This window comes from Alligator mississippiensis, chromosome 4 (assembly GCF_030867095.1).
Source record: "Alligator mississippiensis isolate rAllMis1 chromosome 4, rAllMis1, whole genome shotgun sequence".
In the NCBI taxonomy this organism is placed as follows: Eukaryota; Metazoa; Chordata; order Crocodylia; family Alligatoridae; genus Alligator; species Alligator mississippiensis.
In genome coordinates this window covers 160045386-160167281 of record NC_081827.1, presented here as the reverse complement: position 1 = coordinate 160167281, position 121896 = coordinate 160045386, and the positions used below count along the sequence as shown (strand labels likewise).

The following is a 121896-nucleotide window of genomic DNA, read 5'->3' as shown; positions in this document are numbered from 1 at the left end:
TGTGCTGAGGTGGGGCCTCCTCTTTGCTGTGCTGGAACAGCATCAGTGCAAAGTAGGTAGTGGAGCAAGGCAAACTGATTTAGAGATTTTAGGTTTGCCCCTACAAGAAGCACAGAAAACTAACTGGCTATTTGCAGGTGATCGAGCTTCAGAGCCCTGGAGACTGAAGTGACTCTTCCCTTGGAATTTTCCTCCCTGTTCCCAAGAAGCTTTTTTTCCCATTTTTTTAAAGAATCCTGGAAAATTAAAATGTTTACAGTTCCCTATTACTACAATACAAGTATGTAAGGGAAGGAGCTCGGTAGGGGAACGGCTGCGGTTTGCAACCTAGCAAGTGACTTGTTCAGGAACTGCAGACAACCACATAGGTTGTCTGAACCCCTGCAAGAGGGCTGTGTGAGCGCTTGAACTTGCCACAGAAGTTGACACATTTTTGTAACTTAATAATAGATCATTTACAGTTATTTATTTTAAGAAATGTACAAAGAAAAATAATTGCTCTAGCTCAGTGAATTAAGTTCTTTGGCATTTTTTTCCATCAGCAAACAAGTATGTACAAGCAAAACTGGTTGTCAAATGTAACTGGTTTCCAGGCTCAGAAACTAATGATGTGTGTTTCATGGGTGTTCACATGTAAACACAATTCAGACTACTGTGTCAAGTAGCAAATATCTCCAGCTTCTGCTCCAGGGAGCAGCCCCCAAAACACATTGAAATGAAAGCTCACTGCTGAGTTATGGATGAGCAGTAACTGGCTCAGTCGTTTGTATGAAGAGATGCTGAAACAGAGAAGCATTGCAAATATTGCAGCCTCCATGACAATACTAACCCTAACTGCCTGTAATTGGTTTGAACCACTCCGATTTTTGCTCAGAGAAAGTACTTATGGGAACTTGGACTACAAGAAATTGCTCATTTTTGTGTTGGATTTTGGTTAATGGGGAGAATATCCCAGTAGAAGGGATAAATCTGAAACAATGAGAATTGTTCGTTCATCAACAGCCTCTCTAGCCATTAGACAATAAGAGATTGCTCCTAGGCTCCTTTCTGTGCTCTGCACATGAAATCCCAGCCCTGGCTCAGTCCTGAGCCAAATTCCCATTGACTTTCATGAGGTTGGGATTTCTCTTTGCAGGTTGCTGCAGTTCTTCACCTAATTTCATGAATTACAGTCACAATGCCCAGAAAAAAAAAAAAAAACAAGCAAAAAGACACAACTGGAATGAAGAACAATTCTCAACAGCATAGAAATCATTGAGGGACAATTTTCTCCTTCAATGCCAAGAGAGACCAGGTCTAAAAATCTTGCACAAGAGTGACAGTAATAAAATCGTATGCCAGGACTCACTGGCAGAATTGCTTGGTGGGTGTTATGGCTATTGGAATTGACTCTGCAGCAGCTGCATCCCCTTAAGAATGATGGGAATAACTGATCTTTCCATTTACTGGTGGGTCTGAAGAATAAATATCTTTACAATTATATATATATTTCAAAATATTCAAAGGTCAAAAAAGTAAAAAAACAACGCCCCCCCCAAGTAATTGAAATCATGTGAGCTCCAATGAAATGCTTCACTTAGATTTCTAAGCACTATTTAACTGTCTCTAAAATTAAGTTGAAGGAAATTGAAAACAAAAAGTTGTTTTGAATTAAAGACAACTCTAGCCTTTTAGCTTTCCTTGACACAAAAAAGCTGATGACACCAAAAAAAAATTGCAAAACATTTTGGTGTCTCCAAATTGGCCCTTTCCCCCACTCTCTAAAAATGTTTTGGCTGAAATATGTCACCCACTTCTACCCGCACTGTGCTGGGGGACTCTGTGCAAGGCTTTTTCCTTAATAAATCCCCTGGCTATGTCCCTACCTTCCTCTGACCAAACCCATTAGTCCAGCCTCTCTGCTACTATACAAGGAACTTCTGTGAAGCACAGCTCCTACGTACTTTGTGGATCTGGACGAGTCCCTGTCCCATCTCCCGCTCCCTCCCCACCTAATTTTGCTGGGTTTCCTCAGCCTGTTAACTGCAGAAATACCTGATCTAGCTTAAAAATAGCTAGCTGGGGTAGTGAGAACTGACTAGCAATAGCAGCACAGAGTAGAGTGCTGGCTAATCTATCTTGCTGAGAAGCTTTTCAGTGGCTTCAATAAGGACAAGATTGAGCATAATGTCCTACCCCAGCAAAACACTTAGAGGCCCTTAACTTCAAGACACGTCTACAGTGCCACATACCGCACATTCAGCTGTTCTCTGTGCTGCAAGGGAACAGTGCGGGGGGTGGGGGTGGGGGGACCCCTGGCTATCCAGGGGTCAAAAAAACCTGCACAAAAAAAAAAAAAAAAAGAAAGAAGAAAGAAGCAGAGCGGCACATATGGGGGCAGCATGTGCCACTCAAAACCAGAGCCTGGCCAGCCAGTGCTGCACTGCAGCTGCAAGCCAGGCTCCAAGCAACAGGATTGCCACTGCTGCAGCCCTGGGAGGCCCCCAGGACCCCAGATAAGTCTGCTGGGGCCAGCCCAGTGCTGCCCCAGCCTCCCCTATCCCACCTGGGATAACCTGCCATGTGCCAGAGTGCATGTGGTACGGATGTTCCCCAGGGACAACTAGCAGTGGTGCAAGGTATGCCACCGCTAGCTGCCCCTGGGGAATCAAATGTCCATGCTTATCTGGATGCAGCCAATGGGGTTACTCCTGGTGCTGTGTTAAGTGCATACCGAGTGCATCTACATGTGTGCTTTATTGAGGAGTAGACTAATTTGCTCCACAGTAAATCATCACTGTCTACACATGCAGCAGTATTAGGCTGCAGTAAACTAATTTACTTCACCGTATTAGGCTGCAGTAAACTAATTTACTTCTCTGTTGGGGACAAGTACTATCCTACGGCGGAGTAAACATGTGATTAAACGCATGTGTAGATGGTGACTGCCGGGTGCAAATTGTACCTGGTCAGCCCATTCAGCCCAGCTAGCCAGGGGGAGGGAGCCTGCAGGGCAGGAGGCTGACCTTCAGGCCCCAGCCAGCCCCTCTGTTGCCCTCTGCCACCACCCGGAGCCTGCGGCTGAACCCCTGAGCCTGCAGCTAGCCCAAGAATGCTGCACCCCAGCTCTAACTGCTGCGGTCCCAGGTGCATGTGTAAATGCTGGGCCCAGGAACTGTTTTCTCTGGTGTGAAGTGCACCACAGTTTATTGCTTCAAGCTAATTGCTCATGTAGATGCACCCACTGAGAAGTGTTTTATCTGGATGAATAAATCAGGTGATTGCACAAAGGTGCCCACTCTACACACAGAAAATGAAGGCACATATGAAAAACAATTTCCATGCTATGATATGTTTGGAAATGTCCATGCACATTGACTTCAATGGAGTTAACAAGAATTTTACCTGAACTGGATCTCCTCTAGCTGGAGCTGCAAAAGCGGATACTACCAGTGCTGTCTTTCAAGATCCATTTTTACAGGAGCTGGAAAAATTAATCTCTGTGATAGATTTAAACAAAGTCCCAACTGCCATAGACCTGGCTAAGCCCCAGGGCCTTTGGGAAAACCATTGTTTCTGCTCAAAATGTCCCCCTGTCATGCTGGATGGTTCACATCTCAAAAACAAACTGAAAAACAAGCAGAGCAAACAAAATAGGTGCACAGACTAGAACCAGACTAGACAGTGCACCCAATAACACAAGACACAACCTGATGCCAGACAGCACTGCTGAAGCAAGTCAATGTATAGGATAAGACAAAGGACTAAATTAAAAAAATATCTTTTAGGAAGTCCTGTTTTAAAACTGTACCACAGCTGTTTCCACAGCAGAAAGTAATCCTTGAAGGGAAGTGCTGTAAAAGTCTCCCAACCTCAGGAAGAAGCTGTTTATGTGGGAGGTGGACTTCGCCACATGCATTTGAAATGGAAGCAGCATTTCCAAACACAGCCTTTGCTTTATTAGCTAAGGTTTTGCACATATCTTTTGTGCTGCCATGGACTCTCCCGGTGGGTTCTGTTCATTCAAGGTGGGTGTCATGAACTGCTTGGATAAGAAAATATGAGGGCTTTCTGTGGTAGATAGTGGGTATCCCTCCTCTCCACCACCAAAGGTACCTGTTCGATCAGTTCATTATATGTATCCCAGGGCAGCAACATGTTTTGATCACTGGATCTGATAATATACAGGTACACCCTTATAGCTGCAGGGAACAACGATCCCCTGCACCAAAGATTTCCAGGTGTCAAGGTCTTTTAAAAATACATTTCAGGTGTTTCTATAGAGACAAATCAAATCAGACTTCTTGGGAAATATTCACCATATACCATACCATTTCCCCCCATTATTTTCCTTCCATATAATCTATTTCCTCATTTAAATGGGAAAACAGAAAGAAGCCTGAATATAAATGTAGTTTACATTCCAGCTGTAGGGAGCTGAATGTTTTACAATTTTGATAAATATTCAGAAAACTTTAAAAACTAGTATTTAACCCTGAGAATATATCTGCAGATTTCTCTTATACTATGCAAACAAATCTTTAAGACATAATTGCACTTTTACCATATATAACAAAAAGTCATTATCGCCTATTCAAATGTTCAGAAGAAAGGTGCTACCTTTAAGACATTGGAGATTTTTGTTCACAAAACCTTGCCACTTCCGCAATTATTTTTAATACTATTTCACTTGGCTCATCTTTCACTAGCTAACTGAGTGCATTCCATAGAAAATAATAGACAAAAATGTCTTGACTGTGAAACAATATTAAGAAATAATGTGTTTTTTTAAAAGGAGAGCCATAAACAATAGTTAAATATCTGCAACCTATAGGCCCAAATTCAGCTCCCCCTTTAGGTGGTTAAGTAGCATGTAACAGCCTAAAGTTAGATACTCACAGATTTTAGATCCAATTCCCACATGCAAAACTAGCTTACTAAGCATGCTCTGAATGGACTCACTGGCTACATCCAGACGAATGCGGCTGTGCAGTATGTGGTGCTGCAGATCTATCTACGGCACCACATACCGCACAGTCAGGCATTCCCTGTGCTGCTACCTTGCAGTATTTGTGGGGGGTGTTGACCCAGGAGATCCTGGGGTCAAAAAAACCCACACCAAAAGAAAACAGGGCAGCGTACGTGGTGACCCCAAAATGGAGCGTATCCAGATGAGCGTGCACCTGTGGTTTGTGGTCCTCACACCTGTCTGAGGTGCCACACACCACGTGTGGTGCATGTGCAACCATGCACTGCACTACAAATTTGTAGTGTAGTGCCAAAATTTGATCCTGGGAATTCCCGGTATCAAAAAACCTGCAGCAAAAAAAATTGGCATGATGCATTCTCCAGGAGTGTGCAGTGGAGCAACTGGAGGCTGGGTCTTCTAGGTCTGCCCTGGCTCTTCCAACAAGCCCAGAAAAGCATGGAGCAGGCAGTTTGCCTGAAGTGGGAGCATGTTGGCCTGCACTGCAGCACATGTGCAGGAGCGTGAGCAGTGGCAAAAAGTAGCGGCACAAATTTGTGCCGCTACTTTTTGTGCTGCTGCAAGTGCACACCCCTGCATGTGGGAATGTGGTCATGGAGGGCATAGAACCCAAGTTTCCTATTTCCTGAGCAAGTATTGTAACCATTAGGCTATTGGGCTAAAAGAGACAAGATGGTCATCTTCTGGAAATGACGGCTAGTAATGGTTTTTTGGTAATTAATGTTTTGGGGGCTTACAGAAGGACAAATCTAGTGCATGTAGAAGCAAGAGCTAAAATCAAGGTAAGCAGCACTTAAGGCAACATGTATGTCTATCTTTAGGCACTTACGTGCCACTTAACAGCCTGAAGGGGAATTGCATTTGGGCCACCATTATGAAGGTTAGATCATTTAAAAAATTTTAATGTTTCACTTTCACCAGCAACAGATTTCACATTTAACTCATAAGAAAAATACTAAACTTGTTGCACAGTTGTGGTGAATTATAAAAACTATCCCCAATAAGAGATTCAATTAAAAAAGTTAAGATGTATCCTTTAAATATCTGAAATGTGGTAACATACATCATTAGCTCAAATGTCTATAATCTACAGACATGGATATGAAAGTGTTCTTTGCGTGAAGAGATACAAATGGAGTCTTTTCAGGCTGGGCAATGAAAGTAAGATGAAAAATAACTTCTATTATACAAATGATTCTTTCACATTACGTTTCTCATCCAATTTTTTTGCTTCACTGGGAGCACCCGGAGTCTCTGAACTTAGAACTGGTTTAAGAGACAGGGTTGGGGCTGTTTCTACTTCTCCTGTCCCATAATTCCAGTTCATTTTGCTTGCGATCAGTCCTTCTTTCTCTGGTGCTTCTTCCATTAGGGTGTCCTCCTCTTTACTATGCCTGTAGAGGTAAGAGGCTTGTTTCACGGACCGCTTTAAAAGGTACCTGCGGAAAGCTCTTTGGATTTTTATGGCACATACTTCTTCATGTTTTCTTTTCAAAGTTGTAGTGATGGGTTCATAGGAAACCTTGGATGGATTTGCAGCCATAAATTTCTCCTCCATTGTTTCTTTCAAAGCATCCATTTCTCCTGAGTCACCCAAGACTTCTTTTGTCAGAGCAAACAGAATGTCCAAACAGTGGATTTTGTCCCCGGGGACCATTGGTAAATCCATGGTGACCAATTTAATCTTGTTTGGCTTGGCAATTTTAAGTGGCTCTTGTAAGGTGTCAACAAAGTCAGATAAGGTGCTGTACGTGATAAACTGGGTGGCATCCGGATCAAATTTCTCCCATGTTTCATAAAACATCTCAAAGTCATCTTCACAAAGGGGTTCGCTGCTCTCCTCTGTAGCAACGTTGAAGTTCTCAAGAATGATGGCAATATACATGTTCACAACAATCAGGAAGGAAATGATGATATAGCTACAGAAAAAGCAGATGCCCATAGATGGATTCCCACAGTTTCCTTTCACTGAACTGCCAGGGTTCTCCAAATGGGGGTCGCAGTCTGGAGGGCCGCTGTTCAGGATAGGGTTGAGGAGGCCATCCCATCCTGCTGATGTAGTGATTTGGAACAAACAAATGATGCTATTACCAAAAGTTTCAAAGTTGAAGATGTCATCAATCCCAGACTCCTTCTTCACATAGGCAAAGTTGGACATCCCGAAGATAGAGTAGATAAACATCACCAGGAAGAGCAGGAGTCCAATGTTGAACAAAGCTGGTAGGGACATCATGAGGGCAAAGAGCAGAGTCCGGATGCCTTTTGCTCCTCTGATTAGACGAAGAACACGCCCAATCCTGGCCAGCCGAATCACCCTAAAGAGGGTGGGTGACACAAAATATTTCGAAATGACGTCTGAAAGGACGAGACCTAGGGCGGGATGAACAGAAAGTAAATTTGGCAGGCTGATGTAGCTGAGGCAGTGAAGCAATGCATAACCTACCCTATATATGCTATCTGTACAGAGCGTTAGAGAGAAGAGGCAAGGGGATGCAGGGGAGAAAAACAGGTGTTACTGGAGTACATTACATTTCATGGCCTGAAGAAGACCTCTGAAAAATTACTTAACCAATGCCTCTGCACTCTGCAGGATAATAAACTCCCCTTCTCCCCTAGAGAAGAGCACTCTCCCCTTGTAGGAAGGTTCCTGGATAGCTGTTGAGAGTCAGCATGTGTGGAAGGATATGGGAATAGCACTTGGGGGGTTCATGTTTAAGGAAGTTTTTTTTAGTACAAAAGGAGGAGATATCAAGAATGAACATCTGGGAGTAGGGCCAGAATAGCTAGGGACAGAAGTTACACATAAACTGGTTTAAGTGATCAGAAACTGGTTTAAACCTTTAACAGAACAGAAGCTTGGTGCACATAGACCAGTTTCAAAATGGCAGAAACTGATTTAAGATAAACCTGGTTGAATGTAGTATCAGACTTAACTGATTTGGGTCAAACCAGTTTATGAAACTTCTGTCCCAGACCCCTTCCTGGTTCAAGTTAAATCACAGTCCCCCAGCATCCCAGCATGCTTTGTAGCCCTGGGCTGGGCTGTGCTGTCTGCTCCAGAGAGCAGGGCTGGCCCCGTTCCTCTGCTCCCTAGCTGGAGATGTGAGGGTTAGCTGACAAGGAGGTGGGGGTGGAGGGGCAAGCCCAGCTGGGGATGCAGCCTGGTCTGTGGGGGGGGAGGGAGGGGGAGGACTGCCCCCCCCCCACACAAACCACAGTTGGGGTCTGGGGCAAAGGAAGGGGGTTAAATACTCCTTCCCCCGCTCAAACTTACTGCTGGCTGCAACTATGGACTACAAATCACAGAGGCACCTGGAAGCAGGAAGAGGAAATAATGAACAACCTGCAGAGTCCTACTGCTGTAATTCTGGACTGCAAATCCCAGAGACCTCAGGGGCAGCAGGAAGAGGAAGTGAACACACAGCCAGAGAGCAAGGGCCCCCTGGCTTCTGGCCTGAACCACTGCAGGCATGTGGCTGCATTCCCTGAATCAAAGATAAATGTCTGTTCACTTCTGTTTCAATTTAATCTGCACAGTTTAAACTAACCTAAAAAGACTGAATTGATTCAGCCTCGGACTTTTTGGCCATCTGTACTTAGCCATGAAGAACCACATATCTAGAGCTCCTGCTTCCAGTGTACTGTTACTGTGAATCTTAATTATAATATACAATATGTAATATATAAATATGTAATTCTATAAAATCATGTTCCCAGGTTTCATAGAGGTGAAGAAATGACAAATGTGGGCTGACTGTAGCTGATACAACAATATTTCTTTGAGAAGATCATAAAGGAGCACATCTGTGATGAGCCGGCATCGGGGATGATGCTCAAGGGCAATCAGCATGGTTTCATTAGGGGCAGGTCATGTCAGACCAACCTGATTGCCTTTTACGATCAGGTCACAAAAGCATTGGATGCAGGTGTCGCTGTGGATGTAGTCTTTCTGGACTTCAGCAAGACCTTTGACACTGTTGACCACCCCATCCTCATTAAAAAACTAGGCGACTGTGGCATTGATGCCTACACAGTCAGATGGATTGCTAATTGGCTGAAGGGTCATACTCAGAGGGTGGTGGTGGACGGGTCATATTTGACCTGGGGGGAAGTGGGCAGCGGAGTCCCCCAGGGCTCGGTCCTTGGGCCTGCACTGTTCAATTTCTTTATCAGCAATTTGGACGATGGGGTGAAAAGCAACCTGTTCAAATTTGCTGATGATACCAAAATTTGGGGTGAGGTGGGCACGCTAGTAGGGAGGGAAAGACTGCAGAAAGACCTGGATAGGTTGCAAGGGCGGGCTAACAAAAACAGGATGCGTTTCAATACTGACAAGTGCAGGGTGCTGCACTTGGGCAGTAGTAACCAGCAGCACACTTATAAGATGGAAAAGTCCCTTCTTGAGAGCACGGAGGCAGAAAGGGATCTTGGAGTCATCACTGACTCCAAGATGAACGTGGGCCGACAATGCAAGGTCACGGTCGGCAGAGCTAACCGGACCCTATCGTGCATCCACAGGTGCATCTCAAGTAGGGCCAAGGAGGTGATCCTCCCCCTCTACACGACACTGGTCAGGCTACAGCTGGAGTACTGTGTCCAGTTCTGGGCACCCCACTTCAAGAGGGATGTGGACAACATTGAGAAGGTCCAGAGGAGGGCCACCCGCATGATCTGGGGACAACAGGGCAGACCCTACAATGAGAGGCTACGGGACCTGAACCTGTTCAGCCTTCACAAGAGAAGGCTGAGGGGGGACCTTGTGACCATCTATAAACTCACTAGGGGGGACCAGAAGGGTTGGGGGAGACCTTGTTTTCCCTAACGCCCCCCGGGATAACAAGGAATAATGGCCACAAGTTGTTGGAGAGTAGGTTTAGATTAGACATCCGTAAGAACTACTTCACAGTTAGGGCGGCTAGGATCTGGAACCAACTTCCAAGGGAAGTGGTGCTGGCTCCTACCCTGGGGGTCTTTAAGAAGCAGCTTGATGTCTACCTGGCTGGGGTCATTTGAGTCCAGTTTTCCTCCTGCCCAGGCAGGGGGTCGGACTTGAAGATCTACAAGGTCCCTTCCGACCCTACTTCTATGATTCTATGATCTGCCTGAGACTGAAGACAGCCTAAAAAATTGCTCTGAAAGGAATGAATGATTCCATGCATCCCCTTCAGATGCTAATTCTGAAACCCACCACACTGGAGACCAGAGTGGCATCAGCATTGCCCAGGGCAATATTGACAAGATAACCTCACACAGAGTCCACTCTTTGGGGAGGGGGATGAATTCTCCTTTCTACAGCCTGGATATTTATCCACTTATAGCTAGGGAGGGAAGTTAAGAGAAGCAGAGAGAAGAGCCAAAGAAGCCTGACTTGCTAAAGAAGAGCAGGGTAGATCGCTCAGCAGTCCAGAAGTAGCCCTTATTATCATAATAGTCATAGGATCTGTGGCAGGGCTGAGGCACAGGGAATGGGCCACACCAGGCCTTTCTACTTGACCCTGTTAAGAGGCATGTTCCAACCCATTATAAAGATGATGGAGAGATAGTGCTTCTTGCACTGAGGTATCAATACCATCTTCAAACCATTTCTTCTTAACTCATGTACTATAAATCCACCTAGATTTGCTTGCCTGAAGGCATGAAAATGCATTTGGAGTTAGGAACTTACCTACAATGGAGAGAATGACCACCACAAAGTCAAAGATATTCCAACCAATGGTGAAGTAATAGTAGCGCAGGGCAAACATTTTGAGCACACACTCGCCAGTGAAGATGATGATGAAAATCAGGTTGACAGTCTGGAGAATTTCAATTTTGGCTTCACTTTGGTCATCTGTTTCAACCATCATGGTCACCATGTTAAGACAAATCAGGACCATGATAGTTATGTCAAACACTTGCTTTGTTACAAAGTCATACACCACGCCTTGAATTTGGTTCTTTAATCAATGGCACACATAGAGGAAGTTGAAGACAGAAAAGTGAGACAAGGCATGGGACAGACGTACATGGAACAGAATGGGACCAAGACAAAAACAGAGAGAGAGAGAGAGAGAGAGAGAAACAGGGTAAGAGAGTTCAGAAAACTGTTTGGTTTGTCATGCTCAGTGGTCATGTAACAAGAATTACAATGCCAGAAGGTGCTGTTAGCCCTCAACCCCTGATGCAGCCCAGCTGATACATCCACATGACACATATGTTACAGTGTCATAAATGATATGCCTAACAGGTGTTTGGCTCAAGGCCAAAGGCCTGTGACTTACTTATTAAGGTGGTTCATAGCTAAACCAATTAAAGCTCCTTAGTCATGTCAAATTAATTTACAAAAAATTCTCAATTGTCTTGTTTGGTTTGAAAGGAAATCAAAGCCACAACTGAATTGACCCCATGTTTCCTTCTGCAAGTGCTCAGCAACTACCACAGATACTTTAAAGGTTGAGATTTTTAGAAGAATCTCTCTCAACCTTTTTAGAAAATCCCAATGAAAGTACAGCAAATGACTAGAGGTGAGGTCCTGTTCCCACTGCTGTCCTTGGAAGGTTTCCTCTCTCGACTATAAAGTAACTGGGCTTTCACTCCAAGGCTTGGCATGAAAAACCACTGAAAAGCCTGGCTTGTGTCAAGAGAACTCATTGGCCATGACAGACACAAAGCTTTAATTCTGTGGATTTTCAAATAAGGCTCACATATGCATGCCTAAAGGAAAATATATGAACTAAACAGAGTATTCCTTAGATGGAGAAACAACACAAGCACTCTTGCCAGAAAGGCTATATTGAGGGAGAATAGACAAAACAGTTTGAAGGCATGAATGGAATCCCTAGCAAGAAAGACCCAAGCTTTCCCCACCCCAAACAAACAAGCATTTCCTTTATCAAGTTGAATGCAAAACTGGCAATAGGAGGAGAAAGAGGTGTTTGGACACTGTTTCTCAGGAATCATGCTTTTCCTCAGTAGATCTTGGAGCACATTGCAAAGGAGACCAGGACCATGGTCCTTATTTTAGAAATGGGGAAACTGAGGTACATAGAGATGCTGATCACCCAGTAGGCCAGTGGCAGCATAGGTTAGAGATCCCAGGTCTCCTGAGTCCCTCTAACTTGCTCTGGCCAGTAGGCAAGGCTCCCTTTTCCCCTCACAGAGCCAATGGGCATCTTCCAGATTGACTTTAAAAAAATGCTGAGCACAGAAATGCCTTACACCCACAATCGCTCTCCACCAGTTACTGCCAGCTGTTTGCACACTGTGGCTCAGACTCCATAAGACCCCCTGTAGGCTTTTTATCTGCTCTGAGATCTATCTGCACCCCCACCCCCACCCCCCTTAGCGTGCTTTATTCCCCTGGTAGTTCTCAGGAGGTGACACTTACCTTCTGGCCGCATCTACATGAGTTGTGGACTGTGCAGTCATTATTTACTGCATAGTACGTGTATAACCAACTACTAAATGACTGCTCAGTAACCAGTGTTATTGCACAGTACTGTCCTTGCATGGTTTTTTTCCAATGGGCAATGAGCTACTGCACAGTAGTTCATTACTACTACACAGTAGCGTCACCGTCACAGTGCCCCCCCAACACTACTGCGCAGTAGCATCTCATGTAGATGTGCTCTCTGTCCCTTACAGTGGGGAAACTGCCAATCCTTCACTGTCCATTCCCCTCCTTTTCATTGCCCTGTCTCCTAGTCCATGCCCAATATCCCTCCCACTCAGCTTTCTTCCCTTTATAGTTCTCCTGCCTCTCTCCTATGATATATAGGCAGACAGAATGTAATAATCTGGAGCTGGTCTCTAATAGTGGTTCTCAACCTTTTTAAATTCAAGGCATCCCTTGGTAGACTGTAGGCATACCAGGGAAAATAGCAGCTCTTAGTTTTCACTCTTTTGGCTGATGGAAAAATAATCGTTTTTCTATCGCAACAAACTCAGGAAGAGCTCTATTAGAAATCTCTGGGTTTCTCTTGTGAATCATGTTTGTAAACCTAACTGTGCTAACATTGTGTGGTACCCGGTGGCACCTTTAACAGGATCTCAAAGCATCTCAAGGTGTCCTGGCCCCCTGGTTGAAAATCACTGGGTTATTATAAGGAGGACCTCATGGCTCTTGAAAAGGGCAATGAGACCCTGAGTGACACCTAGTGGTCAGAGACAGCAGCTTCTCCAACATGTGGCACTGGGAGAGGCAGCTGTAGGGGCCCATGGGTCACATGTTAGCCACTCACGCACCTTGAGCTGGCCCCTCATGGACTGCACATGGACCGCCAGTTGGACAACCCTGCCTTAGATGTTCCATTATGACTGCAGGGCTTAAAGAGGTGGTTCTCAGCCTTGTTAGACTCAAGACACCCCTTGGGAAATGCCATCTATTAGCTTTCACTTATTTTTTGACTACAGGAAAAAAATCGAGCAATTTTTCTGTTGCAAAGAACTCAGAAAGTTCAGCATGAACTCTTTTAAGTTCTTTGCAACAGGTCAGAATATTTTTTGACGCTATGCTTTCCTATTTGAAGTCTCTGAGTTTATCTTGTGAATCATGTGTAGGTGTTTGCATACCTAACGGGGTTAATATTGCATATCACCCTGCATCACCCTTACAAGGATCTTGTGGCACCCCAGTTGAGAAGCACTGCCTTAAGGACTGGGTCTGCAAAAGATTTTAGCCAACAAGCTGGCCTCTTCTGAAAATCCAGATATAAAAATCAAGAAGATCTTTGTGGAGGGGTAACAGCAAGCTGAGAAGAGCCAAGAAATGTGACTCCTCCTCAGCTGGACTGTACTTTAAAACCTTGTGCTTGTGAAAAATCATTTTTTCAAAATACTCCCTCACAACTCCTGTCAAAGGCTTTTGAGGTTACATACCTGGGGCCTGGGGATTGGCTTCTGGGGTTTCTTTGATCCCAGCTTTTTCATGGCATTATAGTATTTCTTCTGCTCTTCTGTCATGAAGATGTCCTTTCCTCCAAAGTACAAAGAGAATCACCATTATTAAACTTGGATACCAGATACTGTCTATATCAGCTTTAGATCATGCTGGGTGCATTTACATGTTCATGCACAATAGTTACTCTACATTTAATTGCGTACTTGTACAATCAAGTACTAAATAAATGCGCAGTAACTGGAGTTACTGTGCAGTAGCACCAGTGAATGCCTTTTTAGTGATGCTACTGTGCAGCAGCCTAATAATACCGTGCAGTAGCGTATTAGCACTGTTTGTGCTGTGACATGCTGCTGCACAGTATTATCAGGCTACTGTGCTGTTAGCGTCTCATGTAGATATGCCCATTGGGAGCCATTTGCACCTCTTTGTGGTTCCTGCTCTGTAATGGGTCATTTTTTTCTCTACTTCATTCTCTGTTCTCTTGTTTCCCTACTATTTTCTTCCCCAAGGTATTTTTAAAATACATCCAGAAGTGTAACTTGCTTTAGCTACAGCCATGTTTTCACCAAACATTCTTACTAAGTTCCCTGCAGTGGCAGGATCTTGTCAGCTTGCCAGATCCTGACATACTACAACATGCTGCCTGCCTATCCAACTGCTTTGGAGATGCCCGTTCCATTTGGAGTTACCCATAATCCTCTATAGCTTTTACAAATGGAAAAAACTTGGTGTAGTTGGGCACCATCCATTTTCTTCCTCCTCCAGTAACAAACTAGATGGCACTGGTTACATGCTGATCTCTCAAAAGGGTATTCTCCATCCCAACCCCACTCTGCAGAAAACTAAATAGGGAGAGATCTGGGAAGGAAGAAAAATGAATCTTCTTCTCAAAATCTCTTTACAAATCATTCGTCTGAGGGATGGGGACTGTCAGGAGGTCCCACTCCTTAAATACGTGCATCAACCTGAATGTTGCATATCAGCTGGAACAGAAGGGATCCATTGGTGCTACAGGACAACCTTATGGAAACCCTGTACTTTCATAATGCCACAAAGCCCTTTGCACCTTGGGTTGTATCACAGTTCTCCAGCAGACTACTGAAGACCCAACTTAGGAGGGTTGATATCTCTATGATAAAAGACAAGTCAGAACCAAATCCTTTCTTCTATCTGTCCCTGTTTTTCTTTTGAGAAAGATCCTCCTTTAGGCACCATAAAATGAGAGGTTTCAAGCATGGCACCCTGCATGCACCAGTTCTGGTTCCTTCCAACAGTTTGCTCACTTAACAGCATAGGGTGTTGGGAAAGAGTGGGCATCAGCATGGTGATGAAATCCACAGGGGTCAGAAGGCTCAAGAACAGCAGGCTCCATTTTACCCCAAGTCATTTCTGTATGGTGACCTGCAGAGCCCTCCACTCTGCCCAGGTACAGGAAAGCTCCTTCCTAACCCAGTGCTCTGTAGGCTGCAGAAGTACCAAGAACAAAGCCCCAGGGCCCAGGAGATACTTATCTTTTTCTTTTGCTGATTAAAGTTATCAATGATGACCCCAATGAAGAGGTTGAGAGTGAAAAAGGCACCAAAGATGATGAAGATGACGAAGTAGATGTACATGTAGAGGTTGGTCTCATACAGTGGCTGCTCTTCAATCTGAGTGGGGAGAACGGGAAATGTGAAAGACAGGGCACAGTGTGCTCCCTGCCCCCCTCCCTCCCCCCCATGTGAGCAAAGTTTTTGCTATACTGCAGGAGGTGAAAACACTGATGTTCCCAAACATTTGACACAACTATTCAGAGTGGTGCTGGACCACCCCCCCCAGACAGGAAGGCAAGCAGGGCTACTGAAGGGCATTGCAATTCCATCCCTAGCAGGCTACTGCCCAAGGGAAGGTATGGTGTGACGCTGCCGCCCCTCTTCATGACTAGAACTGGGTAGGAGGGGTGGTGTCAAGGTGTCCTGAGCCCCAAGGAAGTCAGCTTGGCCTTGATGCCCAGAGTCTGTCAGGGAATGGAGGATAGTCAAGAACTGGGTAGATTACCGAATGATAACCTCCTTGTACCCTCCCAGGAAGTTTAATAGAGACAAAGACAAAGCAGGACACCATAGGGGGCAAGTGGCAGTAAATACCTAAATTAAGGCAAAGGACCATTGAGGAGAACACAGTGTGTTCTCTGCAGAGGGCTGGGGTGGTAGTGCCTCTGTGGAGGAGAACAGGATGAGTGGTATACAGGTAATCCCCTTGCAAGCTATTGCAAGAGAGCCCTTTGTGAATAAGTCCAGGTGACACAGCCTGCACAGTTACGCTGCACAGACTCATAGTACCCAGGGACTCCTGGTGACCCTCATCTCTGCAGGCCACATACTGGGCCCTCTGAGACAGAAACATTCACTCTGTTTCCTAAAAAAGGATGTTAAGGGAGCAGATGCCAGGTTGGGAATGATGCGAATTCCTGGGAGAGTTGCCTGTCTGGTCCTTAAGCTTCCTGCATCAGTCAACTTGCTAGAAAGCAAGATGGCTTTTGTTTATTTAAGGAGCCAGACGTTCAGGGTGGATGTGTTTGATCCTACCTTTTTTAGCCTTACAAATATAAAGGAATATCATTCTGGGCTTTCCTGAGTTTGAAGGAAGATTTTCCAGAGAATTAATGGCCCTGGTGACAAGTCTCAGGCAAAGGGGAGGAGATACAACTGACACTTTCACAAGGAGAAAGTGTTTATTGGGAGCTTAGCAAAAAACAACCGAAGGTCCTAAACATTTCCTCAGGTGTTCTGGGAAGCTGTAACTGAGGGTCATTCTCTCAGGATGTCATGATTTCCAGCTTCCACCAGAAAGCAGACTTGGCATTACACATTTTTTTAAAAAGGGAAGAGAAAGCTATGTCTTGGGCCCTTGTGACATATCATGAAGATGTGCTGAAAGGAACTGATGCAAGCTTGGTTGGTTTTGCAGTTCAGCTATAGGAAACCCCTGTGTCTGTACCTCAGATCACTCTGGGGATGGGAGCACAGGATGGGTCTTGTGCAAGCTGAGGCTGGTTTTGTGAGCACATCAGAAGAATTAACAAGCGTGCAAAGCCAACCTCTGCAGGCCATCTCTTTCCCTACCCCAGCATATGAGCCCAAATCATATTATTTAAACAATTTTTTCTCTAGAGAGGTTCACTTTGAGAGGTATTTTCTGCTTTTGCATAGCCCATGCTCTTTCTTCAGAATATAAAAAGCCCCAGGTTCTCAGTGGCATAAAAATGCCAGCCTGGCACTTGAAAAGGAGGCCTGAACAACTGGAAGTTATTAAATGAACTTAATGTGCCCATGGCATGGAAAGATCAAGAGCAGCTCCTGGAAGGGTGGGAACTGAAAGGTTTGGCCCCCCTAAAAAGGAGTGGGAGCATAGGGTCAGAGGGATCAAGATGAACAGGTACGTCAGCCAGAGGAAACCTGTAAGTCTGGGTTGAGATTTTTGGTGGCTGGTCTCTGAAGACAGAGAAGGGCAGCAGGAGTGAGAGTCCAGGGATCTTATGAAGCAGCGGGAGAAGGTGGCACCTACAGAGCATAGGGTTATTGAAGCAGGGCACCCAAAAAGTCCAGTTTCCAGCTTTGCTTAGCTGAGGGAAGGGAAGGAAAGGCCCTCTCCCATTCTTCCTGGCCCCTCTGCTGTCAATCTGCCTGAGCCCCACTGTCCAAGTGCAAGTGGGACATGGATCAGCCTGGCTATACCGGAGCATACAACACAGAGCACAGGGGCCCTGGGCCAGGGCAGATCCACGACCAGGATTATTACCGATCCTTTGGGGCAGGTTCCTTGGCTGGGAGATTCAGCATTCCCAGTACGCCTTGCAGAACCAGGAGTGTTGGTACAAGGCCTACACCAGTTGACAGTTATTTCCTTTCCCTGCAGGCCCTGGCACCCAAGGAAGAAGCAGCCTGGGGAGTGCCCTCCGCAGCAGAGTGGCAGACGGTCACAGCCAGGACCGGGGCAGCTCACAGCGAACCAGTACCAGCTTCTCCAGTCCGACTGGTGAACAGGTACGAGGCCCTGGCGACCCTGCAGGAGATGGAAGGGGAGGAGGAAACCCTTGGGCAAGAAGAAACACCACATTCTTCACACTCCGAACAGATCAAGAGATCCATGAGGACCCAGAGGAGGAGGCGACGAGTGCTCGTCATAGGCGACTCCATCCTGAGAGGTACGGAAGGACCCATCTGTCGCCAGGACCCCTCGGCACGGGAGGTATGCTGCCTTCCTGGAGCAAAGATTCGGGATGTGACGGAGGTAATCCAGGCCAGGATCAAGCCCACCGATTATTACCCCATGGTCCTAGTCCACGTGGGTACTAATGATGCAGCCAGGAGAACCCCCGATCACCTGATGGCGGACTACAGTGCTCTGGGTGGTGTGCTGAGGGAGTTCAGTGCACAGGTGGTTTCCTCTTCCATCCTACCGGTGACCAGACGAGGAAGACGGCAGGAGAACTGCATCCGAGAAACCAACTGGCGGCTTCGGCAGTGGTGTCTTGAGGCAGGCTTCGGCTTCCTGGACAATGACCCGCACATCACGACGAGGGACATGCTCAGCTGGGATGGGCTTCACCTGACCCCCAAAGGTAAGCGTGTGTTTTCTACTAGGTTGGTGGATCTCCTCCGGCAGGCGTTAAACTAGGCTCGTCGGGGGGAGGGGAGTACGAGGGCAGGGGAAGCTGTGGACCACCAAACCATGTGGCACCCACAAGGACAGCCCAGCCTGAAGAAGGAGAACACTGGAAACCTGAAAGCCATGGGGAGACCAGCACTACAGAACAGGTAAGGAACAAGAAGATAAGAAACAAAAGGCCCCTTGGGACTCGGAGCGGGGGGGCAGCAAAGGCACCAGTCGCAGGGCTCAAGTGCCTATATACTAATGCTAGGAGCATGGGGAACAAGCAGGATGAATTAGCGCTCCTGCTTGCACTAAACACCTATGACTTAGTGGGGCTAACAGAGACCTGGTGGGATTCATCCCATGACTGGGCAGTACATATGGAGGGCTATAGATTGTATAGAAAGGACAGGTCGGGGAAGAAAGGGGGAGGGGTTGCACTTTATGTCAGTGAGCAATATACATCAACCCTCATCAAGACAGAATCCGAGGCTGAGGAAGTAGAAGGATTGTGGGTTAGGCTACATGGGGGGAAAGGAGAAAGGGATTTGGTGGTAGGGGTCTGCTACAGACCCCCACACCAAGGGGAAGAAATAGATGCGGGGCTCCTGAGGCAACTCTTGGAGACCATAAAAGCTAAAGAGGCGGTAGTCATGGGGGACCTAAACTACCCGGATATCTGCTGGGAGACACAGACAGCAAGGTCCCATCGCTCACGCAGGTTTCTAACCTGTGTACAGGACCTCCACCTGACACAGGAGGTGCATGGTCCCACTAGGGGGAATGCCATACTGGATCTGGTATTGGCAACAGGGGATGACATGATAGGGGACCTCCAGATCGGTAGCCATTTGGGAGACAGTGATCACCTAATAATAGAATTCAACATAAGACGTCGAGTGGGTAAGGTAACTAGTAGGGTGAAAGTGCTAGACTTTAGGAAAGCTGATCTCAATGCACTCAGGCGATTAGTCAAGGACGCACTGCAGAGTAGGAGTTTTGAAGGGATGGGAGCCCAAGAAGGGTGGCTGTGCCTAAAGGAAACGATCCTTTGGGCACAAAGCAAGACGATCCCCGAGCGAGGCAAAAGAGGGAAAGGGGCCAGGAGGCTTCCATGGCTGACCAGAGAAATCCAGGGCAGCCTAAGGGCCAAAAGGGGAGCACATAAAAAGTGGAAGCAGGGTGAGATCACTAAAGATGAATATACCTCCTCTGCTCGTGCTTGTAGGGAGGCAGTTAGGCGGGCCAAAGCTACCATGGAGCTGAGGATGGCATCCCAAGTAAAAGATAACAAGAAATTGTTTTTTAGATATATAGGGAGTAAAAGGAAGGCCCAGGGAGGAATAGGACCCCTGCTAAATGGGCAGAAACAATTGGTGACGGACAGGGGGGACAAGGCTGAACTCCTCAACGAGTTCTTTGCCTCAGTGTTCCTAAGCGAGGGGCGCGACAAGTCTCTCACTGGGGTTGTAGAGAGGCAGCAGCAAGGCGCCAGACTATCATGCGTAGACCCTGAGATGGTGCAGAGTCACTTGGAAGAACTGGATGCCTTTAAGTCGGCAGGCCCGGATGGGCTCCATCCGAGGGTGCTGAAGGCACTGGCCGACATCATTGCAGAGCCACTGGCGGGTATATTCAAACGCTCGTGGCACACGGGCCAAGTCCCAGAGGACTGGAAAAGGGCTAACGTGGTCCCCATTTTCAAAAAGGGAAGGAAGGAGGACCCGGGCAACTATAGGCCAGTCAGTCTCACCTCCATCCTTGGTAAAGTCTTTGAAAAAATTATCAAGGCTCACATTTGTGAGAGCCCGGCAGGGCAAATTATGCTGAGGAGAAACCAGCACGGGTTTGTGGTGGGCAGATCGTGCCTGACCAATCTAGTCTCTTTCTATGACCAGGTTATGAAACGCCTGGACACAGGAGGAGGGGTGGATGTCGTATACTTAGACTTCAGGAAGGCCTTTGATACGGTATCCCACCCCATACTGGTGAACAAGTTAAGAGGCTGTGATGTGGATGACTGCACAGTCCGGTGGGTGGCGAATTGGCTAGAGGGTCGCACCCAAAGAGTCATGGTGGATGGGTCGGTCTCGACCTGGAAGGGTGTGGGCAGTGGGGTCCCGCAGGGTTCGGTCCTTGGACCGATACTCTTTAATGTCTTCATCAGTGACTTGGACGAGGGAGTGAAATGTACTCTGTCCAAGTTTGCAGATGACACAAAGCTATGGGGAGAAGTGGACACGCCGGAGGGCAGGGAACAGCTGCAAGCAGACCTGGACAGGTTGGACAAGTGGGCAGAAAACAACAGTATGCAGTTCAACAAGGAGAAATGCAAAGTGCTGCACCTAGGGAGGAAAAATGTCCAGCACACCTACAGCCTAGGGAATGACCTGCTGGGTGGCACGGAAGTGGAAAGGGATCTTGGAGTCCTAGTGGACTCCAAGATGAACATGAGCCGGCAGTGTGATGAAGCCATCAGAAAAGCCAATGGCACTTTATCATGCATCAGCAGATGCATGACGAATAGGTCCAGGGAGGTGATACTTCCCCTCTATAGGGCGCTGGTCAGACCGCAGTTGGAGTACTGCGTGCAATTCTGGGCGCCACACTTCAAGAAGGATGCGGATAACCTGGAGAGGGTCCAGAGAAGGGCAACTCGTATGGTCAAGGGCCTGCAGACCAAGCCCTACGAGGAGAGACTAGAGAAACTGGACCTTTTCAGCCTCCGCAAGAGAAGGTTGAGAGGCAACCTTGTGGCTGCCTTTAAGTTCATCACGAGGGCACAGAAGGGAATTGGTGAGTATTTATTCACCAAGGCGCCCCCGGGGGTTACAAGAAACAATGGCCACAAGCTAGCAGAGAGCAGATTTAGATTAGACATTAGGAAGAACTTCTTCACAGTTCGAGTGGCCAAGGTCTGGAACGGGCTCCCAAGGGAGGTGGTGCTCTCCCCTACTCTGGGGGTCTTCAAGAGGAGGTTGGATGAGTATCTAGCTGGGGTCATCTAGACCCAGCACTCTTTCCTGCTTATGCAGGGGGTCGGACTCGATGATCTATTGAGGTCCCTTCCGACCCTAACATCTATGAATCTATGAATCTATGAACCAGGCATGGGGCATGCTGTCAGGGTAGGACCAGTTGGTCTCTGCCTCCTTACCTCACGGGAGTCCACCGCTGCATACATGATGTCCATCCAGCCTTTAAAGGTGGCCTGCAGGGACAGCAGAGAGGAGTGGAGTCAGTCTGGTGCTTTTCTGGGCTCCCAATGGGGCTCGGCATATTGTGTTGGGTGGGGAACTCTGTTGGCAGTCTGGCATGTAACAGGACTGCTGAGCATCTAGCCTTCATAGCTGAGCCTCAGGCAGTCTCTCCCGACAGAAGGACTGTTTCATGCATGGACACATCTCATAAGAACAATGTTGTGACCTGGAACTTCACACTCTGTCCTGGAGGTGGGGTTATCCCCGAATCTCCGAGATGTCACTTAACATGAGGCTGTGGGTCTGAGACACCTGAAGTGTCATACCATGGGGACGTCTTCCTGGACAAGTCAGGCAGGTGCTAACCACTGACCTGGCTGTCTAGACTCAGCTTCCTTAAACAGAAACTAGTCTGGTTTACCAGGCTCCTGGTTTGCTCCCAAGGTGGTCAGCCCAGGAGTCATTTATTGCAGCCTCTTTGCTACCTCATAGCACTTGATCCTGTCCCTCTTGTAGTTGGGGTAGGAGGGGTTGTGCCACTTACTTCAACAGGGACAGGAGTAGGCTCTTGATATTAATTTGTTAATCAAAAAATGTGAACATCTTGTTTCCTGCATTAGCTGGAACAAAAACACTAAAGAGGAAGCTGAGTTCTGGATCACTGATCTGTTAGGGTCACAGTCCAACTCTGTGGCACCCACCCAATTCCCCAGGATTCAATGGGAGGTACCCAGGCCCAGCCAATGGCAGCATGTGGACTTTTATTTTTCTTGAGACTGCAGGTTGCCTATTGAGGTGTGTTGGTTCCACTTCTGCTTGTCTCTCAGCCTCACTGGCTTCAGTGAAACAACCTGCCTGGGCATCCTTTGCCTGTTATGTCAGAACATAGGGCATAAGCTCACTTACTCCCTGCCTTGAAAATCCCTGCCTTGAAAATTTTTTTCACTGGCCAATAATCAGGATTTTTAAAAATAAAGGTAGAAAAACTACAGGGAGGAGGTAGGGAAGAGGTAAAAATCTCCTCAGGACCTAAATCTACTCTCTATCATCTTCATAAGGCTTTGTCCTATATCTCAACTTCCTCCTTGGGGAGATTCCTAAAGAGGGAGGTGACAGACAGGATGGAGACTTATGAAGTATCCTGAAGGGAGAGGGAGGCCAGGTGACAAGCAGGCTGATTTAATGGGTCTTTTCTGTCCCTCACTCCTACAGTTCTTTGATAACTACCCAGTGAATTTCCCCTTTTAATATTTGTCTCATTACTGCTGTGGCCTGGTGCTTTGCTCACTAAATAAAGATTACCACAATCAAGCCACACTCTTTTCTGCAGAACAGTGTTTTGCATTTCTCTCCCCATTACCACCTCATGTGTATGTTAGATTCTGAATCTGAAATGAGAAGAGAGCCTGGTCTGGTGAAAAGCCTACTGAGCTGACAGGCAGGGGACCTTGAGGGCAGTCTGGTCTCTGGGCACCAACTTGTTGTGCGACTTGCCCAACATGGGTAAGTCACTTACTTTCTCTGTGCCTCTATTTCACCTTACACCTAAAATGTGAGTTACATGGAAATACTTGATTAGACTGTAAATTCTTTGGGGGCAGGGACTGTCTTATAATCTACACTACAGCAGGCCCTGACACCATGGAGCCCTAATTTTGGCTGAGCCCTATCAGTATTACCATTATAGACATATCAGTACAAAAGGATACAGAAATCTTGTGCCTCGTGGTTGCAAATGGGTTCCTTTCTCTGTATCTGCTGGCTCACCCTGACAGAGGAGCTGCGATAGTCTATGATAATGCGTTACTTGCAGGAGGTGATTCTCCCCCTCTATGCAACATTGGTCAGGCCGTAGTTGGAGTACTGCATCCAGTTCTGGGCGCTGCACTTCAGGAGGGATGTGGACAGCATGGAGAGGTTCTAGAGGAGGGCCACTCGCATGATCAGGGGACAGCAAGGCAGGTCCTACGAGCGGAGGCTACAGGACCTGAACCTGTTCAGCCTCCACAAAAGAAGGCTGAGAGGGGATCTAGTGGCCGCCTATAAACTCGCTAGGGGGGACCAGCAGGCAATGGGAGAGTCCCTGTTCCCCCAAGCACTACCAGGGGTAACAAGGAACAACGGCCATAAGTTGACTGAGAGTAGATTCAGACTAGGCATCAGGAGGCATTACTTCACAGTCAGGGCGGCTAGGAGCTGGAACCAACTTCCAAGGGAAGTGGTGCTTGAAGACCCCCCCTACCCTGGGGGTCTTCAAAAGGAGGCTAGACAGCCACCTAGCTGGGGTCATTTCACCCCAGCATCCTTTCCTGTCCATGGCAGAGGGTCGGACTAGATGATCTGCTTAGGTCTCTTCTGACCCGACCAACTATGAAACTATGAAACTATGAAGGGAAAGAACTGTCACGTCTTGGCATACTCACCACCTGCAGCAGAGAGAGGTAGCCTAACCCAACATTGTCAAAGTTGACCTTGACATTCACCCATCGGACCTGGCTGGTATCAAGGAGGGCCAAGCAGTCGCTTTTATTATTCACCACTTCGATTTCAAAGAGCTCGTCTGTGGTGGTGTTGATGCACCGGTAGTATTTCCCCGCAAACAGGTTCACACCCATGATGCTGAATATCAGCCAGAAGATCAGACAGACCAGCAAGACATTCATAATGGAGGGGATGGCTCCCAGCAGGGCATTTACTACTACCTGTGATGAGAGGAGAGACAGGAGAAGGGCTGTCATGGAGAAAGCAGTTAAGGGGGGTGGGGTACAGCCAAGTGTCTCTCTTGGCAGGGCTGTGGCTGGATGCAAGACCTGCAGTGTGGATGAATGGCATGAAAGAACTAGAGACAGTTCCAATCCAAAGGCAGACATACCTGGTTATGGTCACCTGGCTCGGTTACTGCCTTATAAATTCTATTTTCGGTTGTTCCTTCACATGAGATTCTTCATGACTAGGCACTGGAGCTAAGCCTGGCATGTGAGGACATGACTCAAGCAATGGGACACTATCTACTTGAATTGGATCTCTAAGTCTTAGCTGCACTGGGGACAGCACTGCTGAAGAAGGAGCTGTGCGAATAGAAATACTGCTCAAGTGGGGCATGAGGTTTCCCCATATTCCCAGGGGTGATCTAGCATACCTACTAGCTTATCTGACAGCTGGCTCTCGTGTAGGTTCAGTGCTCCATCTTGGCTGTCTATAGATCTTTCATCTGGGCTGAGGGACAGGAACCAAATCAGTTCTGCCTCTGTCTCTCAGCTCTTCCTGTAGTGGCCCAGCCTTCCTTCCCAGTACCCTCCTCTGCCCAGTTCCTGGTATGGAAGTGAAAGGACTCCCAGAGTGTGTGAGGTTCCCCTGTGTTGGTCTCAGGTGGTTGCTGGGCTCTGTGCTCCTCAAGAAGGAGGATGAATAGCAGTAGCAGGAGGCTGTGGACTACTGGCCCTTGCCTCTCTTTGCAAAGCCTGTGAACCTCTCAATACCTTCAGGAACTGACTAGATTAAGAGCCTCCATGATTAGCCCATGGTCTAGGAATGACTCATGCGCAATAAGCTCCGTCAACACATGCTGAACAGATGCGCTTCTGCCAACAGATGCACTTCATTTCCTCTCCCCAGTGCACCATGTTGGGAACTTCCCAGAAAGAGGGAGAGCAAGCCTATTCTCCTACTACCCTGCCACTTCAGCCACCATGTCCTCAGGGTTAGGCGTCCATAGCACTACCAGCAATTAGTCTGGTGCTGCAGAGCAGAGAGCACCGGGAGAGGAAACTTGGCATGTGCCAGATGGGGGGTGGTCCTTTGAGGGCACTGGTGTCGCTCTCATCACTCACTAGACCAGGTGGGATTCAGAGAATGAAGTATTGAGGAGAACGTCTCACTGGTGCTGTGTTTTTTCACACAAAACAAACACTAGCTGAAGATGGCTCCAAGTCTATGTGGTATAGTTTCCAGCAGTTGAGCTTTTTGTGATCTCCCCACATCCCTCCCTCTCTCTCTGTTTAGGCACATACTTCTGGGCTTCCCCAAGCCAGGCAGGAAGTCTGTGTGTGTCAGACATCAATAAAACACGTTTCCTTTGGGCTGGTAGGGGAACTTTTGTAGCCAGCTCTTGCAAATTAATTGCAGGTCTCAGGATACTTGGCAGTGTTATAAAAGCACTGGGCTCCTGGAGTCAGATGATATGTGAGCACCTCAGCTTTCATTAATATAGCAAAACTTCTAGCCCTTGGGGAAGCAGAGAAAAGCATAAATATGCGGTCACTAATGGCTCAAAAACCTGTTAAGGAAATCTCTCCTGTGTTATTACCTATTCAAATGTTAAAGCCAACCTGATGATTTTTGAAGACTTAGGGTTGGCAAAGCTGGGGATCAGTTCCTTACTGGAAAGCTCTCTCTGGGCAGAAGCCCCATGGCAGACTGTACTTTTGGCTAGAGATTGATTCCTTTCCCATTTACAAGAATAATTCCAGAACTGCTAGTTTTCTAACAGGTAACAATGACTCAAAGCTCATGCTCCCCTTCTCAGAGCAACCAAGAGACATAGAGAAAGACCTACCCTCATGCCTTCAAATCTGGACAGAGCTCGCAAAGGTCTCAAAGCTCTCAGAGTCCTCAGTGACTTGATGGCTCCCAGTTCTGAGTATCCCAACCAGTTTGCTGTCAAGCTGATAATGGAAACCTTGGAGAAACACAAAGCAATTATCATTGTGTAGAACAGAAACAAAACCAAGATGAGAGGGAAAGCGTGCTCTCTTCCCTCTTTAAGTATGTAATTAATTCCCCAACCTCTGAGGTGCCTCACATGGGATCATTCTTTCAGAGGGAAATGGGAGTATTGCCTCTGCACAAAGAGTCTCAGTGGTTATGGTGCTAGCATAGGACATGGGAAATCTGAGTCGAGTTTCTTGTTCCCTCACAGACTCCCTGCATGACCTTGGGCAGGTCATCTGGTCTCTTTGCACCTTAGTTTCCTATGGAAATAACAGCATTGCCCTATCTTAGGGGTGTTCAAATACCATAGTGATGGGTATTGAGCACATAGAATAAAGTGACTGAGCTTACTAGTATTAATCCCTTTTGCTGGGGACTTGGGGTTAAAAGTGGGTATCAATGCTTGGATCTTAGAGTAGAAGGGGTGTCAGTGCTTTTGTCCAGTGATGGGGTGTTTCAGCGATGTCTGCATCATTCTCATGGTAAAAGGCTTTTCATAGAGGTTGTGAAATGTGCCCTAAAAAGGCCAGATTCTAGATCTTCCTGATCTCATCAGAAGACCCAGAGATGAAACACATTTGACCCACATTAGAGCGTGGTGTGCTTGCAATGCACTAAGAACCTGTATCTCGGCATGCTGTGGGAGGCAGCTGCAGTTCCCATTTTCAGTTTTTGTGCCTCCTGGGCTGGTGAGTCCATGGGAAGCTGCAGGGAAAGGGGGATCCTGCCATTACAGACCCCTTTGGCCTTCTATGCAGGGGATGTCTTTATTCTGGTGTGTTAGAGAATCCTTGCTCCAAAGCTGTCCTTTTGCCCATATAAATGGGGCTGGATTAACCCTTTAGTGGGCTCTAGGCAAAAAAACTCATGGGCCCTGGGCCGGTTGAGGCCCACCTCCCCACCCCAACACTGCTGCTCGCAGGAAGCAGAGCTTGGAGTTGCCGCTAGGAAGCAGCTGCCGTGGTGGTGAGACTGGTGGTGAGGAAGAGAAGGGAGGTGGATGGAGCCATTCATGCCACACCATGGAGGGAAGGACCAGGCTCCCACCACAGCTCAGGGCCCTAGGTATGAGCCTAGTTTGCCTATGTATTAATCTGGCCCTGTATACAAATCATCAAGACTCATAGCCATTCTCATTCTTTGGTGAACTAAAAGCAATCTGGTTCTAGAGCTACCAGCCAAGCAAACTTACATCGACAATGAGAAAATCCAGCCAGCACCAGGCATTGGTGAAATATACTTTGAAGCCATAGGCCACCCACTTGAGCAGCATCTCAATGACGAAGACATAGGAGAAGATCTTGTCGGCATATTCCAGGATGGTACGTATGACCTTACGCTGCTCGATATAGATGTCTTCAAAAGCCTGGAAGAGGTGCAGAGCTACATGACAATCATTCTTCCATGAGATGTGCTGCACATCCCAGGGTATCCAGATACTATGCAATGGAACAGCAGGAGCCAGGGGTGTGACTTCACCTCTGGGTACATTAGGAAGCACAGGTGGACTTAAAGACCAAATGTAAAATGTGCAAAAGCACTCAAGTGACTTAGGAGCCTAAGTCCCATTTTTAAAAATGACCTGGGGTGGGTAGATTTTCAAAGGTATTTAGGCACTTCAGGACACACAGTTTGGCCTAACAGGGGCTCCCAAAACACCTGGGCATACAACTCCCAATGAATTCAAGGGGAATTAAGCACTTTGGAAAATCCTACCAGATGTTTATCTGCAACTTTGAGCACCTAACTGCCTTTTAAAACCTGCCCCTAGGAGAAAAAAATTTCAATGACAGTGGATGTGTCTACATGAGATGCTTTACTGCACAGTAGACTAATCTACTGTGCAGTAAAGTGTCACTGTCTATATGTGTGCACATTTACTGTGCAGCAAATTAGTTTACTGAGGAGTTAGTTACTACCTGTAAATACAGGTAATAAATGTGTAGGTGCATGTGGAGATGCGTATAGAGTTCTGTTCCAAATATAAACCCATGTTATATTGATATGAAGAATTTACGCTCTGCTAATCTTAAGGTAAAGATTTTTGACAGTGACTAAGACTTAGTCGCTTTAGTCCAGTTTCCAAAAAGAGATTCAGACACTTAGGACCCTGATAGTATGCCTGTGCTGCATCCCTGCTTCTGCCACGTCAGTGTCTACACGTGCATTGCTGTACACTAAATAATACTGCTGTAGGATAGTACTTGTGTTTACAAGTACTAACCTACAGTGGAGTTTATTGCAGCCTAATGGGGCTGCACATGTAGACGCTGAAAGCACTTGTACACGTGACGACTGCCACCATGTACAAGTCACAAAAAGGTCCTTTGTGTGGCTTAATAGTGTCACACATTGCACCTGTGCGAGGTTTGGAGTTTCAAATGAGTTTCAACCACATCACCATGTAGTTTAGTTTGCAAGGTTGCTACTTGTAACTTTGTAGCCTTTAATCTGACAGCTCCCCCTTCCCCCCACCCACTGTGGGAGAGGTGAGCAGGCTCTGCCAAAAAAATAATTGGGCCGCTTGCTGCTTCTCCCTTCATCAGGCAGGTGCCTGTTGAAGGCAGAAGTGGCGAGCGGCCTGATCCTTTTTTGGTGGAGCCTGCTCACCTCTTCCTGCAGCTGGTGGGGAGCTGCCAACAGGCTGAGTGGCTCCTGAGCTGTGGGGCCCCTTGGAGCTGCCTGGGTGGGCTGCTAGCGGACCGGATGCTGCCCCAGCTTGGAGGGGGGTGGACCCGATGATCTCATGAGGTCTCTTCCAGCCCTTAATGTCTGTGAAATCTATGAAAAAAACTCCTCCCTGACTCTGCCAGGGGTTCCCATGCACTGTCCCTGCTGCCTTCCCACTGCCTGGGACAACCCAGAAACAGTCTGGCTTGCCTCTGGGGCAGCACGGGGAGGTGGTGGGAGGGGAACTAGGTGTGCCGGAGGCCAGAGAAGGTGGAGAGGGTGATGTACAGGGTGCTGGAAGACCCAGCAGGTTTAGGGAAGAGTTGGATCTGGCTGGGTGCTGCCTCTGAGCTGGGGTAGCACCCTTCCTGGCCAGTCCTGGGGGTGCCACCACCATGGGGTGAAGGACTGGGACCCCCTGCAGCTCAGGGGCTGCTCAGCACCACTGGCAGCTCACCCCTCTTCACCAGAAGGAGGATTGGGCCCCTCACCGCTTGTGCTTCTAGCAGGTTGCTGCGGCTGGCAGGATGCTGGGGGCCATCCAGGAATGGGCTGGCTTGCCCCAGGGGCACTGTGGGGGGCTGACAGGAGGGTTGCTGGGGGTGCTGAGGGTGGCAGAAGGTGTTGCAGGTGGCTTGTGAGGTGCTGGGAGCCCAGGCAGGCTCGTGGGGAAGTTGAATCATGCCCCTGTGAGCTGGGGCAGCACCTAGTATGCTGGCAATCTGCCTGGCTGGTCCCGGGGGGCACCACCGCCATGAAAAGGACTGGAGCCCCCTCAACTCAGGGGCTAGTCAGCCCATTGGCAGCTTATGCCCCAGCTGTCGGCAGGCTCTGGCTCTGACAAAAAAACAACAAAGGATTGGGTACCTCACTGTAATGTGATGGAAAAAGTGAAACAGTTTAGTCCTCAGGGTTTTATTCTATGCCCCACCGTTTCAATTTAGGAAGCACAGAATAAAACCTTGAGGATTAAGCCCCTGTCACGTGTACAAGTGCCCTGGGACATTTACTGCAGAGCTAATTAGACAGCTCTGCAGTAAATGTCTCATATAGATGTGCCCACTATTGACCATTTTGCTGTCAATGAAACCAGAACATCCCTGGTTACAAGTGCAGTGCTCGTCTCCCAATCCCAAACTGACTCCCACAATCTGGTCCTTTATCCCCATGTCCATTTAAATGAGGTCAGAAATACTGTACTTTAGACATACAGCAATACAAGCCTCCCCTCTTTCAGAGACACCCGGAGCCACTGCAGTACAGTAGCATGCCGCAGAATGGAGGGGCCTGGTGGAGTGCAAGCAGGGCACAGTCTTCAGAAATGGAACGAACCCTGGAACCTACCAGGGCTCCGCTGCTGAGGAGGATCATAAAGATGATGAAGGTCTCAAACCAGTTGTGTTCAACGATCTTGAAGCAGGTTTTCCGAAGGTTCCACCATATTTTCCCTTTGTCAGTTGTAATGTCAACATAAAGGAAGGGAAACCTCTGCACACAAGCTGGAGAAGGGAAGCACGGAGGCACACGTTAACTCCCAACTTGGGCTAGACATGTCCTTACAATACGTAGGCAGCAGAAAGCTGGCCCAGCATAGGAGTCCTGTGGAGCAAGCTAGCCAGCCAGAAGCCCTGTTCTGCTGGCAGGCCTGGGGGTGCTCAGTGCAGCCACCAACTGGGCAGGGCTGGGCCAAGTGGGGGCCAACACAATCCAGCCTGGAGAAGTCCTCATTCCCATGCCCTTTCTAGGACCCTTCCAAGCAGGAGACAAGGCCAAGCCAGGTCTTATGCTTCCCCCTCACTGTCAGTAGCAGACATGTAGTAGGGCAGCTGTGATACTGGGGGCAGCGCTGGCTGTTGATGTACCAATTGGGGTGACAAAGTGAACCACTGCTGTAATGGAGGCCATTTTTGCACCGTCTGCCATTCTCCTGCAAAAGTGACTCCTGGGGCTGTTGCCTTGGTTGCTCCCCTCCCTCCCCCCCACAGTTATGCTGGTGGTCAGGAGTACTCGAGAGCAGGACCTTCCTTTCCACAAGGGAAGGATTCCTCTCCTTCAGCCCTAAAATAGATCTCTTGTCCTCCTCCCCAACACCAGCCCCTTCTTTCTCCTTCACCCCCACCCACCTTCACACCAGCCCTCTCTTCCTCTCTGCAAAGCCATCTAGTCCCTTCTGTTTACTTCACACCAGGCCCTCTATCCCCGCTCTCACACCAGACACTTCCTCCTGTCCCTGGTACACCATAGCTCTGTCTCGCTGCTCTCGCCTCTCCCTCACCCCAGCCCCTCCATCTCTGCCTCTTCCTTTGCTCTTCCTCCACAACCCCAAGGTGCCTTTTTCGTTCTCCTCCCCACGCACACGGTGGTGCTTCCCAGTGAGCCCGCATGGGTCCCTGCATTCCCCCATCAGCGCCTGACTAGCCCTAGCCATGGTGCACGCCTCTTGCAGAGAAGGCTGTAAATGGAGCAGGTGATGCCACCTGGGGAAGAGGACTGTCAGCTTGATAGGAGCACATCTGGGAAGTACTGGCCTTTAGAGGCCCTTGTGGGAAGGATCCTGCGGTGAGTAGCTGTGTACATTTTGAGGGGGTGGGGGGGAAGTGGGAGAACATATATGAGGGAGCTCTAGGAGTTGGGTGCTAAGGTGCTGTCATGGGTTGGGGTTGGCTCCTGAGTGAGTTGTGTAGGTTTTGAGAGGGGATCCCAGGGATGACGCATAAGTTTGGGGATGGGAATCTATGGAGACCCCATGGGGATGTGAAGTTTGTTGCTGGGATCCTGTAAGGGTTGGGGTGTGACCCCTGGAGACTGTGGGAGTTTGGGGCAATCTGTCTATGCGGGGCCTCTGCCAGTTTAGGGGCCCACTGGGTTGTGGTTGGCAGTCACAGCTGGTGCTCTGCAGACCCTCAGGTTGCTCCTGCCCGTACAACGGTATCACTGGGTGGCCACTTGGCCTCTTACCCTCAGTGAAGCAGTTTTCAGGCTCGGTGCCCTCCGTAGCCTCCTCCACAACCTCCTCCACCTCAGCTACTGGTGGCTTGTAATCTACGGTGCTACCCATGGATGATGTGCTCCCGTGGGACAGCGGCTTCTGTGGAAAGCAAGGAAAGCAGACTCAGCCCCACATCCCAGGGCATGAATGGATTCCAGGACCTAGGTTTACAAATGACGGATATTGGGGCAGCAGGAATGCTGGGGGTGATTAATGCACGCTGCACAAGTGCACGTGTTGCAGACCACAGGTTCCCAGAGGGCCATGAAGGCCTCATCTAGAGCAGGGAGGCTGAGGGTTAGAATATGAGGCAGGTGGAACAAGGGGGCAGCTCTGGCTTCACCAGAGGCAATCCCCAGGGGCTAATTCTGCCTCTGTAGGGACTTTCCAGGCCCTTAGCAACTGTTCAAAGTGCTGTGGGAACCCCGGATGGGAGGAGGCAGAGATGGGCAAAGGGGGATCATTATTCTTTGCAAATAAATGGCAAGAAGCCCTGGTGCAGCTGTGATGAGTGAGACTGGCTTGGTTCTCCTGGGGGCTGGGGTGGATTAATACACGAATCCACAGGACCCAGACCCAGGGCCCCCTGGAAAAGTGGTCCCCACCAGTTTGGAAGGTCCCACCACTGCTGTTTTTTCTGTTGCTCTGGTCTGCACAAGTCGTATCTTTTAATCCTGGAATGACTTCTCTGGGTGTGAGGGACAGACCTTGGCCCAGGTCCCAGTCCCAGGTCAGCTTGGCTGAAACTTTTGGAACAAAACTTGTCAATCAAAACATGGTTTTATTTTAAGAAACCCTTTAAAAAAAAAAAAAGATTGACTTTAAAGTCATTATGGATAAAATATTCAGGCTGTTTTTATTATCTTGTTGTTTTTAATTAAAAACAAAGGGAGATCAAAATGGATATTGAAGTTTGTAAATAAAACAAATATTCAGTCAAATATTTTAAGTAAGCATGTCGATTAAAAAAATATTAGAAAAATCCCAGAAACCTGCTGGCAACCTGGAAAATGGTTGCAGAGTGGTCACTGTGGTTGCCACACGTTATTTCTGTGTGTATGACCTGTTGTGACCTGCAGTGCTCAAATACCCTTCCATTGCCCAGCGGTCTCAGACAACCAGAGGTCCTGGCTTTCTCAGTTTGCATCAAACTGGCTACATTAGCTTCTGGGGAGATTTTACCAGCAGCGGCCAGAAAAATGGCAGAACAGAAACTCATCTCCCTTCCTGCGGAAGCAACACCTCCACCAGTGTGGCAACTTCATAGAGCGTGTCCCCAGCAGCTGTGGGACAGGATGAAAGCAGTGTCACACCTCATGGGCAGGCTTGTCATGTGGAGAGCACCCTTCCTTTCAAAGAAGATGAGTGTTTCCTTCTGAGAGTGTGTTCTAACCACTCAGATAGAGGCGGGCTCTGACTGGCATCACCACTGCCTCTGCCTCCCCCTGCCCCCCACCCCCTTTTTAAAATGATTTTTTAATGGAAGTGGCCATGGTATGTGTTTTGTGCTGAATTCCACGCTGTCAGTGTGGGTTAGACGCACTCTGAGCATGCCTGCCTGCTTGGGCCTCTCAGGGATGCCTAGTTTGCAAATCTCAACTGGGTTTGCACGCAAGATGGGCACCAAGATCTCCATTCTACCAAGACAGCAGCATGCCTGGTTACATGCAGTAGCAGAAATGTGGGCGCCTGTGGTGTTGTACTGGTGGAAACTTAGCTATTTATGGCCTCTCAGATTGCTTTGTAGATAGTTCGCTTGGACTCAGGCACCTAAAGTTCTCCTTAAGCTGCACTTTAGGCATCTAAGTACTTTTCTGGACCCCATCCAAACTGAAACATTGTGCTTGATTAGTTCTAAAAATGCGTTTTTTTAGGGGGAGTGGAGGGGACAGTCACTGACTCGTGACCATTTTTTGAGACTTTGAACATTTTGCCCCTTCCCCCTACCAATCCTGAACGACACAATCTTAAAAACTCTTGCCGAACAGAGAAGTCTTCTCTGCCCAGTTTCATCCAGGATCTCAAATCCTTTCTACATTTCACCTTCCTATTCCCTGTCCCTCTGCTGCCAGCCCAATTGAAATCTATGCCCTATGTTATAATTAGAACAGCAGAAACCTGTGCTCCCACAATTTCAGTTATATCAAATATTCCTGGCTCAATTTACTCTGAAGAGCGTTTAGGCCAAAGTTCACCCCAGTTCAAAACCCATATCCCAAATAGTTTTCCCCTCAGAAGAACTCATCTGAATCGCAATTTGGCTGGCTTCCCAGAAACCACTCTGCAAACTCCCACCGGTCTGAGAAGAAAAGACAACCTTAACAAGTCTCCAGTGATCCTCTGTGGTTTTATCTGTTTTTGTAGCCTTAAAAGAAGACTTTATGCAACGTACTGAGTCTGTACAAGGAAGAGACAGGTACATGGACCCAGATAATTTATGTGCAAAACAAACAGAAACCAGAGACTCTAGGACAAGACCTTCTGCAGATGGGAATCTTGCAAGCTTCTGGCCTATGTATCAGTCAGATAAATTCTCACCCAGGGTCATAAAAGAAAGAGGCTCAGTGTATTTAATATATCATAGAGGAAACAGATTCTGGATTCATTGCGACTTCCTGGCCCTGACTGGCCCCAAAATGATGCTGACATTTGGATATAATTGGTTGGTGTTTCTGGGCAGTACGACTGTTTTGAGCCTTAGAATCACAGAATCATTGGAAAGTACAGGGCTGGATTGGGACATGAGGGGATCTTCTAGTCCAACCCTGTGCTCAGTCTGGATAGGGATGATCCTGCCTTATCCCATACAAGTGCTTGTCTCCCTATTTCTAAAACTATGCAATCAACCCAGTCACACAATTACACAGTATATGCCCTCAAAAAACCCACCAAGAGCACCTGAACCCCCCACAGGTAAAGGAGGGAGACAAGGGCTTTCAGTGTCCCACCACTGCAAAGGTTGTTGAAGTACATTTGAGAGCTCCAAGGAAGAGAAGTATGTCCCCAGCCCTGCAGAGGAAGGCAAAACTCCCCACTGTGTTGGGCCACGGTAACAGTAATGCAAAGAGGAGGTGTGGGGAGAGAGTTTGGAAAGTGCAAGCTCGTATTTAAGTTGGAACTTGCACTGAGTATTGTACCCACCAGGGATTGAGCTATGTCAGCTGCTCTATATGGATACAACTACCATGCTGGCAGCATTTAGTCAGCCAACTGTGGCTGTTGGGCACTGCATGAGTAACATTTATTGTCTTACCTGGGCATTACACTTGAGCTCAGAAATTGTGGGGAAAGGAAGTAGGGGGATCAGAATACTTGGGCACAGAGCCAAGAGAAGCTGTGACCTCAAATGAGGACACGGAGCCATTTGCCACAGCTGCAAGTCTGGCAAAGGTCCTAGGGTCAGCAAGAACTACAGCCTATTCTGAACCTCTCTGAGGGATCTGAAAAGGCAGAGAAGCGTGAATTAGACTATCTAGCGCCAGTGGCAAAGGACAACAGGTGCTTCACTGGCTTTCACAGAAACCAGGAGCCACCATCTCTGCCAAAGCCCAGAGCAGTGTAGATCACCAGGATAACTCAGCTGCATCAGTCAGTCCTTTCCAGCAGCCCCCAGAGCTTCCCATGCTCTCTGCACTGCTGCTACCAGCAGGATTCCAAGCCAATAGCTGCAGTTAAAACTACTCATGTGGCTTCAGAGGAACCACAGCCCAGTTTTGTTATCCCTTGCCCAAAACCTTCATCCAACTGGCACCTTTCCACTATCCCTCCATTTTCACTAGAGTTGTTTAAAAATGTGTCCATCCTGCAGGAGATTCCAATACACTGGTACTCATTTTCATTCCAGGTCAGGACACAAAGTTGAAACATTGGCATTTTTAAAGGAATAGAAAGTTCCATAAAGCTTTGATGCAGAAATGTTGAAACATTTAATTTTGGCCAAAATCATAATTAACTTGGGCCACCTGAGCTGCTGCTGAGCCTCATGGGAGTGCTGTTCAGGCAATTCACTGCCCCTCCATTCACTCCCATACACCAGAATCCCTGTTCATACTATATCTGGCAGAAGTCAGGATGGATTTGCATCTTAGGCCGCATCCAGGCGAGCGAGCACGAACCTGTTGTGGTGTCCAAAAGCAGTTTGAGGCACCGTGGGAGGCATGCAGTGAATTAAAGTATGTTCCCCACGCTGCATTTTTGCAGCGTGGGGTCTAAATTTGATACCAGGAAAATCAAAAGAAAACACCCAAGAAAAAAGTGGTGCAGGGTGCACTCCTGGAGCATGCCCGGAGGCGGCCAGAGGCTGAGTCCTCCAAGGAAATGCTTTAGCACCTGGCCAGAGCATCTCTATGCCTGCTGTGTGCCCCTGCTGCTCCAGCATGCTGCCTCAGTGTGCTGGGGCAAATAGAAGCAGGGCAAGGCTGGCAGCAGCAGCTTAGACCCAGGCTCTGTCCCCAGTAAGCAGGGGCATGGGGATGGGGGCACTGTGGGGTTTCGGGGCGGGGGGTGCACCATGAGTCTGCTACCCCCTCCCTACCTGCCCACAGTGGACAGCCCCTGGGACTGGCAGCAGCAGCTAGCCAGGCTTCCAGGGCACTCATGGCCTGCTGCATGTAGTGCCGGGAGGCCTGGGTCATGGCAAGAACCATCCCAGTCCTGTCTGAAGGTGTGTACCAGTGGGCAGGGCCAGCTCCCTTTGCCATGTGCAACCCTCAGGTCTCAGGCAGTGCCGCACCGCCACAGGGCTGTGCCTGCAGTGGGCCATGAGTGCCCCAACAGCCTAGCTGGCTGCTGCTGCCAGCACCTGGGGCTGTGCGCCACATGGGGGTGGCAGGGTGGGCACATGGCAGCCTCCCTCAAACTCTCCCTACAAACCCCACACCTACAAATCCTCAACAAACCCCGCACCCTCTCACACCCACACCCACTCATGCCCCCCCCCCCCATTCTTCGGACAGGAGTTGTGGCTGCAGGGGGAGCTCTGATTTTTCTTTGATAAAAAAACCAAAAGCAAAGCGTATAGATATTTAGAATTTATTTTATTATGATGATAGAGGCATTGGTAGCTTCTAAATTGCTTTAAAACTGTAAGTATATCAATTAGGGCTGTCAATTAATTGCTGTTAACATATGCAATTAATGTGTTAATTGGTTTTTGCATTAATTTTTTTAATGCGTTGATCACACATATGGTTTTGGAGCCTGTGCCTGAGCTCCACTCTGCTGCCATCACTGCCACCTCCAGACCGCCCAGCAGGGCAGCGGTGGCAGTGCAGAGGACTACAGGGCAGCCTGGGTGCAGGCTCCTGCAGCAGGAAGGTGTGTGCGCGTGTGGGGGGTGGGGGTGTATGCACACAAAGACTCACACAGACACATGAGCAGCTGCAGCATGCACACAGCAAGGAATGCAGCCCAGCAGCATGTACAGCAGTGCCCAGTGGGTAAATCTGTGGAGGGCAAGGGGCAGGAGGAGAGGGAATAGGTTGGTGGAGGGCAAAACGAGGCCCCTATGGCGAGGGAGGGAGTGGGGCAGGGGCAGGGACTGGGGTGAATGGGACCCTGGGATCAGGGCAGAACATGGGATGGAGCTGCAGGCAGCTCATCCAGGAGCATGGGGGGCTGCATTACTACCCTCTGCTGTGCACACCCCTAGGGGAGGTGTGGGGGGCATGTACCCCTAGGATTTGTATGTGGGGCAGAGGTGGGCTGCCCACTGTGGTCTGGGGCTCTGCACCCTGCTGCCTTTGCCCTGGGAGCCAACAACATGGCATCATGTGGCTCCCAGGGCAAAGGCAACAGGGTGCAGACACAGAGCCTCAGCTCTCAGCAGGCAGCCTGCCTCTGCCCTGTGCACAAATCTGAGGGGCACATATTCCCCATGCCTCCCCTAAGGGTGTGTGCAGCGGCAGGGAACTGCTCCCCCCTCGCACCCTGGGACAAGCCACTTGCTCAGCTCCATCCCATGACCTGCTTCAGCCTTGGGGCCCCATTCACCCCAGACCCTACCCCTGCCCTTGCCCCACTCCCTCCCTCACTGTGGGCACTTCAATCTGCCCCCCCCCCACTCCTTCCATCTCCCCCCACCCCTTCCCACTGCTGCACAGACTTACCTGCTGAGGGCTACTCTATATACTGCCCGGCTGCATTTCTGTAGGGTTACCATATTTCCAGTTTCAAAAAAGAGGACTCCTGTTGCGGAGGGAGGGTGGTAATATGACTGTGGGTGGAGGGCAGCGATATGCCTGTGCCCTGTCCCTCACTCCCAAGCCACAGCCCCCATAGTCCTGCTGCTCACCCTCACTCCTGACCCACAGTACCCCATATCCTGCCCTGGCATGCACAGACTCCCCTTTCCCAGGCTTCGAACCCCACGTACACACTCATAGCAGCCCACAACTTCACAAATTTCCCCCCACATACATCCCCCTGCAACCATGAATGACTGGTGCATCTCGAGACGGGGGGCGGGGGGGGGCACCATTTGTAGGAGGCAGTGTCGGTGGCGAGTGGGGACCACCCACAGATGATAGCGGCGGAGGGGTGGGGGGTGGTGAGTGGTGAGCAAGGACTGGCCGCAGATGCCAGTGGCTGTGGTGAGTGGCGACTGCCCACAGATTCCGGTGACAGTGGCAGTGAGGAGGGGCAAGTGGTGAGTGGCAACTGCCCTAAGAAGCCCGTGGCGGTGGTGGCCAATCTCAGGGGGGCATGTGCCCCCCCTTCACCTCCCATGCCCCCTCTACACGTACCCTACTCCCCCAACCATATAAAGTACCTGCATAATTTTGCAGAATTTTGAGTTTTTAGCTGTGTGATTAAAATCATGATTAATTGCGACTAATTTTTTTTAATTGCGCAACTATTTGCGATCTGATTTTTTTTAATTGTTTGACAACCCTAATATCAATAAAACACTGCCCAACTTCTCTCTCTCTCTCTTTCTCTCTCTCTCTCTCTCTCTCTCTCTCTCTCTCTGTATATATATATATATAGAGAGAGAGAGAGACAGACAGACAGACAGACAGACAGAGACACAGAGAGAGAGGCATTTCATTTTTATTGTGGAAGAACATGGATTTTTGGATATTTTAATAAGTGAATTTGGGATTTTTTTATCAGAGAATTTGCAATTTTTAAACAAGGAACACAAGGATTCCTGCTAGTGAGGCAAATGGTGGGACCTAGGCAGAGGAGACTGCCCAGGGTTGCCACCAGGGACCCAGCTGGAGGGCAAATAAGGTGGCTGACCTCCTGGCCATTTGGGGCCAGAAGGACAAGCTTCAACAGTTCAAAGTGGGCCACCACAATGAGCACATCTTCCAAGCAATAGCTGCCCAGATGGCAGGGCGGGGGCACACATGACAGCAGTGCCGCATGAAAGCCAACTGTGTAGCCACAGCCCATTGGCAGCTGGCCCAAAGGTGCAGGTGGCGCTGCTGCAGTGCTTGTACCAAAGGGGGGTGTCAGGCATGCAGACACAGGGCTGCAGGTCCAAGGGAGAGGATGCTGTTGCAGGTGGCAACAGGTCACAGTCAGGCAGCAGCTCCCGCTGCCAGATTGCTGCAGTGGGTAGAGGGTGCAGGGGCCACTCTAGGTCAGGGCTGCTGCAGCAGTCCAGCTGGCATAGGGAGCTGGTGTCCCCATATATCAACTGGCCAGGCCTCAGAAGCTCCTGAGGGCACGTAGCCCTGAGCTGCTCATTGGGGCAGCACTTTATACTGCTGGGGCCAGCACAGGAGCTGGGACCAGCACAGGAGCTGGCCCCAGCCTCCAGCTCCCCCTGGCTGCAGATCTGGTAGGAGCTGGACAGGGTCAGTTTGCCCCAGGTGGCACAATTTGCCCCACACCAAAGTGCATGTTCAGGCACGTGTGCTGAGGCACAAATGTCTGGCACAAATTTGTGCCACTGCTATCTGAGCTGCTGCAAGTGCATGTGCCTGCACGTGTGGACATGGCCTTATAGACCAATGATTCTCAATCAGGATGCCCTGAGATCCTGTCAAGGGTGTTGTGGGATGCCATGCATTATTAGCACTGTTAGGTGTGCAAACATGATTGGAAAGAAAAACCCAGAGATATCAAATAAGAATCCATAGTGTTAAAAACATTCTGACCTGTTGAGTTCTTTGCAACAGAAAAATTGCTCTATTATGTTTCCATAGTCAAAGAATTAGTGAAAACGAAGAGCTGACATTTTCTGAGAAGCGCTTTGAATCTAAAAAGATTGAGAACCATTGTTATATAAATTAACTGAATCAGAGATGCATAAATTTTTGTAAGCAGTGGCTTATTTCATCAGATTCTATGGAAAGACTGCAGGAAGCGGAGCTAAATAGAAAACAGTGATTAGAATACAAAGGGTAAGGATGGGGAGGAAAAAGGAAAGAGCACTTCCTGAGACGCAAGATGGGTAGAAGGAAGAAAAACAAAGCAGTTAATCCTTATGTCCCTCAATGAGTTACTAAAGCTAATCCAGATAATGAGATAACAATATAGTTTTAGTTTAGACCAGTGGTTCCCAACCTTTTTTATACTGTGGACTGGCACGGAAGTGGGATGGGATGCATGGAGCTGGCTGCCTCCCTCCTGGGGCTGCACCACCACCTAGCTTTAGCCCTGCATGTGACTGCCGGTGACAGAAGCTGCTTGCTTGGGTGGACAGATGGGGGTCCAAGAGGCGGGCTTGTGCCACGACCTGGCATCAACCCTTCGCAGCCTGGTACTGGGCTGCAGCCCGATGGTTGGGAACCTCTGGTTTATACCATACTTAACACAGTCCAGGCTATGGATAATTTCTTGTTTTGCAATTTCCTGTTCAAGTCGGTTTCTAAAGCTGTGTTGTCTAAGAATCGCTACTCCGAGGTCAGCACTGGAATGTCCAGGGAGACATAAGCGTTCTGCCACAGGCTTGTGTGTCTTTCTCAAGTTAGTGTCAGTTCAGTGTTCATTCGTTCTTTCATGCATGGATTGCCTCATCTGTGTAATGCAGACAGTACAGGGGCACTGTAAGTAGGTGACGGCGTATATGGTATTGAGAGAGGAGCAAGTGAATGAACCTCAGATGTTGTAACTCATGTTATTTGGTCCACTGACGATGTAGTGTGTATTGATGAAGGGTCACAGCTAGCATTTGGGTCAGGAGCATGGTCTTACCTTGGTAAGAATAGGAGTTAGGAAGTCTGTTGCCAGAGAGACACTGTTGAAGCTGGGGACTGTCTGTAAGCCAAGACAGGTTTGTCCCTCATAACTACCTTGATATGGTCCTCATTTTCTGGGTGGGGAGGGTTGGAGGTCATTAATGATTAGACCTGTGCAAGTCAGCAGCGATCCGATCTGGCTTTGGATCTGCCCGCTTCAGATGCCAGGGATCTGATTCAGAGCTCTGGACTGGGTTTCTGCCTCGATCCGGCCGAAGTGACTTCAAAGTTTCAGAGCCACCTTGGAGATCCAGTCATGTATAATGGGGACTCAATGAAATATCTATAACTTTGTTGTTTTCTGTCTGATTTGGATGAAACTTGCAGGGATGGTAGCCTCTGCTGAGAGCATGAAGTCTGACAAGCTTTAAGAATATCAGTGCAGGGGTTTGGGGGGAACTGCACTGATCTTCTTGAAACTAGATCATCTCAGCCAAAGTTTTGTCTAGCCAGGTTTTGAAAACCCCCAAGGATGGAGTTCCCCCAGTCTTTCCTCATATGTCATGTGCCCCAGCTCCCTCACCATTTTTGTCACCCATCACTGGATTCTCTCCAATTTGTCCACATCCTTTCAGTAGGGGCCCGAAATTGAACACAGTAGTCCAGATGTAGCGTCACTAGTGCTGAATAGAAGGGAATAATTATTTCCCTTCATAGGCAACACCCCCCCTGAGAGCACTGGTGCCCCCCCTGAGAGTGAGCACTCTTGGCTTAGGCAATGGGCATGGGGGGCAGGCGGAGCGCTGGCATCCCCCCCCCCCCCCCCAAGAAGTGCCACCAGCACTTCCGGGCTTGGTGTCTGGCTGCAGAGGGGACCCCAACACCTGCTAATACCACCGCAGCCGCCTGCAGACAGTCCCCACTTGGCCCGCCCTCACCGTTGACACTTGCGTCACCACCTGCGGGTGGTAACCGTGCCCCCCCAGCTTCAGGAGGCACACGTCACCTATGCTTCCCTTGACCTACTGGCATCACACCCCAATGCAGCCCAGTATGCCATTAGCCTTCTTGGCAACTGGGGCACACGGGTGACTTATATTCAGTTTATTGTCCATTGTAGCCCCCAGGTCCTTTTCTGCAGAACTGCTGCCCAGCCAGTCAGTCCTCAGCCTCTACTGGTGCATAGGACTGTTCCATCCTAAGTGCAGGACTTTGCACTTGTGCTTGTCCTCATGAGATTCCTTTTGGCCCAATCCTCCAGTGTGTCTAGGTCACTCTGAATCCCAGCCCTACTACCCTCCAGCATATCTACTACTCCCCCCATCTTGGTGCCATCTGCAAACTTGCTGAGGGTGCACTCTATGCCATCTTCCAGGTCACTGATGAAGACAACAAAACTGGCCCCAGGACCGATCCCTGGGGGACTCCACTTGATATGGGCTGCCAACCAGACATCGAGCCATTGATTACTACTCTCTGAGCCCATTGCTCCAGCCAGTTTTCTATCCACCTTGCAGTCCGCTCATTCAGCCCATACTTCCTTAGCTTGCCTGTGAGAATGTTGTGGAAGACTGTATCAACAGCCTTGATAAAATCAAGGTACACCATATCCACCAGTCGCCCCACATCCACAGAACCAGTCACCGTATCATAGAAGGCAATCAGGTTGGTCAGGCCTGACTTGCAAATTCCTCTCCTTGCTCTACTTCTACTGGTATTCACAGCCGCACCCTCATAATTTACAGCATTTTGCATATTTCATTAATGAGGTGTTTACTTCCCTTTGCAGATCACCAGTGAAAGCTGTAAGCAAGATTCTACTAGGGAACTGCTGCAACTTAACACAGCACCAGCCAGGATGAATGCCTGTTTAGGACCTCCTTGCCAACTACAGCATGCAAGACCCTGACCTGTCGAAACAGATTTCTCAATTCCAGGAGCTGCAGAATCCACTACTTGACTAAAAACTATAAATATATCACAGTTACTCTTCCTATCATTGATTTGCTGTTTGATATCAGCAGATCAGTAAGAAAGTTGGCAATACAAGGCATATTGTAAGAGACCTAGTCACTCCATAATTAATGCTCCTGCCAGCTTCCTTCAGATAATTCTCACTATATCTTTGCTTTATAAAATATCTCTGCTTTGAAAAGCACTGAAGTTGTGGTGAGGGCAAAAAAGGTTTCGGCAGAATTTGAGAAAAATATTTCAAGAGTTTGTTTTTCATTTTTGATTCTGTAGAATTTGAAATCTCTGGGCTCCTCTTGCAAATCATGTTTGCACACCTAACAATGATGACATTGCATAGCACCCTGTTACACCCCTAAAAGGATTTCAAGGCACCATGGCTGAGAGTCTCATCATTAGGCTAATATGCCCTCTGGTTCACAACTAGCTTCTTGTGCTTTGGCTCCATCTGGAGCCAATAGTTTGTAATTGATCCGAGTTGTGGATTTCCTTGAGGTCGGTCCTCTTCTGGTTGAGTTCAACAGGAATAATGGGTCTGACCACTGACATTAACTAGAGTTTTTCTATCAGTGGTAGATGAAGCAATCTGAAAGGCCAGAGCTTGCAAAAGTGTTTTTCATTTAGGGTTCTGAGTTTTTTCTTGGAAATTTTTTCTATTTGTATTTCCATTTATATTTTCTCCCTCCCCCTCCACCCCACTCTCGACTGCAGTTTTTATAGTGTACCAATCATGATAATAATAAAAGAGGCTTAAGCATAAAATAATATAGTTTGAAGTAGAGGAGCCCTGTCAGAGTTTGTGCTGCAGAAGAGAGCTCTTCTCAGATAGGTGAAAACACTAGGGCCACATCCAGATGAGCAAGGGCATGAGGTTTGTGGTGCCACAAACCACATCCAAGGAACATTAAAACATGCCCTGTGCTGCAAATTTGCAGTGTTGGGCCAAAATTTACTACCAGGAAATCCCAGTAGCAAAAAAAAGCCCCAGGAAAAAATGTGGTGTGGCACATGAGACAGGAGTGTATGCCTGAAGACACAGAGGCTTAGTCCTCCTGACAGATCCTCTGGTTGCTGGCCAGAGTGTCTCCTCTCTTTCAGTTGTGCCCCGGCTCTTCCAGCACGCTGGGAGCTGGAAAGGGCCAGGCATAGGCAGTTTGCCCAAGGCAGGACAATTTGTCCCTCCACAAAGCACATATGCAGGGGCATGTGCTGTGGCAAAAAGTAGCAGCACAAATTTGTGCCACTATTATTTTTGCTGCTGCAAGCACACACCCCTGCACATCTGGGCACAGCCCAGAAGGTCAAATTTTCAAAACATGCCCTACTGATTTAGGAGCCTATGTCCTATTTCCAGAAGTGATTTAGGCACCAAGTATTTATGTCTTTTTAAAATCAATGGAACTAAACTACCTAAGAAGAGATACAAGGTGGTCATGGTGGCTGACTCCCTCCTGAGAGAGACAGAGGGAGCAATCTGCCAACCTGACCACCTGCTCTGTGAGGTCTGTTGCCTTCAAGGGGCCCGTATTTGGGATGTGGCAGAGGGGATTCCTAAACTTGTCCAGCCCTCTGACCACTACCCCATGCTCCTCATCTATGTGGGCACAAATGACACAGCTTGGAGCAAACCTGGCTGGGACACAGATTTAATAGATTTCATAGACATTAGGGCTGGAAGGGACCTCACAAGATCATCAGGTCCAGCCCGCTGCCCAAAGGACAGGAAGTCAACTGGGGTCAGGTGACCCCAGCAAGATAATCATCCAAACACAACTTGAGCATGTCCAGAGTGTGTGCTTGCACCACTTCTGGGGGGAGTCTATTCTAGACTCTGGAGACTTGGACAGTAAAGAAGATTTTACTTTTGTCCAGGCTAAAATGGTCTTCCAGCAATTTGTGACCATTGGACATTGTTTTTCCCTAGGGGAGCCCTGGTGAACAGACGTTCTCCTAGATCCTGATGAACACCCTTTATATACTAATAGGCTGCCACCAAATCCCCCCTGGGCCTATGCTTCTCCATGCCTCTCAGCCTCTCCTCATAAAGCCTGCTCTCTTGGCCTCTAATCATGTGCGTGGCTCTCCTCTGGATTCTCTTGAGCTTCTCCGTGTCCTTCTTAAAGTGTGGAGCCCAGAATTGGATGCAGTACTCCAGCTGCGGCCTCACCAAGGCCAAATAAAATGGGAAAATGACATCTTGGGTCTTGTTTGAGATGCATCGGTAGGTGCAAGTCAGGGTTTTATTTGCTTTGCCAGCTGTGGCATTGCATTGGTGGCTCATATTCATCTTGTGGTCAACCCCAAACACACCTACAGGCTTGGTGGCACCAAACTGAGTAGCACCATGACTGAAAGGGACCTGGGGGTAATAATAGACCACAGTATGAATATCAGCCGGTAGTGCAATGCTGTAGCCAGCAGGACAAATAACACTCTGGCATGCATCAATCAATGCATCTCCAGCAAAACCAAGGAGGTGATTCTTCCACTCTACTCAGCACTGGTGAGACTGCAACTGGATTACTGCATCCACTTCAAGGCACCACACTTTAACAAGGTCATGGACAAGCTTCAGAGAGTCCAAAGAAGAGACACCTGTATAATCAAAGTCTTAAAAGGCAAGACATATGAGGAAAGGCTTGAGGGATCTGGGACTCTTCAGCCTGGGGAAAAGAAGGCTGAGAGGGGACCTGATAGCAGCTTACTGCTACACTAGGAGAGTATATCAAGGGCTCAGTGAGCAATTGTTCACTAGGGCACCCAAGGAGAAAACCAGGAGTAATGGCTACAAACTCCTGCAAGACCAATTAAGGCTCAACATTAGGAAAAACTTCTTCACAGTCAGGGTGTCTGGACTGTGGAATAGCTCCCTCCAGAGGTGGTGCAATCACCTACCCTGGAACTCTTCAAGAGAAGACAAGACAGTCACCTTGCTGGGGTCACCTGACCCCCAGTAAGCTTTCCTACTTGGTTCAGGGGGTTGGACCCAATGACCTTTTGAGGTCCCTTCCAGCCTGACAATCTATGAATCTATGAATGACCCCCAGTTTCTTTCAGACATAGTGCTAGTGAGTAAAGCACTGCCAAGCCTATAGGTATGATGTGGGTTCTTTCTCCCAAGGTGGAGCACCTTGCATTTCTCTATGTTGAAGGTCATCAGGTTTATATCTGCCCACCTTGCGAGCCTATCCAGGTCAGCCTGAATCCCTAGCCTATCCTCCAGCGTAATTGTGCTTCCCCATAGTTTAGTGTCATCCACAAATTTAGCCAGTCTGCTTCTGACACCCTAATCCAGGTTGTTAGTGAATATATTAAAGAATACTTGTCTGAGTACTGAACCCTGAGGCACACCACTGGGCACCGTGCACCATGCTGACTTGGTTCCATAGACTATCACTCGCTGGGTCCAACCATGGAGCCAGCTCTCCAGCCATCAGACCGTAAGGTTGTTGAGACTGCAGTTCCCCAGTTTTGCCATGAGGACATCATGGGAGACCAAGTCAAAGGCTTTTTTCAAATCCAAGTAAATGACATCAACCTTTCCCCCCTGTCCAGGTGATGCGTCACCTGGTCATAGAAGGAGATGAGGTTGGTCAGGCACAACCTACCCAAAATGAAGCCATGTTGGCTGTCTCTTAGAATGGCACCTTCTGTCAGCCTGTTGTTCATGGATTCTTTGACAATTTTTTCCAAGATCTTCCCAGGGGTTGAGGTCCAACTGATTCATCTGTAGTTCCCTGGATCTTCCTTCCTTCCTTTCTTCCGCTTTGGACACTTCGGACCAGGCTTGCTTGGAGCTGCGTGGGGCGATCCCAAGCGTAAGACTCCCCGGCTTCCTATCTCTTTTCTTTCTTCACTCCCACCTCTCTAGCCTCTGTTTATCTCGCTTTCTGACTCTTTTCTTGCTTTTTTGCGGCTTTTTCCCCCACTTTTCTCTCTTCTCTCTTCCCTCCCCCTCTGCTTTCAGTTTCTTTGTCTGTGAGACGCTTCTTGCAGCCTTCTCTTTTACTGTCTCTTTCCCTTTCTTTCTCTCTTTTTTGTCTGCTAGTTGTGGGGAGTTACCTTTTCCATTAGCCTGCCTTCCAGAGGTGCTCTTAATTACCCCTCCATCCCCCCCTCACCCCTTTGTTTTCCTTTTCTTTTTTCTTTTTGCTGTTTTAACCCCCCCCCCTCCTTCCCCTGCCGCTTTTTTCCCCCTCCACCCTCCTCCCCCTTTGCGGGGAGGTCTCTATTATCATTTGCCGCTTGAGGGGTGCATTTTTCTTTCCCCGCCCCCTTATTTTGTACTATCCACGCTTTTTTTTTCACCCCCCAAATCCCTCCCTCCCTTTCAGTGGCTTATCTTCACTTTCTGTTTTGGCCGCATTCCCGGGAGCTTGGCCTTGAGCTCCTGTGTTTAAGTTTTCTTTTCGTTCCCTTAGTTTTTTTGCTTTGCAGTTTAACCATGTCCTAGTGAGGATGGCTGCTCCTACACCTGGCAGTTGGCATGAGGATGTCTCTCGGGACCTCCCGCTGACGCATGGCCTGAGGGTTCATACCCCTCTCCATGTGGGGCTTGAGGTTTGCATGGAGGCTCTGGCTGCGCTCCTGGGATGGCGTACCATCTGCTATGCGGGTTGTGTGAACACGGTCCCGATGATTTATTTGAGCACGCCTGCTTTGGTTGACAGGGTGTGTGCGGAGGGCCTAGACATTGCGGGCATCCACTACCCTGTCACGCCCCTAGAGACTCAGGCAGTGAGGGTGGTGATCTCTAACATCCCACCACATGTTTCTGATCGGGAGCTGGCCAGGGGACTCGAGGCCTATGGAGTTCCTACGATTCCTTTTCGCCGGCTGCCGATGGGAAGCAAGGACCCTCAGCGGAAGCACGTCCTGTCTTTTCGGAGGCAGGTCTTTATGCTCCTCAAGGAGGGCCCCCAGTCTCTACCTCGCTCCCTGAGCCTCACGCTCGAGGGTCGGAGGTATATTATTTATTTGTCTGTGGGCGAGACTACATGTTTCAAGTGCGGTGGCTCCTCCCACCTGGCTGCTCAGTGCCCTCAGGGCAAGGCGGCCGGACCATTGCCACCTGCGGCAGCGCCGAGAGACGGCGCGTCGACTTCTGGGGCATGTGGCAGGCCCAGGGAGGCAGGGAGCTCTTCCTCCCAGCCTCCTTCCACCCCTACTCCATCTCAGGGGACTGGGGGCTCTGGTGTGAAACCATCGTCCAGTGGAGAGGCTGGTGCTACTACCCAGGCCCCACTGCCATCTCCCCCATCTGTGGCGCCCCTTGCCCTTGGTGCGGGAGCCCCACCGTGTGGGGGGGTGGGGCGGTCTGGCCCATCCCCAGCACAAGGGCAGCTGCCCACTACCACCAAGAAGAAGAGGGAGGACAGAGAGAGGAAGATGAAGGCGGCCTCTCAGGACGCCCTATCCCTGTCAGGACCCTCCTCGGCCAGTGCCGAGGGACCCCCCACTAGAGAGCCTGGCCCCGCTTTGGCTGTCATACCACCCACCCCGTTGGATGTAGCCATCGGCGGGGCAGACTTGGCGGAGGGGGAGGGGGCTTCAGGGGTCCCTCTCCCCTCGCCTGTCCCCCAGCCTCCGGAGTCGGGCGGCGGCGGGGATGGTGGCGAATGCCTCTCTTCTGGTGGTCTGGGCTTGGGGGTGGCTGGAGAGTCTGCTACCCCCTTGGTCATGCCCCAGCCTGGCGGATCAGATGGAGAGGTTGGTGAGATGGAGGTCCAGCTCACTGAGTCTCGCAAGAGGCGTCGTGAGCGGGATGGCCTCTCCCCCCCGCAAGAAGACAGGGAATGCCCTCGTGGAGCCGGTCCTTGACTCGGACGACGAGAGGCGGCTGATGTGTCTAGACATCGAGGGTGTCGATGCTGCGGTTGCGGGCGAGCTCCCGCCGGGGGTGCGGACTCGCCGCTCTTCCTTAGGCAACATCCACCCCAAGCTGGCGGAGCCCCCCTGGGTCCCTCCTGACTATGGGGGACTCCTGTCCTTGTTGAAGTTAACTAAGGGGCAGAAGAACGTAACGGGATGCATCACTCAGTGGTGCGCAGACCCCAAAGTGTTTGTTAAGGGTGTCAGGGCAGCTGCCAAGCTCATGCAGCAGGATCTGGGCACACGCCAGATGGCTTACCGTTTGGAGAAGCTTGCCCAGAGGGTGAGAGTTGAGTGGGACCTGGGCGGGTCCCTCGACTAGAGTAGGGCACAGTAGGCCTTCCTTGACCTGTCTGTACTTTCTTGCTCCGCTCTTGGGTGCTCGCTCTTCCACCCATACTTTGCTTTGCTGTTCCTCTCCCACACCCACATCCATGGCAGCCACAACCATTGGCACCTTCAACATCAACGGCTGTCGAGACTCAGTGAAGCGCGAAGCCGTCCTGGAGCTCCTGCGACAGAAGAGGCTGGCCGTCGCCTTCCTTCAAGAGACACACTCTGACAGATTCAACCAGGCAGCCTGGTGGGCTGCCTGGCGAGGACAGATGTTCCTGAGCCATGGCATCAACCTCAGCGCTGGGGTCGTGACTCTCTTATCACTGCAGCTGCAGCTTGACACGGCGGTGCCGCGGGAGGTCGTCCCCGGCCGCCTGCTGACCGTCCGTGTCACCTTCGCACAACACCGACTGCTGCTCGTCAATGTCTACGTGCCCTCCAATGGCCAGGAGAGGGTCATTTTCTTTGAGACCTTGCCTGCACGACGCTAGTGAGGATGATGACCTGCTCCTCCTTGGTGGGGATTTCAACTGCACCACTGCCCCACGCCTCGACCGCACAGGGCCTGAGCCCCACCTGCCCTCCGCTCGCAAGCTGCAATCTGCCCTGGAGGGGGCAGACCTCGTGGACGTCTGGCGAGCCCTGCAACCTGATGTGCGCCAGTACACCTGGGCCAGGATGGGTGCCAGTGGTCTCACCATGGCTCGCCTCGACCGCCTTTATGTCACCAGGCACCACCTGCTACTCCTGCGCAGAAGCCGCATCGCTCCCTCGGGTCTGTCAGATCATGGCCTAGCCTTCAGTGAACTGAGCCTGCTGGGGAGAGCCTGTGCACGGGCACCTTATTGGTGTTTTAATGTCAGCCTGCTTCAGGACTCCTATTTCCGGGACTGCTTTGCCCACTTTTGGCGGAGGTGGGAGGCTGCGAGACTGAGCCACTCCTCCTGGAAGCTGTGGTGGGACGTGGGCAAGGTACAGATCTGAGCCTTTTGCCAGCAGTACACCCAGCTGGCCGTGAACGAGACACGCTGACGTATCCGGGAGTTGGAGGAGGACGTGGCGGAGCTTGAGGCTGCTCTGCTGGCCGCTGGCAGCAACGCAGCACTCAGCGAGAGCCTCCAGTTCCACAGGAAATGTCTGCGTGACTTGGCGGAGAGCATGGCCCACGGTGCGAGGATCCGCGCCCGCTGCCAGGAGCTGGTGGAAACTGATGCCCGGACCCGCTTCTTTTTCAATCTGGAGCGGTGGAGGGCAGCGAGAAAAGTCTTGGATCATCTCAAGACTCCTGAGGGCCGGGTAATTACAGAGCCGGGCGAAATACGCGAACATGCTGTCGCTTTCTGTCGTGACCTGTTTGCGGCTGAGCTGTCGTGCCCCGAGGCCACGCGGGAACTCCATGAGGGCCTACCTCGTCTCGATGCCCAGGAGGCTGGAGAGTTTGAGTGGGACTTGTCCCTGGAAGAGCTAGCGGCCGCTACGGCCGGCCTTGCCTCCAGCAAAGCCCTGGGCCTCGATGGGTTGCCTGCCGAGTTTTACAAGACCTTCTGGCCTCTCCTCGGCCGCAGCCTCCTGCGCGTTTTCCAGGACAGCCTCGCCGACAAGATCTTGCCGATCAGCTGCCGCCGAGCAGTGCTGACCCTGCTGCCCAAGAAGGGAGACCTCGACTACATTAAGAACTGGCGGCCGGTCTCCCTGCTGTGTGCAGACTATAAGATCCTGGCCAAAGCGTTGGCCACCCGCCTCTGTGCAGTCATGACCTCTCTCACCGGGCCCGAGCAGAGCTACTGCGTGCCGGGCAGGACCATTCAAGACAACCTGTTCCTGCTGCGTGACCTACTCACGGCTAGCGAGCTCTTTGGCCTCGACATCGGCCTCATCTCTCTAGACCAGGAGAAGGCCTTTGACCGGGTGGGCCATGCCTATCTCTTCCGGACTCTGGAGGACTTTGGTTTTGGGCCCCTCTTCACCAGGGCCCTCTGGGTCTTGTACCAAGACATTTCCAGCCTGCTCAAGGTGAACGGTGTGCTGTGTGCTCCGTTCCCCGCACACAGGGGCATTCGTCAGGGGTGTCCGCTGTCAGGCATGCTCTACGCCCTGGCCATTGAGCCGCTGCTACACGCGCTGCGACGCCGCCTGAGTGGTGTGGCCCTGCCAGTGGCCACGGGCCCATCTGCTGGCCCTCCTCTCCGGCTGTCGGCATATGCGGATGATGTCACCGTCTTCCTCAACACTCAGGAAGACGTGCGGGCCCTGGCAGATTGCCAGCGTGCCTATGAGCACGCCTCCTCCGCCCGCATCAACTGGGCCAAGAGCGATACTTTGCTGCTTGGCGCATGGACTGGCACGCCCCCCCCGGACTTGCCGGGGGGCCTCACATGGCGCCGTGAGGGCCTCAAGGTCTTGGGCGTGTTCCTGGGGCCACCGACCTTCATGGCGCGCAACTGGGACGACCTCAAGGAGGGGGTGGAGGCCCACCTGCAGCGGCGGCGCTGGCGCCTGGCCAGCCTTTCCTACCGGGGGCGCGTCCTTGTCATCAACAACCTGGCGGCAGCGACCTTGTGGCACCAGTGCACCGTGCTCGACCCCCCACGGGATCTACTCGAGAGACTCCAGCGCAACCTGGTAGACTTCTTCTGGGATGGGCGCCACTGGCTCCCGCGAGCAGGCCTTCACCTGCCTGTCGCTGAGGGGGGCCAGGGTCTGGTTGACCTGGCCAGCAGGGTGGCGGCCTTCCGCCTGCAGGCCCTTCAGCGACTGCTTTACAGCGAGGAGCAGCTGCCATGGCAACAACTGGCGTGCTGGTTCCTGCAGAGGGTCGGCGCCCTTGGCTTTGACCGGGAGCTCTTTTTGTTGACACCCATGCTCCTGAACTGGGCGGTGCTTCCGGCCTTTTATTGCAGCGTGGTACGAGCCTGCCTCCAGCCTCAAGCCCGGACACTGTGTTTCCTGCAGCTGCTGAGGGAGCCTCTGGTGCACAACTCAGCCCTGTCGTGCTCCGTGCCGAGCCTGGCCTCTGCCAGCCTCACAGCCACCCTCATCCAGGCGCGTGTCCTCCGCCTGCACCATCTCCTGGACCCCGCTCGGTCAGCCTGGCTCTTGCCCGAGGTGCTGGCCGCACGGCTGGGCATGCGCTCCGTCCGCACCATGGGTCATCTCCTGCATGACATCTGCGCCGCCCTCCCGCCAGTGGCGGCGGCCACGTTGGACGAACATCTCTGGGCGTGCCAGATCCTGCAGGCCATGGATCCCGCTAGCGAGGCTTTCCCTTCGCTGCTGGTCACCCTGGCTGTGGCTGCAAAGTTGGCCGGTGGGCTGGGCACTCTGTTGCAGCTCCCCATGCCTCCCGATAGTGACACGGGTTGTCCCTTTGCTTCTCTATCGCGTAGAAGCTTGTATGCCTGGGTGGTTTGTGTCCGCCATGCTCAGGTGCTGGTGGGCCGCCCCGATACACCGTGGCAACGGCGCCTGGGGCCACCGGCTTCCCCACCGGCCCACCCGGCGTGGTGCACATTGTATAAGCCGCCGACCGCCAAGAAGACTGGTGACCTGCAGTGGCGGTTGCTGCACGGCATCCTAGCCATGGCACATTTGCATCCCACTTTGACCCAGCCGCTTTGATGGCCTGCCCCTTCTGCGCTGGGGGCGTGGAGGAGGATCTCTTTCACGCCTTCCTGGACTGTCCCCGCCTGCGGCCGCTCTTTGCCACCCTCGAGCTGCCGCTGCGGGCGCTGGGCAGGAGCCTCTCGGAGACCACCTACGTACGCTCCTACCCGTACCAGGCGGCCGAGCGGGGCGCCATCTGCCTGGCCAACTTCTTGCTGGGCCAGGCCAAGATGGCTGTCCTCAAGAGCCGCTGTAACCGGCTTGCCGGCACCGGCTCAGACGATGCCCCGCGGCTCTTCGGCCTCCTAGTGCGGGCGCGCCTCTTGCTGGAGTTTGAGCACGCTGTGCTCCGGCGGGGGGTGCCCGCCTTCGAGGCACTCTGGGCCCTTGAGGGAGCGCTGTGCCATGTGGAGGACGGCCGTCTCAAATACGCGCTCTGATGTCATGACCAGTCTGGGCGACCGGGAGGGCGTGGTGGCGGACTGTGGCTTCCGGCTTGTGCCATGCCCTGGGCCCTCACCAGGCTGCTTTTGTTTATTTTCTCAGGGTGAGAAGTTGAAGGTTTTTGTACGTGTACTATGGGACAGGGAAGGGTGGAATTGTTCGTTTCTCGAAGGCTATATATATAAATAGCATGTTAGACACGATGTGTATTACTGCGAAGGTGTTTGTCACGGTGTGATGTTCTGAATGTCCTGGAATGGTTTCTCTTTGGTGTGGTTTGATGGTTTTTTGCTTTCTGTACCTGATCTTTTGTGAAATAAAGTTGTTAAAAGTCAAAGTCCTTCCTTCCTTCCTTTCTTGAAGATAGGTACCACATTGGCCCTCTTCCAGTCTTTAGGAACCTCTCCTGAGTGCCACGAGTTCTCAAATATCTGTGCCAATGGTCAAGCAATAATGTCAGCCAACTCTATGATGGTGCGTTCCATTAGGGCCCACTGACTTATGGATGTCCAGCCTCTCAAGGTGTTCCCTCAAGGCCTTCACCAAATGTAGGTGTATGGTCACCCATATCCTTGTAATCCTGCGTCCTGTCAGGCAGGGTGATCCCCTTGGGCTGGTGAAAAAACAGCGCAAACTAATCATTGAGGAGATTAGCTTTTTCCTGGGTGTTAGTTGTCAGCGGCCCCATTTGATTTAGCAGTGGTCCAATGTTGCATTTATTTTTTTTCTACTTCCTACGTATCTGAAGGACTTTTTATTGTCCTTGATTTCCATAGCCAGCTTGAGCTTGGTTTTGGCCTTGGCTTTTCCGGTCCTCTTCTTACAGGTGTGGGCCAGTGATGCATAATCCTCCTTTGAGGTATTTCCAGTCTTCCAACCCATATAGGCTTCTCTTTTAAGATTATGGAGGTCCATGAGTTCCCTCTTTAGCCAGCCCTTTTACTACCTTTCCTGTGGGCAGGAACAGACTTTCCTTGTGCTTTTAAGATTGTGTCCTTAAGAAGAGACCACTCATCTTGGACTCCCTTCTCTGTCAGATCATGATCTTTCAGGGCCTTGACAACCAACCTCCTGAGCTTGTGAATATCAGCTTTCCTAAAGTCAAGGATTTCTGCATTGCTGACTGATTTGCCAGCTTTGTGATGGTTAAGGAAGGTAATCAACTCATGACCACTGTCACCAAGCTTTCCTGCAATCCTCAGGTCGCTCACTAGATCCCCTTTGGTCAGAACCAAATCCAGCAGTGCCTCGCCTCTTGCCAGCCCGTGGACTTCTTGAGTCTGATAGAGCTTGTCAATGCAGGTGAGGAAGCTATGCGACTGATCAGATTTGGGTGAATGCTCCTCCCATGAGATGTCAGGGTGGTTGAAATCACTCATGACAACCATGCACTAAGAGCGTGCAGCCTCTGTTGGTTCCCTAGAGAATTCATGGTCAAGCACCACATTCTCCCTGTATTTTAACCCAGAGGGTTTCAAGTTGTCCTTGGGTGCCAATGTCAGCTAGTAGGGAAGTGTACTTCTCCTTGATGTAGAGAGGTACACCTCTGCCCTTCCTCCCAGCATGATCCCTCCTGTACAAGGTAAAGCCATCTACATCTGTGGTCCAGTCATAGGTGGAGTCCCACCAGGTCTCCATTATCCCTATGAGATCATAATTGTTACTGCTTAGGAGGAGGGCCAGTTCCTCCTGTTTGTTCTCCATGCTCCTGGCATTAGTGTACAGGCAGCTAATCCTTCCACTGGAAGCCTTAGGCTTCCTTGTATGCTTAGGAGAGTCCTGTCCATGGGCTGGGGTAGGAGTAAGTTCAATTGTATTTCCTGACTTGCTGATTATGTGCTTATTCTGATGATTGTCCTCCCGTCCCCCAGCGATCTTAGTTTAAAACTCTATTGAGCTGGTCAGCCAATCTGGTCGAAAAAAGCTTCTTTCCCATTGGGGTGAGGTGGAGGCCATCTCTTTCCAGAAGACCGCTGCCTCTCTCCCTGAGGTGCAGACTGTGATTGAAGAAGCTGGAGCCTTCAGAGTGGCACCGACACCACAGTTTTCTGTTTACCTCTTCAATATAGCTATTCCTTCTGTGCCCATGACCCAAAACTGGAAGGTTGGAGGAGAAAATCACCTGTGCCCCCAACCCTCTAAGCCCAGCACTCAGAGCCTTGTAGTCACTCATGACCTGGCCGGGATTGCTCTGAGCCGTGTCATTTGTGCCCACATCGATGAGGAGCATAGGGTAGTGGTCAGAGGGCTAGATAAGTTTCGCGATTCTCTCAGCTACATTCTGGATACGGGCCCCTGAGAGGCAGCAGACCTCATGGGCTAAGGAGTCAGGGTGGCACATCACACTCTCTGTCCCCCTCAAGAGGGAGTCTCCCACAGCAACCACTCTGCATCTCTTCTTAGTTGTGGTTGCTGGCTGCCTTCCTTCCTCAAGTGCTGGAGTCTGCAACTCTGCTGGCTCTGATGTTGCTGGAAGGGGTTCATATTTGTTGTGGAGTTTTAGAGGGGCGGTGACCATGGTGCAGGGTGCCTTGGGGCAGGGGACAAGTTTGTCCAAGCAAGTTGGACTTCATGGGGGCTCCTCTTGTCTGTCATCATCCTGCTAACCCTTCCTTGCTCTTCCATCCACATTCTTCAGATGAAGAGCCTGGCAGTAGGCATCAATCTCCTCTTCACCACCCCTGGTGGCATGCAGCCTCTGCACTGCAGCCTAGAGCTCCCCTATCTGGTACTCTAGAGACTCTAATGTGAAGCACACTCCACAAGGGGAGGTGTCTTTGCTCCTGAACCCAGGTGCCTGCATTCATGCCAGGCAGCCCCTGCATCCAAGAGCCAGGGGCTCCATCTGGGTGGAGGCCTCAATGATACCAGAGGTGGGGGCTCCAGCTGCAGGTGAGGGGGATCTTCAGGGTGCAGTGTGTCACCACCATCATACAGGTAGTAGTCCAGGCTATTGCTGTGCCAATCCTTCTCTTTAGGCTCGCCGCCTAGAGCCTCATGCCCCTCCTGCTCTCCCTCCTGCGTGAACTCCCGCACTAACTTGTGCACTGGGTCCCAGAGCACACCTGTTTGTGCGGTTCTGGTTGCACAGCACCCTAGGGGGAAAGGCTAACTAGGAGCCGGAGGGGGACAGGGGGTATGACCCTCCTCAGCTCCACTCAGTTGCCTCCTGTATCTAGCTAGTGCCCAAACACCACGGACCCCACTTGCCTCCCGGCTCCGCACTGGGGGGTCATGTTGGAGTCCCTGCCAGGGTCTGTCGAGGTCCCTGCTGGGGTCTCTGGCTCACAGGGGAACAACAGGCTGTTACCCATGCGTCTCGCTCCAGAGCTGTGCTCAACAAGTGACTACAGGGCTCTGGGTGCTGGGCTCAGAGGGTCGGTGGCACAGGTAGTTTTCTCCTTGATCTTTCCAGTTACAGGGTATGGGCACAGGAGGGAGAGACATATTGAAGAAGTCAACAGAAGACTGCAGCATTGATGCCATCATGAAGGCTCTGGCTTCTTCGATCACAGTCCACACTTCAAAGAGAGAGGCAGTGGTCTATTGGAAAGGGATGGCATCCAGCTCACTCCAATGGGAAAGAAGCTCTTCTCAGCCCAAATGGCTGACCTGCCTGACAGGGCTTTAAACTAAGATCACCAGGGAACAGGTGGACAATCACTAGTGCAAGCCCTGGAAGTGACAACCACAGAATCAGCAGGTCAGGTAACACAAGGGAACTCACTCCTACCTCAGCCCAAGGATGGGACTCTTCTAAGAGGACAGGAAAGCCCAGGGCTCCCAATGGCAGGCTTAGCTGCCTGTACACAAATGCCAGGAGCAGTCTAACAAAGCCAGTGCTTCGACCCAGGCATGCTGCTTCGAACACCAAAGCTCTGTCCGAAGCCTTGCACAGCCCTAATGGCTATACCTTGTACAGGAGAGATCATATTGCAAGGAATGGTAGGGATGTAGCTCTATGTGAAGGAGCAGCACACTTCCTTACAAGCAGAGATTGGCACCCAAGGAAGCTACTTGAGACCCTCTGTGTTAGAAAATGGGAAGAATGTGGTGAAGGGGATATAACTGTAGATGTCTATTACAGACGTCCTAACCAGGAGGAAGAGCTTGACTTCAACCACCCTGACATCTCATGGGAAGAGCATTCAGCCAAATCTGATCGGTTTTGAAGCTTCCTCACTTGCATTGAAAAGCTCTATATGACTCAAGAAGTCTACAGGCCAACAAGAGGTAAGGCACTGCTGGATCTGGTACTGGCCAAAGGGGATGATCTAGTCAGCGACCTGAGGATCGAAGGGTACTTGGTGACAGTGATCATAAGTTGATAAATTTCTCTATCCATTGCAAAGCTGGCAAAGCATTCAGAAATGCACAAATCCTCGACTTTAGGAAAGCTGATATTTACAAGCTCAGGAGGTTGGTTGTTGAGGCCCTGAGAGACCATCATCTGACAGGGAGAGGAGTCCATGAAGAGTGGTCACTCCTTAAGGACGTGATCCTAAAAGCACAAGGGAAGTCAATTCTGGCCCATAGGAAAGATATCAAAAAGGCTGGGAGACCCTCTTGGCTCAATAGGGAACTCACGGACCTCCTGAATCTGAAAAGAGAAGCTTATAATGGATGGAAGTCGGGAACTACCACTAAGGAGGATTATGCAGCAGTGGCCCGCACCTGTAGGGAGTGGACCAGAAAAGCCGAGGCTGAAACTGAACTCAAAATGGCTATGGGTATCAAGGACAATAAAAAGTCTTTCTTCAAATATGTGGGAAGTCGGAAAAAAACAAGGGCAACATCGGACCCTTGCTGAACCAAATGGCACAGTTGACAACTGACACCCAGGAAAAAACTAATCTCATCAATGATTATTTTGTGTCGGTTTTCCACCAGCCCAAGGGCATTACACTGCCTGATGGGACAAAGGACTACCAGGGTAAGGGCGATCATATGCCTATAACTGGTGAAGATCTTGTGAGGGAACAGCTTGAGAGGCTGGGCAGCCACAAGTTAGCTGGCCTGGATGGAATGCACTCAAGAGTGCTAAAAAAGTTGGCTGACATCATAGTACAACCAATGGCAAAAATATTTGAGAACTCGTGGTGCTTAGGAGAGGTTCCTGAAGTTTGGAAGAGGGCCAATATGGTGCCTGTCTTCAAGAAAGGAAGGAAGGAAGATCCAGGGAACTATAGGCGAATCAGCTTGACCTCAATCCCTGAAAAGATCTTGGAAAAAATCATCAAAGAAACCATCAACAATAGGCTAAGAGAAGGCAACATTCTGAGAGAGAGCCAACATGGCTTTGTTGTGGGTAGGTCTTGCCTGACCAACCTCATTTCCTTCTATGACCAAGTAATGCATCACCTGGACTGAGGAGAAGAGGTTGATGTCACATATTTAGATTTCAAAAAAGCCTTTGACTTGGTCTCTTATGATGCCCTCATGGTAAAATTGGGGAACTGCAGCCTTAACAACCTTATGGTCTAATGGCTGGGGAACTGGCTCCATGGTCAGACCCAGAGAGTGATAGTCAATAGAACTGAGCCAACATGGCGCATGGTGACCAGTGGTGTACTCTGGGGCTCAGTACTTGGACCAGTACTCTTTAATATATCCATAAATGATCTGGATTCAGGTGTCAGAAGTGGACTGGCTAAGTTCGTGGACAACACCAAATTATGGGGAAATGCAGTCACTCTAGAGGATAGGCTGGCAATTCAGGCTGACCTGGATAGGCTTGCAAAGTGGATGGATCAAAATCTGATGACATTCAGCAAGGAGAAATGCAAGGTGCTCCACCTTGGGAGAAAAATCCCACATCATACTTATAGGCTCAGCAGTGCTTCACTCACTAGCACCATGACCAAAAAGTCATGATTGACCACAAGATGAACACGAGCCACCAATGTGATGCTGCAGCCTGAAAAGCAAATAAAACTCTGGCTTGCATCTATCAATGCATCTCAAGCAAGACCCAAGAAGTCATCCTCCCACTGTACTCAGCCTTGGTGAGGCCACAGCTGGAATACTGCATCCAATTCTGGGCTCCACACTTTAGAAAAGATGTGGAGAAGCTTGAGAAAGTCCAGAGGGGAGCCACATGCCTGATTAGAGGTCAAGAGAACAGGCCTTATGAGGAGAGGCTGAGAGGCATGGGACTCTTCACCCTGGAAAAGCGAAGGCTCAAGAGTGACTTGGTGACAGCCTAAAAGTATATAAGGGGTGTGTATCAGGAACTGGGAGAATGCCTGTTCACCAGGGCACCCCAAGGGAAGACAAGGTCTAGTGGTCACACACTGCTGGAAGACCGTTTTAGACTGGACATAAGGAAAAACTTCTTTACTGTCCAAGTCTCCAGAGTCTGGAATAGACTCCCCCCAGAAATGGTGCAAACACCTATTTTGGATACCTTTAAGAAATGCTTGGATGCTTACCTTGCTGGGGTGATCTGACCCCAGCTGACTTCCTGCCCCTTGGGAAGGAGGCTGGACCCGATGATCTCGTGAGGTCCCTTCCAACCCTAATGTCTATGAAATCTATTAACCTATTTTGAAAATGGGACTTAGGAAGCTCTGAAAATCTTTTTCCTTCTACTTCTTAACTGTGAGAAAAAAATATTTTTTGTCAAAAGGAGCTGCCTTTTCTGTTCATAAATGATCTCTAATTGTCTGAGATTCATTGAGATTCCCACAAAATTTGTTTGTGGTTTGTAATTACTTGGCAGCTGCTCATGTGTTTATACATCAGCCTGTGGATTGCTAATGAGGTGTCCTGCTGGCTTTGCTCTGAGAGTTTAGTATTTACAGTTCAAGAGTCAGCTTGTGGTACTGGCATTCCTCTGGCTCATACCTTCTCCTGTGAGTCAGGCCATTGGAATCAGTGGGTCACAAACAGACCAAGGGGCTATTCAGTGCAAACAAATGAAAAAAAAAGATGCCTCAGTCTGTCCCCAAATGCCAGGGTTTTTTGACTGGAAGCATACATGAAATACTTTGTATAAGAGCTTGTTACCCCAGTGTGCTTTGATCTCTCTCAATTCTATGACTGAATGACTGGCTTTTAAAGGGAGGTCTCTGGCTTGATATAGGTATAGTAGGGAGCTACTGATTTGAACACCAGTTATCTGGGCTGTTCCACTATCCTAATGCAGGATATGCTACCAATCTGTGTGGTACCAGTCAGAAAGCAATGGCAACTGAGAGAAAGAGAACTGTCAGTGATTGAGAAATAAACCCTGACATTCTTAACACACTGAAACAAATGCTGCTTATTCATGATGTATACAACTGTTAATGTAATACCAGTATAAGCTTCATGAACCAAACAATCTGATTTGAGAGACATGTTGTTGTACTAGTTAGTCTGACTCTGCTGTACAATGTAGAATAGGTGTAGCTAGACAAGGGCCACTAGATGTCCCCCTAACACAGCTGGATGCCCCTCTGAAGGTTGGATCCTTCAGGCTATATTGACATTATACTCAAGAGGTGAGATTACAACTCCTGTCAGTATGCCCTAATCCGGCTAGCAAGGGTAGCAATGCAGGGAAAACAGAGCAACCCAGGCTTCAGCACTGGCCGGCTACCTAAGTGGGCCCCCAGAGGAGCTTGTATACCTTGCAGCAGACACCAGTACAACTGCACTTATATTAGTACCCATGTGCACTAGTACAGGGCTAAGTCTATTCATCCTATGATCCTAATGGGAGTGGGAGTGTAGACACTGCCTTGGTTTGTTGTTCTTCCTTCCACCAAAATCAGGATGGAGCAAGGAGCATAAAGGGAGAGAAATGAGCATGCTGAACACAATGCTGTACTACCTCCTTCAACCCAATAGCCAAGTTACTTAAATAATAGCTGCAACGATTCTGAGGGAACAAACAAAGCCGGCTAACATAACCCCATGCCCAGGGACAAATGTTACCCTGGCACTCACAGTCAAAGTAATAACAATTTCCACTGAATGTTTGAATTTCTTAGAAGCTGTAGAAGGATCCGTCCATTCTGAGACTAATTGGGGTACAGCTTCTGCTAGCAATTGATATGCCAGGACCTCTGGGGTTGTGCCCTGGGCCACAGATTCCTTTAATTCATGCAGACATGCTCTTGCAGTTCTGCCCCATATGCAATCCTCCCTCTTGCGAAGAACAGCTGTAGTTGCTGGAGGGCTCACATGGTCTCTTGTTAGTGCACTGACATACTGCTTTGCAATACTCTACCGGGCCTGGGGCATTCTCATTTTAAATGCCCATGATGGTACAGAGAAATCTGTCTCAACCACCAAATGTCTGATAGCAACAACAAACAGAATTACAGACCCCTTGAATCCAGATCCTAATGAAGAGGAACAAAAGTAGGAAGCATTGAACATATTCTCAGACTTGCTCCTCTAAGGAGTTTTTCTAGTAGATAGGAAGAGATTATCCAAAGTAGACAAAGAGAAGGGAAGGACTAGTGGTAAGGCAAACTGGTGCTTAACACGGAAAGGGACTCCATTCAGAATGAATAGTGTCTCCAGCTACACAGCTCATGTGGCCCATCCCTAGTCTATCATTATGTATGTATCACAGATATGGCACTTCTCTGCTAGCTTCCCAGCTTGTTTCCATCCTCCATGGTTCCATTATATTGGTACTGCAAGAAAACAAGCACCAGCACCCAGCCAGTTATGAGAGAGTCCAGTTATTTGGCAAAGTCTGGTCCTCCTGCTCCTTTAGCCTTCCATGAAGTCAATATTTCACCCAGAGTCTTCATCACTCTCAAACCTATCCCAAGTCCAGCAGAAAGGATAGCAGAAATATGGGGGGCTAGCTATAGTACACAGCTGATAATGCCAGAGGTACCTACATGAAGTGTAGGATGGTTTGGATAGAGATGATCCTGCCTTAGGCAGGAGCCAGGACTAGATGACCTATGGAGGTCCTTTCCAGCCCTACTTCTCTATGATGCTACAAGCATTACTTGAACACCCATCTATCAAGCATCAGCATCACACAGCTGCACCTGCATAAAATGGGTGGGCACACAGAGTATTAGCCTCAAGAAACAAGCATCTGATACTAATGGACTCTTATGGCTAGGGTCTGGGGGTGATAGGCCTTGGCAGGGCATTCTTAGCATGCAGCTACTGGGGACACAGGAGTAGCCTGATCTCTAAAGCTGGCAAAAGAAGCCACAAGGGAACCAAGTCCTGTTGAACAGGTGGCTGCATCAGAATCTAAACACACGAGGAGATGCCATACATCTTATGTTGGGAGAAAACCAGGTTGAAAAATTCCAAAGGCAAAAAATCCAGTTTTGACATTCCTGGAAGGAGATTTTTCAGGTTTCAGATTTTAAAATGTTTTTTCATGTAAGTGTGTTGGTTTTTTTAAATTTGGAATTTGAGTATGTATCACAATCTAGGGCAAGAGAAAAAAAAGGAAAGATTCAAAATCAAAATGAAACATTTTGCCTCTCTCCAGACAAAACATTCTGAAAGGAATATGCACCAGAATTTTCCTTCCAGAGAGGTTGGTTAGATATCTGGCTGGGGTATTACAATCCCAGCACTCATTCCTGCCGAGGGCAGGGGGTCAGACTTGATGACCTGTTCAGGTCCCTTCTGACCCTAGAAACTATGAGGTTCAGAGTATTTGGTTTTCACTGGCACTCAGAGAGAAGGCAGAATTCATTACCCTTTGTGAAACACGACATTTCTCTTCCTCATAGCTCTAACAGCATCTCTGAAACTGGCTACTATTAGCTCAGTTACAGAAAGCTGTGCACCAGACCAGCATGCTCTAAGACAGGTCTAACTAGGACCTCCAAATAGGAGATGAAAAAAAACCACGTTGTAGAAACAATGGCAGAGAAGCAAACGGTACTTTGTGCTGGGAGTCAGAGGGGAAGTGTTTTTTTTTCACACACAAATGAGTCTTTCCAATAGTTAATCACCATGCAGACCTCATTGTTCAACAACCCAAGGAGCTGCTCATGAGCCTCAGTTTTACCACAGGCATTTGCCAAAATGGAAGCATTTGCACTGCTGGCTTAGGCACATTAATGTCATGGGTATGAAAAGGAAATTTAAAATTATGGCCTAATTGATGCTAGCTCGGGAACTATTCCCAAACAGTGCTGGAAGGTCTGTTATCTTCCTCTGGGGTCAGTGATCTTCTTGGGCGTTCATAGATGTGCTCCGGGAGGCAGGGGGAAGCACTTTAATTAGTGAGTTGTGCTAATTAAAAGCACCTCAGCGTCACGTATATCAGTGTGCCCACACTAAAAAATGGTGGCAGGGCACTTTGAACTAACGTTCTTTAAACAAGCTTTAGTTCACCATCACTATCTTTCAGTGTGGGGATGCTGATACACGTGATGTGGGAGGCTGCTGGAGCACATTCATTTCCATGTTCCAGCAGACTCAGTTAATTGGGTCTGCTCTGACACGCTGGATTTACAGCATGTTGGAGCAGCCTCGCTGCATGTCTGTAGGAGCCCCTTCATGGAAGATGGGCAGATCAGACCCCCATGATCAGTCTTCTACTTGCTCCTTGCCTCTGGGGCTCCCCGCCAGCTCCCATCAAACAAAGCTCCAGGTCAGTTCCACAGTGTGGAGTGTGGAGGCAATTTCAGCAATGCCACCCAACTGAATTAGGCAGTGAACACCTTCAGGGTTCCTGGGGGTAACTGCCCTGGCTGTGGGACCATACCCCACTAGCTAAATCGGAGATAAATATGGGCCTCAGTGTATATGTACCTGCATGAAGTCACTGCAGAATCAAGGAGTGCGAGGGAACTGCTGGCAGGGACCAAGCTAGGATGGGTGTGGGGGGATGGTCTTACTTCACCTGTGGTACTGAACAGAAATGTGTAGGGGAAGCACGTACAACCGGTGTCCTGTGACTTCACATTATGGATAAATATTCACTGGAGCCTAAGAAACTGTCTTTTTCTTTTGAGTGTGGGTTTTGCCAGGGCCCCTTGGGTAAGACTGGATAGCACAGAATCTCAAAGGCTTTTTACCTTATTGGGAGCAGGGAAACAACTCACTACACCATGTTTAATTGAGATTTTTAAAATGTGCCCAGGAGTACCTCTGAGCTTCCTTGGGGCTACAGATCAGATCTCAGGAGCCCCCTGACATTCTGCTGTAGTTTGTTCTAATGGCATTATTCCACTCTTAAGAAGTTTCCATCTCTCCAGATCATGTTCTAACATTATAAAAGCCTAAGTCTGTCTGTCTGTCCATAATGCTTTATTTGTGCTCTGATTGCTGTCTTAGCAGCCTCCTTGGAGGCAGAGGGGAGCGACGGGGACTGGAGCGCCGCCATAACGGAGGTGATGGAGTGTGGGGGGGTGAGGCCAGCCCCCTCGGGTCTGCTCCTTGGAGCCAAGGGCCAGTGCCCTCCCCTGCAACAACAGCTGGCAGGGAGGGGAGGTGGTGGGGAACAGGGGAAGGAGGGTTACCGCTCAAAGAAAGGGGGAGAAAGGGGGAATGTCTCCGGGTCTGGCCCTGGACTGAGGTGGCAGGGGGAGGGATGCAGGCCTCTGTCCTCACCCGCCCCGCCTCCCGTCATTCTTGATGGGCAATTGTCTAGTATACATATAAACTTCTCACCCCTTTGATATAAACAATCCTGTCCACATCACTGATCATTCTAGTTGCTCTTGTTCCTACTGAGAGATGGTGGCCCAGACTTGGTACATTTTTACAGGTCCTCATCATGACCTTGTCCGATATTAGTAGAGTTTCCCCTTATCTTGTTTATTAGACTTGCAGACTTAAATCTTACTGGATTTCTTTGTTGCATGCATCTCCGACATAGCGTTACTGCTGTTAACATGATTCCCTCTGTCCCATGAGGTCTCAGGACCTTCTAGGGCTTATCCAGCAATGCTGATGTCAGGCACTTCATGAGTAGATCCAAAATGCATTACTTTGTTTGCTCTCGTGTTAAGTTCCCTCCCCAGTGGAATGGACACCTTTCTCTAGATGACCCTTTCTAAAGTATTAACAAGTAGATCCAATTTTAGTGCCATCAGCAAGTCTCACTACTCTACTGGCACCACCTTCCTCCATGTCATTTATAATCAATCAAACTGGAACCCCAGCACCAAACACTGCAAGCAACCACTAGTATCTGCTAACATTAATGACAATCTGACACTCTTTTAAACACAAAGCTCTCCCCTTATTCCAGCAATGCATTTGTCCCTCATTCTGTTAAACACCCAACTCTTTTTTGCTGGAGCTTTCCAAAATAATTCGGTCTCCTGTACACATTGTCCGGAAAATTTCAGCCAAGAAAAAGTTCTAAGCTATTGAAAAAGAGTGCCCCAGCAGGGAAAGTTTTGGAGAGAGAAAAGCAAATTTACTCTTACTAATAACATCTGACTTAAAAAAAAAAATGAAAAAAGGGCAGAAGCTTGGATCCTGTTGTTTAAAGTTAAGTGCCTAGCAAGTAGCCACATTTTCATAGGAGGAGCACCAGCTGTAGGTGATGTATGCTCAAGGTGTCTGAAGAGCAGGCTATTTTTATTAAACATAGGTGTACTGAAATACTACTTTTCTGTGTAATCCCAGACCTACAGGATGCCTGGAGAGAGACCAGATAAAGTAGTGTTATACTGGGCAGCATGAGACCTCCCTGTTGGCTGGCAGGTGGGTAAAAGGAACAGACAGAGAATTCTCTGACTTGCTTCGTGGCAGGGGACCACATCACACTTGTCTAAATGCATCTTTGTGTTTGTCTATAGAGAAAGTGGAGTTATGAGGGTGGGAGCAGAGAAGCAGGGGATTTATGATATAATGTGACTCCTAAAGAAGATAACACCATAGCCCAGTGGTGCTCAACCTTTTGGCACCACAGGCTAGAAATGTGGTGCAGGGACTCTCAGAGGGCAAGATGTGGAGTTGGGACCTGGTACTGTTCCCTCCCTGCTGTGTGTGCAAGGATTGGACCCTACAGGCCCAGTGCTATACCCACTTGGTCCTATGCACTGGGATCAGGCACCACAGTGTTGCAGGCCAGATCTGGCTTATGACCTGGAGGATGAGCACCCCTGTCATAGGCAGCTCTTATCTATTGGGATTCTTTTCACCTGATATAGGGGGAATTGTTTCTAAGGGACAATGCTTTTTTCACCCTGTTGTACACACAGAAGAAAGAACAATCAAATGTGGCCACCTACCCAAAACTGCATATTAAGGTGCTGTTTCCTTCTACCCAACAACCCGTGCATGTCTTCAACTGTTTTCTCTAGATGTGCAGGGCTGCAGGTTTGGTACAAGTACCAAGTCCAAAAGGGAACAGACAGTCCTGTGCAGTTTTATTGTTAGTCTCTCTACTGCACACATCTGGGAGAAGCATAGAAAATTAGGGTTGGAAGGAACCTCAGGCAGTCATCTAGTCCAACCCCCTACTCAGAGCAGGACCATCCCCAAATAGATCATCCCAGCAAAAGTTTTTGGTTTTAAAAACTTACAAAGATGGAGATTGCACCACCACTCTGGGTAACTTGTTCCAATGTTTCACTAGATGTGCCCATCTAGTGAGAAATATTTTCCTAATATCTAACCTAAACTTCCCTTGCTGCAACTCGAGACCATTGTTCCTTGTTCTGTCACCTGCCACCACTGAGAACAGTCTAGCTCCATCCTCTTGGAAACCACACTTCAGGTAGCCGAAGGCTGCTATTAAATCCCCTCTCCATCTCCTCTTCTCTAAACTAAATCAGCCCAGTTTCCTTAGTCTTTTCTCATAAGTCATGCTGTACAAAATAATGCAATAGATAACGCAATATCATGCAGTTGATAATGCAGTATCAGAGCTGAAATGTACATAACAAATCCCTGGAAACTCACAATTCATTTTTCTATTGCAAATGAAAGAATAAGGAATTGCTATTTAGCAGCTTCTGAAAGAACAAGTAAGCAAGGGAGAGATGGAAAGTATTTTTAGATTTTAAACTCAACTGAGACAATAAATCTTTGGATCCATTTCTGCCTCTGCAAGCACAGCTGAAAGTATCCTGGCTTTGCCATGCCACCACAAGAAGTGGCACCTAAAACGTCCTTTGAACAGAAATGTCCTATTTTACTGATTGGTACTTCAAATCCTAGGATGGCCATGTCACTCAGGTACAGGGTGTGGTGGGAGGAGGGATTTTTTTTTTCTAACAGTTGTATTGGTAAAAACCCCAGTATAAATGATGTTATAGCTGGATAAATCTATTTACATTGTTGGACTCTGGTTCCTTAACGTAAGTTATACAAGTATAAACACAATTATTTCACTGTAACTATATATTTTTTAAATGAGATATTTTGCTCCTTTAATTCTAACAGCATAGTGAAGGCAGCAAAACTTTTCATTGTAGACACAGCTTAAGGCCATGGCCTTGTCTAAGCTGACATGGATTTGCCCCATGAATTTGCTCTGGTAGAGCTCTGGTAGAGCAACCCACCCTAATGGAGATGCAACTTATACTAGGAGGAGATTTCTTCTCCAGCCTCACATAAACCAGTTCCCTGAAGGGAGCAACCTATACCAACAGAAGGACATTAGAGCTTCTTCCAGCGTAGCTGTGCTGGTCACAGCTTGGGGGGGAAAATAATTATACCTCTTTCTGATATAAGTATACCAGCAAATCTTTCAAGGCCTTAATTTCAGGCCAGCTCTCCACTACAGAGTTTTGTCTAAATAGCTGTCAATTAGAAAAGTGAAAGAAAATCCCCTCCCTCCCTGCCATCAAAACTGTCCCACATAGGCACAACATCTACAGGCAAATGAGTCCCGTAGCCAGCAGAGTTGTTGCTCAGGGAGGTTTAACTCTGTCAGCAAAGGACCTTCTCTTGCTGCCATACCAATGTAGTTAAACCAGCAAAAACTCTGCATAGTCCAGAGCTGCCATCAAGCACCGAGTGATTTTACTGGCGGTAACTACAACAAAACAGAGATTAGGCATTTTTTAGCTAATGAGCGCAGAGAGAAAAATCCACCCAGGCCCAATGTTCCCCTGCCTTCTGTTCATGTGAGTCCAGGAAACACAGAAATCAGGGTCCTTAGATTGTGACAGGTGTAGCATGGGGCAGTGGCCCTTCTGTAGACCAATTCCCTTCCCTCTGCCCCTCAGCATCCTATGACAGCCATTGGCTCCCAAATTCTCAGATGCAGAGAGAGAAATGTGAAGCTGGGGAAATCTGAATGACTTTGCAAGACCAATGCAGCTGTTTCTTTGTCTACAGCACAGAGAAAGCAATTTCACTGACACTTGAGGTGAGAAACACAACGTGTACGATACCCATATCAGGCCAGACACCTTAGTCCCGGACAACAGCTCATGGCATAGAATATAAATGCAACATGAGGCCTTTCTTGAAGTGATGAGGAACTTGCAGTGAGTAAGGACTGTGTGATATAGCCCTCTTATCCCCCCAAAACTGTCTGCTGAAAACCAAGATGTTTCTTACCTTGGTGTCTTCTGTGTCAGACTGGGTGCTTGTTTCATCGTAGAGGTCAGATTCCTCTGAGGCAATTGGCACTTGGACAGTCAGATTGGGGTTATTAATGAAATTCATGTGATCCACATGATCTACAGAGATATGCTCTTTCCCAGCTACTCCATCCATAAAATCCGACTTGGAATCCTGGCCAGAGTCCATATGGTTTAGGACATAGTTGTCTGTCTTACTCTCCTCTTGCTCCTCATCCGGGTCTTTCTTCTCCTTCCACTGCCTGTGAAGTAGCATTAGGACAGTTTTCTTTACAAAGTCAATCCCCCTAGTGATCCTGCCAATAGCAATCTGCAAATTGTTCATCTCTCCATCATCATCAGAAGCTGCAAGGCTATCAGCACTGAAGGAACTCAGCAGCAAAGCTAAGAACAGGTTCAGGACCTGGAGGGGACAAAAGCAAACAACAGCTCTAATGTCAGACAGAAGCACAGTCAAAACTCAGGGTGGGAAGGGGAGGACAATATCTTCTACAGCATGGACTTTGCTTCCCTTTGACTAAGAAGTGTCTACCCTCTCCTTGGTTGCTGCACAAACCCAATTTCACCTCTCATTCCCAATCAGGGAACATCTCTTTGACCCTGACAGCCCTCAATGCCACTTGGTGCAGTCTTGGTGAGAGAATTGGATATTATCTGCAAGTATCTTCAATGCAATACAGTCCTGTGTCCCTTCTTAACCATGTTAAAACTCCATTGTATCCTTGTGTTCTTCATTGTCATTTCATTTCTATCCTCTTTGCTCCCTTGAGCAAGCTTATTGCTGGATTGGCTGCCATAGCAGGCTCACAAAGCTTAGTGCTCCTTTCCCCTGTCTGCCCTTGGGCACACTGACCATTTGCCTCATTCTCTTCTCCATTCCTGTTCCCCTCTTTCCCATATCCTGTTGGGGGTGGGCACCAGCAGCTCCAGTTCTAGAGGTGGCTCCCATTTATTCTCTTCTTATTTAGAAATGGCCCCAAATTCGTAGAATCATCAGAATGGAAGGCACTGAGAGGTCATCTAGACCAAACCCTTGCAGGGCCATCCCTGTCTAAATTATTTTACAGATTCACAGTTTAGGGCTGGAGGAAGGATTTGTTTTTGGCTAGAAATAGATGTTGCCAAATGAAGTAGATCAGCTGTGCCAGGATGTTTCCCAGCACAGCTAATTTGCTTCAGAGTGAAGCGCGTATCACCCGTTGTCCCACAAGATTAATGGGCAAGACAACAGGCAATGTGATACCTGCTTCAAGAGATGTGCCCCCAGCAATTTCTGGGGCATGTCTATGGAAGCAGGCAAAGTCAGGGTGTGTCTCTGGAAGAGGAAAAAGCCTTTCCCCACTTTCAGAAATGCACCCCAGAGATTGTCGGGCATATGCTTCAGGAAGAAGGGAACTCTAACTTTCCCTGCTTCCAGACTCATGCCCCAGAGATGCAATGGAAAGCAGGGGAAGCCAGACAGGTGCTCCTGAGGCTTGAGGGGCCTAATCCTGTACAGGAATTTGGAGGGCATGCAGGACCAAGCCCCTCAAGCCACTAGAGTGTCTACCAGGGGCAGCTGGAGAGTGGGCTACCCACATTCTCCTATTTTAAAGCAAATAGATGTCTGATACAATAAAGTGGCACAAATTATTATTACCTTTTGTTGTGACCAATTTGTGTTACAACAAAGGGTATGGATGTCTATTTGCTTTCACTCTGAGCCACCATAAAAATGTTTATGGTTGCACAAAGGTGGCAAAAGGCAACATCCGTTCCTACATTTAGAGTCATGTTGTGTAAGGCTGACCATCATCACACACTATCTGAGCCCCTCTGATATTTAGAAGGCATCTGAAAATTAAATTGACTGCTGCTTAAGGTGGGGTCCAATAAATCATATCACCCTCAACTCCCTGTGATTTTACTTGCCTTTAGAATCCCTCCCTCCCTCTTCTTTCCAGTGAAGGGACTAGCACCTGGAGAAATCTCTAGGGACCACAATACACGCAACTGCCAGGTTTTCCTCCAACCAGCAGCTCCCTGGACCACAGATTGGAACCCCAAATTCCTTCTGTGACAACAGGAATAACATGGGGCTAGCAAGCATAAGTCTAACATACATTATGTAAGCAGGTTGCTAGAATGGAATTCCCATGATCTCAGGCATGGTGCAGAGTCTATTGACTCTGATCCTTCACCAGTCAGTGCCCCAGCCTCACCAGGGCCAGATTCAATGGGTGCAGGACACGGTTTCTGGTGCTGAACACTCACCCGCAGTACTGTGGAATGCATTTGCCGTGACAAACTGACCCTCTGTCCAACCCCCACAGCTGTTGATGTTTGTGCCTCCTGGTGCCAGGAGCACATTTGAGAAGGGAATTAGCTGCTATTCAAGGTCACTGCTGTTTTCACATGGCTCATGCCACATGACTTAAACAAAACCTTTAAATAAATCCCCAGTATCACATCAGTTTAATACTTAGGTTAAGTACCAATTACAGCTAATAGTTTCTGTTGCTGTCGGCTCTGGATTTTTCAGCAGGACTTGATTACCTTGTCACCTGAGTTACTTCCTCCTTTTTTCCCTTAATAACTCCAAAGGAAATGCCCAAAATATCATTAATAGCAAAGGATGACTGGCCCCAGCATTATCTCGGGGGGGGGGGGGGGGGGGGAGGGGAAGGTGTCCATATATATATGTCCCACAGCTTCCAGGATGCCAAGGCAAGCACTTGGGTTATGCCATGGGAAAGCTGACCTAGTTGATCAGTATCTTCTGCCATAAGCTAAGAGAGGACAAGAACCAGCTGGGGCCCTGCACAAGTCATGGAACTATATCCACAGCTGGGGCCCAGCTGGCAAAGCAATGGGATCTTCATTCTAGGCATCAAAACAGGTAGCACTGGTCCCTCTCTTGACCTGAGATGATGAAGCTGTGTGTGTGCTGGAGCTCCATGGGCTGGAAGCCAAGGCACCCTGCTACCTACTTCTGCCCCTCCACTGGGAGACTTTTTCGTACAGAAGGTGGCCCTGAAAATGTCACTCTGAACTTGGAGTGATTCCCTTATCTGGTCAGCACACCTGGGGGGACCATCTGGAAAGGACTGGGAACATCAGGGTTGGTGTCTGACCTCGTGAACTGACATCTTGCAAGCAAACATTTCCTAGAGATTCCCCTAGTGGGATCTGGCCTGTGTTTAATATCAGCATTAATGGAAACTGAGCCATGGGGATGCCACAGTACAAAAGTGCTGCCAACACTAACCATTGAGGGATTTAGGTGGAAGGACATGTTACTTTTCCAATCATGCAAGTGGGGATGGAGAGAGACACATTTTTCTAAGATGCACTGCCCAGTACTCTGCCACTGCCCTGCTGCATTGACCTACAGATGGGCCTGATGCCTATAAACAGTGGTGCTCAACCTTTTGGGCCCACAGACCAGGAGTGGGGCTGGTCTTCAGGTGGGGTTGTCCATGGTCCAGATTCAGTGTGTGGAGTTGGTTTGTCAGCATCAGCCAGTGCACTGGATCAGCCCTGTGCACTGAATCCAGCCATGGAGAGACCCTGTGCATCAGCCTGGCCTCATGTGCCATCACAATCCCACGGACAGGGCTGTGTCATCCAGCTTGCAGGGCTGCCTACAGGTCTGGAAATTTGGTGGTGGGTGGGGGAGTAGTGGTGGTATTAATTGACATAGCTTCCAGAACTTCTGCCACCATTTCCCTGCCACTAATTTTCCAGCCCCATGGGCTGAAGGTTGAGCACCACCTGCTATTGAACAAGAAGGCACTTAAGTAGCTGAAGGAAGACACCGCTTCTAGAGGTATGTCTGTGCACTGCTGTTGCCATCATACCTGAGCCATCAGCCATGGCAGTGAGGAGATCATTGTGTGCTAACTGCCTACATATTTATCCTGCTTCTCAGGTAGGGTTTGCATCCTAGGTGAGCTCTGTGATGCTGTAACTAGGCGGCTACCAGTACCTGAGCTACCTATTTTACAGCTAATGTGGGTATGTCCACATTACATTGCAATCACTGGACTGCTCAGTCAGGCCAGCTCTGGGTAGGAACCTGGGACAGAACTTGAACAATCACTTTCTGCCCCAGAGGTAAATGTGCTCCTAAATCAGGTGTATTGGCTCCATCTTGAGCTATCAAGCCACACTTGCTCCTGCAGCCTTGTACGTTCTTACCCCAGGCCTGAATTTGGCTCCTGGAGAACAGTGCAGACCCTGGGATCACAGGAGCAGGGTTTAGCAGGCTCATAGAACATTGCAGTGCTGAGGGAGCAGCATTCAATTCCCCCCCAAGGCAGATAGTTTTCTCAGCAGATTCCAACAGGTTTACACAACTCTGACAAGTAATAGAAGCAACTAGACAAGCTGCTGCCATTCGTCTCCTGTTTTGTTCTTTCAGAGGAGAGGATGAGGCCTGCACAGCTTGGAAAACAAGCTTCAAAGCCATTGGTGAGAGGGTTACCAAGTTTAGAAAGGATTTCACACGTCCATGGAACTTAGGGGCTACGTCTGCAGTTCAGGCAGTGGTGACCGGGCAGCAAGCGGCTCAGGTTATCAAAGGAGGTAAACAGAGGGGGCTGAGAAGATACAACTGCATGCCGCTAGGACGACTAAGGGAATGACGCAAAAAACTCATTCCTTCGGCCCTCTTCCCCTGACCCACAAGGCAACAAAGCAAGTGAACTTAGAATCAGTCAATCAGACTCTATTTCTCATCATCCAGCGGCTCTAAGTTGTGGCTGGGGTGTAGAGAGAGAGTCTGGCAGCAGAGGCCATCAATGAAGGCACTTGACTGAGATATGGCATCTTATTCCTGCAGCTTATTTCTGCTGCTTGCTGTGTGACCTCAGCTTGGTGGCTTCTGCTGTCTGTGCCTCAGTTTTCCCTCTTGTTCTTGGTCTGTTTTGAGGGCAAGCTCTTCAAGACAGGAACTACCTCCTTCTCTATATCTTTACAGCACCTAGCACAACAGAGCCCATGGCTCAGCTATCAGGTGCCACATGCTACAGGAGGAGGACACAGGACATGAATGAGCCCCCTTGTTTGGAGGAACTGGCATGCTCTTACCTGGGTGTAACAGGTCCCAGATGCTCTGAGGGCAGGTGCTGTGGGTGGAGCCATCCCTAGGGGTGTGCAGGGCCCGGGGCATATCAGCCTGTGTGGGGCCAGGGGTGGGGGTGGCAGAAGCTGGTGGCAGTGTCAGTGGCAAGGGGTGAGGGTGGTGACCACCTGCAGAAGCTGGCAGCAGCGGGGCCTGTATGGCACTGTTCACAGGGCCCCCCAAAGCATGGAGCCCAGGGCGATAGCCCCAATTCACACCCCCTAGGGACAGCCCTGGCTGTGCGTGTACCTATACTAAGAATTAATGGAGAGCAGATGACTGATGAGATGAGAAAGAGCATTGTGTGTGGATTTCCTATAGGGATTTCTCTCTATTCCCCTCCCTGCCAGCCCCATTTTACCATGGCACAAACAGGCAACTCACCACGAGGTTCCCAATGACCATCACCAACATGAAGACGAGGAGGCACATGGCTTGGCCTGCCACCTCCATGCAGTCCCACATGGTCTCAATCCACTCTCCGCACAGGATGCGGAAGACAATGAGGAAGGCATGGAAGAAGTCATGCATGTGCCAGCGGGGCAGTGTGCAGTCAGCAGAGATCTTGCACACACATTCCTTGTAGCTCTTCCCAAACAGCTGCATGCCCACAACAGCAAAGATGAAGACAATGATGGCCAGCACAAGGGTGAGGTTCCCGAGAGCGCCCACGGAGTTGCCTATGATCTTTATGAGCATGTTGAGGGTTGGCCAGGACTTGGCAAGCTTGAAAACTCTGAGCTGCAAAGAAGAAGGGGGAAAGCAAACAATGACCTGTGGAGCTCTTTGTCACAACATATCAAGAGCACATCAGGGCTCAGAAAGAGACTGGGCACCTTTTAAAATGATAAACTATGAAAAGTTAGTTCCAAGCACTTGGAAAGGGGTAGGAACCCTCTGGCATGCAAGGTAGACCAACCTCTAACTAGTGGGAGTTAAAAGGAGGCTGCTTTGGGCCCAGATATCTAAATTGCCTCCTGTAGGGCTTCCCACACCTTTCTCAGCAGCTTCTTGTATTGGTCACATTTAGAAATGGGATAATAGATGGACCCAGTCTGGATGTTTCTGTATTTTCTCAGAGGGAATGTAAGTATTCCTGTGAGTTTAGCAACTGCAAGACTAGGACAATCACTAATGCCACTGCATCCCAAATTGACATCGGAGAGATATACCATGTTGGCAATGGCTCCAGTGGGGCTCACAATGTTTGCCCTGGGGGTGATGGTTCATTCTTTTCAACTAATGCAATTCAGGGGATATTGCTTCATGGGAGTTGGAAATAATCCTTCTCTGCTTTTATCCTGGCCTTGAAACCTTCAACACAACACTTACCAGACGGAAAGATCGGAGCACAGAGAGCCCCTGCACATTAGCCAGGCCCAGCTCCACCAAGCTCAGGGTGACGATGATACTGTCAAATATGTTCCAACCCTGCTGGAAGTAGTCATATGGGTCCAAAGCTATGAGCTTTAAAACCATCTCAGCAGTGAAGATCCCAGTAAAGACCTGTGGAAAAATGTTATTATCAGCTGCACAACCAGCCCGTTACAACCCCTCAGCAGAAGGAATGGCACAAAGATGGCAATAAGACCCCTGCAAAGCCAATATAGGGGCATACTGGTAGCAGTGCCATAGAGATCTGGTCAGAGCCAGCAGGCAGGGTGCATCCCGAGCCACCCAAGTTTCACTGGGGCCAGCCCGTCCAGACACCATAGACTTGGGAAGGGTGCAAAGGGGGTTTAAAGGGAAGCAGGTTTCAGGCTGTGCCCTGAGAAGGCAAAGCATAATAGGTCACCCACCAGAAGAATGATTACAGCAGCTCCATCAGGAAGTGCAGAGAGGTAGTGCCCTGCATTGATTTCCCCAGGAGGCCTAAGAGATGCACTGCCTTCACAGACCCTGAGCGCTTGTCTTCTCCAACAAGAGCTACAGTGCACTGGATTTCTCTTGGAAGCTGAGAGAGACCCAGTGCAGCACAGATCACTGCTAGAAACCTTGGATAAGTGTGTCTCCCCCAGTGGCATGACTAGAGTGGGCGACTAAGCCAGACACCCCAGGAACTGACTTGGTTGGAGGAGAATGGAGGGAGGTAAAAAAGCATAGCTGCCGCTGCGGCTGTACAACTGCGCTGAAGGCAACCAGAAGTTGCTGCTGCACCGGTGTGGCAGCTATCCCATGTACCCAGCCACACTGTTAGGTCTCTGGTGTCTCCTGAGGTCATCCTTTTCCACAAGCTAGGCTGCACTGCTGCTATGTAGCACATGTTAAAAGCTCCAGTGTTGTTTGGGAATTGAGGGAGACACTGGTCCTGTGTGTGAAATGACTGCCTCCTTGATCTCCCTCACACACACTTGGCATATGGTATGTTGTGATGAATGGAAGAAAAAAAATAAGTGGACAAAGTATCACCCTCAAATGACTTCCAACCAGGAGCCTCCACTCCAGTTGTCCAGTTAGCAGTTCCTCTATGAGCTCTGAGTATGGCCGCTCCCCCGAAGTCCTGCTGCCCTGTAAGCTGATCTGGCGTTTGCACATTGCTCTCTTGATTGGGACTATAATGATGCTCTGTATTATCACATTACCTCAGCATGGTATCGGTTAGGTGACAATTAGCATCCTAAAAACATTCCTATTATATGGCACCAGGCTTTGGGAGTGCAGAGCTTAGCTGAGGAGATTTACCATACACAGTAAATATTCCAAGGAGGTTGTCGGCAAACTGTACAGGCAGCTCTTGATTTACAATGTTTCGCACTTACAATGTTTATAAATTGATACCATTTCAACTTTACAACGCCAGTTTCGACTTACAACGCTTGATTCAATGCAATGCCATGGCAGCGAACGAGTTCGCTGTGTCGCTCATCTCCCTGGAGAACATCTGTCCAAACTTCCTCGGACACTTTCTTTAATAAAGCCAACAAGACTCCAGAAAAACCTGCAGCCAAGACTCCTGAGAAGACTCCAGCCAAGAGCCCTTCAAAAAGTCCAGCAAAGTCACCTCAAAGAAGTCCTTCCAAATCAATATGATTGCTATTTACAATATGAATATATTAATGTTGCTATATTACTCATCTATAACTGATTGAGTACAAAACTCTGTGGTATTTTTGGTGAAAATAGGGTATCGGACCTTCGTTCAGGGACCCCATTTATACCATTGTTTCTTATAAGAAAATTGGTTCTGAGTTGTAACGTTTCGACTTAAGATACGCTTTTCAGGAACCAAATGTGTCATAAGTCTGAGGACTGCCTGTATTCTTCTGGCTTTATTTTCCACTGGCTTGTGGCTCCTCCTGAACTTTATCTTATCATCAATTCCTTGTAAATCAGAATCCAGGCTAATTATAACCATATCTTCTAGCTCAGCCCCAAAGTGCTATGTCTCAGTGCTGCAATCATAGAGTGAAGCTCTCTGGCCTATCTAGGAGGCCAGAATCGGATCAGAACAGTCTCCGCACAGGAGTAGATCAAATCATATATGAAATCAACAGGGGTGTGCGAACCAGGCCCTATTCCATTCAGATTCGGATTTGGCCCGAAGCAGGGGCAGTGATTCAATTCGTTGATTTGGATCACTGTCCCTGATTTGATTTAGCCGAATCCAAGTCTGAAGATGTGATGCCAATTCAGGGAATGAGCAATTTGGACATAGACACAGCCTTAAATGTGTTTTCTATATAACTCAAGGTACCAGTGTGGCTTGTGAATGCTGTGATGCTGGGGTGCATGGAGCATCCCACAGGAGTGTGGGGAGGCCCCCCCATGTGCTCGGCAGTGAACCTGGAAGTGGACTGGAAGTACTTCTGGCCCACTGCTGGGTCCCCCAGGGAGCACACAGAGGGTCTCCCCCCCACCCCGTGTCCCGGCTTGGCAATTGGTCATGGGGGGACCCCAGGTGCCCCCCCAGACCCAGGAGGCACCAGTCACCGAGCTGGGGTGGGACACTGGGGGGCCTCCCAGAATGCTCCCTGGCAAACCCAGAAGTAGAACAGAAGTGCTTCTGGTTCACTTCCAGGTCTGCTGCTGAGCACACTGGGGAGCTCCCTGCGCTCCTGTGGAACACTCCATGCGCCCCAGCAACGCAGCGTTCATGAGCCGCCTGCTACCTAGAGGTATGTAGAAAAAACATTTAAAGCTGTGTCTATGTCTGAATTTTCGAATCTTTCCAAATCTCTCCAAATCGAATCAGAGGGTTCTGATTCGTAGTGGATAGGTCGGTATTGACCTGGAAGGGTGTGGGCAGTGGGGTCCCGCAGGGCTTGGTCCTTGGACCAATACTCTTCAATGTCTTCATCAGCGACTTGGACAAGGGAGTGAAGTGTACTCTGTCCAAGCTTGCGGATGACACAAAACTGTGGGAAGAAGTGGACACACCGGAGGGCAGGGAACAACTACAAACAGACCTGGACAGGTTGGACATATAGGCGGAAAACAACAGAATGCAATTCAACAAGGAGAAATGCAAAGTGCTGCACCTAAGGAGGAAAAATGTCCAGCACACCTACAGCTTAGGGAATGACCTGCTTGGTGGAATGGAAGTGGAAAGGGATCTTGGAGTCCTAGTGGACTCCAAGATGAACATGAGTCGTCAGTGTGACCAAGTCATCAGAAAAGCTAATGGCACTTTATTGTGCATCAGCAGATGCATGACGAACAGAACCAAGGAGGTGATACTTCCCCTCTATCGGGCGCTGGTCAGATCGCAGTTGGAGTACTGCGTTCAATTTTGGGCACCGCACTTCAAGAGGGATGTGGATAACCTGGAGAGGGTCCAGAGAAGGGCCATTCATATGGTTAAGGGCTTGCAGGCCAAGCCCTATGAGGAGAGACTAGGGCACCTGGACCTCTTCAGCCTCCGCAAGAGAAGGTTGAGAGGTGACCTTGTGGCTGCCTATAAGTTCATCACGGGGACACAGAAGGGAATTGGTGAGGCTTTACTCACCAAGGCGCCCCTGGGGGGGGTCACAAGAAATAATGGCCACAAGCTAGCAGAAAGCAGATTTAGATTAGACATTAGGAAGAACTTCTTCACAGTTTGAGTGGCCAAGGTCTGGAACGGGCTCCCAAGGGAGGTGGTGCTCTCCCCTACCCTGGGGGTCTTCAAGAGGAGGTTAGATAGGCATCTAGCTGGGGTGATCTAGACCCAGCACTCTTTCCTGCCTATGCAGGGGGTCAGACTCGATGATGTATTGAAGTCCCTTCCGACCCTAACATCTAGGAATCCATGAATCTATGATTCAATTCAGAGAGATTCAAGGGTCCTCCGATTCAATTTGGATTTGGAGATTTGGCCACTGAATTGGGCCAAATCTCTGCTGAATTGAATCAAGGACTGAAGCTTCGTACAGCCCTAGAAATCAATCCTTCTGCTTGAGTCTTGTTTTGCTTCCCCTCCCCACAAGGTTTTCTATGCAGTTACTTCAAACCATCTGTCTGTGTACTAAGCAAATTTGCTGGGAAGGGGTGGTAGGAAACCCAGTCATCTGGCTACTCAGCCTGAGACAAATGTGCTTTCCCACGCTCCGATGGAGTTTGGCACTCAGATGTCTCTAAACACTATATTCTCCATAAGACAGATTTTCAAAAGTGCAGACCCCTGTATCTGAGGCACAGAATCTCAACAGGCCAAATTCTGGCTACTTCTTGTTATGTCCATTTAGGAGCTGAGTTTTCCTGTGTTTCTTGGTGCATGTGGCTAGACTACAGGGTGAAACATTTTCTGAGTCCATAATGGCTGACCCATGTCTGAAGGGGTAGCCATACAGGTATAGTTTCTGCTCATGCTCTGTACCTGTTTTTCAGCTAGTGCTGGGAAAGCTCCTCTGTCTTGTCCCAAGAGTTTAGGGCAGCCTGTGAGATTTTATTCTACATCTTTGGCTCCAAATCCTGATGCCCAAGGTCCCATTTATACGCAGAGTCTAGACTCTCACTGTTTGAACTCATGAACAACACATCAATCAAACCTGGAAGAAGCCAGGTGGGGCATGGAAAGTTGGCTCCATAGCCTGATGCCTCCCCCTCCTCGCCCCTCCAGAACCTCATGGCACATTCTGCATTCAATATCCATGAAATCTGAAGGGGGAAAAGAAGGGCCAAGAAGGGAGAGGACAAAGTGGGGAACTGCTGGATTCCATGACAAGCTTTTCCTCTCACCCAGCTGGTATCAGAGCAGATTTCTCTAGGGCAGTGGTTCTCAACTTTTGCAGATGCAAGACACCCCTGGATAGACTCAAGGCAGCCCTCAAAAAATGCCAGCACTTAGTTTTCACTCCTTTTTCCCTACAGAAAAATAATAGAGCAGGTTTTCTATTGCAAAGAACTCAGAAAGATCCAAACTGTAGATTTCTATTTGAAATCTCTGGGTTTATCTTGTGCATCATGTTTGTAAACCTAACAGTGCTAACATTGGTTGGCACCCCATGGCACCTTTGAAAGGATCTCAAAGCAACCCAGGGTGCTGTGACACCCTGACAATCACTGCTCTAGGGTGTAAGAATACCCATGGGCCCCCCCTCCATGAATCAGAGAAGGAAGTAAGAGCCATGCTGCTGGGGGGAAGGCACATGGCCTCTGTGGGGATATCAATGTAAGTGCAAATGCTATAAGACCTGCTCCTGCTAACTGCTTGGGGATACTGTGCACCTACCCAAGGCTCAACAATGGGAGCATGAGTGAGACTCACTGTACCCTGCATCTCCTTCATAAAGAAATCCATAGAGAACCATAAGAGAAAGCTTTCACTTGAAGCTGCCTTTTGGAGAGCTCAGGGGCTGGACAAACAGGGGTATTTATTGCCCAAAGGAATGGAGGGAAGGAGCGGCACCACCTTTTCGTTCTGTGCTTCATTCCAACCAATGGCCCTGGCCAGTGGTGTAACTAGGAGGGAGTGATAGGGGTAAGCACCCTGGGTGATGACTTGGGAGAAAACGGGACAAAAAAAAAGCAACTGCTGCTGGCAGCCATGTATTTGCAACTGTGAATGCTGTGTTAACTGATAGTCATCATTTCCACCTTGCCACATGCACCCAGGTGAATCCCTACACTTCTGGCCCTGGCCAAAACAGGGGAAGCATGAGGGGCAATCTGCAGTCCTTATTGCACACCTGGCCGTTCAGGGAGGGCCTTGTGCTTCTCCAAAGAGCTACCCTGGTGCCTGCAGGCCTACCCCATCCTATACAAAGGCCTTAAAACCCTTCGTTTACACTGTGCACAGGGACCCTCTTCTGTACCCCTTTCCACTGCAAAAGAGTGACCTGACCCCCCCAGGGTAGGGTGCTATTTTTTATATGCCAGGGCATCACAGTCAGTGTATGTCACTGCACTGCTTTTCTCACAGCTGAGACTGACTGAGGAGAAAAACCCTCCTCTTACCTGATAAAGAAAAGAAAAACCCAGTGAACAAACCTCTCCTTCAAATGCCCTCTGAGCCAAGAGTAGCAGAGCTAAGGAGTACTGCCCCACAACAAGGGAAGTTGCAAGGTTCAGCAGAGGAAAAGCAGAGGGAAGTACAAGTGCAGACAGCTTGGCTTTCCTGGCTTGCCTCTTTAGCCCAGCATGCCTTGGATGGCCAGGGTTTTTTTGCCTACGTTGTTTCTTCTCCAGAATGCAGCTCTCTTCTCATTATGTGTGTGACAGTGGCACATGGAGGCCCCAGCTATGAATACGGCCTCTGCTATGCCAGGCCAGGCAATGAAGAAACCCACAACAAATCCTACCCAGAAGCTCTAATAAGGCCTGAAGACAGACATTTGTCCTCTTTGTACATCAAGGAGACTTGGGCAAGGAGGGACCAAGGGTCAGATTTTCATACCAGGTGCTGAGCTCTTTGGAAATATGTCAGCATGTGACTTAACTAAGGTTGCACACCAGAGCAGAGAGCCAAACCCAGAGCAGCTGAACCCTAGGTCAGCATCTCAACCTAAAGTCACTCCTCATCTCTGCTCCTGCCTGCTTCATGGCCACAAGCTGTTCCACATTCAGGTCCCAGTTTGCCTCTTGGCTGGCTGTAATAATTTACGGCCTCCTCCTGTTGCCCATTCATTGCTATTCATCCCCCTACAGGGAGAAGATAAACATCCTGCTCGGCCACAGCTGCTAGATGGTATACAGACATGCTGAGGCTTTATCTTTGGGAGAATCTTTCAAAACACTCGGTTTGTACTGTGCAGATGTCCACGAGGACGTGTGTAAGCTGGGAGAGGGTTTGCGAGCAGCAAGATTGTTGCTTATTGCACAGGGGAGCATGCCTGCTCTCCCAGAGAATCCCTTAGCTCCACACACCCAGCTGTCTCCCCCACATGCTGTGTTTCTGGATATAAAAATCAGCTTGATGATCCCAAGTTGACCAGAGGAAAAGCTTGAGCTGATTTTGCAGATCAACTGTGCTAAACACGATAGCCTATTAATCCTGTTGTATTTCCTGAATGAAATCAAATCCAAAGCAGGTATGTATGTAGTATCATTCTCCTGAACCCAAGGCTTGGCCCCCTAGTGTAGGTCACTTCAGTAACTATGCACAGAGATGCTAAAAGGGCTGGATTCAGGCAAGCAACTGAGGGAAAGCAGGGGATGATGGATTCCACCTGTCATACAATGGGAATTTGAGGAAAGACACTCATCATGGAGTGAGAACCAGGGAGCAAGGGGACTTTGATGAGTATAGTGGGCTCTGTGGAGGCAGGTGCAAGGTCTGAAAGTATATGGTGGAACAAAAAAGAGAAAGCCCCAGCTCCCCTTCAGCTTCTCCCCAAACTCTAAGTAGTTCTGTTAAGGAGTCACAGGAGTGGTGCATAGTCACCTCAGCACCAAAGAGTGCTTTATGCCACCTGCTCTTGCTACCAGCCATGGTCAGAGCAGCAGGGGAAGGGCAGCATCATACGCAGACTTCTATGGACTGAGTCACACTTGCTGGCTTCTCTCATTCCTATTTTGGAAGAGGCTTCAGCTATGTTCTCTAAGCCATGGGATGCTTCTTCTGGCAGAGGACCCTGGCAAGGCAACTCACGTGAACTTCCCATTTCCTCAGGCTCATGGTTGCCTCTTCCCTTCTTCAGTGAGGTCTGCCATCTTAGCTAGCACAGGTCAGCCCTGTATTTCTTTCTGCTGTCTCCCCCTTCTCCTCCACCATGCTAGCCTCTTGCTGTCTCCTTCCATGCTATCCCCACCTCTGGTGCTCCCATTTCCTGTTGCTGAGACCTGGCAAGTCACAAGGGTAAGAGGGTCAATCCTTGAAGTCATGCGTTGATGTTATCTTTGCTTCTTCCTTGCTGGTCTGAAAGTTTCAATTTTGGATTGATTTCTTTCCTGAGAACTATATGATCTGGAAGCAGTGCTCCATGACTGCTTGGAGACTTAGGAACTCAGCTTTCCAGCTGGGTATAGTGTTCCTTGAGTCATCCAAGCCAAGTGACTAGAATCTGAATTTCTAAAGACCTGAAAACCTGCAGAGCTCAGGGTGTTCAGGTAGGGCTGAGATACTCAGCTCCCCTGATGATCCTGCCCATCAGGTCTCAGGTAGCCCACTGTTGAATGTGTGTTGTGTGTCCCCTTCTGTGTCTGATCTGCAGAAAATGGGGGTCATTAGTACTCCTGGATTTTTATCTCTAGATATATTACATCAGGTTTCTAGGCCCTGTAACAGGCTGATCTCCTCTGCAGGTAAGTTGCAGGACAGACTTGTTGCATGCACTCACCAGTAGGCTACAGAAAGGTAGCCACTTTGGAAATGACTTGCCTTCGTTGCTGTCTCAAGAAGTTGGTGAAATATTGGTGGATGGCACCAAGTCAGAAACACAGGCTGGGGGCAGAGGGGTGGGGAGACAGGGAAGGGAGGGAATTTTGAAAGCACTCATGGGGAAATAAGCATCCAAATCCCACTGTATTTGACAGGGTTGGGAAGCTGTGCTCCTGTAGGCCCAACTGAAACTCCAGACCTGGCTGCTGATTGTATAATATGTCTCACAGCCTAAAGGAATGTTGAAATTGACCCCTCGCCTCCCAACCCAGCAAAACTCAAAGGACACCTGGAGTCCCTAGTGACACCAACCCTATCCTGGGTCTGAGCACAGGAGGAGCTTGGATGGCCCCACAATGCTGAGAAGATGGAAAAAAAAAACCCTTTTCAAAAACCAAAATGAATGAGATTGTCTTTCAGTATCATCAGACCATAGTGGTACCTCTTTAGCATGGGACCAGGAATGGTCCAGGTCAAGGCACTAGGTTTGCCAGGAAGGAGGTCAGAGCCGGGGAATAAGATATGACATTTTCTTAAGCTGGACTACCTGCCCACCTTTAAGTCCAGTGACCTTGTACTTGATCTGTCACCCAAATTTCCAAAAACGTGTTGAGTGGGGACATGAGGTCTGATGTACATTGATTAACCAAGGCTAAAAGGAAGCTGGTAGGACCATTACTCAGGGCTGTGTCTTGATGGGAAAGCCCATTCCCATTGATTTTGTTTTTCACTCATGAGGGCCTATAATTTACAGTTTCTGACTAAACTCTCTGCAGATCCCTTCTCTGGTGCTAAGAACCATTCTGGGGCTGTGACCTATGCAGGTGCTCTGAAAGGGCCTCCACGCCATCACACATTAGTAACAGCAAGGAATTGTAGGGCTTCTCCAGGGAAGCTCCATCAGGAAAAAACACTGGTTTCCTTGCTCACTTCTGCCTCTGCTGGTTGCTTTTCTTTATTGGATCAGTGCCTGTGGAGTCTGTGCACTTTGCAGTTACACTGTGATCAGACCCAACACCTACTTAGCAGTACAGAAGAGAGGTTTCCAAACACCTGTGGTCACTATTCATAAAAGCATTTCCTTGGACTCTGTAATAGAAGTGCCTTCTGGAGCTGCCGTTTGCTATTATTGCTGTAAATGGGGGAAAAATATAAGAAGAAGCCATGATATTTCCTACCAGGTTCCCCACAGTCAGCACATTCTCAAACTCTTCAGTCATTGGATAGTGTTCCATGGCCATGAACAGTGTGTTGAGCACTATGCAGATGGTGATCCCCAGGTCGACAAAAGGGTCCAGCACTATCAGCTTAACAAACGCCTTCAGTTTCAGCCACGGAAGACAGCAGTCCCAGACAAGGAACGTTTTGGCAAATTTATACCACCAGGGTGGGCACTTCCTGTGAGCTTCCTCTAACTCTGCAAACAAGACACAAAGCCTCTGTGTCATTCCCAATGTTCCTCCTTCCCTCAAAGCAACCACATGCAAACAGCAACAGGGACTTGCAGAGAAGCCTTGTTCTACCCTAGCCCTGGCACAAGCATAGTGCATGGTCCTACACCTTCAGACTGGCACTTTGTGTGGGCAGATGTGTTAGCTGTGGCTGCAAAAGGCAACAAGGTGAAAAGTGATTCATTATGCTTGTGCCTAGGAACATTTGTTGCATAAAAATGTGGTAGGCGTCATGGGAGGTTGATACAAGGCTAGTGGAGCATAGACATTTGCAAGACAGGTACTGCCTTTATTTTTGAGAATGCATCCATTAGATTTGCTCTTGAGCGCTCCCTTCAGGCATTTCCCAACATTTTCTGCCTCTGAATAGCAAATCATCTCTGTTAAGAAAAGTGTACAAAACTGGCTTGGCTAGGTGGAGGTTAAAAGTAAATCTTGCTGATTCTGGCTGGGATTTTCAAATGAAACCTTGGGATTTAGATGCTCAAATTGCATTGAAATCAAGCAAAATTTGAGTACCTAACAGGGGTTCTCAACCTTTTTAGACTCAAGGTGTCTCATTAAGCTCAGGGCACTCCTTATTAGACTCAAGGCACCCATTGGAAAGTCCAGCTCTTAGCTTTCACTTGTTTTTGACTAAAGAAAAATAATAAAGCAATTTTTCTGTTGTAAATTGCTCAGAAAGATCCAAAAGGCCAGAATGTTTTTAACACTATAACATCTCTGTGTTTGTCTTGGCAAGCATACGTAGCTGTTTGTACTCCAGGGTGCCCTTAAAACAAAATGAAACAAAGTGTCTCATGGCACCTTGGTTGAGAATCACCAGCGTAACACCTTTGGTTGCTTTGAATATCCCAGACCCAAGGACTATTGAATCATTGAGTCTTGAATGAAACTCAACCAAAGCTGAGTAAAGCTGATTCATGGTACTAAGTGGGAACCTTTAAAGGGCAAGATGACTGACTGACTACATCTGATCTACCAATGCTTTCCTTCTTTTCTGATCTTGGCTGTTTTGAAGGTGGACTGTCCTCTACCATAGTTGAGATCAGCTGGGATGTCTGAGCTGATGGTTTCTGTGTTGGACCAGGCTGAAGCTTTTGTACGTGCATCTAGAGATGGGACTGGATAAGTGCCTAGAGCTGGAAATATGCATTTCAGCCATAGGAATAAATTAGGGCATGAATATAGCAGGGCTTTGTTTAGGAGGTTCAGATTCAGAGAAATCACTCCTAGCACTACATGCTGTGTAGGAAAGGAAATTCTCAGGCTGAAGCTGCAGTATAAACTATTGCTGATTTAATGGTACATTTTACCTGAGATAAGAAGAATGCCACAGATGGGCCCAGGTGGCAAGGAATTATTTGGTGAATTTAATATTTTAAGGTATTACTGTAATTATCCAGAATGTCACTCTGCTCACTGCTATGCTGTCCTCATACAAAGAAATACACCGCCTCTACCCCAAGGAATGTGAGACAAAAACACTGCTTGGGGCTTATCAACATAGTGTAAAGCCTCTGGGTTCAGTTCAAGAGCATGTGCCCATAATGTCTAAAGCTAACAAGGCAACTCCTCTAGCTTGCAGCTGCAGAAGACTCAAAGTTGCTAGGGTCCATACACTAAAGGCAGATACAGCTCACACAGTGAACAGTGGCCTACATCCACACTCCAAGACAAACAACCTACCAAGGAAAGGGAAGAGAGATAAAACATACTATAAATTGATTGCTGACACATAGACTATGGAGCTGGAGTTAGCCCTGAGTTGTATTCATCATGGACATTTCTCCTTGGTCTGACTGGACTTAATGACCCTGCAGGTCTCTGCCATTCATGTTCCAATTAAGTGATGTTTATTAGGACTGTGCAAAGCTTCAGGTGGTGATTTGATTCAGAGGTGATTTGGCCCGATTCAGTGGCCGAATCTCCAAATCCAAATTTAATAAGGGAACCAATTTAAAGGTCCAAATCGATTCAAAGCTCTGTGAATCTTTGGCAAAGATTCGGAGAGCTTTGATGATTCGGGCAGTCTCTGGTGGCTCCAGCAGGGAGCTGCAGCCACTCCGAGCTGATAAGTACTAGGGGTGGGGGAGGGGGGTTGTGGGAGTGGGGAGGGGACCATGGTGGGACCACTGCCAGCCCCCTGACCCCCACCTGCTCCCCCAGTCCTGCCATGGCTGCCCCGCCTGCCCCAGCTCCCGGTACTTTAAAAAAGAGCCCTGGTGTTCACCGGGTGCTGCCAGGTGGGGGGTGATCCCTGCTGCCCCCCACTGCATGGGGGGGCTGTGCCACAAGCCCCCCCCGACACTGCCCTGCTCCCCCAGCCCCACCATGGCTGCCCCGCCTGCCACGGCTCTGGCCCTGTAAGAAAAAAAAAAAAGGCGGAGAAAAGCCCCAGGACTCACTACTCCTGGTGGAGCCTCAGGGCTTTGGGGGCTCCTGAAGAGCCCCCCATGTGGCACAGAGCAATGGAGGGCAGCGGGGATTGCCCCCGCCGGCAGGAGCGGTGAGTCCTGGGGATTCTTCAGGTTGTTTTTTTTAAAGGGCTGGAGCTGGGGCAGGCGGGGCACCTGTGAGGGGGCTGGGGGAGCGAGAGGGGTATTGTGGGGCTCATGGCAGAGCCCCCACACATCATGGGGCAGTGGGGATTGCCCCCCACCCAGCAGCACCTGCTGAGCTGGGGCTTTTTTTCCCCTCCCAAGTGCAGGGAGCTGGGGCAGGCAGGACAGCCATTGGCAGGCTGGGAGAGGGGCGGGTGATGGGCCTGGCTGATTCAGAGATTCGGCCAAATCAAATCAGGGCAGTGATTCGAATCACCGAATTGAATCACTGTCCCCCAAATTGGCTGAATCCGAATCCAAAGCAAATACTAGCCGCTTCGCAGAAGCCTAATGTTTATCTTGATAATCTATATTTTGTAGCTTTGATGCTCATTGCCAGCACTGAGGTCAGCCTATAAATACAATATAGGAAAGTGCTCTTTGCTGCACTTGAGAACATCTTATGCTGTGCAGTCTTCAGTTGAATAGCAAGCAGTGCCAGCTTTGTGCTGTGGGGGAGGAGGTCGAAAAGCATGTTGTACCTTCCATGGTGCTAGAGATAATACTGGTAACACTCTCTGCTCTCTTCTGAAGGCTGGGACCATCTTGTGGGCCCACTGCCAGGTGGTTATAATCCACTTTATCTTGGTCATCGCTGGGATTGCGCTACAAAAAAGGAGCATAGGTCATGTGGTAAGAACATGTTTTACAGGAATCCATTCAGTACATTCAAGGTAGGAGAGCATAACAACAACAGTTATATGGCCCATGGACACAGTCCAGTCCAGTGCCTGTCATAATGAAGAATGACACCCAGAAGCTTAGGGTCTATTACTGGTGAATAAAATCAATCAATCAAACCCTCATTCAATGCCTGCATTAAAGAGAGGATTCTTGTGTCCTAGCTGCCAGCAGTATATCAGGGAAAGGACTGAAGCCATAGACTGAGAACATGAAGGAGACTCATGAGCTCATAAATGGGAGCTGTATTTCTAGGAAGTTCCTGGTACCACAGGAGGATACAGGACTGTAAGGGTGTCTATGCTAATGTAACTCAGACATTAATAGGACTCAGGAGAAACAACAGCTGGCAGAGCAAGGGTAAGAGAAGCAACAGTTAGAGCAGCTGGAGTTCCTGGCTCCTTGACAAGTCAGGGACCTTACAGGTCAGAGAGTACAGGAGTCAAGTTTAATCTGCTCTACCCCAACATCTGAAAGCAGCCCTTCCTCTCTCATTAACCTGTGTGCTCTCCTTTACCTTCAGGGACCTGTAGAGACACATGTGCCCAAAATGGGCACAACTGGAGCCGTATGCACATACATGGGGTTAGGCTTCAGCCCTCAGCTACAGGAATTTCTTGGGACATATGCACACGTGCATAGCAACCACCCAAATTCTACTTGGTGCAAATGTGCTATAACATGGACGAAAGCCTCTTCCTCTACCCAGAGATGCTACCTGGCATAAGGGACCTTCTTAGAAGATACAGAGCTTGCAAAAGAGCCCAACACAGGACCTATAATTTAGGGACTGGAGCCAGGACTGGCTTGACTAGAGCATTCCTATACTCCACCATTTCTGCTCTGAACCCTATAGAAGACATTGCAGTAAGCAAAACCAGTTGGATCTCAGGTCTCCTCTAGCCCCTGTCAGGAGTCTTACTGGGTCCCAGCCACCCATGCTTGGCCCTCTTCTGGGGATGAACCTTGCCCACCACACAAAGACGTGCAACACTGAGAAGAAACAGGTCTGACACATACTTCCCTTACTGTAGCAGATCGCTCCAGCACAACCTTGGGGACGACTCTGCCATTGCAGTCTTTCAATTTGTCTTGGTCGCTGTCTGCATCTTGGTCCGAGTCGCCCTTCTTTTTCTGAGTCGCAGAGCAAGCACTTAACTTACGGTCTTTTAACTGCAAAGGAACCAGACCTGAGTGATGAGAGTTTCAAGGGGACTCACTGTGCACGTGGGGCTGGGGGTGGATTCACGCTGATCAAAGAGGAGTATTCTAGAAGCAGTAATTGCCGATTCTCTGTCCTTAAAACTGAGCCTTCCCCCAGTCTGTTACATATACAAACTGATCAGGATGTGCAGATGTAGAAGGAAAGGTTCTGATTTTAAATTTTTTAATTTTAATAAGTCCTTTTGAAATAATTATTTTTTTATATAGAAAAAAATATTGAAGAGTTTTAAAAGGCCAAAATACACCATGCATGTTTTTCAGTTGTATCGCAATAAATGTTTTTTTTTCAGAATTATTTTGGTGGGAAGTTCAGGAACATTTTGTTTTCATTTTGCAACACTAAAACATTTTAAATTACATTTTCCCTGAAATAGAAAACAGCAGTTTCTACCCATCTCCCGGAAGCTTGATTACCCCAACTTTACTAATGAGGCAATTGAGACTCATGATTTGCCAAGCTCACATGACTGTTGACAAGAGGAGTACTGCTTCCTAGCCCCTAGGCATCCTGTCATTTTTTTGTGCTAACAGGCACAAAATGGGCTAATAAGTAGATATGTCTGCTGAAATTATAGTTGATTTAAGCAATTTAGTGAACATCTGCTTCTTTCCCAGAGAAGTAGAGTAAATATTGGAGGGATGCCCTTCTCTATAGACACATTATCAAGTCTTTCTTGAACAGCTCCTTAATTAAACAGGTCAGGGATATGTATTTGAATTCTTCTTGTATCTACTAAACAGTGTCAAGGTTTAGAGTAGATTTAGCTGGCAAAAAATGTTCTTTTCCTTTATTTTCCATGGCTGTACTCTACTAAAAAAGACCTTATGATATATAAAATCAGCCAAGTAGAACTACTAGGTTTTCATCTGTTTTCCTTAGCTTCTCTCACAATAAACTGCTAGTGATCAGGGTTTAGACAAAGACTGAATCAGGCCATATTAAACCTTTCTAGGACAACACTTTGTGACTCTAAACAGCCTTGTAGCTTTGCTGCAGGATCCAGGCAAAGAGAAGCTGTTATGCAAATCCAGATATTCAGTAATGAGGAAGGGGAACACATAGAGACAGTGGCCAAAAAACAATAAAGTTCCTTGATTTTTGCAAGTTTTATTCCTTTACTTCTACTCCCACATGGAGGTGAAAAGCTCTATTTATAAAATTGGTGATTTTAGCTTCCAATGGCTCTCTTGACAGTCTTCTTAAGAGCTGTTCCAGGTTGAGCAGAAACTTCCCAGCTTGATGTCCCTAGTAGGGCTAGGTGAACAGCTTGTAATGGGTAAAATGTAACGAAACTCAGAATTTCTGGTTCGTGGGAAACTGAAACTTGTTTTCATGCTGAACCAGAACAAAACCAAATTTATTTTTTTTTAAATCATAAAATGGTATTTCTAAAAAAAAAAGTTGGTTTCAGAAAAAAGATTGTGCAAGGATTTTGAAATGTCATGACAGCATTTCAAAAAGTTTCAAATTATGTTTTTTCACTTTTATATTAATTTTACATTCTAATGACATGTCAGTAGTGGTAGTGCATAATATAAACTACCAACAGTGGGTGCCTCTACACATACACCGAACTGTACAGTTGTTACTCAGCAGTCATTTAGTACTTGCTTAAGCACACTACTGCACAGTAGTGTCAGCATCACAGGACCAAAGCTATATTGCTGTAGCAACGAGCTACAGTGATGTACCTCGTTGCTACGGCGGTGTAGCATCTCATGTAGACATGCCCATTGACTCATAATATGGCATCATAAAAAAAGAAAAGAAAATATTCCGTTCTATTAAAGAGAGCTGCTATTGAGAATTAACTGAAGCATCTTACTTCCCTTGCAAGATAAAAGTATCTCCTAGTTTTCTAATGACATACTTTCACAAATTCATATCAGTTTCACAGAACTGTTTGTCCAAAAACCCCCAAATCCCCAAAAGTCAAAATGTTATGTTTGGAAAGCTTTTGATTCTATTTGAAATTTCCCTGAATTTTCCCTGAAAAAATTGAATATAGCTGAAATCAGAAAGAAACATTTCATTTTGAGTTGAAAGAAACATTTTGTTTGACAAAAAGTGCTTTCCCCAACTTTTTCAGATCCAAAAAAGTGTGTTAACATTGAACAAACACAATTGTTTTTGATTTTGAACAAGCACCTGCAAATCAAAAAAACATTATTCATTCATATTTATCAAGGACTTCAGTGAAAGCTATACATACTCATATTTGCTAGGAAAGAAGGCTTTGTAAGTAAGAACTATAATAAACTTGTATCTCTTTTGATTAGCAGAGAAGGATATGTCTACCCCATTCTGACCAGTGGGCCATGCTTAATAGAGGACAATGTATTTTAATGGGATCCTGAGTACAGTCTGGAACAAAGACTGTAAATACCTGCCTGCACTGATATTTTAAAAAATGACCTGATGAGTTTTAAGTACCTGATTCTCATTGAATGGCTGTAGCCTTGAGGTGCCTGACACCCTCAGACTGCTTTAAAAACTCCAGCTTTAATATTTCTGTATCTTCCTTTTCCCATCCATATGAAGGAGGTAATGAGACTTGGCACCTCATTAGGATGGTTTGGAAGGTTCATTGGTTAATGTTGCACAGTGGACTAGATATGGTCACATGGTAACATCCTGCTACACCAGGGGTAGGCAAAATATGGGCTGTGGGCTGAATCCAACCTGCCAATTAATTGTATCCACTATAGCCCACAGCTGCCCCTGTGGACCTCCGAATGGGGCTGAGCTCTGCATACTCCCACCTTAGGAGGAGCTTAGGAGACTAGTGGGGGAGGCACTGAGGGCCCAGAAGGTAGAGGAGATGGGAGTCCATGAGGGATGGTCATACTTTAAGGGGGCAATCCTCCAGGACCAAAGGATAACAGTCCCTGAGAGAAGCAAGGGGGGTAAGAGTGCTCAGAAACCCCCTTGGCTCAGCAAGGGCATACAGGAATGCCTGAGGACTAAAAGGGGGGTGTACAACCAGTGGAAGGGAGGAACTATCACCAAGGGGGAGTACTCCTCCTCGGCCCGGGAGTGTAGGAGGGCTATTAGGAAGGACAAGGCAGAGATGGAACTCAGGCTAGCGTCCAGGATTAAGGAAAACAAAAAGTCCTTTTTCAAGTACATTGGGAGCAAGAAGAGGGCACCAGGCAACGTAGGGCCCCTGCAAGATGCAAACGGTAATCTTGTGGCCACGCCAGACAAGAAAGCTGATATTTTTAACAGTTTCTTTGCCTCTGTTTTCTGGAACAGGGACCGGGATATCCCACCTACCAGAGGCAGGGACAATCTTGGCGATAGCTCTATTAAGCCTTCAGTCAGCACAACTGTAGTTAGGGATCTTCTGGCTATTGTGGTCCCAATTTTCAAGAAGGGGAGGAAGGAGAACCCAAGTAACTATATGCCTGTAAGCCTCACTTCAGTGCTTGGGAAGATCTTGGAGAGAATCATCAAGGAGCACATCTGTGGGGGGCCAGCAGGGGAGATCATGCTCAGGGGCAAATCAGCATGGGTTCATCAAAGGCAGGTCCTGCCTGACCAACCTGATTGCCTTTTATGACCGAGTAACTAAATCCCTGGATGATGGTGTTGCCGTGGATGTAGTCTTTCTAGACTTTAAGAAGGCCTTTGACACTGTCTCTCACCCCATCCTCATCAATAAATTAAGCGACTGTGGCATTGATGCCTACACAGTTGGATAGGTAAAAAATTGGCTGATGGGGTGCACCCAGAGAGTAGTGGTGGATGGGTTGTACTCATCCTGGTGAGATGTGAGCAGTGGGGTACCCCAGACCTCGGTCCTCGGGCCTGCACTGTTTAACATCTGCATCAGCGACTTGGACGAGGGGGTAGAAAGCACGCTGTCCAAATTTGCTGATGACACTAAGATGTGGGGCGAGGTGGGCACACTGGCCATAGGGTATAATGGGGAATCAATGAAATATCTATAACTTTGTTGTTTTTTGTCCGATTTGGATGAAACTTGCAGGAATGGTAGTCTCTGCTGAGAGCATGAAACCTGCCAAGTTTCAAGAAGATCAGTGCAGGGCTTTGGGGGAACTGTACCCCAAATTCTTGAAAGCAAAACGCCTGTCACGGCTGTGTTACACCACAGGGGGGGTCAAAACTGCAGGAATGGTAGCTCTTGCTGAGGCCACAAAGCCTGCCAAGTTTCAAGAAGATCAGTGCAGAGGTTTGGGAGGAACTACACCTCAAGCTGCAGACAAGCAAAACTCGTGACATGGGTGGCCCTTTGTGTGTTAGGGTGCAGCGGGGTGACAGCTGCAGAGATGGTGGCCCCTGCTGTGGTCACGAAGCCTGCCAGCTGTCAAGGAGATCGGTGCAGGGGGGTTCTGGGGCCCTGCACCCCTAGCTGCTGACAGACAAAACTCGTGACATGGGTGCTTGTGGGACTGACTGTATCTGTCTTGGGGCAGTTGATAGTCTGTATTGATTCTTTTCTCTCCTTAGCCTGGCTAATTGATGGCAATTAACTGGCTACATTAGCTAGGTACTGTGTATTGAGCTGGTCCCTGAATGAATCATGATTGATTGGTAACTGGTAACACAGTAGCTTAGCAGCCAGGCCTGCAGTAGTGTCTCCCAGGCCCCACAACAGAGTCTGTCCCACAACCACCCATGGCAAGAGTTTTGCCTGTCAGCAGCGAGGGGTGCAGGGCCTCAGAACCCCCCTGCACCAATCTCGTTGACAGCTGGCAGGCGTCGTGGCCGCAGCAGGAGCCACCATCCCTGCAGCTGTCACTCTGCTGCGCCTTAATACACAGTGTCACCCATGGCACGAGTTTTGCTTGTCCACAGCTTGAGGTGCAGTTCCCCCCAAACCCCTGCACCAATATTCTTGAAACTTGGCAGGCTTTGTGGCCTCAGTACGAGCTACCAGCCCTGCAGTTTTCACCCCCCTATGTTGTAACGCTTAGATGTGACATGAGTTTTGCTTTAAAGAATTTGGGGTGCAGTTCCTCCCAAACCCCTATACTGATCTTCTTGAAACTTGGCAGGCTTCATGCTCTCTACAGAGTCTACCACCCATGAAAATTGCATCCAAATCGGACAAGAAACAACGAAGTTATAGATATTTTATTGTTTCCCCATATACCCTATGGTCAGATCTCCGAGGCGGCTCCGAACCACTTTGGGAAGCCAAACAAGGCCAGCGCTTCAACCTGGATGTGCTGCTTTGGGCCCCGAAGCGTCCAAAGCTTCCCTGGATCCGAAGTTGTGTCCGACGCCTTGCACAGCCCTTGTGTACAGCACTTAACAGCTCACCAAAACTCAGCAAGTGGCCCGCCAACCTAAATAATTGCCCACCCTGTGCTACACTGTCCACCCCACATCCCTCAGACTGGTCTATTCTGAGAACTGGGGCACTTAAGATATAAACAACTTTGCAACTTGGGACTATCCCTTTAGAGAATTAAGACGGTCAAACATAAAGGGCTCTGAGTGAGAGTAAACCATTTCCATGTAGATGCCTTACCCGGAGACGGGCTGAAAACAGAATTCCTGTTCCAAGTGATGAAAATTAGAGGCAGAAGGAGGTGATATTAAACCGCTATTTTGCATCTGTCTGTATAAATGAGGAAGTTGGTCATTTGCCCAAACAAAAATTATATTTGTAGGGATGCATCAAAAGAAAGAATCTGGAAGCTGCCAGCAACAGCCAAAATGCTGATTAATTAGAGGATGTTAAAAATGACAAGGTCCTTGAGCAGACATCAGCTAAGCAGGAGTGTCAGACACTGGAGAAGCTTTTGCCCACATTTTTACAGGCTCGCTCTGTTTAGGAGAGAATTCTGAGGACCGGAAAGAGGCTAAAATAACCTGTTGGGACTGAAAAGGAGCAAGCGGATATAAATCAGGCAGCTCCAGAGACTGACAGCAGCTGTAGCAAATGTTAACGCAAACTATTTACAGCACCAAGAATGTGTATGTATGTACATATGTTTGGGGAGGGCAGGGAAGGCGGACACTTGCAAAATGTAGCTCAATTAGGCTGCTTCACGTGGTTTCAGGAAATGAAGGCCCTGTCTTACTAACAAGATAGAATTCTTTGAGGCTTTTTCTACTTTGGTAAGAAAGAGTTGTCTCTGCTCAAATGGTGCAAGAAATTGCTAACTCATGACTCAGAGCCACTAGTACTGTAATTCTGAAAACATCAGTTGTCCAAAGAAGGAGAAAGGAAAGATCCCTCTACATGCCTGGGCCTTGCGGTGGTATTTGTGCTTTCGTAGTATTGCCAACTCTTGAAAGACACTAGTGATAAGCATCCAGATAAAATGGGGGGCAGAGAGGGGTTAAATGTATTGCGTGATAACATGATGAAAGGCCATAATTCAATTGGTTTCCCTTTATTCCATATGGCTGTCATCTTCCAGTACTGCCAGAGCCAGCAAGGTGGCCACCATTTCCATATTGTAGAATGTGGGTGCCCAGCCTTTAAGCCCCATAGGGTGGAAGAATAGTACAGGCCAATACAGCACGTGGGATCAGCCTGGCTGGGGCTGGTCATCTGGTCTGCAGTGCTTAGAAATTTAGTGGCAGGGGAGTGTGTCAGTGCTAATTGCCACCACTCGCTCACTGCCAAGTTTCCAGACCTACGAGGAGGCCCCACAGACTTGATAACATGGCTCCACAACTTGGATCTGGCCCTTGGGCTGGAGATTGTGCACCACAGATGTACAATATAGCAGGTGGAAATGAGTATGCTGCTGTTTATAGTAAGGCAGTAGCTATGAGCAAAATTCTGTCCACGGTGTGGTTCATGGGGCTAGACAGAGTATGCTTAGGACACTGTGAAGAATGAATATGGAAAGAAAGGGGGAAAGAAGGGCAGGAGACAAGAGTTGCAGGGGAAAGGGGACATAGAGGACAGGAGGAAGAGTTTAATGGGCACAGAGGAAAGTACTGAGTCAGAGTGACAGCAAGAGAGTTAGAATGGCAGCTGCAGAATGGGCAGGGGAGAGGGGTGACAGTGGAAGGGAAGAGAAAAGAAGAGGAGGGCTTGAATCCACACCTCTGGAGCTGTAGCTAGATGGTTCCCCTACATTAATTCTTGTCTCAGATTTTCTGTTCAGCTAGAGAACTGAAACAACTCCTAGTTGCACAATTATGCTTTTTCAAAGGGGCCTTGCACTTAGACACAACTTTTACTAACAAAAATAATTAAAAGAATGCAAATAGAAATAACAATAGGGGCTGAATCAGTTGGTTGGTCTAGACCAGGCCACAAGAACCTTTAGAGCTAGAAGGTCACACTAAAAGCAAGGAAGTGCATGGAGGACAGAACCCGCTGGTTCTCGTGCGACTCCCCACTCAGCCAGTTACTAGGGCCATGAGAAGCTTCAGGGGGTGAATCGATTCGGAGGAGATTTGGCCCAATTTGGTGGCCGAATCTCTGAATCCGAATTGAATCCGGGGACCAATTTAAAGGTCCAAATCGATTCAAAGCTCTCCAAATCTTTGGCAAAGATTCGGAGAACTTTGATGATTCAGGCAGTCCCCAGTGGCTGCAGCAGGGAGCTGCAGCCACTCCAAGCTGGTAAGTACTAGGGGCAGGGAAGTGGGGGCTGGCAGAGGGTGCCATAGGGTGGACAGGGCCAGCCCCCACCCCGACCCTCCCCACCAAATTCGAATTACCAAATCGAATCGCTGTCCCCCGAATTGGCCAAATCCAAATCCGAAACAAATACTAGCCACTTCACACAGGCCTACAAGCTACATAGCTTCTGACTGGGAAACAAAGCAGTGCTGCCAATCCAAAAGTAGCATTGTTGCCTTTGTGTGGAACTGTACAGGCACCAATCCTGGTTTAGGTTGCCACAATTTCAGTTTTTTCAAAAGAGGGATGTGCAAAATAAAATACATCCATTGGAATTTTTGTGCAAGATGCAGAGGACAGTGTTGCAGCCTGTGATTCAGGCTGTGCAAGATCCTGACCCAGATTCCTTCCCTCTGTTTCCCCCTTTCCTCCCCATCCTCTTAGGTTGACAATGCCCATAGTATCCAAGCAGCTGACTAACCATTTTTGCTTGTTCCTCCTGGTGCTTTTTCAGCTGTTCCAGAAGCTTCTGATACTCCTCCTCCTTCTGCTGTATTTCCAGTGCAGTAGCATCATTTTGCTCTGCATATGCCATGGCTACCACAGCCAGGATCAGGTTGATGAGGTAGAAGGAACCAAGGAATATAATCAGAACAAAGAAGATCATGTAAGTTTTCCCAGCTGCACGTAGAGTCTACAAAAAGAAGAGGCATGTTTCCATTATGGAAGGAACTATTTATTTTCAAATTGCTGTGTTGCCTAAGTGCCTCTTCCCAGAGAAGGGCTGGGGGGGCGAGTCATGCATATCCATGCTATTCAGTGAAAAGCTAGGCTACTGATTAGCTCTCACCACCAACTTCTCCTATTGCAGTCCACAGAAGTGGATTATGCCTCAACCAGCAGAATCTGCAGGGATTCTGTTTCAGTATAGGCAGAAGTGGACTGCATGGCTCTTTCACCATAATTAAAGTATTAGATCCATGATCATGGTCTTGAAATAAATATTGCAGATCGCCACACTCCTGAGGGTCAGTGAATCAGCACTTTGATCTGTATTTCATAGCAGACTCCTGTCATTAGAATGAGCTGAATTCCAGATCAAAATACTTCTGAGCTATGGAGGTCTCAATCATAGGGTCTGGCTACAAACTGGAGGTTTAATACATTTGTCATGCCCTTGCTGCTGATTGGTAGAGAGGGGCAGGGCCATATGATGGGCAACCCTCTTGGCCAATCAGCAGAGAAAGATGGGGGGGTGGCAAGGCTGGGCTCCAGCAGCCCTGGGGACTGCTGGCTCCCACTGGGGAGCCAGCATTTTCATTTAAGTAATTTTTTTTCTTAGTGATTCCATGCCAAAATCATGGCTATCGGTATTTTCACGGGGTTCATGGAAATAGGGTTTTTTTTCGTAGTTTCCATGAAAAACTCGATATCAAAAATAGGGTAGATCCCTACCTGTGGGATGTTGCCCTCTTGTGGTTGCTTTAACAGAGAAGATAAGAAACCTGCTATTCCTACCAGTTCCTTCCCACAGCTCCAATCAGTCTTTGCAACCATAGGACTAACTTCTAGTCCTAGATGCCATCATGTATGTGTCTTATTTTGTAGGTTGTGATTATCCCTGCTGTCAACTGCAGCATGTGCACCAGTTGTATCTGGCCCGCATCCATATACAATTACACAGCATTGCATTTGCCAGAGAGGGGACTGGGTGGTCGCTTCCACCTGCATGATATTGCATGCATTCCTGTAAGCAAAAGGACAGGCTCTCACATGCTTTAGATCTAGTGGTTACAGGCATTTTTCTGATCTTCTAGACTATGAGTGAAATAAATCTTTCACCACTACATGCAAAGGGAAGACATCATGCAAGGAAATAAAATTCATACATACGCACACAGTGAACATCAACTCGAAGCCCTCACAACACATCTGGAGGGGCATGTGCCAGTTAATGCAGACAATTCCCTCTGCTAAAGGGAAGGCACAGTAAAAGGAAAGAAACAGCTTACCAGCTGGAAGAGGTTCTCCCAGTAATCCTGAGTCATGAGGCGGAAGAGAGCAAGGAAAGCCCAGCTAAATGTGTCATAACTAGTGTAGCCATAGTTTGGGTTCCTTCCCGCTTTCATACATTCATAGCCTTCAGGGCACTTCCTGCCAGAAGGAGAACAGAAGGGAAGATACTTGAATGCATGCTGCTGCCCCATACCTTTCCCAGGAAGGGCACACTGGGGTTAAAGTAAATCTAACTTTATGTTAAGACACTGGAGATGTGAGGCTCTATTTCAGCTTCGAACCTTCACTGAAACAAAGAGGCCTGCAAGGGGGTGATTCAAAACAAGAAGCAAACCAAATCTGAACTAGATTCTCATTCAATACTGTAGTGAGAACCTGATGGGTCACATGATACAGAGAAGCTAGCATGTGTATAAATTGTGAAGACCTTGTTTTCACTCCAGTCTTATGAGATGCACAAGCCTGATACTGAGGTGTATACTAGGACCAAGGAGCATGCTGATGTTAAAACATTAGGAGACAAGGTTTCCTTTCTCACACACACACATGCATGCCCCAAATCTTACAGCTTGGTGGACTAGCAACATTGTGTGTCTATGTTTAGAGATCCAGGACCTCTTTAGGTGCTTAGGTAGCAGGGCTGTGCAAAACGGCACCATTCTGTTTTGCCTCAAGTTTTGACGGTTCCACAGAACAGCGTTCCGTTCAGCTGTTCCGTTCCATTGAAACAGAAAGGCTATTTCAATGCTGTTTCGAGTTTCGCTGGGGATGGGAAGTCAGCCCAGATGGGCTGCCTCCCCATCCCCAGCACTAGATCACACCAGTGACAGGGTCACTAGATCGCGCTGGGGGCAGCAGCCCAGCTGGGCTGCCTCCCACCCCAGGCACAATCTAGCATAGGGGATGGGAATTCAACCCAGAGGGACTGACTTCCCATCCCCAGTGCTACAGTCAAAAAGTTTCAACTAGCCTCATTTTGCTTTGAGGCTATTTCGACGGCCTTTGTTTTGTCTCGATTTTGCTTTCTCGACCTCGAAATGAGTTGAAAGTGTCGAAACGAAATGGCTGGCAAAATTTTGCGCAGCCCTATTAGGTAGGTTTCACAAGCAGCTGCCATCCTGTATCTCTCTTGCTCACTGTAAAAAAATGTCAACTTCCAACTCTGATATAGCCATAAGGCCACTCTCCACTGGCAGTGTTCACCTGTCATACTCATCAGAGTTGAGAGGACTTCCCCATAAACATACACAAAGTTGCTTCATTATTCCCTGCAAAATCCCTCCTTAGTTGTCTCTACTGCTGTGAGGCCTATGAAAAACATGACTGCCATCAGCCTCTTGTCTACAGAGCTATCATCCTGACCAGTTCTGTTCGCTTATTCCTTTCCATTTTCTTGTACTTCTCTGTCTGCCTACTGTCTTTTTATTTGACTGCATTCTGTCTGAGGCCAGGGCTACTATTCAGTTTTGCCCTGATATAGGGCACTTTTACATTTGCTCTGACACATTCTGATTAGACTCAGATTAATCGAGTCTTCTGGAGCATTATAATCAGAATGCTCCAGCGTGCTGCAGCATCTTCTGTATTCAGCATCCTCGTGTTTCGAAATGGTGGTAGGGGCATGTTAACTAAAGCTTGTTGAACGAGCTTTAGTTAAAGCACCCCCACCATCATTTTGAAATGTGGGACACTGAATACATGAGATGCTGCAAGCATTTTAATTAGAGCCGCTCCTGATATCTGCTCTAATTAAAATGCCTCCACCCTGGAGCACATGTATAGGTGTACTTGTCTAGCCACAACAGGGTGTTAGTTCATGATTAGGTTCTTAGGTGCTATACCACAGTTGAACCCCCAGCTCTTTCCACTGACTATGATGAGAGCTACTGGGGGAAATAGCATTTTTGACAATGTGGCCCCTTCCTTAAATACCTGGGAGGGTGGAGGAAGGATTTCTGGTAAGAATTTTCAAAATGGCTAATGGCTGCAGATGCCTCAGAACTTGGGTGTCCAGCCTAAGATGCCCTAAAGGGGCTCAATTTTCTCAATGCTTTTTGGGCATCTCAATTTGGGGACCTCTTTCCCCTCCCCAAAAAGAAACCCCACTAGTCATTTGTGAAATTCAGGGCCATAAAATTCTTTTTTTTTTTTTTTAAAGCACCTGAATAAATGGCCACATTTGCAGAAGAATATGAAAAGCAGGCCATCACTTAGGTCTCTAAATATATCTACAGACCCTAACCATAGGCATTCAGCATTGGAAACTTCAACTTCAGTGCTTGCCAGGGGGACAGGTGATTCATCTGGGCTGTTTCAGGACTGTGCTGAGGAGCTAAGTAGCAACTTGACACAACTGGGGCTGCTGGGCTGTGGTGGGTAGAGCACACGTGCATATATTGCATGGGTTTGCCAGGATTTACACCTGACTGAAGTCCCAAGAAAGACAGGAGTGTGCCAGTCTCAACCCAGGGCACCAGCTGTGTTGTGGAAAGGCTCAGGGCTGAGCATCAAGGAGAGACTACACCTGTATAACTATCTGGCATCTGGATTTCACTTACCTCCCTAATTAAAAGGCAATAGGAGGCCAAAATACCTTTCCCCCACCCTATCTGAGCTGTTATTTTCTGAACTGCCCTACGAAATCTAGGATGGTAAGTAGGAGAGCCAGAACCCTGCTCTTTGCCCTGTAGCACTAAAGATTCAGGAGTAGAATCAGCCCAAATGAGTCCTCAGGGATCAGCCACCCAGCACTCCCCACAGAACTTCCCCCGAATGTACAACCATGTTGGATGCCCTTTCTTCCCCAAAGGGGAAGTAATTTCCTCGTTTCACTGAGAGAGTAACTAGCCTGAGGGAGGCTGATACCCAGAGGGATCTGTCTGTATATCCTTCAGCACTGAAGGGTTTGAACTTCTACCAAAAGAAAAAACTCTTCATGCCCAAAAGGTTTGTGACTAAATTAGGTCTGGGCAGGAAACAAATTAACCAACAGACTGGTGGTTAGGACACTGAGGGTGCATCTACACATTCGTTAATGCACTTTTGCTAATGTGCATTAAATTTAGTACCTCTGGGCATTTATACACATACCCACATCTGCTCCAACACGCCGGAAATCCAGTGTGTGCTGAGCACGTGAGCTGACATGTCTGGCACTGCATCACGTGCATTTGTATAAATGGCAAAATGTGCGTCAGTGCTAAGAAAATGGCAGTGGTGCGCTTTGGAACTAAAACACCTTTGATATGTTTTAGTTCAAAAGTGCACTGCTGCCATTTTCTCAGGACTGATGCACATTTTGCTATTTATACAAATGCACACGCTGCTGCACCGGGCACTTTTAAAAGCACCCAGCAGTGCAGCACACGCATGTGTACAAATACCCTTCATTGTGAAGTACTAGAAAAAGGCACATTTGCCTATTTTAATGCTCATTAGTGAAAGAGTGTGGTTTTTCTTTCGTGACACCTTAATGCGCATTAAAATAGGCTAATGCACATTAAAGTGCATGTGTAGATGTGCCCTGAGTGTGAAAGACCCTGCTCTGTCTGATTCAGACTAAGGATTTGAACCTCAAGAATACCCACAAGTTAATCCCCAGCCAGCAAGCTATTGGCTGTTCCTGGATGGGTGTCTATCAGTATCTCCTGTTGGAGCCATTCCATTTCACATGCATTGCATATTCTTTGGTGTAGGGATCTGAACCCAATTCAGCCACATCCCATCCCTCTCCATCTCTCTGGTTTTGACTAGAAATTCCATCATGGAAACTTTTCTGAAACACATTGAAACTAGTATATTCTCAGGAAAAGGTTTGCTTTCAAATAATTTAATCAGAAAATTCATGACCAGCTGCAATCAAAGATGCAACGAATGTTCAAGATAAAATGAATGTTCATGTCCAGGACCCCTCTCCCCACCCCCTCAAACTCACAGCAATCATTTATTGATGACTGGTCTGGATGGCATTACTTTCTATGATAGGACGTAGCTCCACAGACTGAGGTTGATTTTTATTGCCTTCCCAAGGAACCCCAAGTTTAGGCAGAACTTTACTCACCCAGCATCGCTGCTATTCCCACAGAGCAGGGCATCAAGCGCTCCCTCCAGGAAGTAGAAATTCCCTTTGAAATCAGGAAAAGACCAGGACATGAAAGTTGTAGGCCTATTTTTACACAGTTGTTCACAGGCAAAGAAACACTAACTGCTCTGTACTCTAGCCTTTACATCACACACAAACTCTTCATTGCACCTATTACTGCCTGGGTTTGCTATTCATAATGAACTTCAGGTGAAATTACATGTTACACTTAGACCAAACTAAATCTGTGGAATATTAAGTGCTGTTAAAGTTGGAATGTGCTGTGAGCAAGTCCCAGGTTAAAGGTTAATAATGTTTCTTGCCTGTACAGCTTTGATTTGCTACTAGAGGGCTGGCGAGCAGGAGCATTGCTAGGAGCTAAAATATTTGAGCTCTATCCCCACTCATGAGGAGAAGGGTGGCCCAGAGCAGTGCATCGTGGGATGCTGGATGACTAACAATTACATATTTTATCTCTGTGGAACAGACTGAAGTTACCCTAATACAAGCTAGGTAGCATGGACCAGAGTTAACTCTCACCTGAAGACGCATAACTTTGAGACACTTAAGGCATGTCCCCACATACAAGGGCATGCACTTGCAGTGGAAAAGTGCTTTTTGCTGCAGTGCACACACCTGCATGCGCACTTTGGTGTGGGGCAAACTCCCCCACTTCAGGGAAACTGCTCTTTCCCCATTCCTCCTAGCTCCTGGTGTGCTAGAGGATCTGGGGGACAACTAAAGGAGTTTAGGCACTCTGATCAGCAGCCAGAGTGCCTCTTAGGAGGATCAAGCCTCTGTGTTTGCCAGCACACACGCCTCTTACATGTGCTGTGCTTTTTTTGCAAAGTTTTTTTTTTGCTACTAGAATTTCCCAATAGCAAAATTTACCCCTGCATTGTAAACATGCAGCGCTGGGCACATTTTAACATTCCAGGCACGTGGTTTGTGGTGCCACAAAGAGGTTTGCAGCGCCACAAACTGCACGTGTCTGCACATCTGGATGCGGTGTCAGAGGACATTTAGCATGAGTTAAGGAGTTTAATGAAACACTTGCATTTTAAGTGGCCTTAGTATGGTATAAATGTAACGTTACTTCACCCTAAGTTCCACAGGGTGATTTGTGGTTTTGTTTCACCATTTAAAACACATGAATCCTAAACACACAAAGCATTTTAGAGATAGCCAAAGTGGTTAGCATGCTTCCTGATGCAAATACATAAGGACAATGTCTTTCAGCAAAAGGTTCTTGTAAACCAAAATCAAAAGCTTTGTCTGTACCATAGATCAAGGGTTGTCAACCAGGGGTACACATACCCTTGGGAGTCCTTGAAAAGGGGCTAGGGGGTATGCGTGGGCAGGCAGAGACAGAGCACCGCCACCCACCACCCCATGTCACCACCTCCCAGGAGCAGGGCCAGCAGGGGGGAGAAGGGTGAGGGCAGCGGCTCACCTCTGTGGGTCACACTGGCATTGCCCGGCTGGCCAGACGCTGGGAGAGGGGTGGGGAAGCTGCCGCCACCATCCACCACCCCACGCTGCCACCGCCACCGTCAACACGTGCAAGCCCCCCTTGCCAGCTGCTCCGTGTCTGGCTGCCACTCCCTCCCTTTCTCCCTTACTCTGCCAGAAGTGTACCCAGAAGGGGGTACACTCCTTAAAAAAAGGTTGAAAACCCCTGCCATAGATCATAGAGCTTAACATACCCTACTTATGCCCTGCCTTCCTAAGTCAGAAGTTTGCCAGTGAGGCTGCTCCAGGCCAGTGCGTTTGTGTGTTGGGAACAAGCCTGAGGCAACCTTGCCAGTGACCTTTCAGCTCTGGAGTGCATCAGTGGATGTGGGTGCATGGGGTATGTGCACAGTTCCATGCTCCCTGAGATATACAGCTGCTGTGATATACATCAGGCCTAATAGACATTTTCAAGAGCCCAAGGATAAGTGAACTGCAGCATTCGTAAAGTCTCTACAAAGCATGGGAAAGCCAAGCTCTCACTTCTATTATTGCCTAATTGCCAAAGCCCTTTTCCTGCCACTTCTACCCTGACCAGTTCCCTGACAATTAAAGATGTAACCCTCATATCCTTTGACAAAGGGCAAAGACCGGAAGAGCATAAAGCTCATCCCTCTCTGATTCTGCCAGTGACCCCACCCAGAGGAGAGTAACAGCAGCTGCTGAGATGTATCAGAGATGGTATTTGTTTACTGAAATGGAGAACCTGTCCGGCAGGGTAAGTCCCTTTTGACAGGTGGGGATCAGGCACACAAAGCAGCCATTGTTATTCCACTTGGGGTGTTACCCAATTTGCCCTCTTAATAACTGTGTTTGAAGGGGTCTATTTGGAGTCTGCTCTACGAGGCCCAATCTATGATTACTTTCCTGCCACTGGGCTTCTGCTTAAGCAACAGAAGTACACTGAAAGATTGTCCCACTTATGGAATTTCAGCCCACCACACATCAGTCTGGTCCAAGCAGCTGTTAACCTGAATGAATGACCAGAAAGCATAGCCCCTGTTTGCACAGATCCATGTTGGTTCCTGTATACTGGCTTTTACTCCTTTAGTACAGAGCCTTCCTGTAGTTCATTTCAGAGCCACTTGGAATAAGGCAGCTCAGTCAACATGTAACACAACCTTTTACTGAGTTCTGCTCAGTGCTCTGAACAAAGATGTGGCATACTTCATTCAGGGCTTATCCTGCTGCAGAGTTACTTGGTAGACAAAACCAGAGACCTGAGGCCTTAATGAGCAGCAGCTCTGCTTCCTGAATAAATGTGTCTGCACTGTATAACGCAGCAGTGTCAGAGTCTATGCAGAGCTCACTGGAATGCAGGGATGCTGTCCTTCAGCTTGGACAGAGGAATTTGGCTTTTCTCAAAATGTGTCTGTTTTTTGACCAAAATCATCATTTGTGAGTTCTGAATTGCACTTCCAGTCCACATGCTTCCCCAGACTCCCAGCTGACCACATCATCCCTCTTTCTGTGAAGAGGTACCCTTGTGGTATATTGACACTTGTAGTATCTTGACACCTAGATAAACTGCAGGGCAACAGAACCCCCTGGATATATGGTTGGGTGGAAAGATAGGAAAAGCAGGGTAAATTGAAGTTCAAACCATGATCATTTGGGCTCGTGCATTATCTAAGAATAAACTCCCTTGTCCTGATGGAACTACTACCACACACCAGACTCTCTTCCTGAGTGATGGACAGGTTTCAGTGATAGCTGATCATGGCAAGCTCTGGAGGGTGGTGAGAAGTTAATAATACTGTTTATTTTAGCACATTTGAGCAGAAGAGGGAAGGAGCGTGAGCATTTACCTTCATTGTTCATATAAGCATCATAATCGAAGGTATTGTTACCAGATCCAGTCAGGTTGCCATAGAGTGTTGCATTCACAAAGGTGTCATTGTCCATTCCAAAGATGTTCTCTGGAATAGTCTCATTGAAAGGGGGTGGCCACCTGACACATTTGTGCCGAAGGTTGCCCATGAACAACTGAAGACCAATAAGTGCAAACACGCTGAGACAGAAGACTGTGAGTATCATGACATCGGAGAGCTTCTTCACAGACTGTATCAAGGCTCCAACAATGGTCTTCAGTCCTGATGAGGGAGACATTAGTAGTGGGACAGCTATTCATTTGGTAATCATTCACCATGTGCTAATGCAGCTATTGAGCTCATAGATCTATCAGTAGGTCCAGACCTACTTACTCAGCCCAGCACCCTATTGCCAGCACAGCCTGGTTTTTCAGTGCAAGGCAAGAACACTCCATAGAAAAAATGCAACTGGTCAATGATGCAATGCTATTGTATGCAAATTTGTTCCAGACCCTACTAGGGATCAATCTGCACACTGAAGCAGAGATTACTCCCACATACTGATGTCTGCTGCCCCTCAGAGTTGAATCACTCTATGTTCACAGACAGGACACAATTGCTAGACAACCTAAAAGAAGATTTTTTAAAAATGGACACACTTTGATGGATGCTATATATAGAAGCTTCCCTAGGTGGGCACTAATCCTTGTCTGAGAATCAGAGTCTATTTTATCCTGGCTCTTTCTAGTCCCCTTTTATTTTAGGTTTGTCTTTAATTTGTAATTTGCCAATATAATCCTCTTTTGGTTCAGAGGAAGGGGACAGAGTTCTGTGTGGTTGCAACTGGTATAATTCTTTGCTGACCCACCTGAAAGAAACTGAACTTGGGCCCTAAGGCAAAAGAGCTTTGTCTATTCCAGGACACAAAGGAGTGTCTCATTGTCCTTGTGAGACCTATTTTGGAGACCTGGCTGGTCCGAGTTCTTTTTGACATGGAGAAGCCTCCATGCCTGCTGGTAAGAGATGACAGAAGCAGTAGTTTGCATTAAGTGCTAGGTTTGTATCTCATCTTTCTATCTAAATGAACAATAGCTTTCTGCCACTAGTAGAGTGGGAGTAGGTCATTGCATATATCCTACCAATTCCTTTGATGCAAAATTATTTGTTTCCTGATAAAATGTCCCTATTAATGAGGGGCCCAAGTCTTAAAATTCAGATCTGGATTTCAATGCACCCTTTGAGTGCCTAAGTGATTTGATCCAGCCTTTGTTTGGTGCCCCTTTCTTGTCTAAATACACATTTTTTCCCTCCTAGTCATCATCATGCCAGTTTTTCCACTTGTTCAGGTACATCTCCAGTCATCCAAGGATTTGCCTACTTAGGGAAACTGACCAGAGTAGCTAATGAAACATAGGGAGTTATTTGAGAATAGCTGGGCATGTCTACACATGCATTTACTGCACAGTAATTTACTGTGTAGTAAATTACTGCACAGTAAGCATTTTTAGGCCAGTGTCTACATGTGCAGTCAAGTGGCCACCCCCTTTCTAATGCTGTGTGGGGGCTGATTTGGGACTAAAGTTAATCCCAAGTGAGTCCACACACACAGTGTTACTGCGCAGTAAGTAATTGGGTGTAAATCACCATAGTTAATGTGCAGTACGGGTGTGCATTTGTAGATGCGCACCTGTACTGCACAGTAATTTTTGGTTACTGCGCAGTAACCTAAATTACTGTGCAGTAAATGTGCACGTGTAGACACACACTGTAGTGGAATAACCTGAGTGGCCTATCTAATCAGGAGTAATAATGATTGTGTGTTCCAGGATTATGACTCTGCTTTGTAAGTGTGAGGACTATTCTGGTCAATTTTCCTGTACAGATAAGCCCTAGTTGCTCACAAAGCCTTTTGCACAGAGCTCAGCTAACATCCCTTTGAAGTACACCCACCCTAGTGCATTATAGTTTGCCAATATTTTGTCAGCAGCCAGTCTGTTGAATACACGTGAGAACAGGCATGACATCCTACTTCTAGCCTGTGCTTTCCGGTATGCCTCACTCAGTTCAATTACCGAGGCAAAAGGATTTAGGGTCGCACCCAGACTGGCCACCTGCTAGATACCTAGATGACACTTGCGTAGAATAGAGGTAAGTTGTAATAGGCAGCCCATAATAACCTGCTTGGTGGGGTGGGGAGGGAGCACAACAGTCATGAGGCCTCTAGCTTCATTCAGCGTTTATATTCTAGACAGCAAAGATCTGTAGGTTGGCTTGGGCTTCTGGATATGTACTGAAGTGCTCAAGTTCAGGCAGAAACTGGGCTCTCAACTGAAGTCCCTATAGGTGCTGTGTCAGGTAGACATATCTGGAGCTCACACAGCAACAGTGCTGAATGCTGTACAAAAGCAGCCATGGAGGAGGAGCCCACTTGCTCTATAACAGCGTAGCCAACTGGCCCAGGAAGGGAGAGACCAGAGTTCTTGGCCCTCTACAACTCAAGCTCACATCCCCCATCCCCCAGGATAGTGATCCAGGAACTAATAAGTTAAGGTAGGGGCAGCTTCCACTGTCCTGTGGGAGCTGGGTCATTGTGAGCCAAGAACACAAGAGTTGTGAATCCAGAAGGAGAACGAATGGGGGAGAGTGGGGCTGACTGTAGCTGAGTGGCACTCGACTGGGAATGGAGAGTTCTGCTCCCTGGACTGTTTGTAGATTTTGCATTTGACAGTCATCAGATAAAGGACCAGAAATGACCCCAGAGCAGAAACCAGAACCCACTGCTCTGACTCTATAGGTCAGATTTTTCACTTGTTCAGCATGGATAATTGAGGCCAGATTTACAAAGGGGCTCAGCATCCAATATGCATCCCATGTGCTGCGCTCTTTTGAAAATCTGGTCACTTGTTCAGGTATCCGAAGTGACCTCTTTGGCCATCCAGTCATCTAATAACATATCAGTGAGGACACACAACTAATTTAAACAGGATATTTGTCAGCTGAAATTAATCTGCACTAGGGAACGGCTTTAAAAAGGAACAGCATCAACTAATATCAGGAAGCTGACAATACTTCTTTTTCAAGAAAACCCCAGCTCCTGGATTCCTGTGATTATGTGAGAATCACAGACCTAATTTTTTTAAAAACAGTAAATTTCTAGCCCTTGTGGCAGCGGAGAAAAACTTTCCATTGTGAATCTTTAAGTCTCAAAAGCTAAAGACAAATAATATGACCCCTACTATATTAACTTTTAAAAAATCTCATGCTTTTAAAGCTAATCACAAGGATTTTTGTGGGAGACTTGAGTTATGATTTATGGATGTTGCAATTTTGGCAGCTTGAAGAAATATATGAGGCAGTCACAGCAAATAGGAAAGGTCATCTGAGGTGGAATACTCTGGTCTCCCTCTCACACAGCACAGCCACAGAGCACCCTATAAAAACCCTGTCCAGGAGTTAAAAAGCAGGGGAGACAAAGACACTTCCAAAGGCTCAAAGGAAGTGTTAAAGGCTCTTTTTTTTTTTTAAATGGAAAATACAATGAAAACCTGAATGCATTTTCCTTGAAACTTGCACCAAAAAAATAACTATGGCTAGGGCCAGACATTACACATACACCAGTTTAAATGAGCAGAAACTGGTTTAAATCTGTAACAGAACAGACATTCAGCGCACATAAACCAGTTTGAAAATGGCTGAAACCGATTTAAGATAAATCTGGTTGAATGTAGGATCAGACTTAACTGATTTGGGTCAAACTGGTTTATGCAATGTCTGTCCCAGACCCCTTCTTGGTTTAACTTAAACCATAGTCCCTCAGCATCCCAGATGCTTTGCAGCCCTGGGCAGGGCTCCAGCTCCACAGCAGAGCTTTCCCTTCCCCTTTGCTCCTTGGCCAGAGCTCTGGAAGAGATTTGCAGGCACAGAAGGGTCTGCCTGGCTTCCCCCTGCCCCATCCCCCCCTCACTACTTGCTGTTCAAGCAGGGATCCCTCCCTCCTCTCTCCCACAGCACAGACTAGCCAGAATATGGTATGCTAGTTAATGCTAAGAGGTGTCTGTGTAAGGCAGACTGGACAAAGGCACACAGGACAGTGTCCGCTTAGGACTTTTTGAAGCTAATCAACAGGTAGTTGGTAACGTCCCTCCATTCCTTCCTTGGAAAAAGTTGTTTAAGAAGAGCTTGAATTAATGAGAGGCTTTTGTTTTGCTGATGGGCTGATAAATGGTGTGTAACTTCCTGTTGTGCAAGTAAATGCTGTGTAAATCCCTGCTGGCTCTGTCACTAGTCAGAGGAGCAGTGAGGGGAACCCCTCCCTAATCAGAGCATTCTGCTGGGGCCTGGCCACACCCCCTCAGCTCAGCACTGTAGAAAGGAAGGGAGGGTTGCTCTAGTGCCCCTCTCCCTGGCTTCTAGCCTGAGCCACTGCAGGCATGTGCCTGCGTTTCCTCAGTCCAGAGAGGATGTCTGTACAGTAACAAACCAGTTCAGCTTAGCCAAGTTAGACTAACCTGCAAAGATTGAATCAATTCAGGCTCAGGCTTTTTGAATGTCTGTTGCTAGCCTATGAAATATGGAAAAATTTCAGCTTAACAGGATTTGGTTGTTGTTGCAAAGTTACAAGCAAGTTAAAGCAGGGGCTTAAAACAGAACTGGCTCATAGTGATACTCCAACACTTAATCCTGCCACCAAGGAAGAGACCTTCATTTCCAAGAGGGCTGGTTTTTTTCCACCACCCAGCATTTTGTGTAGTTAGTTACACTAGTGATTATAATTGTAAAGGGAATAGAAAAATTTTCATGTCAGAGCTGCATTATTTTACACTCACTTTATGGTGACTTACTTTAAATGACCTCCTGGTGGGTAGGGCAAAGATCCGAAAATCCCCTTGTTTGTCAAGTTAAAACCTAACCCATAGACAGAAAAATAATTTATTTGGAAAGTAAAATCCTCTTTCACTTACCTGGAATTACTGTAATCGTTTTCAGTGCACGGAGGACACGGAACGTTCTTAAAGCAGAGATATTTCCCAAATCCACAAACTCTGTGGTATAACTATAGGAGAGTGGGGAGAGGAGGGAACATAAGACATTGTGACACTGCTGTGGTGGGAATCAAGGGGGCATCTCCTCAGCATTTGAATATGCTGTTGCCAGTGACTCTGTCTAGTCACTGACAACAGGACAAACCTGACTCAGCTTAGAAGCAAATGCTGCCTGAGGGACCTTAATTAAAGTGTGATGGTGAATGGCAATGGATCAGGGTGGAGAATATGGACAATGCAAGAATCAGGGTGAGGAGTGGTTTGATTCAACACTGTCACTGCCAAGGTGGCAGAGGGAGCATCCATCATATTAACCATGCTCACAGATGGTATTAAATGGTGGGGACTTGCAAGTACTGGACAGGCATGAGACATCCCTTAAAGGATCTGTTGGACTGAGATTAGACATATGGAAGGAAAACAGCAAAATGAAATTCTGTCTGGATAAATGGAAGCCATAAACCAGCCCTGCATGTGAGGGACAAGGCACAGTGACTCAAGAAGGCCTGCCCCAGTGGCAACAGATGGCCAGCAACTGGTGCAAAACTCAAGTGTGCACCAGAAATACCACAATATGCACCAGGGAAGTATAACCCTCTGTGGCACTGAGATTAACTCCACCAATGCAAATCTAAGATCTCCTTGTCAACATTTCGGATTTGTAGTAGTGCTGCTGTGCCAGGGCTGGAATGAATGGCCATTAATAATGGTCATTAATGCTGAAACACAGGCAAGTCCCCAGTGGAGACTACCAGCTCTGGCCATTTATTAGGGGTTCCTTCCAAGTCACTTCTTTGTGGTGACATCACAAGTGTTATCAGATGATTAGCAGAACTTCCCATCCTTCCTGAGGATACTTACGCCATAACAATGACACTGAAATCCAGCCAGTTCCACGGATCTCGCAGGAATGTAAAACTGTCAATGCAAAACCCTCTTGCTAGGATCTTTATCATGGACTCAAAGGTATATATTCCAGTGAAGGTGTATCTAAAACCAGAAGCAGTGACAAAACATGAGTGGCTCAGAGGAAAGGTATCCAAGACAAGAGGCTTGCAACAAGGTTCTATAAATGCTAAAATCTAGTGACCCATATGGCAGCTTGGAAATGGGAAGACTTGTCATTTATTTACCACAGGTGCCAGAAGTACTTCCACTCTACCACCGCAGACAGAATTGGGAGCCTTTATGTAGGTGAACCACTAGATGCTGGTGCTGATTTCAGCACCAGTTGGATTTTCAAATGATCTCAGTGCACAGAGTGCACGTGAGGTGCTAAGCCTTTGAGAAAAAACTGGCCATAGGAATAGCTGAGCATCACAGACACTGCAAACTCCAGCCCCTATTTAGTTGCATAAACCCCTGTTTTAGTTGCCCCTGTTTAGTTCTGTGCTCTTCAGAAAAGCTAACAGTGACTGTGGGTTTTGAGCCCTGGCTCCTCACATCCCAGGTGTGAACACAATGGATCAGATCAAAAAAGGAATGTGTTTTAAAATCAATTCCCATTGCAACCATTGAGACTTAAGCACTAAATAGGAGATAAAATAGGCACATAAGCATCTTGTTGCATCAGGCTCTACTTCTGATGAACACTGGGTATTTCCTCTCTCAACCACCTGTTTGATCACTCAGGGCCCTCTCAAGGGGGAGAGCTGGTGGAAATCTGGCTTTGAATTGTGAGTGTTGAGCTTGCAAGTACCCAGCCCTAGCTAAATAGGCTTGCTTGGGTTAGGCCCATTGGCACGAGAATATGGGCCATGCCTGTTCTACAGCTGAGCAGCTTTTTTAGCATGGTGGGCAACTATTCAGAGATGCCCCCTTTGTTATGAGAGCAGAGGCTAATCATGAGTTTCTACTGAACATAGTGACAGACTAGCTCAAGCATCTGCAAAACTATACACTTCATTCTCTGAAAAAGGTATCCATTTCCCAAAGCCCCTCCCCAACAACAGGACACAGCTGTATAGGTAGCTGCCTTCTGGCAAACTACCAGCCACCATAGGGAAGAGCAACATAGGAAAGAGGAGTAACAGGAGGAAAGGAACTTACTCCACATTCTTGGACCACGGCGGGGGGTCGCTCATCGTCATAAACACACAGTTGGTTAAAATGGTGATCATGATGAACATACTGAATAATTTAAATCCAGGTCAAGGACAAGTTCTCCAGGTCTGTCACAAAGGTCATCACCCCAAGCGATATGCAAACCTTTGCAGAGGCAGGGCTCAAGGGCAAGAATAAGTTTCCCTCCCCCCTCTCCTACAGCCAGCTTCCCAGAACTGATGCTTGGCTCTTGACTTTCCACTTGGAAAGGAGCCGGGCCTGGGAGAGCTTAAAAATATTCCACCAACATTAAACACTTTCTGCCTGCAGCTGTACTCCGAGCCCGGTTCCCCATGTCCCAGCCCCTCCTGGCATGCCAGGGCCCTTCTTTCAGATCCACTGCTGCTTAGTTTTAGCCACTTACTCTCTGCAAAAAGGTTTTTTGTAAAGATTTTCCCTTGACCCCATTTTCCTGTCCCTCTGGCAGCTTCCCCTCACCTCTGTCTCTGCAAGCTTTGTAGGACGGATTCAGCTTACCCTACTCAGACCTCTTTGCCTACCACTGCCTCAAGTTTTCTCCAGAGGACACTGGATGCTGTCCCAGTGGGCCACTGAAGACATCCTCCTTATGAACCTCTCAGAGATGTGCTCTGTTTCAACAACAGCTACAGGTCTTGGAGCAGAGATTAATTTAGGGAAGGCCAATGATCTGGTTTTGCACAAGGTCAGACCAGATAAACACAATAGTCTTAAAGTGTATAAATCGCTTGGCCAAATTAGGGGGACATGTCTCTAAGCATGCTCTCTTTGGGCTCTCAGATGCCTTTAACTACAACTCACCACTTCCCTGCCCTTAGGCCAGCACCTAGAGAAACAGGCATGTCCTTGTTCCATCTCCTCCCCATACCTTGACCTTTCATCTCTTTGAACATGTTGCGATTGCTGGCAAGTGGAAAACTCAATCCCCTTCAGTTTTGCTACCTTTCTTCTTACTTCCCTATCACTGTCCTTCTTGGCTGGGTCTCATGAACTCATCTTCTTCCCCCTTAGTCTCTCTGCTGTGTTAGTTAAGACCACAGAATTGATGTTCGAAGAGAAACATCTGTTGCCTAGCTGCCTGCTATACTAGGGAAAGGATATGAATGTATAAGCACTTTGATGGCACCTCTTCTGATGGGGTTGAAGGGTCCCAGTAAGTAGACAGCAGGGGTTGCTGAGAATCGGAAGATTGATTTCCCTTTGTTTAGGACTATGAATGTCTGAAAAACAAAGAGACGGGAGATTCATCATTCCTCCTTCACAGCCAACAAAAAAGGTTTAAGCCTGTGGCCACCAGCATCCCATGCTTTTAAAATACCTTTAAAACTAAAATCCCTGCACTATCACAGAATAGCATACACTGGAATACCTATCCCTCAGCATAAGATGAAAGGAGTGAGAGCACATCTGCTCTCAGGGTTATGCCACATTTTACACTTAATATGTGTTAAATGCACTTAAAAGGCAAGCAGTTGCATATTCAAGCTGTAAAATGTGCTCAGGGCATTTGTATCCTATCAAAGTTGAAACTTTTTGCTTGTAGAGTATCAGCAGAAAGTATTAAGTAACACATGTTCAACTATCTTTGGACTGCTCCATAGGGATAATATAAGCAATGCGTGATCTTCACAGTGGTGACATCAGCCGGGGTGATATCACCCCTCTGCTGTATCAAGCCTCCAGGTGGGATGAAAAAGTCATGCATCACAAGGAAGGATCCTGGATCTTTCACTTGTCAGGTTTCTCCAGGAGGGTCTCTGGGGCTGACAATCCCCAGCCCCAGACCTACATTGAAGCTGGATGAAGAACCTGGTGTAGTGCTGGGGCTGGGACAGACAACCAGCAAACTGTGCATGTTAGAGATCAGAGTAAACGTTACCATGAGAGTGATTAGAACACATTCTAGCTTTCATGGCACCCACCTGGGGGACAAGGTCCTAAAACCCTCCTAAAACTATCCCTCCTGGGGGCTGCTACACCAGCTGCCCACTCCAGCAGGGCAGGAAAATGTTTAAAACTCTAGGTCTTTGCACTACAGCTGCTGAAATGGCTTTTGCCAGGTCCTTCTAGGATCAGTCCTCCACTGGCTGTTGCTGCTCACTGCATCTGGGTCCTCAAGCACACTGAAGCAGGTGACGCCATCTTGATGTCATAGGACTGGCAGGGCCTCATTGGCACTTACTATTCCTGAGGATGATTTCATAGATTTCATAGATATTAGGGGCTGGAAGGGACCTCATGAGATCATTGGGTCCAGCCCCCCACCATAGGCAGGAAGTCAGCTGGGATCAAGTGACACCAGCAAGAAATATATCCATATAATTATATTATAAATAATCATTCTGGGTCATCTGATTTTTTTTCAGTAAAACTGGAATATTTCATTTGGATTTTTATTTTTGAATGTTTACATTTTATTTTATATTATTCAGTTTATATTACTTTATTTTATACCTTTCTTATATTTTCACACCTTTCTTTTATTTTATCTGAAAATGAAGATTGTAATTGTTTTATCACGATAACATAAGATAAAAATGGTGAATGGCATACTAATTTATCCTTGGTATCTGGCATTCTAGGCAGTCTAGTAAATGGTCCTTGCTTTTCTGATTGATAATTGGCATTTTAACTGATCATTTGTAATTTATATTCCAGTTTGCAAATGATATTTGGGTTAACATTTGGTATTATGACATACGGGTAATATAAAAAACATATAAAGTTAAAAAACCTGAAATGAAAAAATGTTGAGAAATCCAACGTTGAAATATTTTGTCCTGGTAAATACCCCCTATCAGGACACTTCATTTCAACTTTGCCTAAAGTAAACTGTGGAAATGAGGGCAGTCCCCCAGGATCTGGGGGAGCGTCTGTTCACCAGAGCGCCCCAAGGAATGACAAGGTCAAATGGTCACAAACTCTGCCGTGACTGTTCCAGGCTGGACATAAGGAAGAACTTCTTTACGGTCCGAGCCCCCAAGGCCTGGAAGAGACTGCCACCGGAGGTAGTGCAAGCACCTGCTCTGGACTCCTTTAAGAAACATTTGAACGTTTATCTTGCTGGGGTCCTTTGACCCCAGCTGCCTTCCTGCCCCTCAGGCAAGGGGCTGGACTCGATGATCTCCCAAGGTCCCTTCCAGCCCTAATGTCTATGAAATCTATGACATCTATGATAAAACAGGAGCTGTTGGCATCCAACTGGGAGGTACAAGGTTTGGGAGAAACAAAATATTTAAAAGGGTTAAAGGAAGTCATTCCAAATGGGGAAAAGAAAACAAATTGTGTTTGGAAAATGTCAACATGGGACATTTGGGCTAGATCTGAATGTTTTTTTCACCTAACCGTATTTTGAATTGGAAGATTCATTGAAATGGATGCCCTCCCATAAACTTCAACTAATTGTCAGAAAATGCCCAGCCAGCTTTTGTCACCTGCACCCTTACAGCAGGGTCTGGCTCCCACTCCCTTACCTTTTGATCTCTGTAGAAAGGGTCTAGGTCTTCTAGAGGCACCCCAATGAGTTCTGGAGGTGGGTCCCCATAAATAAGTGGGAGGCTCTTTCCAGCTTCTAGATCACTACGGGCCTTTCGTTCTTCTTCGTCCAGCACTTCCACATGCTGCCGCTTTAACTTGAGCGCTTCCTCCTCAGCAATCCGCTGTTCTATTGCAGCAAGAGATTCGCGGGTAAAAAGGCGGAGGTTGTCTGGACCTGGTAAGTATGGCGGGCTTGCCATCTTCTCATTCTGCTCTCAGAAAGCCTCTGCCTTACTTCTTTGTGCAGGGAAGAAGCTAATGGAACAAAAAGGAAAAAGGTCTTTTGCACTCCACATCCATTTCACAGGCAGCCAAATTCTTCCCCTCTATGATGGGGCAGAAAGGAACCCCAAGAGGTCATCTAGCACAGCAGCCTGCCCCAGGGCAGGATCAACCACGCTTAAATCATACTTGACAGGCCTTTACCTAACCTGCTCCCTAGGAAGTCTATTCCAGGGCTCAACTACCTTTACAATTGGCAAGTTTTTCCTAATGTCTTTTCCTAAAACTTCCAGGCTGTCAGAACAGTAGAACAAGCTGCCCAGGGAAAGTGTATCATCTCCTTCACTGGAGCTTCTCAAAAAGAGATCAGATATTTCTGTATGGAAATTTGTGCAGGGGCCAGGACTAGATGCCCCTTGAGATCCTTTCCAACCCCATGACTCTATGTCTAACCTAAATTTCCTTACTATTTCAGCCCATTGTTTCTTGTCCTATGCTCAGGGGATCCACAGTGTGATATTCTTGTGGCTCAGGGTGTGTGGTGGCCTGCACTCCAATCCTGGGGTGTGACACCAATACGCTCTGTTGTCTTAGACAAGGCACTTAACTATCCAGTCTCAGTTTCTCCATCTGCAAAAATCAGTTAATACTACTGATCTACCTTACTGGGGAGGAAGGGACAAGATTTCATTTCATCAGCTGATCAGTATTTATAATGGGCTTTGAAGATGCAAAGTTCTGATTATCATTTCTTTCACAATGGAAGAAACACCACCACTGTCCCCGGGCTTCCTGCCTGGCCACCTCCCCTCACTCAGCACAATGCCATTTATTTTGAACTTTGCACTTAGCTTTCAGCAGGAACGTTTGCCACTACAACCGTGGTGACAAAGCTCTCCCTCATGGATGTGAACACATGGCAGCAAGAGTCCATCTGCTGGCATAGTTATCCTGCTTCCCCAAACACATGTAAACCAAGTTGACAGAAGCACCCCCCCTGTTGGCATAGTGGCATATACACCTGGCACAGCAATGTTAGGGGAGAAGGGGCAGGGGGTGTCACACTCCTAGGTACCACCACTGTGCCATCAAAACTTTTGTAGTATAGGTCTGACCTGAGCAGTTATTGCTATTTATGTTACCATAGGATGTAGGCAGTCCTACAGCTGTAAACTTCCTGATGAAACTGAATGAGGCCAGGTACATTTCAAGTCACATTTCTGAAGGGGAACAAAGCTTTTGAGTCATCCCCCAGAGCTGCCTCAGTGAACGTAACTCAGGTTCCTGCATGCTGCCCTGCTGTGCAGAGCCCAGCATCACATTTCTCTGGCTGCTTGTGACACCCGTATTGCTTCCATGTTATGCTCCGTAAACTACACTACATGCTTAGAAATAAACAGGACTGGGGATTATGTTTCCAGCTGGTGAAGGCTGGACATCAATGTTGTCCTTTGTTTCCTTCAGCCACCCTTAAGTAGCGTGGTTTTGTGTTGCTTTTCAGTAAGGATTTCCCCTCCCAGGGGAATTCTGGGCACAGCTGGGGTCTGCGAACATTACTCCAACATAAATATTAAACAATCCAGCACTTTATGTGCAAGGGCTCTGTTGCATGCTTAAATTAAAGTTGGATAGAAACCAGCTACAGAGTTACACATTTTCAAGCACTAACTTTATAGGTGGTTGGCTTTTGTAGCTGGATAGTCATTGTTATAACATGATAATTACTTTGCATGTGTGGCTGGTCTAAATTTATGGCATGTTTAACCAGGTAATTGTGTATATGTAATATATGTAATATGTAGGAGGGGCCTCATTGTTCCTACAACCTAGCAAGTCCTGGATGAATAGTTATATTGCAGGGAGGCTGGACTAAGGGACAAAGAGGCCCCTGTGTCACAAGAAGAGACAATCAACACTCCACATATTGATTTTTCCAAGGAAAAAAATTGAATTTTGACAAAAAAAGTCCACATAATAAGTCACCTTGTTTTTCAATCCGAGGAGATGAAAATAATCTGAAAAACTGATTTATATTTCCCTTCTCCTTGTATTGGAGAATTGACGGAACTGCAATGAATAATCATTGCACTTGAAAAAAAAAAATCAGATCTGCATGACAAAGACAGGTGGATTTCAGATGAAAATGCAAATGGGAAAAAATTAATTCCCATGCTTTGACCAACTCCAGTGACAACAGAGGAAATCAGCAGTAACAAAACCCAGGAAAGACAGAGAGCCCATGTTCCAGCTACAGAGATTATGAGATCGTTGCAGTGACCTGCATAACACAGAACCAAGAACATCACCTGGGGTTCACTGCCTTAAGCCCCCCACTTCCCTTTGGCTTGGAGCTTATCTTCTAGCAAGGATCTCCATTATTTTTTTCCATCTTAACTGTATAAAAGACAAGCATTATACTTGACAAAGACAGCTGAGCAAATTTGCTGGAGCTAAAACAATTTAACCTAACCCAGGATCTGCCCAGAACAGCACTAATGTTGACTATGCGCTTACCACACTTTTACTTAGCCCAGGGGTGGGCAATTATTTGGGCTGGAGGGCCATGTAAGGACTTTTGGTGAGAAGCCAGGGCAGGGGGAGGGGAGTGCTGACCTGGTATGGCGGAGGTGGGTGGGGGTGGTGCTGACTGGGCCCAATTCAGCCTGCTGGGGGACCGGGGGGAGGATGCTGACCCAGCCCCAGAACAGTAAGGGGAAGGGGGCGTTGACCCAGCTCTGCTGCAGAGGGGGTGGGGTGCTGATGTGGCCTGGCACAGTGGGTGTAAGGCAAAGTCTGGCTACCTAATGCCCATTATAAGTCAGGGAGCCTGGATCTTGAGATTGAAAATCTCAGTCTATAATTCAAATCAACAGTCAGGTTTTAAGGTGATTACAAATCCAGAGATAAAATCAGCAATAAAGAAATGTATTGATTTCAAATGCTGCCATACAATCCCATTGAAAGAAATGAAATACCCATACAATGCTGCCATTCAATCCCATTGAAAGGAACCAAAAACGTCTTTGGTATTACTGAGGAATTGAATCACAATCATATGAAGTGGATTTTTCCTTAATCTCCATAATCATTGTATGAGGTAATATTCTCCCCATGGTAAAGCATAATGCAAGGATTATATATCCTTGAAATCCCACTTTGTCCCAGTTTGGAGGACAAAACTAGTGCCTATTCCTTGTTGTTAGACTGTGAGCTCTGTGCTGTGTCTGTATAGGACCTGGCACAATGGTGTCTTGGTCTGGGATGGCAGCTCTAAGGACCTAACCCAATAAAAATAAATAATAATACGAATGTATTGACCTTTCCTACAGGGCAAATTCAACCCATGGTACATTACAATTAAGCTGAATGAGCAAAGACTTCAGCTTACGAATGAGAAAGATGTTTCTGAGCAGGGAGAGTTTTGCCTTAATTTAACTGATGTGCCTAACAGGTTAGGTTGGGCCACTTCAGCATGATCCACTGCCAGGTACTTCCCCTCACCCTTTAACTTGGCACACCTAAAAAGGGCTTTGTGTTCAGAATGTGCTGAATACCTCCCCTTCCTCATCTCCCAGCCCCCGTTTCACCATTGCAATCAGAGAGTGTGGGGCTGGGAGGCTCATATCTCCCAGCGCTGGCTCCGTGGTCGTGGGGCCGGCGCTGGTTGATAAGGATCTCCCAGCACCGCCCCCATGACCATGGAGCTGGTGCTGGAAGCTCCCTGCTGGCGGGGACTGGGGAGCCTGTTCCTTATCTCCCAGTGCCAGCCCCATGACCACGAAGCTGGTGCTTGGAGATAAGGGTCTCCCAGCACCAGTCCCACAACCATGGAGCTGGCAGTGGGAGAGAAAGGTCTCCCAGCACCAGCCCTGAAACCATGGAGTTGATGCTAGGAGCTCCCTGGTGGTGGAGACTGGGAAGCCTGATCCCCACCCAGCTCTGTGATCGCAGAGCTGGGTGGGGAACCAACTTTTCAGCCCACTCCCCTCCCAGCCTCTGCAATCGAGGAACTTGATGGGGAACAAGGTCTCCAGCTTGTTCCACACCCAGCTCCCTGATCACAGAGCTGAACAGGGAACAGACCCTCCAGTCCCAGCCCCAAGATCACAGAGCAGGGACTGGAAACTGTCCCGGTCAGGGGCAGGTCCCAGCCCTGCACCCTAATCGGGCAATCGGTATGGGGCTTGGAAAGAGCTGCAGGGGTGAGACAGGTTGAAGCAGAGGGCTGGGACCTGTCTCCCGCCTCAGCTCTTTCCAAGTCCCCTGCCCCAATTGGGGAGCCAGGGCTAGGAGCTCACTGCTGCCATGGCAGGGTGACATTGTCCCAGGCCCCACCAGGAGACACCTGCCTC

At 48.1% G+C, this 121896-nt stretch overlaps 1 protein-coding gene across 1 annotated transcript; it reads right to left on the bottom strand.

The window, feature by feature from the left end:
- Window positions 1–447: 447 nt before the first annotated feature.
- On the bottom strand, window positions 448–117571 carry SCN4A (sodium voltage-gated channel alpha subunit 4). The gene is made up of 25 exons (XM_019475818.2): window positions 117259–117571; window positions 114887–115005; window positions 113753–113842; window positions 112565–112693; window positions 111623–111714; window positions 106659–106943; window positions 103318–103381; window positions 99254–99395; window positions 97723–97935; window positions 89476–89628; window positions 88257–88380; window positions 84899–85137; window positions 75317–75490; window positions 74369–74725; window positions 68858–69283; window positions 32018–32147; window positions 30404–30558; window positions 27582–27755; window positions 26235–26357; window positions 24103–24381; window positions 21637–21690; window positions 15356–15493; window positions 13823–13927; window positions 10632–10902; window positions 448–7336 (listed from the first exon to the last, which is right to left on the bottom strand). The coding sequence occupies exons 1-25, from the start codon at window positions 117520–117522 to the stop codon at window positions 6150–6152; spliced, it is 5487 nt and encodes a 1828-aa protein (XP_019331363.1). The 5' UTR covers window positions 117523–117571; the 3' UTR covers window positions 448–6149.
- Window positions 117572–121896: the final 4325 nt, after the last annotated feature.

What these genes read in the sequence shown, in the direction of transcription:
- SCN4A (XM_019475818.2), bottom strand. Translation starts at nt 117,522, where the DNA reads ATGGCAAGCCCGCCATACTTACCAGGTCCAGACAACCTCCGCCTTTTT. An exon ending in CCAGATTTGAAGGCATGAGG is followed by an intron (nt 24,382 to 26,234) that starts GTAGGTCTTTCT and finishes CTCTCATCACAG; the next exon opens with GTAGTAGTAAATGCCCTGCT. An exon ending in TTAATCAGCAAAAGAAAAAG is followed by an intron (nt 13,928 to 15,355) that starts ATAAGTATCTCC and finishes TTCTCTTTGTAC; the next exon opens with TTTGGAGGAAAGGACATCTT.